Below are 144179 nucleotides of genomic sequence, written 5' to 3' on the forward strand. Positions count from 1 at the left end.
CTTGCTCTTCAATTTCAACAATTCCTTATGCAATGGTTTGCTTTATAATCATGTTTCTTTAATTGGCATAGCTCAGAGTCTGCTTATTGTTTCTTTGTGAAGCTTCTGGCACTAGTGTTGGGTAGGCACACAGTAATCATACTTCTTGTCTTGGTTTTTGTCAATGCAGTCAATACTTGAAGCCAGGAGTTTAGTGTTCTCAAGAAGGAAAAGAAAAGCAGATTCTAAACAGCACTTTTTGCAATGTGGCTCTGGATCAATGAAAGAAAAAAGATTTAAAAAATGAGATTCTTGAAGAGGTGATATTCAGATTTTTAAAAATTTGTACATCAACTACAAGTTTAATCAAACCCCCCCCCCAAAAAAAAAACCCATTGTGGTCGAGTTGATTTAGTCACATGAAAAAAGAAAGTGTTGATTATTAAAAGGAGCACCTAGCAATCTTTCTACACCATTTTTAAAAAATTTTATTGTGTTTTAAGTGAAAGTTTACAAATCAAGTCAGTCTCTCATACAAAAATTTATATACACCTTGCTATATACTCCTAGCTGCTCTCCCCCCTAATGAGACAGCACAGTACTTCTTTCCACTCTCTACTTTTGTGTCCATTTGGCCAGCTTCTGACCCCCTCTGCCCTCTCATCTCCCATCCAGACAGGAGCTGCCCACTTAGTCTCATGTGTCTACTTGATCCAAGAAGCTCACTCCTCGCCCGTATCATTTTCTACCCAGTAGTCCAGTCCAAAACCTGTCTGAAGAGTTGGCTTTAGGAATGGTTTTTGTCTTGGGCTAACAGAAGGTCTGGGGACCATGGCCTCTGGGGTCCTTCTAGTATCAGTCAGATCATTAAGTCTGGTCTTTCTACAAGAATTTGAGGTCTGCATCCCTCTGCTCTCGGGCTCCCTCAGGGGCTGTCTGTTGTGTTCCCTGTCAGGGCAGTCACTAGTTGTAGCCAGGCACCATCTAGTTCTTCTGGTCTCAGGCTGATTTATGTGACCCTTTCTGTCTCTTGGGCTCGGAATTACTTTGTGTCCTTGGTGTTCTTCATTCTCCTTTAATCCAGGTGGGTTGAGACCAATTGATGCATCTTAGATGGCTGCTTGCTAGCATTTAAGACCTCAGACCCCACTCTCCAAAGTGGGGTGCAAAATGCTTTCTTAATAGATTTTATTATGCCAATTGACCTAGATGTCCCCTGAAATTGTGGTCCCCAAACCCCCACCCCTGCTATGCTGGCCTTCAAAGCTTTCAGTTTATTCAGGAAACTTCTTTGCTTTTGGTTTAGTCCAGTTGTGCTGACCTCTCCTATATTGCGTGTTGTCTTTCCCTTCACCTAAAATAGTTCTTGTTTACTCTCTAATTAGTGAATACCCCTCTCCCTCCCTCCCTCCCCATTCTTGTAACCATCAAAGAATATTTTCTCTGTTTAAACTATTTCTCGAGTTCTTAGGATAGTGGTCTCATACAATATTTGTCCTTTTGCAACTGACTAATTTCACTTGGCATAATGCCTTCCAGATTCCTCGATGTTATGAAATGTTTCACAGATTCATCACTGTTCTTTATCGATGCATAGTATTCCGTTGTGTGAATATAGCATAATTTATTTATCCGTTCATCCGTTGATGGGTACCTTGGTTGCTTCCACCTTTTTGCTGTTGTAAACAGTGCTGCAGTGAACATGGGTCTACAGCAAATTTTTTAAATGCTTATCTTGACATCGGAATTCATAAACATAAAAAGATACAGCCCAATATACAGAATGTTTGAAATCTGTAAGTAAAGGGAAAGGAATTAAAAGAGAATTAAGGATGATGCTTTGTTCTGATGTTGGAGTAATTAAAAGCATTAAAGTAAATTAATTCTCCAGCTGTATTTAAACTGAGGGTATATCGTATTACGTAAAAATATGTTTCACTTCTGAAAAAAGCTTATAAAAACTAGATTCAACCCTAAAGTTATGCTTATGGAAGTAAATTTATTAACATAAAAACTGACTGGTCTTACCTTGGCCATGGTCCAGATTTATCTATACTTGGGATAGATTAGCTGGTTTGTAATAAGGATAGACCTACCATGATTACATCACAGATTCATTGACGTTGAGCAATAAAAGGCATTTAAGAGGTCACCTAGTCTTTCTTTTTATATATCAAGAAAGCAATTTATATACTTTACTTTGTTGGGGAACAATGAAAAAATCTTAGCCAAGTCATAATCAGTAGAGTAATGAATTGTCATCCTGAAAAGCCCTGGAGTGTTTTAAAAAGGATTAAGATCCCATCAAATTAGAGCCAAATACACTTTCCCATAGTCTCACGCAGTGGTACTCAGAATCTACCGTTTCAGCTACATATGTTTCTTTTAAAAGCAGTCCATAGCTCTTAAAAGCCTCTAGGTTATAGCATTAAACGATTGCTTTTTTTTGAGTCTATGTTCAATTCCATATTGAGTATCACTGATATAAAAGGAAATGGAAGAGAATCGGAATCAATAATTCAATTATTTGGTTACTTCTCATTTTATCTTTTCAGAATTGAAAAACGAAAGAACAAATTTAGCTCTGGGGCAGTGTAGCTTATTGGTTAATTGCACAGATCCTTTAGCCAGTCTGCCTGAGTGTCAACCCTTGTTTTTACCAGTCAGTAGGGTGTGACATTGGGCACATTTTTAAATTTCTTTGGACTACAGTTTCCTCACTTGTAAATTGGGAAAAGTAATAGATCAATAAACTCCAAGTAAAAAAAAATGTAAGCTATTATCCATCTCACAAGTTTGTTGAGAATAGCAAGTGGCTTAATGTAAGTGTGGGATGCTTAAAGCATGGAGTGGCCCACCTTAACTATGCAGAAACTGTTAGTATTATTTTTGAGGTTGCTGTTGTTATTGTTGGACTCTAAACCCCTTGGGTCCCCCTTATAGGACTATAACATGCCCACTTGCGCTAATGCATGGTGGAAAGAGCTGAAGCATGGAAATTAGAAGATCTGGATCAACCTTGTCAGTTACTTGCCTGGCAAGTCAAACTATCTGAGCCCCGAATTTCTCATCTTTTAAAGTTGATAATATTGCCTGGTCCCTTTCTCTCAACTAAGGTACTATGAAGACCAAATGTTTGTTTGAAAGTTTCTCATAGACTTTAAAGGACTACACAACTCTATTACTGATTGTACAGAATCAGTTACTGAATAAGCCAAGGACTTCCATAGGAAGCATTGAGTGACAAGTGACAATCTGCTAGAAAATCTCTCTGCGACTTTTACTTTTCACATCCAGATTACTGTTGTCTTTTGTTAAAAATAAAATCCAAACTAATTACATGATACAATAATATTTTGAATTTTCTAACAATTTATTACATGAGTAAAAATAATGAAAAGGAGGTGAATTGTCCATTAATTCATTTACACAGAGGATGAATTTTTTGTTTGAGCATCATGAAAAGTTGAAATAAACCTATGCTGATGTCATAAAATCTTGCTAATTTTCATTGGGAGCCTTGGTGGCAGAGTGATTAAGAGCTCACCTGCTAACCAAAAGATTGGCAGTTTGAATCCACCAGCCTCTCCTTGGAAACTCAGTGGGACAGTTCTACTCTGTCTTGTAAGATTGCTATGAGTCAGAATTGACTTGATGGCAGTGGGTTTAGCTTGGGTTTTGGTTTAATTTTCATTTACATTTGAAGCGAAACAATTGCTTTCAATGTACCCACTGATCTGTTGATAAAACATCCCTTAAAATTTAATAAAATGCCATTTAAAACATGTTTTGAAGAATCTTCAACTATGATTTCCAGTGTCTCAACATGAGAGTTCTCCTACATGACATAGAGCATCAAATTGAAATACAGAAAAATAAAAAAAGAGTGAAACTTGTTTTGCTGGATTCTAAGAGTCATTAATGATGCTTCATTCTAGAAACATCAATACCTTATTGAAAGGATTAGATTACTAAACAATATTTGTTCCAATGGAATGATTCTAGTACTATTTAGGTAAGAAATATCTTCTAATTAACCTTTGCACGTTATGAAGTACTCTCATCACATCATCTCCTTTGGTTTTCTGTGAGATAGATATTGATATGCTCTTTTAGGATGTGAGGATCTATGGGCTTGAGTAGTGATGGACTCGCAGTAATAAGGAGCATTTGAGAGAGTGATTAACTCTAGACTCAGAGAACTTTACTCATGAAGTCATTATTTCCCATGTGTGCCTGGAGAATCAGCAGTGTTTGTCTGTTTGCTTATTTATAACACTTGGTATTAAAAACAAAACAAACAAAAAATCGTCGTCAATTCTGAATTATAGCGACCCTATGGAAAAGAGTAGAACTGTCCCATAGAGCTTCCAAGAAGCAGCAGGTGGAACTGAACTGCTCACCTTTTGGTTAGTAGCCATGGATGGCTTGCTGTTGCTCTTAACTACTGTATGACCAGGGCTCCAACACTTGATATGGTGGAAAGAAATCAGAAGAGAGGGATTCTGTAACTTCTCAGCTATGCAATTTGGGGGATTTTACATCATTTCCTCTAATTTCACTTTTGTTGTTTGTAAAATAAGGGCAATATAAATAGAAACTTTTATACCTACCACAGGGTTTTTGGTAAAGATCAAATGAGTTAACATCTATGAAATCATCTTATATACAGTGCAATTTAATGACCAGTTGCTTTACTACCTTTATTACATGATCTACAGTCTGAATTATACCAACTTTGAACAATCTCCATTGAGCAAATATCATGAATGGGATAAGAGAATGAGGATCATAAGACATTATGGCCCCATTGTGGGGAGAACTTAGACAAGTTATTAAACCTCTCTAAGCCTAATAAAGATAAGGCAACTGTGCAAATTAAATGGATAATATACGTAAAGCACTTATTAGAGTGACTGACACAGTAAATACTCTTCAGTTATGAGCTTTATATTCCACTTGAGCAATACATTTATAGTAAAAATGTAAATAGACCATTTCCACATGTTGTGTATTTAAGATAACTTACTTACATCCCATACTGACAATATAGAGAATAGAAGCCTTGGTTTCCTGGTCTCTTCCTGTATTATCCAGCCTGCAGATAAGAGCCACAGTCAGCAAAGTAAACCAGCCACATTGTGTTTCATTCCATTATCCTGAGTGAATGGTAATCAACCCACCTTAGGGTACTTTTTATGTTCTCTTTACCAAAATAATATGCATTCAGTTTATTGAATTGTTTTTATTTCTTTCTTCTTTGTATTCTGTTACTTTCATTTTTATCCCTGCCAAAAGACCAATTCAAAAGGTCACAAAAAATTGACCAACATTTCCAAGACTACTCAGACTTACTTTTTTTGGCCTGCTACGGAAATCTGTGGTTTCTCCAGTGTATCCCTAGATACAGTTGATTTTGTTGTCATTAGGTGCCATCGAGTCAGTTCCAACTCGTAACGACCCTATGTACAAGAGGATGAAACACCGCCTGGTTCTGAGCTATCCTCACAATCATTGTTACATTTGAGCCCATTGTTGCAGCCACTGTGTCAATCCATCTTGTGGAGGGTCTTCCTTTTTTTCGCTGACCCTCTACTTTACCAAGCATGATGTCCTTCTTCAGGGATTGGTCCTTCCTGATGACATGTCCAAAGTACGTGAAATGAAGTCTTGCCATTCTCATTTCTCATTTCTAAGGAGCTTTCTCTCTGTACTTCTTCCAGGACACAGTTGTTTATTCTTCTGGCAGTCCTTGGTATCTTCAGTGTTTTTCATTAACGCTGTAATTCAAAGACACCAATTCTTCTTCCGCCTTCCTTACTCATTGGCCAGCTTTCGCATGTGTCTGAGGCAATGGAGAACACCATGGCTTCGGTCAGGTGCACCTCAGTCTTTAAGGTGACATCTTTGCTTTTTAACACTTTAAAGATGTCATTTGCAGCAGAGTTGCCCAATGCAATGCATCGTTTGATTTCTCGATTGCTGCTTCCATGGGTGTTCATTGTGCTTCCAAGTTAAATGAAATCTTTGACAACTTCAATCTTTTCTCCATTTGTCATGATGTTACTTATTTGTCCATGTCTTAGTTATCCAGTGCTGTTATAACAGAAATACCACAAGTGGATGGTTTTAACAAAGATAAATTAATTTTCTCCCAGTTTTTTAGTAGGCTAGATGTCCAAATTCAGGGCTTCAGCTTCAGGGGAAGGCTTTCTCTCTGTTGGCTCTGGAGGAAGGTCCTTTTTTATCAATTTCACCCTGGACTAGGAGCTTCTCCATGCAGGAACCCCGGGTCCAAAGGACATGCTTTGCTCCTAGTGCTGTTTTCTTGGTGGTATGAGATCTTTTCTGTTTCTCTGCTCACTTCTCTCTTCTAAATCTCAAAAGAGATTGGCTTAAGACACAATCCAATCTTGTGGGGTGAGTCCCACCTCATTAACATCATAGAGGAAGGATTTATGAAACGTAGAAAAATCACATCAGATGGCAAAATGGTGGACAATCACGCAATACTGGGAATCATGGCTTAGCCAAATTGATACACATATTTTTGGAAGACACATTTCAATTAATGATAGTCCAGTTGTAAGGATTTTTGTTTTCTTTATGTTAAGGTGTAATCCATACTGAAGGCTGTGGCTTTTTATCTTTATCAGTGTTTCAAATCCTTTTTGCTTTTCTCAAGCAAGCTGATTTCAGTGAAACCAAAAGTTCACTCACATGGAAAACAGAAGCTATGTATATTACTTTCATACATAATATGTAATAAAAAAGTAATAACTGTAATTATTTCTGTAATCATCATATATAACCTCAGTGACAATGAAATATAACCAGAATGGCACAGTAAATGAACTGTTAACGGAGATAGCAAGTCCTTAGCTGTGATCTGAGTCTTCTTCCATATGCAATATTAGATATGCTGTGGTAGACAGAATAATGTCACACACACCCCAAATGTCCACACTGTAATCTCTGGAACCTGTGAATGTATTACCTTACATGGTGGCACAGGGGACTTTGCATATGTGATTAAATTAAGGATTCTCAGATGGGGAGATTATCCTGGATTATCTGAGTGGTCCCATTGTAATCACAAGGGTCCTCGTAAGAAGGAGGCAGGAGAATGAGAGTAAAAGAAAGAGAGGTGCAAAGGAAGCAGGGACCAGAGTGACATGAGGAGGGGGTCATGAGCCAAAGAATGCAGATGACCTCTAGAAGCTGGAAATGGCAAGGAAACCGTTTCTGCCCTAGAGCTTCCAGAAGGTGCATAATTCTTTGGTCTCGTTTTAGACTTCTGATCTCCAGAAATGTAAGAGAATAAATTTGTGTTGTTTTAAGCCACTAGATTTACAGTAATTTGTTACAGCAGCAATAGGAAACTAAGACAGCATACTGATTAACTTTTCCAAACTAAATTCTGAGATCTCTCCAAGACCTTTAAGTTATAGTCTCTGTTAATGTTTTAGAAATGTCAGTAGTAGTAGAACATCTCCCACTCCACCTCCCACATAATCTATTACTAGGTTTATCAATCTCTTGTCCGTCTGTCAGCTAGGCTGTTTCATTGAGAAGATGATCAGACTGATGTAGCTTACACGTAAATATAGAGCCTCCTTCTAATAGGTAGTCACGGTCTTTTTTGGGAGGTGGTATGTTTCCCACGATTAATTGTACAGAAATCATTGAACACTCCATTCTTCATTAGTCAAGGTTCTGCACTGAAATCACCAGAAAACAACTGTAGCTGACTTAAACAGAAAAAGAAATTATAAATATTGGATAGCTCACAAACCATGAGGAAGACTAGAAAAGTAGCAAAATAAGCAAATATTATGTATAAATTTTACTTATTTCCTGCATGAAAGTAATGCAAATTACCTTGATTTGGGTCAGTTGTATGTATTACATGTGTATGTAGATTTTGGGGTAATTTTTGCAAGGGTATAGTATTATATAGCTAGTTTTTTTTTTTTTTTTTTTTAATTTGAAGAGTTTAAAAAGAAAACTTTTTATGCTGGTAGGTGCATAACAAGATCTGAAGTTATTTTTTCTTGCCTAGGTTCTCACAGATAGAAACGACCCTTCTACCACCATCAAAATTCTTGGTCTATTTCCCAACATTGATTAATTAATTTTCCATTTTTTTCATTACATTCTGACATCAGGAATGTGTAGAGGAAGGTAATTCATCCTGGGAGTTGAGAATGAAGAATGAGAAAATGCCAGCAGTGATGCTAGAAGCCTAGAAAAGAAGAAGGGGAGCATCATATGTAACTACTCATCTTGGGAGTAGGGAAGGGAAAAAAAGATCCAGATGAGAAGATAAGTCATACTTCAGTAATAAGCCTCTGAATAAAAATCATGCAATTGAATATAAAAGCAGTAAAACCACCATAGGCTTTTCTAGACCCCAACTCTACCATTTTATCTTCCGATCTCTGACTTATCTGCTACTCCCTGGTATAGATTCTTAGTAAGTGTTCTTTACCCCTGGTCCCTGAGGTAACCTGATGTGTATGACCCGACATCTTAGGGTCCGCATGTCTCTTCTACTTTAGTCTTAGTCTACTGGGCCACAGTTGTCACCATCTTAACCTACTGAGCCCAGGATAGCTAGGAATAAGCAAGACAGAAGGGATCCTAGGATCCTTCTGCCTCCCTAAACATGGCCATGGTCCAGGAAGGAGGGGAACTTTGGGTTTAAAAGGCTTACCTTTCAATCACTTGATTGGAGCAATGCTAGCAGATCTTGTCCTCTGTGGGTAAACAGTAATAGAGTTACCCCAACCTTTTTAGACCGTCTCCACTAGGTTCCTGGGATAGAGAACTCAGACAAAAATATCTTGGGGGAGTTTTTAAAAATTTAGATTCCTGGGTCTCAACCCAGCTATTCTAATTCATAGGTGTGCGTTCATTTCCAGGAATCTGAGAATTTAACAATGATTCTAAAGCAAGTGGTCCACATTTTGAGACCCACTGTATGGTCACCAGGTGAAACCTGACTCATAGTACCGCTGGTCTCTTACCTGATCTCAAGACTGAAAAATGAATAGCACCTGTCATGGACTGAATTGTGTCCACCAAAAATATGTGTGGTTAGGTTTCCCACTATTGTATAGCTGTCCTCCATTCTGTGGTTTCCTATGTGTTGTAAATTATAATCTCTGCCTGTGGTTTAAGAGGATTAGGATGGGATGTAATACCCTTGCTCAGGTCCCATCCCTGATCCAATGTAAAGGGAGTTTCCCTGGGGTGTGGCCTGCACAAAAGATCAAAGGAAAGGGAAACAAGCAGAGAGTGGGGGACCTCATACCACAAAGAATGAAGAGCAGGGGCACGTGTCCTTTGGACCTGGGGTCCCTGCACTAAGAAGCTCCTTGCCCAAGGGAAGATTGATGAGAAGAACCTTTCTCCAGAGCCAACAACAACAAAAAAAAAACCTTCCCTTGGTCTAGCCTACTAGACCATGAGAGAATGAACTTTTGTTTGTTGAACCCATCCACTTGTGGTATTTCTGTTATAGCAGCACTAGATGACCAAGATAGCACCCAAAAAGCAGGAAGCTCCCTGTGAAAAACTATGAAATTCTTAAGCAGGTTGCATCAGCTACAAGAATGTTCCATACAGACTCTTTCCAGCTCTGACATTAATGATCTTCTGTCAGCAGCTGCTTGGCAGAGCTTCTATTCTTAGCTCAAAACTTGTCCTGGAAAGAAGCTACTGGCAGTGTGCAATTGGTTGGGCTGGAGGAAACCAATTTGCAAGAACGAATTATCTGGAGTATCTGATTTAGGTGGAATAAACCCTTTTAGGGTCTTTTCTCCCTATACTTTAGCCAAAAATAGGAGACACCCTATCCACACAAAATAACCTCTCAGTGGGAGATTCTACATTTGCCACTTGATAAGAAGCACTTTCTTTGTTTCAGGGATGCCCTGTCTTGCCCACCTGTCAGCCATCCAGGTTTATGATAGGGAGAGCATTTTCTGCTCTCAACTTAGTGCTGCCATAACAGTAATTCCACAACTGGGTGGCTTTAACAAAGAGAAATTTATTTCCTCACAGTAAAGTAGGTTACAAGTCCAAATTCAGGTGTCAGCTCCAGAGGAAGGCTTTCTCTCTCTGTTGGCTCTGGAGGAAGGTCTTTGTCCTTAATCTTCCCCTGGTCGAGGAGCTTCTCAGGCGCAGGGATCCTGTGTCCAAAGGGTGCGCTCTGCTCCTGGTGCTGCTTCCTTGGTTGTATGAGGTCCCCAGCTCTCTGCTTGCTTCCCTTTCATCTCTTGTAAGATAAAAGGTGGTGCAGGCCACACCTCAGAGAAACACCGTTTACATTGGATCAGGGAGGTGACCTGAGCAAGGGTAGTGTTACAATCCTACCCTAATTCTTTTCACATAAAATTACAATCACAAAATGGAGGACATCCACACAGTACTGGAAATCATGGGCTAACCAAGTTGATACACACATTTTTGGGGGGACATAATTCAATCCATGACAGGTGTATTCCATATTTCTCTGGAGCTAAAGGATTCTGGACCCTGGTCCAGCTGACTCAGTCAATGATGGACATAATTCAGAGAGCTCATCTGTGTTTGTCCTGATTTGAGAAAGAGGAGAGGGACTATCAGATTCTCCCTGTGGAGACTTGGATGGTTGCACATTAAGTTTCTTCCTTCATTGTCACCTATTTTCAGTGCTACCTTGCTTCTGGGCCTGAAGACCTGGCCTGGTTGAAAACCTTCAATCTCATAATTATGTGGAGCTCTCACATAATATGTAGAACACTGCCTGGCACCAAGGAAGCTCTCAGTAAATATTTGTGGCAAAGATTGCATCGATCACCCAAGCCATTCCTGTTTCCTCCTAGCCTCCCTTGCTGTGAAGTTGACCATGCCACTTAGTTCAAGGAAGTAGAATGTGAACAGAAGGGACACGTTTCACTTCCAGGCCTGGAATTCCCACACAAGCTCCTCCATTTTCTTTCCTCATCTGCCAAGTGGGTGTATATGCCCAGGGTGACACTTAAGATGAGAGAGCTCTGTTAGTCCTGGTCCCGAAAGACTAGTGGAGCATAACCCCACCCCTAGTCTCATTCTTAGATGGTCATGTGAGAAATAAATAGCTCAAAGGAGCCACCAAAATTTGGGGTTTGTTTATTACAGAACTGGCCTACATTAAATAACACAGTAGCACCTGAGGACCTTGCAGACTGAAGATTGCTTACCTTAGTGATACCTCTGCTTCCTATAACATACAGAACCTCCCCAGGTCAGAAGGCGGAGGAAATTAATTCCTTCATACTTGGTCCATCCAAAAAGATACGGGACTATGTCTCGCCGTTCTGTTAAGAATCCACATTCCAGTCGAGAAGGCTTCTTTTTCTGTAAATAGGAGGCAAAGATATGAGCTGGAACTTTATCTTATCTCAACATCACCAGGCAGAAGGCTCTGAATGAGCCACAATAATCACATTGTTGATACAAGACCCTCCAGAGACTGAACCCAGTGAAATTAATGTCCGGACTACCAAGCCAGCTCCAGATGCAAACCTACCACCACTGTGACTCTACAAAATAAATATGCACAGTTCTCTCAAATTGGGACTCTGAGTGAACTGTGTTGCCGTAAACCTCAGTTTACAGAAACTGTATTCCTGATAACTACATTCAACTCTCATGACCATGAATGAAATCACATTTAGATATACCAAGGGAACTAATTTAATGGAATCTTATTATGAAACATCCTGTAAAAGAAAGACTCTTCTCCCAAAGGGAACATCTACATGCAATTTTATTGTAATTTTCATGGAACAGGTTACTACTATACTACTTACTACTATGCTAGTTACTACTATAACAGTGAGGTATGCAAGGACCAAAAATTCTAATCCCACGGTGCTTGGAAGGTAACGTAAAGACTTGAGGTGGGTTAGAGATTTAAGATAAAATTGAGTGTTGGGAATGCAATGAACTGGTAAATATTTAACTCAAGCAAACAGGACAGGTTTCTGCTCAGGGATAGCCATTCATTGACAGGACAGATTACTGGCCCAGCGATGTCAAACATACTGACATCCCTTAGTGAGATCTGTCATCTAGATTTCTATGTGAAATCATCTGACTTTTAAATTTTGGCAACCTATCAAATTTTTAAAACAATCCATAGGAGAAAGAAAATATACTTTGGATTGAATGTACAAATGAGGCACAATGTATAATTATATAAATATCTGCTTTATAACAGTAACAATAGTAATAGTTCATGATCATGTCTAGTATTTTTTGAGTGCTCACGATACGCCAGATCCTGGTCTAAGAATTTTCACATGCAACATAATTTAACTTATAAGAAAAATCCTTTGAAGTAAGCACTATTATTATATTGATTTTATAGATAAAGTAACAGATATAGTGTGGTTATTTAATTTAGTGAAAATCACACAGTTTGTAAGTGGTAGACCCAAGATTTCTTTAATAACTGCGAAGGGTCTGAGATTTTATCCTACTTGTAAGCTAACAAGTTAGCCTGCTGCATTTTCATGGATGCTGGCAGATGACACAAGACCCTGGATAGGTGACTAAGAACTTTATTACTCACCACTATAGCAGTAGTCAGAGAAGCAAGTTTCCTGAGCCCAATTCACACAGGGGGATGCAAAGAGGGCCAGGTGACACCTGTATATACAGTAGGCTACATGACAAAAGAGGAACCCTGAGCTCAGGGAACCCGAATGTTTTAATTTGATAGTAAGGATGCCCGTTGTTTATCCTCAGGAAGATAACATCTTCATCTTCCAAGACTATTTTCTATGCAAACAGTCTTGAAAAATAGTGTAGAACAAAGGCACTCAGAGTTTCTGCTCACAAAATGTACATAAACTTGAAAGACCCATGAGAAAATACTCCCATTAATAGTTACCCCTAGTTTCTATACCATCTCAGCTTTTGGCAAAATTTCCCATAAGTACTTCACTGCATCTGCACTCTGATTTTCAACAAGAATGACAACATCATTCAATGAGGAGAGAATAGTCTGTTCAACAAATGGTGCTAGGACAACTGGATAAGAACATGCAAAAGCTGGATCCATCCCTCACACCATACACAAAAATTTACTCAAAATATAACGGCAACCTAAATATAAGAGCTAAAACTGTAAAAATCTTAGAATGAAACATATAGTTAATTACTGTGACTTTGGAATTAGCAACAAACTCTTAGATATGGCACCAAAGCCACAAGCAAAAAAGACAAAAAAAAATAGATAAATTGGACTTCATCAAAATTTAAAACTTTTGTGCATCAAAGGTCACTGAAGAAATTGAAAAGACAACCTACAGAATGGGAGAACATATTTGCAAATCATGTATCTGATAAAGGTTTAATATCTAAGGTATATAAAGAGCTCTTACAATTCAACAACAGAAAGACAAACAATCCAATTTAAAAATGGGCAAAGGACTGAAATAGAAATTTCTTCAAAGAAGATATACAAATGGCCAACCAGCATATGGAAAGATGTTCAATATCATTGGTCATTAAGGAAATGCAAATCAGTACTACAATGAGATACCACTTCACATCCACTAGGATAAAAAAAAAGCTTTAATTAAATTAAAAAAAAAAAGGAAAATAAGAAGTGCTGGCAAGGATGTGGAGAAATAGAAACTCTTATACATTGCTGGTGGGAATATAAAATGGTGCAGCCGCTGCGAAAAAGTGTGGCAGTTCCTAAAAAAGTTAAACACAGAATTATTATATGACCTGGCTACTCCACTCCTAGGCATATGCTCAAGAGAAATTAAAATATATGTCCACACAGAAACTTATACATGAATGATTATAACAGTACTATTCGTAATAGCCAAAAAGTAGAAACAACCCAAATGTCCAACAACTTACGAATAGATTGTGGTATACGCATACAATGGAATAATATTCATCCATAGAAAGGAAAAAAGTACTAATACACGCTGCAACTTGGGTAAACCATGAAACCATTATGCTAAGTTAAAGTAGCCAGGCACAAAAAGTCTGCTATCGTATTATATGATACCTTTTATAAGCTATCTGTAGAATAAGCAAATCCATAGAGAGAGAAAGCAGATTAAAGGTTACCAGGTGATGAGGAAGGGTGGAAGAGGGAGTAATTAGTTAATGGGGGGTTTTATTGGGTGATAAAAGAGTTCTGAAATCAAGAGAGAGATAAGGTTGCACAACATTTTGAATACACTACCACTGAATTACGCACTCACTACATATCACTGAGTTGTACATTTTAAAATGGTTAATGGTATGTGAATTTCACCTTAAAAAATGTAAACACACACACATCTAACCCATTATTCTTTTCATTCTATTCATTACCTAGGAAGCAGTGTGGAGGAGGTGATTCCTTTCTGGGTATGGCTGCATTCAGTAGTCAAACTTCCTTATTTAAGGTATGTCGATGAAGAAAATGTGATGGCAGTCAAGTCAGAATTTTTTCCGTCAAATTTTGAAGAACCTAGCCCAGGGCTAAAGAATCCCACATGCTTGGGGATGATAAAGTGCATAAAACAAGTTTAATAACTTGACTATCAGCATATTGCTGAGTGGCTTTTGCAATAAAAAGTATACCATTAGACTGCAAATGTTCCAGAAAACTAAAAACATGACACAGCTTAGTTTCAAAGGCTACTACAAGAGTGTGACTGGAGTCCATTGATTGGACTGGAACTTCAATACTGTGATCTGAAAAAAGTGTCAACATTGTGGAGACACGTCTCATATCCCCAAGAGGTGTGTCAAAGATCTGACATAGTCTGTCTGCCAGTATTGGGTGGGGAAAATACCCCATAAAATGCAGCCACTCTCACTGTGAGAAAAATGGGCCATATTTTGGCAGGAGTCACAAGTCTGTCATGAAGTCGTAGCCTATGAATTTGAAACATACGGTTTATTACTTTGTGTCCAATCTATGAGGGTGAATGTGCTACCATGTTTGGTATGATGATGGATTCAGGTAGTGAAGGCAGCAATCTGAGTGATGCAAGCCCCGGGATTCCAGTCAGTTTCCTTAGAGAACAGGTCCTTACCATGGACATTTATATGAGTGATTCAGACAGTTTGGTTAGCAATAGAGATTTACTTCCATAGTTCATGGCCCGAAAGAGGGATATCTTTAATCTGCCAATTTGTAGTTTTCTAAGTAGCAGACTAAAGAGCTAGGATATTGGCAATAACTCAAGAATAAGTAAAAATATAACAGGACAACACTGGCTTTAGCCAAACCATCAGTGAACCAGGCCTGGATATTTAGGAAAATCACTGTGAATCAAGGACCCTATTGAGCCAGTGTCTGCTGTAAATGGCAGAGTCAGGAATAAAGTTTCATCCAGAGTGATAGCTGCTGATTTTTCGCGTAAAGCTGAGATTCTCCTGGTATAAGGGTAGCTGGATTCTTGAACATACCATTTTCATTAACCAAGAGAGACTTATTGAACCCTTCCACCTTGTAAATCATTGCGTCTGAGTCAACCCACCCCAAAATGGGAATACCAGACTGGAGAATCACAAGGCCTTCACAAATCAGTCATCAGTTTACATAAGAGGCTAATAGGAGCTTTTCAAAAAGGGTTGTTAATAGCTGTGTCAGGAAGGTGACAAGTCCAAACCTCAAGGAGGACTTCTAGGTGGAGGCCGACTTCTTTACCACAGGCTCCAATCAGCAAGAATATCAGATACAGAGATTTGTAGCTCAAATAGGTCATTAGGGTTGTGGGGACCCAAACATACTAGAATCTATTTAAATCCTGCTCTTTCTGATCTGCAGAATTCCCTCTGGCACTTGTGGAATGAGGAAATGCAAGCAGATAACACACCAATTTCTATTATACATTCAGACATAGAAATGATAAAAAAAAAAAAAAAATGCGTTTAATTGTCCCAAAAGACACCTTCTCCCACATATCACATTATCTGCCTTTACCCACTGCGAATCCCATCCTGTCCCCATTAGTTGAATCCAGGTGCCCCATTCCACAAAGGAACCAGGTTTGATGCTGTCTTGAGTGCCAGAATACTACAGAGCCATAAAAATTCCGTTACCTCTCCTCCCCAAAGTTCCTCTGAATAGTCAAATAGGTTCTTAGGGCCTTTGATTCCCTCTGGGGACAGGAAGACATTGGCCTCACCCCTCATAATTTTTTTTTCCTTAAAGCCGTTAAGATCAGTATACAGAGGGAGAGATGGATCAAGGGGTACAGAGGGAGAGAGTGGCTCCATGCCAGCAAAAAAAAGAGCACTTACATTCAGTTTGAAGTAGCATGACAGAAGCTTTTGGTAGACCAATGTTTTCAGCCTTCCCAACACTCTACAACAGGTGTCAAGGTCATCATTACTGACACCACCTATTTCAGCTTTGGGGATCCCTTGACTCAGCCATTACAGCAGCATTATATTCCAGATGCGGGCATGAGGTCTGTGTCCTTTGGCTGACATGAGATTGCCTTGCCTGGTGGCAACTATTTTTTTAAAGAGTCCAGCTTAATCTGGGGCATTTGCTGCCCTATTACCAAACAAAATCTCTTAAATTCTTTCCCAATTTCATTATAAAGGTTACAGGAGGCTTCGGGGGCTGTAGGTCTGAGTGCAAAAATTTGTCCATAATGCATGGGTCAGTCTCTCATTTTTCAGTGAGTCACTCCCATAAGTATTATAACCCCAGTTCATGGTATTAATAGTCTAAATATTAGTCAATGTCTCATCTATAATTTCTCATGGGAGTTTTTCTCAGGGAAACCTCCCTGAAGAGAGCTAAAATTCCCCCATTGCATCCAAGACCTACTGCAGAAATCCACGACACCTTTGTCATCTCTGAAAGTATCTAAAGTTGTCGTGATAGACTGCAGAAGGAGTTCAATTTTAATCATGTCCAAATGTTGCCATTCTTCTTAAAGAAAAATTACACTCTGTTAAGGAATTGTGTCCCCCAAAATATGTATTGAAACCCTGGCCCCCTATACTTGTAAATGGAGGCCTGGTGGTGCAGTGGGTAAGTGCTACTGCTGCTAAACAAAAGGTCGGCAATTAGAACCTACCAGCATCTCCTTGGAAACCCTATGGGGCAGTTCTACTCTGTCCTACAGGGTCACTATAAGTCAGAATCAACTTGACAGCAACCGGTTTTTGGTTACACCCATAAATATGATCCTGTTTGGAAAAAGAATTTTCTTTTTTATTTTAATTAGGTCATACCCAAATAGTGTGGTATCTAAATCTAATCACTCCTGAGTTATTTAAAAAAAAAAAAAAAAGGGCACAGAAACACACACAGGGAGAAGAAAAAGACAGACAACAGAGACAAATGCATCTATCTGCAAGGAAGGCGGAAGCTTCTCAAAGCCGAAGTAGACAAAAAAGGAACCTATCTCTAGAGCACCACCCTGAATTTGGACATCTAGCCTTCCAAACTATGAGAAAATAAATTTCTGTTCTTTAAAGCCACTTGTCTGTAGTACTTGTGTTACAGCAGCACTAGGTAACTAAGACACACCCTTTCACCCCCTCATCCTCTAAGTGAACCGTTTTAGGTTTTAATAATTCATCTGGCTTCTGCCTGTTGTTGTTGCTGTAAGCTGAGTTGACTGTGACTTATGGCTACCTTATGTGTAACAGAATGAAACATTGCCTGGTCCTGTGCCATCTTCATGATCATTAGTATGTTTCAATCCACTGCTGTGGCTATAAAGACTTCTGCCGATGATGGTCACAGATTTCCCTGTGATCACGTTCATTGTAAGTGTACATCTCTGCCACTGTTGTGTGAAGAGGGTTGGAACCCTCCTCTAGCCCAGGGAGTTTCTTCGTACTAACTGTTGCAATGAGTACACTTTGACAGCCTAGTCTGTAAGGAAGTCTGTTTGCCCAGAAGACAGAAGAACGTTAACAACAACAAGACAATGTTCAGGCAACTGTCTTGAGCCTCCATTCTATTCCTCGACACGCCATCCCTCTCTAATTCTTCCTTGTTAACAGACAATAACATGGAGGACCACTTTTTACTTTGTTGAACATGTAATTTGATCACCATATTTGCTACTGATACCCATCAACTTTTTCTTCCAAACTATGAGGCCCTCATCTTTCCTCTTCCAGAAACCAGCATCCCATCCTCATTGCCAAAAATATCAGTAACTGTGAAGGGTCTGAGATTTTACACACTTGCAAGCTAACAAGTTAGACTGTCCCAGTTTCATGAATGCTGGAAGAAGACAATACTCCTGTGTCACTGACAAAACACTTTATTACTCCTAAACATAGCAGACTCAGAGTATCGGCATTGTCTTCCGCTGGTTCCCTGGGCCCCCATTCCCCCAGGGCGATGAGAAGGCCACATGATACCTGTGCGCACAGTAGTCTGCATTGCAGAAGAGGTCCCCTGAGTCTAAGAAACCCAAACCTCTTATAATGGGCAGTAAGCATGCCTGACCTTCTCTCTGGAGGGAGATACTCCCTCTCTCTTTTCCAAGGCTGCTCGCTGTACAAACATGTATGAAAACATAGTGTGGAGTAAGGCAGTCCGGTACCCCTGTTTCTCCACAAAATGTTGACAGACTGATAGAGAATGGTCTCCCAATAGACTGCACCTGAGACAAGTGAACTTAAGAGCTTACATTACTAACCATTACATTTGGATAAGCAGAGCACAGTTCTATTTTTGAATTTATATTTTTGTAATTTGAAAAACTTAAATATGGGTTTTGCTGGAAATAGGAGTCTTGCTCAACTAAAGAAATGCATTTTGGTTTTATCAATACCTTATTTAATGGTAACTTTTTGAAAAGGGTTTTGAGTAATACTGACCTGTTCACAAGGAGCCCTGGTGCTGCAGTGGTTAAGTCCTCAGTTCCAACTCATCAGCCGTTCTATGGGAAAAAGATGTGGCAGTCTGCTTCCCTAATGATCATAGCCTAGGAAACTCTATGAGGCAGTTCTACTCTGTCCTATTTGGTCGCTATGAGTTGTAATCGGCTCCATGGCAATGAATTGTTTGTTTGTTTGTTCGCTTGACCGGTTCACAGCAAAAACTTGACCTAGTAGTCGTTGCCCCTGCTCTTCCACACCAATGTGCTGGAGCTCTCCTCTATCTGTAGCAATGAGACCTAGGTCAGAGCAAATGCATTTGTGTAACTTGGAAAAAAAATGTTTTTGCTTGATTCGATGGCTCATTTTTCTCTTTAAACAGACAACATTTTAAAATTTAAGACTTTTATTTAGTTTAAACACTTTTATTACAGTATTTATGTGGCAGTAATAACTCCAAAACTTCTTAGACACTGGATAAATTTTTGATAGGCTTAGCAACTCTGCCAGAAGCAGGACTCAAAAATAAACACATTATGGAAGCAACTGTAAAAGTGACAGTAAAAGGAGTGTTAGTGCCAAGAAGGTTTTTAAGGCAAGACTCAACAGTCATGGTCCTTTACATAGGGGAAAATGAAAGTAAGTCCTTAAATTAGAAAAAGAAATTGACATACTTACACCAATGCACATTTACCAAAAGTTCAGAAGAATATGTTAAGAGATGTGTTAATTATTTGCTGGGAATAAAATTTCAGTTGTCTGTAAGTAAAACTCCATGAATCAGTCCACACAGTAGGACCAAAAGAAGAATTCTCTTTTTTCCTTAAAAATCAAACATGTACTCATCTAAACCAAAAGTTACAGACGTCTGCCAGTTCTTTATTTTCTTCTCCTTTACTATTTTTTCCCTTCAGACATAAGTTTGTAGTTTGAGGATCGATGGTACCTCCCTGGAGTGGATCTCAGGGAGTCCACTAATCTCTGAAAATATATAAAATCTTGGGGTCCATGGGCATATACATTTTGGGGGGGGGCGCGGAGAACGGTCTGAATTTTTTACCTTTTATCCAGTTTCAAAGTGATATGTGACCCAATAACAGTGAAGACCCACTGGCCAATTGTAGCATTTTCCAAAGTGAACTGTAAAGATGATTCATTGGGGTAAGTGAAGAAAGTACTAGATTTGTATATTCGTGCTCATTTAAAAATAAGCCTTACTAATAGGCAGCGTATCAATTGAGAGTAGTATATATTTATAAATTAGTACACGCGTGCTGCAGGCATGTTAAAATATTTTACTAATGGAGGGTCAGACTACAAAAGGTTGGGGAAGACAGTTCTAGATGGGTGAATATCAAGTCCTGTTGTAACACTTCGCAGGGCATCTCTAATTCACATGCGGGAGGAGGTGAAGGAATAGTAAATTCTCTAAAACTAATAAACTTTTATTCGCTTCAATTTTACAACATACCATTGATTTGGGGAAGAAGGCATCTCATTGTAGTTAACATTTACAAATCCCTCTGTAATTGGGAATCACTGATTTTTTTCTGAAGGCACAGAATTCCAGGGCCACTGTCGCCTCTACTTCCCCAAGGGCTCCAGCTTTGCTCCCGTTCCATTGAACACAATGAACTGTTCAACTTCTTTAACAGCACTGTTGTTTTGCTTTGTTTTGTTTTAGAAACTGCCTCACAGATCTTCCCTCAAATCAGATGGGCTTGGCAGCATTTCAGATGAAACAAACGCCTTAGGTTTGGGTGTTGGAAATTTACTCTGCTCTCTGTAAGGATTATTTACAATTTAGTTTCCTGACACTAAATGCTTAAATAAATTAGAAAGAACCAATGGCAATATAACCTTATCCAAGTTCTTCAACCAAAATATTGAGATAAGTTCCTGATCTGCCATTTAAATTTTATCCTGATTCCTATTTCAAAGTTTAAATGTAAACATTAACATTTTTCTGACACTAGATTTATTATGACGGAAAACGATCTGCAGTGATGATAAAAGAAGTCTGGCTTCTTGAATATCACACTTTTCCCTTCTCTATGGTTTAGGGTATTTTTTTTTTTAATTGAATTCATATATTATTATAGCCATACATGAGAAGAAATGGACATAATTTGGAAGATAAAGGGGTAGTTCTGGATGAAAAGTATGGGCACATGGTGGGCTACTGAAAACATGCAGGTATGGGTAGATTAAGAACAAAGTTTCTTCAAGGGAAATATAGATGGCAATAAAATGTGTAAATTTTGAAGTGACTTAAAATAAGAATCTCATATAAGTACCTATTATCAAGATAATGATAGAAGCATTGACTACTCAGAGCAGGAGGAAACAGAGCTCAACAAAGACAACAAAGGACCCAGGACTTCATTACCGTAAGCCCCGGGGCATTCACAACACAGTGATTCTTGTCTTTCTCACTGAAGGATACAAAGATATCCTAGGATTTGAAAAGAATCCCAACACAGAATGTACACTGTAAACTTTGGTTTAAAATTATATTTTGTTGTTCTCTACTTAATAAGGCAAGCTGTCCCTGAGCTTGGCCCATGTTTAAACAAGGAAATAGACCTTGGCATTGAGTTCCTGTTTTGGAGGCGATGGTAAGTCCCTCTTTATAGGAATTACAACACCTCTGGTCTAGCCCCCTCTAATAACTTGCCTCCCACCTCTCACACATGTCACATTCCTGCATCTTTCAAGTTTGCCTTCATTTAACTTTCTAAGTACTGCTAAGTAACAAGTGAAGTAGTACCAAAGGGCATGCTTAGGCAAAACAAACCCCTTGTTTTATTGCTCAGTGAAGGGCAGTGATCCTTCAAGCCACCACAACCAATAGGTGTCAAAGAGATTTCCTTTCAACTATTGACTAATTCAGGTCAAACCCATTCACGGAAAACTATTTCTGCCATAATTTATTAATCCATTCTTTCTGGGACTACTAAGAGTTGCTTTAACAGGGACTTAAATTACACTCTAGCCCTAGATTTACAGTCATGCTTTGCTTCCCAGCTGGCTAATCTCACATCTGTCTCCCGGCCACTTTTTGCAGCTGATACTCCCCTTCACGTCTTTCACTTGCTAGACCCACCACAGAACAGTCTGCTCCTTCCTGTGCTTACTTCCAACCTAGCCACAGGGCAGGGCTAGACAGGATCTGCCTGGCAACAACAGGCAGACGGTATTTATGAACAATGTTCATAGTAAGAACCTTGAAGCCAGTCTTTCTCCCCTTCACCAATGGATCTGAAGGACTAATGGCCTTAAGACGGACGTATTATTTTAAAGCCAGACCTCCAGTTTTTTGTTATACTTGTAAAATACCCAGGATATGGCATGAATTGTTTTCCTCTGATACAGACGAATGATATAGCCACCATTATCCATGCTGTCTCTGACACTGCCTTTCTAAGCCTACATCTGATCATACCATTCTCTTGGTTTAACATTTGGCATCTCTTTCCGTCTAGTGGTTTTAAAACTGCATGGGGGAGGGAGGCAGAAGCAAATGATCTCCTCTTTTTGTTTTGCTTCTTCTTTTTTGGTAAAATTCATTTTTAACAAAGTGCTCCAAGTAAATTAACTAATATCAGTTAAGAAGCATAATCATCACACGTTAACATGACATACAGGTCCCCTCATAATTTATGTCTAAATGGTCTTTCTGCCCTGTGTCTCTTCACTCCCAACTCATCCCTGGCGACTGGCTGACTGGAATATACTATGCACCTCCAAGACCCCATTTCTTTGTGTGTGCTGGATCAGTTGCCTCCCCCCACCCCTTTGCTTGATGAACTCCCCAAGATCAAGAGACTTCTCCAATAACTGAGTCCCTAACTTTTTATTCCCAACTATAGTATCTTTGTAACCATTACCTTGTGTTCATCCTTCATTTTCCTTTCTTGACAGAACCATAGTTTATCTTTGAATTTAGCATTGTCCCCAGTACACAGCAGGCATTCAGTAAATGCTTGATGGATGAACAAATAAAAATAAGTGAATGAGTCTATTAGTATTTAGAATCAAATTTTGTATTTTCTTACATCTAAATGGAACTAGGGACGGTGAGGCAAAATGGGGAGAAACACTTTATATTTCCCTTTCCTTCTTGATGCAAAAATCTTTAGACTTCAGTGTAACTATACTTGATTGATAAATACGTACGAATAGCTAATTTGTGCATTGGATCAAAAAAACAAGAAACCAGGCATGTAAATCCAATAAATTTAGAACACAAGGTGTAGCTCCCAGGATTCTCAGGAGACATGGGTTAAACAGAAAGCTATCCTGGGACAACTTCCTCCCCCACCCCACCCCCCATTATTTTGTTAGGGTAGTTAAACTGGTAAGAAGACACAGTATCCTTAGCCCCAACCCTATCTGTCCATTCTCTTCTCCTTCCTCAATTCCACTCTATACCACTTTGGTCTTTTACTTCCCTTGAGAACCTGTCCTCCAGGGTCTCTGCACACTGTACCACGGGTGGTTCGGATCTGAAAGTGTCTTCATAGCTTTTGCCCTCAGAAGTAGATAAGAAAAGGATTCCTTAATTTTCTTTTTTTTAACATTCAAGTTGTGAACTTAAACTTCACTGTATTAGGGATATGCTGTATGTCCAACTTGCTTAGGGTCCACAAGAATATTCCATAATTAATGAACCTTTGGAGGCTGGCCTGGGGAACCTATCATGGATGATTTTATTTCTCTGGAAAAATACCTTTTTATTTAGATAAAATGTCAAAATTTTAGAAAAGTTTAAGAAATAATACAAGGAACTTCCATATAGTCCTTACCCAGATTATTTATATTATACCCCATTTGTTCTCTCTGTGTGTATACACACACACACAAAGAAAATACTTTTTGAATTCTAATTAACTTACAAACTTTTAGGGCATAGATTATTTTCAAATTAGGGTCTGCTTCAATATTTGACAAAGAAGACATTTTATTTTATGCCTTTTGATTTCCGTTAATTCCTATTATTTTTCTCTATAATAAGGATTCAATTGCAGACAGAAAATATATTTGTCTCTATTTTTCTTGTAAGTACTTCTATTAACTTCATATAACTGTGAGTCTGTATTTCCCCAAGATCTATGGTACCCCCTAATAATAGGATATGTAATGAAACAAATTCATTTTTTTCAGGGCATTGGGGTATCATTTTGTAAATAGTACTCAATGTTTTATATATATATATGTATATATACACACATATATATATAATAGTATACTTGAAGTAAGGAGCCCTGGTGATACAATGATTAAGCTCTCAGCTGCTAACTGAAAGGTTGGTGGTTCAAAACCACCTATGGCTCTATGGAGAAAGACGTGACAATCTGCTTCCATAAAGATTAAAATTAAAAAAACCAAACCTCTTGCCATCGAGTCAATTCTGACTCACAGCAACCCTACGGGACAGAGGAGAACTGCCCCATAGAGTTTCCAAGGAGCGCCTGGTGGATTTGAACTGCCAATCTTTTGGTTAGTAGCTGTTGCACTTAACCACTACTCCGCAGCCTAGAAAACCCTATGGGGCAGCTCTACTTTGTCACATGGTGTCACTATGAGTCAGAAACAACTTGATTGCACCCAAGAACAATCACCGTTGGGATACCAGAGGGCAGTCAATACTGACTTTCTATTCCTGAAGTCACCATGAGCTAGTCTAGGGGATAATAGAGACGGTTAAAGAACTTTGAAAGTGAGCGATTTCTCAGAAATACAAATACTAGTTTAATGTATCTATGGCTCTGCTGATATTTATTTAAAAACCACAATGGTCACCTTGCTCTTGCTGTGAAGTTGAGCTATTTTTAAAATCAAATCCTTATCCCAACCAAACTCTGTAGGAATTTAGTTCTTCACAGAACTTAAACTGACATCATTAAAAGTAAAATTCAAGTGCCATAAAAATGTTCAGAAATTTCCATAATAATATCACTGCATCATTTTCTTCATCAATATTAAAAATCTCTCAAGAAAAGCACCAAGATATTTCAACGAGAACAAAAAATTCACAAATTTGTACTTAATGCCACCATAACTTGATTTTTAATACCTATACACGCTGAAGTGGTTAGCACAAACACCTAAGAAAGATACGCAAGCATCTGAAAGACCCACTAAACCCAAAGCAGTCTTATTTCCCTTATCTGAGCTTAGATTTTCTTATTGGAACTTTCTAGGACTTGGTATGGCAATGAAGGCTGTCTGCTGAAGTAGGTTCAGAGAACTGCTGAGTGTGTGCTATGGATTGAAGCATGTCCACAAAATGATATACTGAAGTCCTAATTCTTGTTCTGTGAATGAGATCTCTTTTGGAAATAGGGTCTTTCTTTGAAGACGGTATCAGTTAAGGAGATCATGTCAAAATAGGGTGGATCCTGATCCCTTCTGAGTGGTATCTTATAAAAGGAGAGAACAGACACAGAAGCAGTGCTCACAGGTTGAAGATGCCATGTGAATTCAGACTACAAGCCAAGGAATGCCAGCAAATGCCTGAGACTACCAGAAGCTGGAAGAGACAGAAAGGATATTTGTCTGTAATGGACAGGGAGAGCATGGCCCTGTTGAGGCCTTGAATTCAGACTTCTAGCCTCCAGAACTGTGAGACGGTAAATGTCTCTTCTTTAAAGCCACGCACTTTGTAGTGTTTTGTTATGCCAGCCTTAGAAAACTAAGCATATGTGTGTGTGCACGTGCATGTATGCAGGTACGAATCCTTTACTAAGTATTTTTTGGGAGGTTCCCGGATGCTTATTGTCCTCCTATGTTGCTTCTGGCTAAATTAAATTTGAATGGTATTACTGTATTTTAAAATAGTTTATAATAAGCTTTTTTCATCCTGAATACTTTGCTCCTATGATATCAAAATGAATTATTAGGAATTAAATTGCTAGTATGAATTAAAATAGCCTTTCTTTTTTTTCCAAACTAAAACCAAACAATGCTCCTACTTTATGTTACCTCTCCTAATTCCCTTTTATTCTTTGTCCTTTCTCCTTATAGAATTCAAGTCCTGCTTCTCTATCATTATGTTCTCAGACCTCTCCTGCAAACAGGAATTCCTAGGTGTATTTCCCCACTGGCCCTGGACAGCATCCACATTTATACTCTGCACCTCCCATTTTTGTCCTCACTGATGTCTGGGTCACTCACATAAACCTCTAACACTAATCCACTGAACTGAAACTAAAAATACCTAATCCAGTCTCTGTGAGTTTTCCTCACTTCAGTAAAAGCAAACAAAAGTGTAGAAAACTATCCGCCGAAATAAAATATTTTACTAAAATAAAGTAAACCTTCTCATAACATTTAAAAGAATGGAATGTATAATGGTCATTAAACTGCTACATTCTAAATTACTGATGAGAATTTGGAACCAAAAATTTGAGGGTAAGAATTTTTTGTATGGGTGTACATTCCGTGTCCTATTCTGACTCACAGTTACCCTATAGACAGAGCAGAACTGCTCCATAGGGTTTCCAAGGCTGTAATCTTTACTGAAGCAGACTGCCACATCCTTCTCTACTGGAGCACCTAGTGGGTTTGAACTGCCAACCTTTTGGTTAGCACCTGAGCCCTTAACCACTGTGCCATCAGGGCTCCTTAAAATAGCCTTTACCATCTATAAAATAAAAAAAAAAGTAATAAATGTTAAACAAAGGAAATATTTATTGTTGACACATTATGTTATGGAGAATATTTTTAACTTCCAGAACTAAAAATAATCACTGATATTTACAGAAGACTTACATTTATATTGCATCTAACCCATATTGGCTTATTTTCTAAAAGGAAAAATGAAAGTAAAAAGAAAAGAGAGAAAAAAACTCAGTCTACTTTGTTATATGTGCTAACAGTTACAATGAGAAAATGTGATAATAAAATGCACAGTTGGAAGAACTTACTGTATCAAAGACTAATTTCTATTCAAGAAACTTTGTTAAGGCAACACCATCACAAACACACTTTAATAACCATGGCACTCCACCAGGGCACAAGACTGCAGGCAACTCCATCACTTCGTACAGTTCACTACAATCACCAGGTATATGTACAATGTGTTCAACTGTGACTACAGGTAGTGATCGTTACATAACAGAAACTGCCTCAAAAAATCACTCGTTGAGGCTTTTTTTTTTCCTAACAGTAGAGTTGAAATACTGAAGTGAACATTTTTGTCATGTTAAGTGGGAGAAAAAGTAGATCTTGACTTACGCTACTGATATTTTAATACTGATCTTTAGCCATTTGCAATCTTAAAGTGCTTTCTGAGGTTCCAGACATACTCAAAAAGAGTCAAACCCCAAAGACTTATAATCAGGTATACATTTTGCTAATCTATTCCTGACGCTTTGCCTAAAAAATTGGCATTGCCATCTTCATTATCTTTCTTTTGGAACCATGGCTTTGAATTTGTTCCTTGTAGATAAGCATCAAGAAAATGACAGATTCCAGGAATTTCACTGGGGAAGTTTGGTGGAAGCTCCTCTCTCGATCGAGGGGTAAACACAAAACCAGGACAGTCTTTGAGTAACCTGAAAAGATTAGAATAAAAATATTAAAATTGAATACTAATATAAACATTTTTGTACTCAAAAGAAAAAGACAACATAACTAAATGAATATACCTGAGGATATTAATAAATCAGCCATTTTATGTGTGATTGGTGGGAAGATTCTAATGACATTAATGAACATCTTCACAGAAAAAGTACAATGGAGAATCAATTCACAGGAACAAGAAAATTCTGCAAACTAATATATTTCACTCACATTAGAAAAAAAACAATAATTACAATATACTTTTACAAAGATAAAACCTAAGTAACAATGAAATTCACAATAATGAAAAAACTGAAAACAATTCAAAGGCCTAATAATAGTAAAACAACACCACATAATTTGGTATAGAATAAAGACCTCCCAGCTTGAAAAAGATAAGGACAGCATTCATTTATTAGTTCACTTTATAAATATCAGTGAGAAGTCATCACGTGAAAGAAAAGCGCCATCAGTTTTCTGTAAGTTAAATAGATAAATTGATGTGAGAATAACTTTTGGATCTTTCAATAAAATTACTATGAATTCCAGTTAGTAGAACTCAAACAAGATTTAATTGTATATATTGACCCTCTGGAAACCCTGGTGGCCTAGTGGTTAAGTGCTACCACTGCTAACCAAAAGGTTGGCAGTTCGAATCCACCAGGCAGTCCTTGGGAACTCTACCGGGCAGTTCTACTCTGTCCTATAGGGTCGCTATGAGTCAGAATCAACTCAATGGCAGTGGGTTTTGGTTTTATTGACCCTCTATTTACTATCTTACAGTTGCAGTATTTTTTCTTCTTAGTGAGGTCTACCAAATTTTATTGTTACTTACTGCTTGTCTATGATAACAAAAACAAGTCAAACCCGTTGTCATCAAGTCGATTCCGATAAATCCATGTTAAATTCCGGCTCTTCTGATTAAGTTACTGGCTCCTCTTCTCTTCTGCTTTCCTAGCTTTCTATCAAATGTGAACTTAGTAAGAACTCTCTGTTCTATTAGCCAGGCCATGGGTTAAAAAGGTGGAATGGTTCTGGGCTCTAAACCAACTTCTACAGAAAATCATTTATCATATCTGCCCAACACACCACAGCCTTCTGCTCACCAGCCAATGATATCACGTGTAAATAAAACAGAATGATGGTGCTGAATTGAATTTTGGTTCCATGTACTGTAGAAACAAACTGAATAGAAATCTATGTCCCAAGAATGACTGGCCTTGAGGAGAATATAGCACATGAGTATTCTATTACCTAATTTTTATCAGTACATCAACTTGCAACATAATGAAAATGATGCTTTAGTCATGAATTCATAAATATTTTTGAGTGTCTATTATTTATACGGCAGAGTACTTGGTAATGTATAATGAAAAGGTATAGAACTGTATAGTATCAAAAGGATGAACTTCGAAGTCTGACGAATCTAGGTCTGAAATACAGAAACGTCATCAATTTACCAGTCTTTAAGATGGGGATAATAATAGTACATATCCCTGAATATTTTTGTGAAGATTAAATAGCTTTATTAAATAAAATTAATTAGATTCACATCACACCCATCATACTGGTATTAAGTCTGATAATTTCAGGCTTTGGAGAAACAGAAATCTTTACTCACTCTTAGTGGAACTTGTAAAACCAATTTGGGCAGTGTGTCTAGTAAAGCTGAAAACGGGGGTATTTTATGATCTGGGAATACCACTTTTAGGTAGGTAATTTAGAAACATTTGTACGATGACAATTATCAAATCGCTTTTTGCAATAGTGAAAAACTAAATATGCTGTAATTAACTGTTGTTAGAAGATACATTCTGGCTGATTCACATACTAGAATACGTATTATATTACACACACATATAGCGATGTTCTGGTTCTTGCTCATACTGGCTTGTCAGAGCGAAATGTCACGCATTCAGGAACTCTGCAAGCCAGTTAAAGACCGCTGGCCTGAAACAGGCCATGGCGGGAATATTTATACCATAGCAAGCAACAATCCCTCTCTTCCCACTGAAGCTGGTTTGACTATATTGTTGTCGTTAGCTGTCATCATGTCAGCCAGACTCATGATGCCCTCAAGCACTACTGAACAAAACACTGACTGGTCCTTCACCATCCCTATGATCAGCTGCAGACTGAACCATTGTCATCTACAGGGTTTTTCAGTGGCTGCTTTTCAGCGGTAGATCATCAGGCCTATCCTCCTGTCTTAGTCTGGAAATGCCACTGAAACCTGCTCAGCATCACAGCAACAGGCAAGCCTCCAGTGACAGGTAGGTGGTGGCTGCACATGATATGCTTTGGCCGGGAATCATACTCAGGTCTCCAACCTGGCTCTCTGGCGTGGAAGGTGAGAGTCCTACCACTGAACCACCATTGCCTCCATATACTACTACATTCCAAAAACCAAACCCGTTGTGTCCAGTCAACTCTGGCTCACAGCAACCCTATAGGACAGAGTAGAACTGCCCTATATGGTTTCCAAGGAGTGCCAGGTAGATTCAAACTGCCGACCTTTTGGTTAGGAGCCAGGCTAACCACTGCACCATCAGGGCTCCACTACTACTACGTTAACCCACTGCTGTCAAGTTGATTCTGACTCATGTCAACCATATAAGACAGAGCAGAACTGCCTATAGGGTTTCCAGGGAGCACCTGGTGGATTTGAACTGCCAACCTTTTGATTAACAGCCGTAGCTCTTAACTACTATGCCACCAGGGTTTCCACTACTACAGTAAAAAAAAAAAAAAGTAGGAATAGGTAAAATAAATGAACTAGATTTATGTGACTCATTAAGGAAGAGAACGAATTCAAGGTAAGCTGTAAAAGGGTATGTATCTGCTGACTGGGAACTATTTTTCTCTGACTTTATTTTCTTCTGGCAGGACCTAAATGAGAGTTACATTCCTAGCTTCTTTCTGCATATTTTCTTCCTGATAAGCAGAAGGGATACATCTTACTGGTGAGTTTGAGAGAAGATGCTAAGCATGCTCTATTCAGTACCTTCTGCTGCTCTCTTTGGGAGCCAGACTGTCTGCAAGGAGCCTGGTGTTATCAGCTACTCCTACAAAGCCTAAGCAGTATAGTGTCCAGCCTTGTCAGAAACAGGGACCAAAGGACCTTAGTTGTAGCTGTAATATTTTATTTCTTTTATAACATGGGGATCTGAAACAAATATGGCAGAATGGGTGTTGTACTGTTCATCTTTTCTGTGTTTGAAATATTTAATAATATAAAAATGTATAAAGCTATGTGATTAATAAATGAAATACATAAAACTATAAATTATTAATAAATAAAAGCGTGTAAAACTAAGTGATGGATAAGGGAATTAATTTTTTTCAATCTATGCTAACCTAACATTTCTTATTAAATATGGTAATTAAAATCATAACCTAAACTTAAATTTATATAAAATCGTCAACATTTACAAATGGCTTTAAGTACAAATCATGTGAAGATCAAACACCTGGTAAGTACTGTAAAGGATGACCTCTGAATACAAATCCTATGCTTTCTAAAGAAACTTACCAACAATTAGTATGTCATGGAGTCAGAGTTCATTAAAATCATCTATTAAAAAACTATCAGAATTTATAAGAAAAACAGATTGGAAAAATAAGATTTCATTTAGATGAAATCTTGATGACATGAAGATTCAAGAAAGGAAGAAACCAGTCCAGATGTCCTCATATGGTGGAACTTTTTTCTCTACACCTTCCCCACTGCTTCCCCAAACTACAGCATCAAATTTCCTATTCCTGTTACCTCTCCTATTTCCCCTTTACTCTCTTTGTCCTTTCTCCTTAGAGAATTTAAGTCCTGCTTCTTTTTTACTTTTTCTTTATTACTACGTTCTCAGACCTCTCCTGCAAATAGGAATTCCTAGGTCTATTTCCCCAGCTGCCCCAGACAGCATCCACGTTTATACCCCGCACCTGACGTTCTTGTCCTTACCGATCTCTGGGTCATCCATATAAACTTCTAGCACTAATTCACTGATCTGAAACTGAAAATACCTAATCCAGTCTCTGTCAGTTTTCCTTGCTTCAGTAAAAGTAAACAAAAACTTAGAAAATTATCCCCTAAAATACTTTATTTTGCTAAAAAAAAAAAACAAAAAAACTCTATATATGCAAAACATAGTATTTAAAAGATAGGAACATATAAAGGTCATTAGACAGCTACATTCTAAATTACTGATTAGAAACTGGAACTGAAAGTGTGAAGGTAAGAATTTTTTGCATGGGTGTGCGTTCTGTGTCCTACATTGCCGTGTTCTTGCTTGACATCAAACGAGCCATGTTTGACATTAAACAATTAGTCTACTATTTGAGAAATGCCATTCCAGACTTCAGTTTTCAACCAGTATATTGCTAATGATGCTCTCTGAAGAAATAATTATCTTTCATGTTTTTACAACTTCCAAAAGAGTCTACTGCTTGTTCTGGATTTTGAATAAAGCTAAAATTGCATCCTTATTTTGTAGTCCAATCAAATTGATTAATTAAATTTCACAAAACATGAGCACTTGGTTGAATTTAAATTATTTTATTCTCTAAGTTGTCCTATAATATGGAAGTAATGAACAATTTCTAGGAGAAAGCATTTTAAAATGGTATTAAAAGTCTTTCACATTAAGTATTTATTTACTGCCTAAATAAAGCATACTAATCCCTGGTGGTGTAGTGTTTAAGAGCTAGGTCTGCTAACCAAAAGGTCTGCAGTTCGAATCCATCAGGCGCTCCCTGGAAACCCTATGGGGCAGCTCTGCTCTGTCCAGTAGGGTCGCTATGAGTCAGGATCGATTCGAAGGCAACGGTTTTGGGTTTTCCCTCTAAATAAGCGTAAATATTTCCTATGTGTAAATAAACTCAAAATCCGTTTGCCGTCAAGTAGATTCCTATTCATAACAACCTTACAGGGCACAGTAAAACTGCCTCATAGGGTTTCCAAGGAGTGGCTGGTAGATTCAAACTGCTGACCTTTTGGCTAATAGCCGAGCACTTAACCACTGTGCCACCAGGGCTCCATATGAAAATAAAAGAAAAGCAAATTATTACTCAAGTTAATAAAACATGATAAAATAAGCTACACCATATTTGTCTATAAAAAGTAGAAATGACTTCAGAAAATTCACTGAAATTCAATAAAATCAAGTTAAGCTTTCATTATCATTCATATATTTGCATGTATACATATATAAACATGAGGAAAATGAAAAATATATACAATATGTTAATAGTTACTATCTCTGGATAGTAAGGTTATGAGTTACATTTATTTATTTTTATCGTGCTTTAGGTGAAAAGTTTAATTTCTCATACAAAAATTTATACACATTGTTTTGTGACATTAGTTGCAATCCCTACAATGTGACAGCACACTCCCCCTTTCCACCCTGGTTTCTGCGTCTATCCAATCAGCTCCTGTCCCTTTCTGCCTTCTCATCCCGCCTCCAGACAGGAGCCGCCCATTTGGTCTCCTGTGTCTGCTTGAACTAAGCATCACACCCTTCCTGAGTTATTATTTTATGTTTTATAGTCCAATCTAATCTTTGTCTGAAGAGTGGGTTCCGGGAATGGTTTTAGCTCTGGGTTAACACAGTGTGTGGGGCCATGGCTTTGGGGGTTCCTCCAATCTCAGTCAAATCATTAAGTCTGGTCTTTTTATGTGAATTTGAGTTCTGCTCCACACTTTTCTCCCGCTCCATCAGGGACTCTCTGTTGTGTTCTCTGTCAGGGTACATTTATTATTTCCCTTGTAATTTTACGATTTTATAAATTTTCTAAAATTGGCATGTGTTACTATTATAATCAGAAAAATATTTTATTACCAAAAAAAAAAAAAAAAAACTTTCTATGTCCATACATGCGTTAAACCTGTCCGTGCATTTTTAGGAATATTGCCAATATAGTGGCGCTAAGGATTTAAGTGATAAGCCTTATCCTATTGCTGGAAATAAATATCAAAATCTCATAAATCCTCAGTTGGAAGACCTGAGATCCTGAATTACATTTTGAGAGTAAACTAAATAATTAATATTCACAGCTCCTATCATGATCCAAGACCACTAGACTTTGAGATATGAAACAAAAGAAGATTTCTGAGTAAGTTTCATTTTATACTGCTTAAAAAGAATCAACATACAAGAGAAAAATATACCTTTTGTATTTGTTTTTGTTTTAAGGGTACATATACAAACAAAACAAAACAAAAAGACCTGTTGCTGTTGAGTCAATTCCAACTCACAGCGACCTTATAGGACAGAGTAGAACTGCCCCATATGGTTTCCTAAGAGTGGCTAGTGGATTCAAACTGCCGACCTTTTGGTTAGCAGCTGAACCCATACACAGACAATACCCAAAAAACCAAACCCACTGCCCATCGAGTCGATTCCAACTCATAGTAACCCTACAGGGCAGAGGAAAACTGCCCTATAGGGTTTCCAAGCAGCAGCTGGTAGATTCGAACTGCCAACCATTTGGTTAGCAGGTATAGCTCTTTACCACTGTGCCACCAGGGCTACCATATACAAACAAGGACCCCTCAATACATACACGCATACATATTACATTACTGAACATTAGGAAGCCAGCATAGTTATAATTAAAATGACTAACGACTGACTTTTAAAATAATGATCCCTCTGAATGTTTCCAAAGAGGGAAGAGTCATATCCTATGAATGCATTGATTTTTACCCCATCTGGTCTTATAGTTTGCCTGAGAAGACTATAGGTCAATTATCATTACAGCGATCCCCAGGGACCTTTCTAATTCTCATGTTATACTGAGTTATTTTCATATCAAAAGTTCTATGGTCAATCACTAAACACTTATTGCTTCCCTACTGTATTCCAGGTCCTGGTCTAGGATCTGGAATATTGAATGTAAACAACCAAAAGACCCAGGCCACAGGAGGCTGACATTCTGTAAGGGTGGGCATTCAATACACTCATAAACACATAAGGGATTTTCAGATACTTACATAAGCTGAGAAAATAATAAAATAGGAAAACGTGAGGGTGTGTGAAGGGCAGGTTGTTGCTCTAGCTATGGTGGCTAAGGAGCCTCTCTGTAAAAGTGGCCTTTGACTTCAGATCTAATTATGAGAAGGAGGCAGACATGATGATCCAGAAGGAAAGTGTGTTAAACAGAAGGAATACAGGTATTGTTGATTCAGGAAATTAGTTCGGCAAGTGTGATGAGCAAAAAGGAGGCTAGGATGGCAGGAGTTCAGTGAATGAAGGAGAAAGTGGAAGAAAATTAAGTGGCAGAGGCTGACAGGACATTGAGCAAAAGTGTAAATTTTATTCTGATGGCAATGGGAAGCCACTGGAGTTTTTTTAAGTCAGGAATGACAGCTCAGATTTATAATTTAGAAAGATAACCTGGCTATTGCATGGAGGGCGAAATGTGGGGAGAAGGCATGCAAGAAAGAAAGCCGGGAAGGCAGTGAGGATTATGCTGGTTTAGTTCAGGTGGGAGAGATACGGGTAGCTTGGCTTGGGCTGTGGCACTGAGGGGGGTGAGGAAAGATGTATTCAGGACACAGGTAGGTAGTTGCGATGGGCTGTGAGGGGGAGGAAGGAATGATCACCCTAAGGTTTACGGGCTGAGTAACCAGAATATGATGATGCCATTTAATGAGATTGGTAAAGCTTGGCTGGGCAGGAAGTGGATTTCCTTGTCCTAGTTTGATCATGTAAATTTTAATATATCAATTAGTCATTCGAGTAGAAATTTGGAATAAAATATATGCATCTGTAGCTCAGTAGAGAATTATGGGATGAGCTAGAGATAAAAATGGTGAGAATCAGAAAGAAGAGACAGTGGCGTGGGCAGAGATCTGGGCAGTCCATCATTCAGAGGTTTGGTAGGGAAGGAGTGCTGTTATGGATTGAATTGTGTCCCCCTCAAAATGTGTGTCAACTTGGCTAGGCCATGATTCCCAGTATTGTGTGGTTGTCCACCATTTTGCGATCTGATGTGATTATCCTATGTGTTGTAAATCCTAACCTCTATGATGTTAATGAGGCAGGATTAGAGGCAGTTATGTTAACCCGGCAGGACTCAATCTACAGGATTAGGTTGTATGTTGAGTCAATCTCTTTTGAGATATAAAAAAGAGACTCAGGCAGAGAGGAAAGGGACCTACCACCAAGAATGAAAAACCAGGAGGGGAGTGCATCTTGTTTTGGACCCCCGAGTCCCTGTGCTAAGAAGCTGTTAGACCAGGGGAAGATTGATAACAAGGACCTTCCCCCAGTGCCCACAGAGAAAGAAAGCCTTCCCCTGGAGCTGGCTTCCTGAATTCAGACTTCTAGCCTAATAGACTGTGAGAGAATAAATTTCTGTTAAAGCCATCCACTAGTGGTATTTCTGTTATAGCCGCACTAGATAGATAACTAAAACAAGTACTAACAAAAGACACTGAGAAGGTATAGCCAGGGCAGTAGTGAGAAGCCCAGGTGAGTGTGATGTCACAAAAGCCAAAGAGGAAAAATGTTTAAAGGAGGGAGTTCTCAATGTATTTAATTGTGACTGAGATGTTGAGCAAGATGAGGAGAGAGAACTGACTAGGATTTTAGCACAGTACACCGATGATGCTAATAAGAGCCATTTCAGTGAAGCCAGAAAGGACTGAAATGGGTTTGGAATGGGAGGTGAAAAAGTAGAGGCAGTAGTGTAGACAACTCCTTTAAGGAGTTTTACTGTAAAAAAGAGAAGAAATATAGGATGGTAACCGGAGATGGACTTGGAAACAAGGAATTTTTTTTTTTAAGAGGTTTGATAGTAAGATATGTTTGTATCCTGACCCCCCCCCAAAAAAAAACCCCAAACCCATTACTGTCAAGTCGATTCCAACTCATAGTGACCCTACAGGACAGAGTAGAACTGCCCCGTAGAGTTTCCAAGGTGTGGCTGGTGGGTTCGAACTGCTGGCCTTTTGGTTAGCAGCCTAATCCTTAACCACTACGTCACCAGGGCTCCTGTATCCTGATAGGAATGATCAAGCCATCAGACAGATAAACTGATCATAGAGCTAAAGGGGTTGTTTTCAGGAGAAGTGTTCTTGAGAGGAAATGGCAGTTAGAGCAAAACTGCAGGGTAAGTCTCAGAGAGAGGTGGGGACAGCTGGCTCATTGTAACGGGGCGGGGGGAGGTAGAAGACAGCGATTGTTATTGTTAGTTGTCATGGAGTCAATTCCAACTCATGATGACCCCATGCGTGCAGAGCAGAACTCTAATCCATGGAGTTTTCAAGTCTGTGACCTTTTGGAGAGGTACCCTGGTGGCTCAGTGGTTAAGCACTCGGCTGCTAACTGAAAGGTTAGCAGTTTGAACCCACCAGCTGCTCCATGGGAGAAATTCATGACAATCTACTTCCATAAAGAGTTACAGCCTCATAAACCCTACTGAGCAGTTCTGTCCTATAGGGTCATCATGAGTCAGAATTGGCTGGACAGTAATAGGTTAGGTTTGGTTTTAGACATTTTGGAAGCAGGCTGTCAGGCCTTTCTTCCAAGGTGCCTCAGGGAGGGTTCAAACTGCCAACCTTTCAGCTAGCAGTCAAGCCCTTAACCGTTTGTGCTACCCAGGGACCCCTACAAGACAGCTACTGGGGTAGCTATGTAGATGGAATCTGTGGTGTGACGACGGGCTAGTTCTTTCCTAGTTCCATCTATTCTCATTGTGAAATATGAACCGAGGTTATCAGCTGAAAGGACTGGAAAGAAAAGGCCGTTGACGCTGTAAGGAGAAAGACGGTGTGGGAGAACAGTTATCTCGAGAATAGGAAAGCCAATTTGCTTGATTTTTTAAATTTTTTTTAAATTAGCTGTCATAGGGATCTGGAAAGCTTAGTGGTTGCTGAAGGGATTTCATTACAACTGGAATTTTTTTTTTTTAAAAAAGATGCAATTTTATACAGCAGATATATTTTTACCCCTCTTAAATGGGCTTATTTTCTGGTTTAAGAATGGATAAGTGGTACCGAAACAGTAGATTTTTATTGACTCAGGCTGCCCACTGCATGCTGTCAAGGAGTTGGTTAAAATAGAGGTTCCCCTAATGCTAGATGGTATGCACCCTGCTTTTACTGTGTTAACATCTGCTGCCAGGCCATAACACTCCACAAACTTGGCAATGTGCTTTCTAGTCTCCCTCTGGTAAATTCTTTCCTGCTGAAGTACTAGGAACATTAATACATGCTTTTAAAAGAAGAATTACAGGGGAAGATAGGAGGTCTGCCAAGGATCACAGGTGGGCTATGCATGTCCCAGGAGAGCTGCTCCCATGAGATTAATGAGTAGTTAAAAAAAGTTTTTAAAAGCTTAAAAAAAGTGAGGGTGACGAAAGTTATTGCTTCTCTTTTCTTTGAAGATTATCTAAGCAAGAACCCAAATTACAGGGAATGAAACAAACCAATGGAAAAAAGTGACAGTTGCATATAAACAAAAAGAACAGATTCCAGGTGCTTAGTGCAGGCAGTACCTGTAAGTGGTTGGACTGACATTGATTTTCCGTGGGATACTGCAGGACTCAAATTTGTTAGCCAGGGTGACATTGTTTCCAAAGAGACAGTAGCGGGGCATTTTAACTCCAACAACCCCGGCAAAAACCGATCCAGAGTGCAGTCCAATTCGCATCTGAAAGCAAAGCACAGTGTTCCCGGTCACTGGTAAACACTTTCCACTTGTCACTGCTGCTTAAATGTCCCATTCTAAAGCACTTTACCATGCACCCTCACTACACTGCCTTCCTTCCTCCAGTCTCCAGCCCACTTCCCTCTGCTCTTCACACCCAGTTACAAATTACAGGTGTAGAATCAGTAATCACACCTCTTAACTCTCTTGTGTTTGTTACATGGATGATCTTTATTTCACCCATCTTCAACACTGGAAACAAATTTCTAAATCCACCTATGCCAGCAGCCACCTAAGGAAGTGTCTATAGGTTTGTATAAACTACCCTGTCCATCGAGTGAGATGAGACGTAATACCTGGGCTCCAGGAGTTGTTTCCCAAAACCCTGACAGAGAATCTAGACCTAAGGATAAAAATTGTAGTTGTTAGGTATTTTGTTTTAAAAGAAATTTATGCCAAAAACCATCCCACTATTCAAATGACCAACTGGAGAAAACCAAAAAAACCAAACCTGTTGCCGTCGAGTTGATTCCGACTCATGGTGACCCTATAAGACAGAGTAGAACTGCCCCATATGGTTTCCAAGGAGCATGTGGTGGATTTGAACTGCCGACCTTTTGGTTAGCAGCTGTAACTCTTAACCACTATGCTACCAGGGTTTCCGAAGGGATTGTAATATTTAAGCAGAAAATGGCAGAGGAAGCAGATAGCTGGGTTTCCTTAGGGCTGTGTGAGAAGAGCCAGTAAACCAGCTGCCTTCGAGTCAGTTGTGACTCATGGTGACCCCACATGTGCCAGAGCAGAACTGTGCCCCCTGGGGTTTTCAGTGGCTGATTTTTCTGAAGTAGATCACCAGGCCTTTCTTCTGAGGCACGTTTGGGCAGACCTGAACCTCCAACCTTTTGGCTAGCACCAAATGCATTAACCATTTGCACCACCCAGAGACTCTTGTATGACAGTACAGTGACTCTACACACTAAAATGGAAATATGAACTCATAAAACCACCAGTTACGCCACTTACAGATATGAGAGAGTCTGGAAAGTGTAGGGGTAAAAGCTTAGGAATTCTGAATGTTATCAGTGATTTGCAGAGTCACTGAGAATGTTATAAACTAGGATCTCCAAGAAGATCTGAGTACTTGATGATCTTAGACGAGGCACACTTTCTTAAATTACTGCTATCACAGAACTTGTTAAAGTGGGGGTACTTTAAATGACACTCAGACAAAAGACCGTGTTCATGTTTTTAAGCTCTATATTTAGTTGATTGTTTTAAAGTTTTTTTATACATATACATTTTAAACAAAGGTCAAGTCTTCAGTAGTTAGATGAGATTTAGCAGTCAGAAGACTCTAGTGCTACCTAGTTTTAAATCTAATTTAACTACTAGAAACTTCACAGAATCATTTACTTTTAAAATGTAAAACTTACAGATTTTATAAACCATTCAGACAAAAACACTAGATTATGAATAAGAGATTTAATTTCTAAACCAAACTCTACTACTGACTTTCTGTAAGTCTCTTTATTTCCCTTTATTCAATTACAAAATGAAGAATTTGATATTTTTAAAGTCCTTTGTCACTATTTCACTCTAAACTGCAAAACTTAGACGTCTATTTCATCTGGCTTTTTCCTCTTTAGGAGAGTATAATTTTTGCACATTTAATAACTGGACCAAAAAAAAAAAGTTTCTCCTGCCCATAAATATCATCCACAATTTTAGCACAAAATATTGAGAAGTTTTTGCTCTTTCTGGGCACTCTTCTGGCTTAAACCAATTTATCTCTCTATACTTAGTTACTCTAGCTTTTTATGATAAATTTATCTCAGCATTTAAGTTTTTTTTAGTTTGTTTTGTAAGTAACATATAAATACAGTCTCCTCATAAAAATCCAAACAATGCAGATGAAGCAAATGCCGCTCTTTGTTTCCTCCCATGCCACTCTCCCGCCTTTCCCCCATCTAGTTCTTAGTCTTACTGTCTTTCCCCAAGTTTTCTCATTGGGGCACGTTTCAAATTTATGAGCAAGAATTGATCTAAGAGGTAGGGTCAACATGGCGCCCTAGACAGATATACCATGCCGTCCCTCTGAAGTGAAGACAAGAAAACTGAGTAAAACAGATACAGTCAATCCTGGAACCCTAAGCATCAAACGAAGGAATAAAGAACTAGATCAAACACCAAATGGAAGAAGAAACTTATGGAAAACAGAAAATGAAAAATATGGAGTGGAAGTCCCCTGCCAACTAACAGGGCACAGCATCGCCATCTTGGGACAAAACCATTAATGACCCATGCGGTATAGTAAGGCAACTTCATGGAGCTCCCAACAAGAGACAGAGCGCTCAGTAACCAGAGAAACACACTTTTTCACCACTTGCCCCTCTAGTGAGGAGAAGCAAGAACCCTCCCAGCCCAGCTACCCCACTGCAAAGGTCCACAAATAAGCCCCCCTCCCCGGGGGCCTGCCCTGCCCCCTCCCCTCACATAGCTTTCTTAAAACTCTCTCTTCTTTCTCCCTCCCACCCAGCCATATAAACCACCTCCCCCATTCCCGCAGTTCCCCACTGCGCCACCATGGCCAGAGAGACACCAGTCCACTGCCCCTCTGGGTATGCCCTGCCCCCATTGTTGGCTCCCACCACGCTGCCATTTTTTTTTTGTTCCCTTTTGCTTTTTCTTTCGCCCTCCCACCTAGCCTCTATACCACCTCCTTTCACCTCCTGCTGGACCCCTGCTCTGCTGTAGCTGCTTGAGTCATCAGCCCACCACCATACTGGGTCCACCCCACCCCTGCCTGCCAGCTCCTGCGGCACCACAATTTTTTTCTTTCTCTTCTGTCTTTTCTTTCTGCCTCCCACTTACCCCTTTACATCACCTCCCAACCCTTTCCACTGGCCTGCAGTTCTGCCCCGTCTGCAATTGTGGGCCCCCACTGCACCACCATATTTTTAAAAATTATTAATTTTCCTTTTATTTCTTTCTCTCTCCCACCTAACCCCAAACATCACCTCCCCTTTTTTAAACAGGCCCATGGGGTCCACTCCACCCTCACTCAACAATCACCATCACACTGCCATTAAAAAATATACATTATTAATTTTTTCTTTTTTTCTTTTTCTTCCATGTCTTTCTCCCTCCCACATAGCACTACACACCACCTCCCTCACCTTCCTGCCCCTCGAATGGCTGCTGAACAGTGGGAAGCCTACACCACTCCCAGGACAAAACTCCTGCCAATCTGCAAGGGGCTGTGAACGCTCCCACATCACTGGAGCAACATCAGGAGGCAGATGGCACCCACCCCATCCACCCTCAGCCACCTCGCTAAACCAGCATCACTGAAGCAGGCTCACCCTAAATGTTGCTGCCCTGCCCACCTGGACAAGGTGGTGAGAGCTATTGTGCCCACAAATGAGCAAGCAGCAAAGCACGCCCCGCATGCCCACCCTGACATATCAAAACAAAGCAGGACAAAGCAAACAAACATACGATCAATCAACAAAGGAAATAATACCTTAATGTCTTAGAGACAGGAGACAATATCAAAACATACATAAAAGCAGCACAAGATAGCTCCAGTAAGTGAACAAAATAAAGAATCATATAACCTTCCAGCAGATGAAAAGGCAGTAGAACTACCTGATACAGGATTCAAAAGACTAAAATATTTACGGCTCTCCAAGAGATTAGGAAAGAGATCAAGGAAAACACAAAGCCCAGCAAAAAAAAAAAAAAAAAAAAACAGACAAAATCATGGAAAACACAGACAAAACCAACAAAAACATAGCTAAAAGCTCTAAAAGATAAACAACAAAATTTCAGAAATGGAAAATGCAATAGAAGGTTTTAGGAGAAAATCTGAAACAATGGAAGACAGAGTCATTGAGATTGAGGACAAATACATAGATGCCACTTTGTCTGAGGGAAAATCAGATAAAAGAAAGAAGAAAACCTAAGAATTATGTGGTACACAATCAAGGGCAAAAATTTGTGTGTGAGAGAGTTCCTGAAAGTGGGGAAATAGAAAACACAGAGGAAACTGTTGAAGATTTGCTGGCAGAAAACTTTCCAAATATCGTAAAAGACAAACAGCTGACTACCCAAGAAACTCAAAGAACTGCATATAGGACAGACCATCAAAAAAGTCAAAAAGACATGTCATACTCACACTTGCCAAAACCAAAGACAAAGAAAGAATTCTGAGATCAGCTAGAGAAAAACAAAAAGTCACATACAAAAGAGGAAACAATAAGACTAAACTCTGATTACTCAGCAGAAACTATGCAGACAAGATGACAATGGGATGACAAATATAAAATCTTGAAAGAAAAAAAAAATTGCCAACTAAGAATGTTATATCCTGCAAACTCTCTCTCAAATACAAAGGCAAACTTAGGGCGTTTCCTGGCAAAAGAATGAAAATGAGAATGAGAAACACAGAGTGGACGTCCCCTATCAACATAATCCTGCACATAAATAGAACAAAATAAAAGAATCACATTATCATCACAATTGACACTGAAAAGGCATTTGATAAAGTCCAACACCCACTTCTGATAGAAACTCTCAATAAAATAGAATAGAAGGCAAATTCCTCAACATAATAAAGGGCATTTATACAAAACCAACAGCCAATATCATTCTTAATGGAGAGAGGCTGAAAGCACTCTACCTGGGAACGGCAACAAAACAACAATGCTCTTTATCATCACTCCTATTTAACACTGTGTTGGAAGTCCTAGCTAGAGCAATAAGGCAAGAAATAAAGAACATCAAATTGGAAAGGAACAAGTAAAACTATCCCTATTCATAGACAGCATTGGGGTGGATTCATGGATGATATGATACTCTACATAGAGTAACCCAAAGATTCTACAAGAAAACTACTGGAACTAATAGAAGGATTCAGTAGAGTAGCAGGAAATGAGACCAACACAACAATTCCTACACAACAACAAAGAGAATTTCAAAAAGGAAATAAAGAAAACAATATCATTTGTAATAGCCCCTATCATGGACTGAATTGTGTCCCCCTAAAATATCTGTCAATTTGGCTGGGTCATGGTTCCCTTGTATGATTGTATAATTGTCTACCATTTCATCATCTCATGTGATTTCCCATCACTGTGATGTAATACAATGGATTAGCAGCAGTTACACTGATGAGGTCTACAAGACCAGATAGTGTCTTAAGCCAATTTCTTTTGAGATATAAAAGAGAGAAGTGAGCAGAGAGACATGGGGACCTCATACCACCAAGAAAGCAGCCCCAGGAGCAGAGCACATCCTTTGGTCCTGAGGTTCATTTGCTGAGATGCTCCCAGCCCAAGGGAAGGCTGATGAGAAGGACCTTCCTCCAGAGCCGACAGAGAGAGAAAGCCTTCCCCTGGAGCTGACACCCTGAATTCAGACTACTAGACTGTGAGACTTCTCTCAAACCCACCCACTTGTGGTATTTCTGTTATAGCAGCATTAGATGACTAAGACAGATGGTATCTCATGGTAGTTTTGATTTACATTTCTCTAATGGCTAAAGATTGCGAGCTCCAATGTAACTGCCATCTCATTACATCATAGTAACAAGATTTACAACACATAGGGAAATCATACCAGATGACAAAATGGTAGACAATCATACAATACTGGGAATCATGACCTAGCCAAGTTGACAGATATTTTCGGGGGATACAATTCAATGCATGACACCATCTCACCCCGACATTACCAGAAATAACAAATGCTGGAGAGGTTGCATGGAGACTGTAACTCTTATGCACTGCTGGTGGGAATGCAAAATGGTACAACCTTTTTGGAAAATGATATGGCACCTCCTTAAAAAGCTAGATATAGAAATACCATATGACCCAGCAATCCCACTCTTAGGAATATATCCTAGAGACATAGACACATGCACACTCATGTTCACTACAGCATAATTCACAGAAGCAAAAAGATGGAAACAACCTAAGTGTCTATCAACAGATGAATGGATTAACAACTTATGGTACAGACACACAATGGAATACTACACAATGATAAAAAAAACAATGATGAATCTGTGAAACATCTCACACCATGGATGAATCTGGAGGACATTATGCCGAGTGAAGTCAGTCAATCACAACGGGGCAAACATTGTACAAGATCACTATTATAAAAACCTTAGAAAAGGTTTACGTACAGAAAAGAAAAATGAAAACAACCTCTGATGGTTAAGAGGGAGGGGAGGTGTGAGGAGGGGAAATCGGTAACTAGATGGTAGATAAGCGTTAACTTTGATGAAGGGTAAGACAATACAGAGTACAGTGGAAGTCAGCACAGCTTGAACAAGGCAAAGTCATAGAAGCTTCCTAGACACATTTAAACACCTTGGGGGGCCAAGTTCCTGGGGCTAAGGGCTGAGGACCATGGTCTCGGGGACAGCCTGTTCAACTGGCATGACACAGTTCATAAAGAAAATGTTCTACAACCCACTTTGATGAGTAGCATCTGCGGTCTTAAAAGCTTGAGAGTGGCCATCTAAGGTACATCTATTGGTCCCACCCCATCCGGAGCAAAGGTGAATGAAGAAAACTAAAGACACAGGGGAAATATTAGTCCAAATGGACTACATGAACCGTATCAGGCTGAGCCCAAAAGAGCTAAATGGTGCCCTGGCTACCACCATCGACTGCTCTAACAGGGATCACAATAGAGGGTCCCGGACAGAGTGGGAGAAAAATAAAGAACAAAATTCATATTCACCAAAAAAATAAATAAGAAGACCAGACTTATTGGTCTGACAGAGCCTAGAGGAACCCCCAAGATTCTGGTCCCTGGATACCCTTCTAACTCAGAACTGAAGCCCCTCCCAAAATCCACCTTTCAGCCAAACCTTAAAAAAAAAAAAAAGATTTTTTTTTTTTTTAGAACAAGCAATAACACACATGAGGAACATGCTTTTTAGCACTATCAAGTATATGAGATCAAATGTGCAAACCCGCCCAAAAGCAAAGACAAGAAGGCAGGAAGGGACAGGAAAACTGGACAAATGGACCCAGGGACCCCAAAGTGGACAGGACATAGGGAAGAGTGCTGACACATTGCAGGGATGGCAACCAATATCACAAAACCATTTGTGTATAAGAATAAGAAACTAACTTGTGCTGTGAGCTTTCACCTAAAGCATGCACACACATAAAAAGAATTTATGCAAAATTTCAAATACACGTTACTCCCTGAACGCATCCACTAATCTCTTGTCACTGGAAACAGATTTGTATGTAAAAAACTAAAAGGCAAAGAGAGAATTCTGACAGTCTCCCAGTAAATGCATGAGTGGGAACCTGCTAGGGAATTTTGCGTTTGCAGACCACTTTTGTCATACATTTGTCACAGCCCATTTGATCAAAGGCTGCTGGGAATAGGAAAGGAGGAGCACCAGAAGGCTGTTTGCAAGTTCACTTACCATTTACAGACTTTCACTGCTAGATTCAGTCCCTGAGCTCTGTTAGCAGTCCACCTGAAGTTTTCTAAGCCTGAGTGGACGGATATTAGCGAGGAAATCAATAGGAGTAAGCGAGCAGACGGATGATTGGTGCTTGTGGCATACTGAGACAAGCATAGAGTTTGTAGAAAAAAAATTTTTTTTTTTTTTAGTCTTTCACTTTGATTCCATTCTACAGGGTAAGACACAGAGAAAATCAGGGGTTTGAAGCCAGGCAGACATGACACCTGTGGCAGCATGAGCACCTTGACTACCGGTGTCCATCAGTAAAATGTGGATTTTCTTCATGTTGTTATGATGGTTAAACGAGACGGTGTTAAAATCACAGCATACTCCCCTCCCATACACATTAATGCTTCTCTATGGAGCACTGGTGGCTCAGTGGTTAAGAGCTGCCACTGCTAACCAAAGCTCAGCAGTTCAAATCTACCAGCTACTCCTTGGAAACATTATGAGGCAGTTCTGCTCTGTCCTATTGAGTTGCTATGAGTCAGAACTGACTCAATGGCAACGGGTTTGTTTTGTTTTGTTTTCTTATCTGCTATACTCTTCAATACTGCCTCTGTGATGTTTCTTGGTCAGCTCCTATGCTATTCAGATATTTCCTAAGACCGTAGATTAGTAGATATATAAAGGAATGTTCAACATATCACTTTACAGATTGCTAAAGTTCAAGTACTATTATCCAGGTAATTATCTTTCAGGTTAACTATAAATAATTGCTAAATAGAAAAAAATACATTTCTACCAATAATAAAAATCATGCCACAAATACCCTACCCCAAATATATACATCTTAATTACAAAAACATGGTTATGTGAAAATCACTGGTCTTACTGTCAACAATCTGAGTATGTTTAACATTTACTTTGATGCTATGAGTTCTTTCACACAAAAAAAGAAAGAGAAAGAAATACATAATTCTACTCTGGAAAAAAAGTGATTATGGAAATTAGGTCTGCAACAGTCATATGCTGAGGTGGTTTTAAAAGATGGTTACAAATCTTTGACACTTTTCCTATCTAGACATGGGATCTAAGTCTCCTCCCTTCTGGGCAGGCTTCTGCCTGCTTTGACCAACTGAATAGAGTAGAATTGTTCTTGTGTATCTTTCAAGACTAGGTCATAAAAGGTCATGCAGCTTCCACTCATCTTGTTTGCTGAGACATAAGCCACCCTGTAAGAGGTGTGACTACTCTGAGGTTGCTATGCTTGGAGCACCCATGTGTCCGCACTTGGGCAGGCAGTCCTAGCTGAGCTTAACCATTCAGTCACTGCCACCAAGGGATCAGATATCTTCAAGTGGATCCTCCAGCCTGAAGCACCCCAATCACAACTATTCCTGTTACCCTCAACCATTTGAGTCTTCCCAGCTGAGGCACAAAACATTGTGGAGCAGAGACAAAGGATCTCTGCCGAGCCCTGTCCAAATCCTAATGCCCAGAATTCATAAGCATAATAAAATGTTTGTGGTTCTACATCACTAAATTTAAGGAGGTATGTTACATGGCAATAAATGACTAGGGCAACTATAACTTAGGCAATAGTTTGGGAAGGCTTAGATGTATGTTTCCTACGAAGGTTCAAGAAAGCCAAGGCTAAATCTCTAAATATCATAGCTTAAATATTTTTTCTTTCATTTTTCTTATATACAGGTGTCTTACTCATCTAGTGCTGCTATAATAGAAATACCACAAGTGGATGGCTTTAACAAAGAGAAATTTATTATTTCACTGCCTAGTAGGCTACAAGTCCAAATTCAGGGTGTCGGCTCCTGGAGAAAGCTTTCTCTCTCTGTCGGCTCTGGAGGAAGGTCCTTGTCATCAGTTTTCCCTTGGTCTGGAATCATCTCAGCACAGGAACCTGAGGTCCAAAGGACTTGCTCTGCTCCTGGTGCTGTTTTCTTGGCGGTATGAGGTTCCTAAGTCTCTGCTTGCTTCTCTTTCCTTTTACCTCTTGAGAGATAAAAGGTGGTGCAGGCCACACCCCAGGGAAACTCCCTTTACATTGGGCCAGGGAGACCTGAGGAAGGGTGGTGTTACCATCCCACCCTAATCCTCTTAACATGAAATTACAATCACAAAATGGAGGACAACCACACAGATACTGGGAATCATGGCCTAACCAAGTTGATACACATATTTTTGGGGGGACATAATTCAATCCATGACAACAGGATAGGATTCTATATTACTTCAAAGAACCATTTCTGAAGGTCATCCATTGAGGACACTTCTATCAAAAATTAAATGGCAGATTCACTACAAGTGGGACAAATAAAGATAATCTGCTCATGTTCTATCTATTAAACCAATGCCTAGCATATTAATCTCATTTTCCCCCCAATTCAATAAGACATTATTCTACGATCTGGCTCATGCAGAAATTCTGGAATATAATATGACTTGGAAAATATTGGTAGGTCAGCTGTCAACATCTATTCTAGTACAATGTCCTCTCTTGAAGGAGTTAGAAAATGAAAAAGTATATTTTCCAAACTTCCTTGAAGCTTCTAGATGAATTTAGAATGCATGTTTTGTCAATCAGAAGCATTGGCAAGAGTTTCGGAAGGTAGGATTTCAGCTGGGACTGCACTTCTGTTGCTTCCAAGTGAATACATCTGTGGAAGTCTTTGGTTTTTCCATGGCATGCTTAGCAGAGAGTCCAGTTTCTAGCCACTCATTTTGTGAATGTCGTGGTATAGTTTATCCACTGTCTAGTTCAAATTATACTGGGTAGAGTTTTTTTCTGTAGCCAGTGGGACAGAGAGCAACTTTCTGAAACGAAAAATTAACTGATTGCGGCTACAGTGGTACAGTTCTGGAGCCAGCTTCCAGATCATAGGGAAGGCAGTGGCTGGGAAGTGTTGCTTTGGGAGCATTTTTGAAAGCCCAACCAAGAGATGGCTTCTTCAGTCCTCTCGATGATTCCGTGAACCCCTTAATTCCCTAGAATAAATTTATTCCTGCTTAAACTAGTTAGAGAAGATGTTACTCTCTGCAGTGACACACTGGCTGATGCACCAGAACTAACTAATAAACATTTGCTCTAATGATATCTCCTGGACAATACACCATGTGTCTTACCTTGATAGGTTCTCCATGGGGAGACATGACCTCATCAGAGAGCTCCATCATCTTCAGGGCCATCAGTGCTATCTGAACAGCATGAGTATCACTTTCTTTGTGTAATCCTCCAGCTACACAATATGCATCGCCTATGGTCTCCACCTAAACACAGCAGATTTTCCATATTATAAAAGAAAACTCAAGAAGAGTCATAGCATAAATCATAGAGCAGAAATTAAGAATCATACAGAAGAAATTTTAGTGTTTAGGACCTATGGAAAATCAAGTTAAATAAATTACTCTCCGAAATGGCTTTCTAGATCATGTACCTAATTGAATCCAAACACTCTTTCAGGGAATTCAAAAGGTATGGACGCCTGACGCCAGGGACTGCTCTGAGAGGCAGCACAATCCTGTGTACACAGCACCAGGTGGCTTCCACTCCCAGACTTGCCACCTACTCACCATACTATTTAATCTCTTTTTTTCCCCTCACTGTGTAAAATGGCATTTGCAAAACAGATGATACATTTTGGATTTATAATAAATTTGTTAAAGGTAATGGGATAGATTACTGATTTTACATTTCCTCAGCATAAAATATAGTGTTGTTATAAAGTCATTATTCAATAAATGTCATATTACTATATTAAGAATATTAAAAAAAAAATTTTTTTTTAAGAATATACAATGTAAAATTAAGACATCAGTAGTTATACAAGTAAAAGAGTCATTTTCTAAAGGACTTCTGGGATTCTCAAGCACTTTTATGTGTCTACATGAATGTTAGTCACAAAGTTTGGAAACCATGATGTCTAACCAGAAGATAAAAACAATGCTGCTTGGAAGGCTATTGGAAATAAAGCTACTATATAAATTCCAAGTATTATTATTTTCATTACAGGAAATTTTTACTTGTCTGTTAATACTGACTACAGAAAGCTATTAAAATAAAAACCCAAAACCAAACCCAGCGCCGTCGAGACGAGTCAATTCCGACTCATAGCGACCCTATAGAACAGAGTAGAACTGCCCCACAGAGTTTCCAAGGACTGCCTCGTGGTTTGAGCTGCCGACGACGCTTTGGTTAGCAGCCGTAGCACTTAGCCACTACACCACCAGGGTTTCCCAGAAAAAAAAAAAAAAAAGTTTCCCAGAAAGCTATTAGTTAATTTAAATGTACAAATAATTCCCCAAATTCTAAAAGTTTCAATTTTCTTCTCCTTTAAATATTTATTGTAACTTATCAGGTCGTATCATGTTTCTCATCCAAAGCTTCCAGTGTGGAGGGATGGGGGTGAAACAAGAAAGAAGAAAGGGGTAGACACCTACAGCAATTCCCCACTTCACTCCGAGTAAATGCTCATTCCCGTATGACGGCTCCAAGGTTCTTCTTGACCGATCTTCCTGCTAATCTGACTTCATCTCCTAACTCTTCCTCTTGCTCACTTTGTTCCCATGCCACTGGCCTCCTGGTTATCCTCAAGCACACCAACATGTTCCCACTTGCTATTCCTATTGCCTGGAACACTCTCCCTGCAGATAATCATGTAGCTTGCCACTCATTTCCTTTAATCCCTGCTAAAACATCACCCTATTAAAAGGGCTTATCCTGATCACCATCTATGAAACAATAACCATCTCTTACCCTCCTCACACTCCCCATTACCAGGCTTTATTTTTCCCTCCAGAACATTTACTCTGACTGAAATACTATACATCACCCATTTGTTTATTGTCTCTCTTTCCCCTAGTAGAATGCAAGATGTCAGAGTTTGACTGTTTTGTTCATTCCAAATTGCCACTGCCCAGTGAGTTCTAAACAAATATATTTATTGGAAGGATGAACCAGGCAGCAATGCCTCCAGTAAGCTTTTCCTCAGCAGTGGATACATAAGAAATACTTATCATAATGGCTACTATATCACAAGTGTTCAATAAATGTTACTAATTAGGAGAGAGTACCCCCACCCCCACTTGGTATAAGGTGTTTATTCTTTGTGCTCTTGTAACACCTCAGTGCGGGGACGTGGACACCCATTAAAGCACATGGAAACCCGGCATGCCTCTGTCCTGACCCTCTGCTCCTCCCACACACACCCCTCACACACCCCTCACACACACGTGAACCTTTCTCAGGGGCATTGTGTCCTCCATCTCTTTATCCAGTATCCGCCTTATGCTGGCAAAGGCAGGTTGACAAGTAAATATTTGTTAAAACAATGGATAAATGAATACAGAAGTAAAAAGAAAAATTATGAAAAGATTGAAAGACAGAAAATGAAATTAAATAAGGCCCTGGTACAATCAGGAGAAGAAGTAATGTATTGGAATTGTGGTGTTGTCGAAGAATACTGAATATACCGTGAACTACCACAAGAACGAACTAATCAATCTTAGAAGAAATACAACCAGAATGCACCTTAGAAGTGAGGATGGTGAGACTTCAGCTTACTTACTCTGGACATGTCATTAGGAAAGGTCAATTGCTGGAAAAGGGCATCATGTTTGGTAAAGTAGAGGGTCAGCAAAAACAAGGGAATCCCTCAGTGAGATGGACAGATACAACAGCCACAATAATGCACTCAAACACACCAACAATCATGACAATGGCACAGGTTTGGGCAGCATTTCATTCTCTTATACATACGGTCACCATGAGTAGAAGCCAGCTTGAGGGCAACTAATAACTACAACAACTAGGTCCTGGAATAAATAAGGTTTACTATTACTTGGAAGCCATCACACTCATAGGTCAGTCTGTAATTGTACACTCTGTGCATTTAAATTTAGGAGCCCTGGTGGACCAGTGGTTAAGTGCTCAGCTGCTAGCTGAAAAGTCAATGGTTTGAACCCACCAACTGCTCCAAAGGAGAAAGATATGGCAATTTGCTTCCATAAATTTTACAGCCTTGGAAACCCAATGGGGCAGTTCTACTCTGTTCTATAGGATCACTATGAGTCGAAATAGTCTAGAAGCAATGGTTTATATCTTAAATTTAACCTTTGGTTAAGATCCTTTATTTTCAGTTTTTTTTCCAGGAATTTTCACATAAAATCAGAAGTGAAGAGAAGGTAGAAATAAGAACTGGGAGAGAAGATAATTCACTATCTTAGCTCAAGGGAACCTCCTGGCTGCCATCCTTGCAGTAAGAATAGCTTCTGAATACTCGATAAGCATAACCAAATTTTTAAAAAGTTCCAACAAGTTGAAGCTTGCAGCAGAAGAGGGTTATTTCTGCTAACAATCCCAGGAGTGTGCAAAGCAAAGATTTCTGAGAGAGGAGACATTCTCAAGAAAGAAAATATCTACAAATAAATACAGTAAATTCCACAAGAGGCCTTCAAGCTTAATATAACTGAAGCCAATTATTTTATCTTTAATTGCACATGACTCTTTTTTTCCCAAGAGAATGTTGGCTCTGCCTGGAATTTCCTGTTAGAATTTTCAAAACACAAGGTTTTACTTCTGCCATCTAGAATGAAATGAGGCAGGGATTTATTTATTCCCACAAATAATATTCATTTCCTCCTCAGTAATTTATTTCATGTTGGGTTACGCTCTGAAATGCCAGACTGTCATGTGGCAAACTAAGAGAATCATACATACCACACAAGTGGTATGTCAATATCTACAACAACGTAAAATAATTTAAATCATTAACAAATGTTTAATCCTAAAGAGGCAGGTAGATCATGAAATCTCTCTCTTATTAATAATGTTGCTCTTAGGTGCCACTGAGTCTATTTCAACTCAGAGCCTACAGGACACAGTAGAACTGCTCCATAGGTTTCCTGGGGTGTAATTATTATGAGAGCAGACCAGCAGATCTTTCTCCCGTGGAGACTATGGGTGGATTCAAACTGTCTACCATTTGGTTGGCAGCTGAGCACTTAACCGTCGCACCACCAGAGCTGCTGCTTGCTAATAAGAGTTACATTAAAAAAAAATAACTTATTATGTGTTAGGGATATCACTATTTATTCCCAGTGCCTAAAATGATGCGCTCAATAAATACTTGGCTGTCTGATGAGTAACGTATATTATCTACCATAATCTTTACAACAATTTTGTTCACGAAGATTATGGGACAAAATGTGTATTATTCGTACATACAAACTCTGTGGGTGGATATTATTTTCACTGTTTTAGAAATGAGAAAGGTATTATTTAACTTATTCAGTTTATGAAGCAAGTAAGGTAGAAAACAAGATCTGAAGACAAGTCTTTCCTATCCAATGTTTCTGCTTTGCCCTTGCTACAATAATGCCTTAAGGAGGCGATTTGGATGGTCATTAACTGGTCAGGAAAAGTATCATGTTAACTGTGTATTACAATAATCTGTTTAAAGACAGTTTTAGTTATCCTCGTGTTCCTTTACTTTTACAGATACAGAGGATAATTTTCCCTGTATATCTTCAATGATCTCACGCTTAATACTTCAACTCAGGTTCCACAATGAAGTGTCAGGTACGTTTGACTATTAAACTTTACATTTCGAGAGGTGGGGCCAAGATTGTGGAACAAACAGATGCTTCCAACGAGCCCTCTTACAACAAAGACCCGAAAAAACAAGTGAAATGAGATGTTTATGACAAGCTAGGGGCCCTGAACATCAAAGGTAAGGTTAGAAAATGAACTGAGGGGAAGGGGGAGGGAGAGACAGTCCAGAAGTGGAGAGGAGTCACTGGACCTGAATCACTGGGAGCCCTCAGGCACCATTCCCGGGAGTGGCGGTGGCGGGCTGGTATTACCATTTGGCCGCAGTTTCCTCAGGGAGAAGCAGCCAGCCACACAGCCTACTCACACCTCCGGAACCAGAGAATAATGGCACTCTCAGCAAAAGCTAAGTGCTTGCATACATTTTACCACGTCACCCCCCCGCCCCACCACCAGCTTCCAAGCTGGCATCAGCGGCTGGTTTCCCTGGGCCTGAGATAGGCCCTGTTGAGCACCTAGAGCCATCCTCCCAGCCTTGGAGAAGGAATAAATTTGCAATTGGGGGAAAAAAAATTGCTGGCTCCACCAATGAGGGGAGCTCAGGACAGAAGGAGCTCCTGTCCAGACATAAAAGGCCCATGGACTTTGAGTACCTTTCCCCTTTGCGTGGACCAATAGTGTGGGCCTATTTCAGGAGAATAGACCGTTGTTGGCAGTCTACAACTGTTTCAGCTGTGCAGTGCAGAGGTGGGTGTTTGACGTTTGATATTGCTTTGCTTATTAAACAGGGTCCTCACCTATCCACATCAGGGGCCTAAGGATGGGTAGCTCCACTCAAGTCACTCAGCCATCCACGACAGCAGTTCAAGGATAACTCTTCCAATCCTTACAACCAAAAAATTTGGGTGCTCATGGTCCGTCTGTAGAACCCACCTACCTGTACGCTCTAGGGAACAGGGACACGCTTTCCTCAGAGACACTTGGGGGATGATTCTCAGCCCCCTGCCTTGTTCAGAGTGTGACTCCCTGCTGCAACCAGATACCAGTACCTACACAAATCACCCCTGCCCCTCTAAGACTGTACCACACACTTGATGAGCAACTACCTGGACACCTGAGCTAAACTCATACAAGAAAACTAAATGGACTCCTAGACTGATATAACTGATAACAGCTCTAGCCATCTGGGAACAGCACATCAGAGGACCAAAGGCAAAAATAATCCAGCTAGCTCACTCAAGCAACTAATTTGGGCATATCAAAACAAAACATAGCAAGAAGCTATGACACAGTAAGCAAATATAAACTAAAACAATAACTTAGAGATGGCTCAGAGACAACAGTCAATATCAAGTCACATGAAGAAACAGAGCATGATCTCCTCAACAAGCTCTCAAAACAAAGAATCAAGGGATCTTCCAGAACAAAGTGCCCTCCTGGAATTACCAGAGGCAGAATAAAAAAGATTAATATAAAGAACCCTTCAAGACATCAGGAAGGAAATCAGACAATACAAAGAACAAGCCAAGGAACACACAGATAAAGCTGTTGACGAAATTAAAAAGATTATTCAGGAACATAATGAAAAATTTAATAAGCTGGAAAAATCCATAGATAGACAGCAATCAGAAACTCAGAAGATTAACAAAAAAATTACAGAAGTAGACAACTCAACAGAAAGTCAGAGGAGAAGATTTGAGCAAGTGGAAGGCAGAATTTCTGAACTTGAAGATAAAGCACTTGTCACCAGTATATTTGAAGAAAAAACAGAAAAAAGAATTTTAAAAAATGAAGAAAACTTCAGAGTCATGTGGAACTCTATCAAGAGACATAACCTATGAGTGATTGTAGTACCCGAACTGGGAGGGATAACAGAAAATACAGACAGAATTGTTGAAGCTCTGTGGGCAGAAAACTTCCCTGATATCATGAACGATGAGAAGATATCTACCCAAGATGCTCATCGAACTCTACATAAGGTAGATTTTAAAAGAAAGTCACCCAGACATATTATAATCAAACTTGCCAAAACCAAAGATAGAGAATAAGAGCAGCTAGGGATAAACGAAAAGTCACCTACAAAGGACAGTCAATAGGAATAAGCTTGGACTACTCGGCAGAAACCATGCAGGCAAGAAGACAATGGGATAACTTATATAAGAAATTGAAGGAAAAAAATTGCCAGACAAGAGTCATATATCCAGCAAAACTGTCTCTCAAATATGAAGGTGAAATTAGGACATTTCCAGATAAACAAAAGTTTAGGGAATTTGTAAATACCAAACCAAAACTAAAAGAAATAATAAATGGAGCTCTTTGGTTAGAAAATCAATAATATCATGTACGAATCCAAGACTAGAACACTGGGCAGAGCAATCAGAAGTCAACCCAGAAAGGGAAATCACAAAAATAAATCAAGAAAAAAAAAAAATGCTCAACACAGGGAAACAGTGATGTTATCATGTAAAAGAAGATAGCATTAAAACAATAAAGCAGGGCTAAGAAATGAAGTTGTAGTTCTTTCATATGGAGAGGAAGACAAGGCAATACAAAGAAATAAAAGTTAGCTTTAAATTTAGGAAAACAAGTGTAAATAATAAGGTAACCACAAAGGAGACAAACTATCCTACATATCAAAATAAAATACAAGAAAAAAATACTCAGCAGAAACAAAATCGATGACAACGAATATGAGGAAAAGACAATATATAAAGATAATCTACTCAGCACATAAAATCAAGGGGGAAAAAGAAACTGTCAACAACACACAAAACAAGACATCAAAATGATAGCATTAAATTCAAACCTATCCTCAATTACGAAGAATGTAAACGGACTAAATGCACCAGCAAAGAGACAGAGAGTGGCAGAATGGATTAAAACACAAGATCCGTCTATATGCTGCCTACAAGAGACACACCTTAGACTTAGAGACAAAAACAAACTAAACTCAAAGGATGGAAAAAATATATCAAGCAAACAACAATCAAAAAAGATCAGGAGTGGCAATATTAATTTCTGACAAAATAGACTTTAAAATTAAATCAATCATAAAAGATAAAGAAGGACACCATATAATGATAAAAGGGACAATATACTAAGAGGATATAACTATATAAAATATTTATGCACCCAATGACCAGGCTGCAAGATACATAAAACAAGCTCTATCAGCATTGAAAAGTGAGACAGACAGCTCCACGATAACAGTAGGAGACTTCAACACACCACTTTCGGTGAAGGACAGGACATCCAGAAAGAAGCTCAATAAAGACATGGAAGATTTAAATGCCACAATAAACCAACTTGGCCTCATAGACTTATACAGAACACTCCACCCAAAAGCAGCCAAGTATACTTTCTTTTCTAATGCACATGGAACATGCTCTAGAATAAAGCAAGCCTCAGCAGAGTCCAAAACATTGAAATATTACAAAGCATCTTCTCTGACCATAAGGCCATAAAAGTAGAAATCAATAACAGAAAAAGCAGAGAAAAGAAATCAAACAGTTGGAAACTGAACAATACCCTGCTCAAAAAAGACTGGATTATAGAACACATAAAGGATGGAATAAAGAAATTCATAGACTCCAATGAGAATGAAAACACCTTCTATCAGAGCTTTTAGGGCACAGTGAAAGCAGTGCTCAGAGGTCAATTTATATTAATAAATGCACACATACAAAAAGAAGAAAGGGCCAAAATCAAAGAATTATCTCTACAACTTGAATAAATAGAAAGAGATCAACAAAAGGAACTCCCAGGCACCAGAAGAAAACAAATAATAAAAATTAGAGAAGAACTAAATGAAATAGAAATAGAAAAACAACTGAAAGAATTAACAAGACCAAAAGCTAGTTCTTTGAAAAAAATCAACAAAATCAATAAACCATTGGCCATACTGACAAAAGAAAAACAGGAGAGGAAGCAAATAACCTTAATAAGAAATGAGATCGGCGATATTACAACAGACCAAAATGAAATTAAAAGAATCATATCAGATTACTATGAAAAAGTACACTCTAACAAATTTGAAAACCTAGGAGAAATGGATGAATTCCTAGAAACACACTACCTACCTAAACTAACACAAACAGAGGTAGAACAACAAGATAGACCCATAACAAAAGAAAAGATCGAAAAAGGTAATCAAAAAACTCCCAACAACAACAACAAAAAAAGCCCAGGCCCGGACAGCTTCACTGCAGAGTTCTACCAAACTTTCAGAGAAGAGTTATCACCACTACTACTAAAGACATTTCAGAGCATAGAAAGGGACAGAATACTCTCAAACTCAGTCTTTGAAGCCAGCATATCCCTGATATGAAAACTGGGTAAAGACACCAAAAAAATTACAGACCTATATCCCTCATGAACTTAGATGCAAAAATCCTCAACAAAATTCTAGCCAATAGAATTCAACAACGTATCAAAAAAATAATTCACCATGACCAAGTGGGATTCATACCAGGTATACAGGGATGGGTCAATATTAGAAAAACAATTCATGTAATTCATCATATAAATTACACAAAAGACAAGAATCAAATGATTTTACCAATTGGTACAGAAAAGGGATTTGACAAAGTTCAACATGCATTCATGAAAAATACTCTCAGCAAAATAGGAATAAAAGCAAAATTCAACATAATAAAGGGCATTTATACAAAGCCAATAGCCAACATCATCCTAAATGGAGAAAGCCTGAAAGCATTCCCATTGAGATCAGGAAACACACAAGGATACTCTTTATCACCACTCTTATCCAACATTGTGCTGGAGGTCCTAGCCAGAGCAATTAGGCTAGATAAAGAAATAAAGGGCATCCAGGCTGGCAAGAAAGAAGGAAAAGTATCTCTATTTGCAGATGACGTGATCTTAAACACAGAAAACCTAAGGAATCCTCAAGAAAACTACTGAAGCTAATAGAAGAGTTCAGCAGAGCATCAGGATACAAGATAAACATACAAAAATCACTTGGATTCCTCTATACCAACAAAAAGAACATTGAAGAGGAAATGACCAAATCAATATCATTTAAAGTAGTCCCCAAGAAGACAAAATACTTATGAATAAATCTTACCAGAGATGTAGAAGACTTATACATAGAAAACTACAAAACACTTCTGCAAAAAACCAAAAGAGACCTACCTAAGTGGAAAAACATACCTTGCTCTTGGATAGGAAGACTTAACATTGTAAAAATGCCTATTCTATCAAAAGCGATCTAAACATTTAATGCAATTTTGATCCAAATCCCAAAGACATTTTTTAACAAGATGGAGAAACAAATTACCACTTCATATGGAAGGGAAAGAGGACCCGGATAAGTAAAGCATTACCAAAAAAGAACAAAGAGGGAGGCCTCACTCTATCTGATTTTAGAACCTGTTATACTGCCACAGTAGTCAAAACAGCCTGGTACTGGTACAACAGCAGATACATAGACCAATGGAACAGATATGAGAATCCAGACATAAATCCATCCACATATGAGCATTTGATATTTGACAAAGGCTCCAAAACAGTTAAATGGGGAAAAGACAGTCTTTTTAAGAAATGGTGCTGGCATAACTGGATATCCATTTGCAAAAAAGTGAAACAAGACCCATACATCATACCATGCACAAAAAGGAGCTCAAAATGGATCAAAGGCCTAAATATAAAATCCAAAATGATAAAGATCATGGAAGAAAAAATAGGGACAATGTTAGGAGACCTAATACATGGCATAAACAGTATACAAAACATTACTAACAATGAAGAAGAAAAACTAGATAACTGGGAGCTCCTAAAAATCAAACACCTATGCTCATCCAAAGACTTCACCAAGAGTAAAAAAATTGCCTACACTGGGAAAAAATTTTTAGCTATGACATTTCTGATCAGCGCCTGATCTCTAAAGTCTACATGATACTACAAAAACTCAACTATAAAAAGACAAATAACCCAATTAAAAATGGGCAAAAGATATGAACAAACACTTCACTAAAGAAAACATTCAAAGAGCTAACAGTTACATGAGGAAATGTTCACGAGTATTAGCCATTAAAAAAAAAAGAGAAATGCAAATCAAAACTACAGTGAGATTCCATGTCACTCCAACAAGGTTGGCATTAATCCAAAAAACCACAAAATAGTAAATCTTGGAGGGGCTGTGGAGAGACTGGAACTTATATACTGCTGGTGAGAGTGAAAAATGGTACAACCACTTCGGAAATTGATTTGGCACTTCCTTAAAAAGCTAGAATTAGAACTACCATAAGACCCAGCAATCCCACTCCTTGGAATATATCCTAGAGAAATGAGCCCTCACATGAACACATATATGCACACCCATGTTCGTGGCAGCACTATTTACAATAGCAAAAATATGGGAGCAACCAAGGTGCCCATCAACAGATGAATGGATAAATAAATTATGGTATATTCACACAATGGAATACTATGGATCAATTAAAAACAGTAATGAATCTGTGAAACATTTCATAACATAGAGGAATCTGAAAGGCACTATGTTGAGTGAAATTAGTTGCAAAAGGACAAATATTGTATAAGACCACTATTATAAGAACTCGAGAAATAGTTTAAACAGAGAAGAAAATATTCTTTGATGGTTACGAGAAGGGGGAGGGAGGCAGGGTGGGAGAGAGGTATTCACTAATTAGATAGTAAATAAGAACAACTTTAGGTGAAGGGAAAGACAACACACAATACAGGCGAGGTCAGCAAAACTGGACTAAACCAAAAGCAAAGAAGTTTCCTGAATAAACTGAATGCTTCCAAGGCCAGCGTAGCAGTGGCAAGGGTTTCAGGACCATGGTTTCAGGGGACATCTAAGTCAATTGGCATAATAAAATCTATTAAGAGAACATTCTGCATTCTACTCTGGAGAGTAGCTTCTGGGGTCTTAAACGCTAGCAAGCTGCCATCTAAGATGCATCAATTGGTCTCAACCCACCTGGATTAAAGGACAATGAAGAAGAGCAAGGACACAAGGTAATTATGAGCGCAAAGAGACAGAAAGGGCCACATAAACCAGAAACTACATCAGCCTGAGACCAGAAGAACTAGATGGTGCCCGGCTACAACCGATGACTGCCTTGACAGGGAATACCGCTGAGGTAGCAGGAGAGCAGTGGGATGCAGACCCCAAATTCTCGTAAAAAGACCAGACTTTATGGTCTGACTGAGACTAGAAGGACCCCGGTGGTCATGGCCCCCCAGACTTTCTGTTGGCCCAGGACAGGAACCATTCCCAAGACCAACTCTTCAGACAGGGATTGGACTGGACGATGGGATGGAGAGGCATGCTGGTGAAGAGTGAGCTTCTTGCATCAGGTGGACACTTGAGACTATGTTGGCATCTCCTGTCTGGAGGGGAGATGAGGGGGTTAGAAGCTGGTGGAAAGGACAAGAGAGAGTGGAGGGAGGGAGCTGACTGTCTCATTAAGGGGAGAGCAATTGGTGGTAAGTACAAGGTGTATATAAGTTTCTTTGTGTGAGAGACTGACTTGATTTGTAAACTTTCACTTAAAGCACAATAAAAATTAAAAAATTTTTTTCTCTTAAATTTACATTTGAATTAATTCTTTTAAAATGATGTTTGTAGAGGCATTCAACTAGAAACAATTTGCTTGGTTTGAGGTAAACCTCAAGTAAGTATTTTTGTTTAAAAAAAAAAAAACTTTACCTTTTCCATCCTTCTCTCAGCCTATCATCTCTCCATTTTATTCTTTGAGAGGAAACTATGGCAAAGCTCTCATGGAAGAATTACCTCTTGTTTCTGAGCAGATTCAGAGCTATTTCTGGCCTGAGAACACCCATGTGACTAATGCAGAATGCCTGCGCCCAGGATGTGGCCTGCACAACCCTGCAGACAAGGCCTTTTCTTTGCATTGTAATTCAGGTCCCAGGCAGAGTGGTTTTACTCAGAGCTGTTAGCCTGGAAAGCAGTCATTTCCCTGCTCCTCCCCTACCTTGTAGACGTCCAGCTCTCCACACTGCCGGTCAAAGCGGGTATAGAGTGCGTTGAGCATGGTGATGACCTGCAGGGGCGAGCACTGGGAGCAGATGGCAGTGAATCCAACAATGTCTGAGAAAAGCATGGTGACATTATTGAACTTCTTGGCTTGCACAACTTGTCCTTGCCATAGCTGTTGAGCAACTTCGCTGGGAAATATAGAGCACAGAAGATCTACCGTCTTCTTCTTCTCTTCCTCCAGGGCTTGGTGGGCTTGCTCAAGGGTAGCCTTGAGCTTCCCCAGCCTCTTCTTCAGGCCATCTTGAGCTCGGGCTTGTTCACCTATCAGGACCACATCCCTCAGTGCGTTATGAATTGGAATGTCTGAAAGGTAGAGCCCTCGTCCTGTGAAATCTTCTAATCTGTCCACACAGGGTGACCCCAAGAACAAGATCGCACTGGATTCCACAATGTAGATCATTTGGCCTTTAAGGTCCATAACCTGTGAAACAAAGGAGAACCTACTGTTGTGCTTTATTCAAGTTTTGCCAACACCTTTCTGAGACTAAAGGAGAGGAAGGAGATATAGTGATAATGCCTTTGTATTCAAACTCTAAATATTTTCGACCTGCTGAAAAAGAACAATGTGCTTTCAGAATTCTATATTGTTCCAACTTGCTATGAGTTCTAAAATGCATGCAGAATTTTGAAGAATTGAGTATACTCTACATCAAAATCATGGTTTTCAATAAACAATCTAAAAAATTCTTGTTTCAGAGCTTTCTCACTAAGCAGCATGCTGATGCTTCTGTTACTGTATTTTTGTCCTCTTGTGAAAATATATATATGTATATATATATTTTTTGTCTTTTCCTGTTTTAGCATGTTTCTTCTCTCCTCCTCTGCCCTTATCCTGTGAGCTACTTGTTCCAACTGGCGGGTGTGGAAATTAAAAAGCCTCCAAACGTAGGATTTTTGTCCTAATTCTTTTCTGTCAGAAGGATCCCCCCAGAGCTATCTTTTTGGAAGTCACTCTTTTCCCAGAGACTTCAGTATGAGGCACTTGGGTCTCCTAGGGGAGGTTACCTCCTTATTTCAACTCTGCCTTAAGGACCTAACCAACACAGCCCTCAACAATGCAAACTGAAGGACAAGCCAGCCAGCAGAAAGGATTGTACCAAGCAGGCCTTGAAAGAGATGGAGCTTCAAGTAATTATTCTCAATCACCAGACGACTTCCTTGTATGAGTGTGGACTTATGATGTATGTGTATGGGTGCTCACTGCAGCAAAATATCAAAAACTCCCCAAAGGTCCTTTAATGGGGGACTGGTCCAATAAGGTACAACCATACAATGGAATACCACACAGCATCTGAAAAAGTGAACGAGACTTACATTTAATGATACGAAAAAAAAAACACGTTGCGGTGGAGTCGATTCTGACTCATAGTGACCCCATAGGACAGAGCAGAACTGCCCCGTAGGGTTTCCAAGGAGCGCCTGCTGGATTCCAACTGCCGACATTTTGGTTAGCAGCCATAGCTCTTAACCATTATGCCACCAAGGCTTCCAATGATGTGGAAGGATGTCAAAAATATATTGTTTTGTGAAAAAAAAGGAAGTTGTAAAATAGTATTTTGTTTTGTTCTGTTTTAAACAAAGATGTATAGAACATTATATATTTTTGGCATTAATGAATATCTTTAAGTATTGGCTATTTTTTAAACACGTAGATATTTTTTATGAGGGCAAAAACAAAATAAAGTTGTTTTCATTTTGGGAGACAAACAGTGCTTCTCTTGGGGTCATGTGTGTCTAAAAGTCCTCTGCATCACAAGAGGCTTGTTCAGCTTTGCTTGCACTTAGCAGCTCTGATTTAGCAAACTTTCTCCTCCGAGACTGAATCACCATCAAAGCACTCTACCGTGAGATGGCACGGCAGGTTTTTTTTTTGACTTTCTGTAACAACTAAACATTTTTTTGCCATTTGTATTAAATGCCGACTAAAAAATTCATTTAGTTGTTTCCTATAGGAAACAAGTGAATTTTTTTTATTTATTGTAAAACCATACTTCTTAATGTTCCAAATTAAGTCAGACATTTGATGCTAATTGAAAACGTATTTTACATAAATATTTAACATACAATGTGGTTATAATATACTCCATAAGGATTGTAAAAGGTGGACTGTATTCAATAAATATTTGATTAATGAATCAAGGAAGCAAGCAAATGAATGCAGAAATGATTTTGTTTTAAATTTATTCTAGCCTTAAAATTATTTTAGATTTAGTCATGCAAATATTTTAAAATTATTATTTTGGTCATGCAAATGTTTTAAAATTATTTGCATGACTTCAAATCGTTTGATAAAACATTTATATTTAAAACAAACATTTATATTTAAGAAATATAAATTTTATCAAAGGATTTGAAGTCATGCAAGGTTTTTTTGCTCTTTGTTTCTAGCGCCTAAATATGAAAACTAAAATCCCCAAATAAGAATATATGTTTTCCTTACCCTAGAGGATTTTTTCACGGAGTTGTCCCATCTTCTCACTCGTATAACAAATTGCATATTCAACATAGTCATGATCCCGCTAAAAGTTTGGTTGATTTTTGGTGTAAGAATTTCAAAGTACTCTTCAAAATTAGGCTTTCCTTGAAAATCTCTCCGGCTCATCAGCCTTCTAATACCATTGCCAAATTGTAGAATCATCATATCTTTGTCAAACATGAAATGGAACGGAAATGTCTTACAGAAGAGTGATGCTGGAATCACCAGAGAGGATGGGGGTTTGCCTGGGGACAAGGATGGCTTGGTGCTTTTGACATGAACCGAGTATAACAAGTAGGGCTGGTTGACAAACTCACTGCAGTCATTACGGAGGCAGCGTGGCATCAAGGACACTTCCACTTCGGTTTCATACAATATGTGAGCAGCTGCTTTAATAACGCCAGGAAGAATCAGGGACGTGGTTCTCTTAGGAAAGAAATAGTAAACGTTTAGGAAATTGTGATCTTTATCCAGGCACAGAATGGAGGCGTCATCAAACAGGCCTCTCTTTTCTGCTTCTTGACAATGGCTGCTCTGTTTCAAAAGGGTACTGAAGCTATTTAAAAAATCTTTAAGGGTTCCTCCAACCACACCTAGGATCTGTTCATCTTCCTCATAACATATTTTAAAAAGTTCTTCACCGAGAGATTCTTTGATGATCTCCACTGGAACTCCTGAAAACACAGAAGACATTGTCTGCCATATCAAACATGTCATCTTGGTAAAATTGTGCTATTATTACTATTTTCCACATTTTTTTACTTGCTGATTTAATTCCCTTTATATCTGATAAAAAAAAAAAAAAGAGCCCTGGTGGCACAGTGGTTAAGTGCTCAGCTGCTAACCAAAAGATCAGCAGTTTGAATCCACCAGCTGCTCCTTGGAAACCTTATGGGGCAGTTCTACTCTGTCCTACAGGGTTGCTCTGAGTTGGAATCAACACCACACCAGTGGGTTTACATCTGGTAACAAGAGTTTCAACCAAAATTAAACATCTATGTTCAAATTATCTACATAGATTAGCTTGTAAAATTCTGGTAATTCTCATTAAAATAAAAATCCCAGATCAGTTAATTTTAAAAGAATGGTCAATTAATATATAACTTTTTAACCTCCTTTAAACTTCTTATAAAAGAAAAATTTAAATTTTAGGATCAAGTCAATTTCAGAAAAAGTTCTCCCACCTTTCCGTTAATAGCAAAACAAGCACATCTTTCTCAAGGTGTACTCTCTCTCTTGAGTCTCCAGCAGTGTAAGAGTTAACCACTGGAATTAATTTAAAATCATTTTTGTCATTTTTGTCTAGATAGAATTATAAATTTTTTTTCTGAGTAAAATAGCATTGTTGTTGTTTAATGTTACCAGAATAGAATTGGCATGGAATATATTACAGTGAAACCTGTAAGAACTGGAACTTAACAGGACGCCTTGTTTTTTCTAAGTCTTGAAGGTTTTCCACCTTAGACAGGGTCCAGTCTTATCACTTTTCTGTCACTCGTTTTAGTGGAAAACACACTATTTGAGTACTGCGTTTCCTTCTCAGGCAGGTTTCCACCTTACACAGGTTCTGACTTTCGCAGGTTTTACTCTACTTATATTGAACAGCATCTTCTTCCCTAGCCTCCTCTATTCTCTAACCTGTGTATCATATTTGTCTCATTGTAACACAGGAAAAGCAATAGTGCCTTCTCCACAGCCCTGTTGGAATGCGTGGGAATCAAGTTTTAAATAGTGCTTGCTTTTTTTTGCTCCCAGGACGAGCTCAATATAAATTAGCTGTAATTATTAGCTTCTTAACATTTTGTACTTTTAGAAAGATTTAACCTCTTGGTCCCTGTACTTAAACTTTCAAAAGGACACTGATAAAGCCACTCACCCTACTTCCCCACCAAACTCATCACCGATGTGAGGACACTGTCAACGCATTAGAAAGCGTGACGCTTTCCTCATGATTGCTTACAACTTAAACACAAATCCTTGAGTTCTACTTTGTTGAGTTGAATTTTTCATGCACAAATGAGGCAAACCTGTAGTTAGGTTCCAGAGCAATGCCTGCGAATGTCTGTGAGTCAGCTTCCCATCCAGCCTTATCTACTTCTCAGCAAATAAACATTATGAGAAGAGGGAATGCTTTATGTCTACCAAGAATATATTGCATGAAAAAGCATTACTGTTTATGTTAGCACAATACATAATACTGAACACAGCACATTGGGAGTGACCAATAAAGAAATATATATTAGGAGAAAAAACATTAGTTCTGCAGGTATAGGATATAGTTCTTAACTACGTATACTTAAGGAAACCTTCGTGGTGTAGTAAAGTGCCATGGCTGCTAACCAAAAAGTCGGCAGTTTGAATCCATTGGGTGCTCCTTGGAAACTCTATGGGGCAGTTCTACTCTGTGCTTTAGGGTTGCTATGAGTCGGAATCGACTCGATGGCAACAGGTTTGGTTTTGGTTTTTGGAAGCAATTCTATTACCTTACCTGCTGCAATTGCTTGGTCTGCAATGATTTTTTCAAAGTCTTCTCTTTCCAAAGATTTCCTGGAAATATTTCAATATCTTAAATTAGAAACTGACAAATGAATGCTGAAACTTCACATTAAAACGTACTGAAACATACTTCAGATTAAGAAATGCTAAAGGAAAATAATTTAGCTTGCCTTTTTTATAGAGTCAGATACTATCAAGCTTATAGGAAAGGAGAAGTGACATGTACCATCCAAAGCAATGTTGAAAACCTCCACATGTTCAAGATGTAGAAGGTTCCACCATTTTTTATGAAGCATGTTTACCCTTTAAGTTAACCTTGCATAGGCTAATACTGAACAGTTTGCTCTGGCAGGACACCAGAAGTAAGATGGCCAAGAAGGGGATGGTAATAAACCATCCCAGAGTTTTTCTGGTAACCCAACCAAGAAGAAAAATTGACATACAGATTGATTTCACTATTAAGTATCACTGTTTTTTTTCCTAAAGAAAATGCACAGTATTTCTTGCTTTGAAGACTCAACCATTGTTACATTAAACGTTCATCCTTGATAATGTATAAAAATTTAGTAACTAAAAAAATTTATTCTTTTTTCAATTACTGTACTGGTTTCTATAGCATAAAACCAGTTGCATTCAAACTGATTCCTACTCATGGCAGCTCCATATGTGTCAGAGTAGAACTGTGCTCCAGAGGGTTTTCGATGACTGATTTCTCAGAAGCAGATCACCAGGCTTTTCTTCAAAGGCACCTCTAAATGGACTCCAGGCACGCTTAGCAGCCAAGTGAGTTAACTGTTTGCACCGCCCAAGGACTCCTTCTGTAGCAAGTTATTGTTAGGTCACCAAGTCAATTTTGACTCATGGTGACAGAGTAGATCTACCCCATAGGGTTTTCTAGGCTGTAATCTTTACAGGAGCAGATTGCTAGGCCTTTCTCCCGCAGAGCCGCTGGAATTCACCAACCTTTTGTTTGGCAGCTAGTGCTCAACTGTTGAGCCACCAGGTTGAATATAATAGCATATATTTTGACTGATAGAAAGTCTAGGTAATCTTAACTTGACAATGTGTTAATCCAAGTTTGTCTAATTGTTTTTGATAATTTCTGATAGTGATAACTGATTGATTATAACCAAATTTAGCAAGCTACTAAAGCATATTAAAAGACACAAAAGGTTCTATTTGCATTCAATTTGCCATTAACCCATTGCCATCAAGTCAATTCCAACTCACAACACCCCTACAGGACAGAGTAGAACTGCCTCATAGGGTTTCCAAGGAGCTGCTGGTGGATTCGAACTGCCAACCTTTTGGTTACCAGTCACGACTCTTAACCATCAGATAAGCTAAATTTATAAAGAGGCCTACATCTGAAATTTTAAACAGATTTCAATAAACATAATAGATGTAGGGAAGTTTCAGAAGGAAATATTTTTGAGAAGGAAACTGGATCACTCTACCATTTTATCACATAAGGATATACTATTTATAATAATTTAAAGTACTAGGTAGAAATATTTTTTATCTAAGGTGGTTAAGGACCACTATATAATATTATAGCCAACTCTGAGCTAGAGACCATCGACAACTTGTTAAGTATTTCTCTATATTAATCTATCATTAGATTTGCTTCTTTTTCTCACTTAAGCAACTTTTCCTTTTATTTCCCTAAAAATGAGAGTAAATATGCAAAGAGAACTCTAATAATGCCAATTCTCAGTACCCATGATATGAGATGTAAGCAAAGCCTTGTTGGTTCAAACAGCACACAGCGCACTTCACAGTAAGCTTCCTACGTTCACGTTCAGAGTAGAAAAGCAGGCACGAGCACTTGCTTACACACCAGCCTGATGGCAGAAAAAGAGACCAAGTAAAAGTTCTCTGGGCAACTAACCTAGAGGAATACCGGAAAGACTCTACATATTAAATTTATTTACTTAAAAGAAAAAGGGAGGAGCGGCCTCTGGTCCTTCACTCAGGGGCAGTTTTTATTACATTGGTTTTCTGGTTTTCAAGTCACAGAGGACAATAAGCAGTCCACAAGATGGGTTAGGGTATGTTCCACAGTTGGCAAACCTAAAGCAGTAGAAATGGCAGCTGACTTGATAAGAACGGGTTGGGGGAACACCAGAAACAAAGAGCATATTCAAGAGCTGAAAGAGCAAAGCAGAGAGGAACGGTTTAGCACATCCGCAGGCAGTCTTATGAGGAAAACGGTCTGCCATCTCATTCCAGCAACTGAATAATCATCATTAGGACAATTGAAATACGACCAACCTTTTCTCTTTAAGAGATGAGAAAAGCAGTAAAAAATCTGTTCAAGAGTTCTAAATAAAAGGATTATTGTTGTTCTAAGTTCTCAAATTTTTGAAAGAATGCACGGTGAGGAAAACCTGCTAACTGAATGCCTGCATCTAGTGGAAGGCACATCTCAGAACACCAAGCCCTGAGAATAAATTTTGAGTAAACTGGCTGCCAAGGACTTCAGCACACAGACACAGTAGCAGGGCTGCAATGACTTCTGGGTATCTTATCAGCCTGACTGAGAATTAAGGTCAGAGGCTTTCTGGAATGCTTTTCCTATCACTCATGTAAACAGAGTGCCTGTCAGACGCGTAGATTCACACTCTCTCCTTCTGGACCCATCCCTGACCCCTTCTTGGCTTGGTCCTGCTGCCTGCAGTCTGGGACAGTTAGTCAGGGAAGAAAATTAAGCCCAGATAATCCACAAAACTAATTATCCAGTCATGAGGTAGACAGACAAATGAATTCATAGAATATTCCCAACGATGGGATTGGCTTGCAAAATTTCAATGTTCAATTCTGCAAATCTGAAGTCAAGTATTCATTCTATTATTTACACACGCAATAATCCTAGCAATTTGGGGGAATTCACACAGTAAACATGCCAAGGTATATTTGGAAAATTAACTACATAAATAAGATTAAAAAAAAAAAAAACCTATAAAGCTTTCTTAAAGAAAACTTCCAAGATAGACACAAGAAAAAACTATAAACAGAACTGATATTCAGCCAGTGCACCCAGGGCAACCAAACTGCTTGTTGAAAATACTGAAACAGCTCCACTGCTCCCCACGCTTCCTGAGCCTCCCTCTTCGTACCCCCTAGGTAGTCCACCTCCTTCTGTGCAGTTCCTAAAGGTTTAACATGCGGTTGAGGTGTGTGGGGCAGGAGGAGGAGGCTGCTGGAATGGAATTCCAACCTTTTGGTAGCATCATTCAGGCTTGGAATCAGCTCTGATTGCTTGGGATTTGTGCCTTACCTGTTGATAAATACTTTAAAGACAACCCCTTTGAATGAAATAATAGGGAGTCCCTTGGTGGTGCAAACAGTTAAAAGCTCTCAGCTGCTAACTACAAGATTGGAAGATTGAGTTCACCCAGAGCACCTTTGAAGAAAGGCCTGGCAATCTACTTCCAAAAATCAGCCATTGAAACCTCCAGGGAGCACAGTGCTACCCTGACACACATGGGGTTGTCATGAGTTGGCGTTGACTCGATGGCGACTGATAACTTATATGAGAGAATCAACCTTATGTATATGATAAAAATCATGGGCTCTGAAAATCCTGACCTTGTAACCCAGCTCTGTCTTTTCCTAGCTGTAAAACCCTAAATATTTTACATAAGCCTGAATTTAGTCATTTCTAAAATATGAAAAATAAATGCATTTACTTGTGGGTTAGTAACAGCTAAAACACTTAGTTTCTGGCATTACTAGCACATACCATTTCTATCTTCTGGTCTAGAAAATTCTGGCATTGTCTCTGCCTCTCCCTTTTCTTTTATCCCTGAATCCAATCTATCACCAAGGTCAGCTGACTGTTTATTTGAAACAAGCCTTGGATTTACCCTTTAACTGATTTCCTTTCTTTGAACTAAAAAATGCTGCTAACAAAAATGCTGGAGGCTCAGTCCAACAGAGACACCTTGGAAGAAAGGCCTGGAGGTCTACTTCCAAAAAACCAGCCACGGCGCACAGTTATACTCTGATGCACGTGGAGTCACAATGAGCTGGAATCCACTCGGCAGCAGCTGGTCTTTTACTGGCATCGATTTCTGAGTACTTCACGAGCTTTCCTGCTTTGTACGATGACTGTGTACAGCCTCCACTTATAACTTAATAAATACTTGTTGATATTTAATAATTAGTAGCAATAATAGTGATTGCAATAAGATACTTATACAACTACAGTTATTCAACTTACCTGCTTTCTTTTATTTTATGTTTTGCCAATGTTCTCTGAAGTGCAAGGTTCAGCTGTTCAAACTGGAATTGAAAAGAAAAGTTTGAAATACTCCCTTTAAATAATAATTCATTTGAAGATAGAGATTTTAAAAAATAAGTCCTGAAAGTTTCTTATGAAGAAGCAGACACATTATTTCCTTTAATGATAAGAGCAATGAATTTATACTTTGGAATTGGTACTGATTTTCTTTGGGTTTTTCAAACTCAGAACAATGAACTCTGACTGATTTGCTTTTGGGTGTGTATTGTGGCCCACAACTTTGCCTGTGGTGTGACAAGACACAAAACAGAGTCAAGCTGAGTTGGAATCCAAACGGAAGACTCCAGTTTGATAATACTTGTCTTCTGTGAAGGAAGCCTGTGAAGGAATCCGTGGACATCACTTCCTTTGAGTCAGGAAACCCCCTTTGATGTGCTGCCAATACTTCAATATCAGCACGGCTCAGGCCAAGCAAACACCGCCTTTCACGGACTCAACACCCAGTCACCCAGTGACTCTCCATCCCTAAGTGCACGTTCATATTTATGCTTCACGTATCATTTCCATCTTCTTCCCCAGAAAACACTGGCGTTACCTGTCTCTCCCTTTTCTTCCCTTAAATTCAATCCGTCACCAAGGTCAAGTGATTGTTCATTCAAAAGGAGCCTTGGATTTACCCTAACTTGCACTGATTTCCTTTCTTTGAACTAATAATCCTCACCAAATAGTTACAGTTTTGCTCACTTTCATTGATTTCTGAATATTTCATGAGTTTTTCTGCTTTGTAAAATACTTGCATGTAGCCGCCACAGTCATAACTTAATAAATACTTTACCCACTGATCTTTCTTAATGGCTCATTGTCTCTGAGAAGTGATGAGAAAAGCTGACATTTAAATTTCATTTCATAAAAAAATATACATGTCTCTATGTGCCATTGATTCTGTCTGTAGTTGAACCAGAGGAAAGTGAACATTTTTATGGCTATTTTCCCAATTGGGAAATTCCTTTTTCTGTAAGGCCTATTTATACGACCTTTAGAATTTCCATTGGCCAAGTGAGGCAATTGAGTTAAGCAAAATATAGCAAGATTTGGTTTTAATGAAATGGATTATGAAAAGTACTTTCAATTTGCGAAGTGCACATAGAGCCTAGAAAATAAATTTCAAATTGACGGGAAGGAAATGCCGTGCTGGCAGGAAATGAAAGAAAATTTAAATGAATAATGTAGAACAATTCTTCCAGCTACTCAGGTATGGAGAGGAAGAATATTTTTGCCACAAGATGCAAGAAAGGCTGCCAGGAGAATTATCCAGCAGGCAGATCCTGAGCAGAGGGCAGGAGGCTCCACAGGCGAGGAAAGTATGGACGTGTTTCTTAGTCTTCCGTATGTATCCAGGGAAGGAGAAAGGTAACATAACATTGGTGAGGCTGTAAATGAGGCAGACCAGCCAGGGGACCTGAAAAGTGTAAATGCCTCAGGGTCTTTTACTTGATAGAAAGGTACTCTGCCATTACCAGCACTACAGTATCAGCATGGATTGAAACCACGGGTTGCTGTGAGTTCTTTCATTCTGCAGAAGATAATCACGGGGGAAAAAGGGTCATCAATAAAATGGGAGATGATCCCTTTGTGCACGAGCTTCTGGCTATTCTTCAGAGCATTTGCTACTTGGCTTAGATTATTATCATCATTATTTATCTCTTCCCTTAGAACAGAAGCTCCCAAAGAACAGGGAATACCTGCTTTATTCACCACTCTACACCCAGCACCTGAACAGTACCTGGCTAGAGGAGATGCTCAATAGGTACCTGCTGGGTTAATGAATGAGTGAAGGACACCCCGTCATTGAGCTACTCAAATTCTTGAAGACTTCATTGATAAAATTTTAGAGTAAAGTGATATTGCCAAGTACAGAGGTGTTACTCTGTTAGTTTGCTTACAAATAAATTTAAGTTGCTCACAGGGTGAAATAATTTGAATTACATTTGTTTGTATAAGAATTGCTGCCCTGAACAGGGATATTTGAGGGGCTATGAGGAAAGCAATCCTTCCAGTGCTGTTGCTATTACAGCCACCTAACACTTTTTCCTTCTCCCTTTCCGATCCTGCTGGAGACAACTTTCTCCTCCTCTTTACCTGTCTGATTAAGCCATCAGGCATACCTCTTTTTCTCTTTTCACTCAAGATCTTTCTCGAGTTTTCGTTTCCTTCCCACTGTCACCAGGAACAACTTTTTCTAGTCTTTTTCTGCTAGCATTTATGCTGTCACTATAAGTTGTTGTTAGCTGCCATCGAGTCAGCTCTGACTCATGGTGACCTTATGTATAATAGAGTGAAACATTGCCCATTATCGTGCCATTTTCATGATTGTTGGTTGGCTTGACTCCATTTTTCTGGCTATTGTTTTATCCCATCTCACTGAGGGTTTCCCTGCTTCTAGTTGATCCTCCATTTTACCAAGTAAAGAAAACCCTCACAACTGGACTGATAAATAATATCAGGATAAATGGAGAAAAAATCAAGGTTGTCAATGACTTCATTCTACTTGGATAAAAATCAATGTCCACAGAAGCAGTAGTCAAAAAATTAAATGACATATTGCCTTGGGAGAATCTCCTGCAAAAGACCTTTTTTAAAGTTTTAAAAAGCAAAGGTGACGAAGGTGCACCTGACCCAAGCCATTGTCTCTTTAATCACCTCACATGCAGGCAAAACCTGGAAAATGAAAAAGGAAGGCAGAAGTCATTGAAAGAGGAAGGAGAAATGGTCCCTCTTTCCACTGCTAAGGTTGGTAGAGAAGGTGTATTCCTGGTTTTCCAATTAAAATCAGAATTTGTTTTACTAAAGAAAAAAGTGCTGACATCGTGTCAAGGCAATGGTAGCATGCTGTGTTGTTAGGTGCCACAGAGTCAATTCTGACTCATAGCGACTCTATGTACAACAGAAGGAAACAATGCCCAATCCTGCACCATCCTCACAATCATTGCTATGTTTGAGCCCATTGCTGCGGCCACTGTGGCAATCTATTTCATTGAGGGTCCTCCTCTTTTTCGCTGACCTTACCAAGCATGGTGTCCTTTTCCAGGGACTGGTTCCTCCTGACAACATGTCTGAAGCCATGAGACAAAGTCTCATCATCCTTGCTTCCAAGGAGCATTCTGGCTGTGCTTCTTCCAAGGCACATTTGTTTTAGTAGTTCATGGTGTAGTCAATATTCTTTGCCAATATCATAATTCAAAGAATCAATTCTTTGGTCTTCCTTATTGACTGGACAGGTTTCACGTGCATACGAGGCAACTGAAAATACCATGGCTTGGGTCAGGTGCACCTTGGTCTTCAAGGTGACATCTTTGCTTTTTAACACTTTAAAGAGGTCTTTTGCAGCAGATTTGCCCAATGCAAGGTATCTTTTGATTTCTTGACTGCTGCTTCCATAGGCATTGATGTGGATCCAAGTAAAATGAAATCTTTGACAACTTCATTCTTTTCTCTGCTTATAATGATGGTGCTTATTGGTCCAGTTGTGAGGATTTTTGTTTTCTTTATGTGGAGGTGTAATTTGATCTTCATCAGGAAGCGCTTCAAGTCCTCTTCACTTTCAGCAAGCAAAGTTGTATAATCTGCATATCGCAGGATGTTAATGGGTCTTTCTCCAATCCTGATGCTGCATTCTTCTGCATATAGTCCAGCTTCTTGGATTATTAGTGGTATTGTTCCTGTGATACACCCTGCGATGATGTGAAAACACACTAAAGCCATGGGCAGGACTCAACTTTCAATGAGAGCTGTCATACACAGCCAACCTCAGGGCCTTGGGAGATAAAATCAACCACTGCACGACTGCTGGTGAGATGGGTTTTGCTATTCTTCAACTGATATGGAATACTCCATTGCAAGCTCCTTAAAGGCCTTATGCCTGAAGAATTTACAGGATTTTTGAGGAGGAATATCCATGAAAAATTATTAAACAAAATTATTGTAGAAAAAGCTATGAATTATGAATCAGAGGCAGAGATTTTTCTATCTCCTCAGTTGTTTTACTTAAAACATTTTTTTTGTGCCTCATTTTTTTCAAGCAAAAATTAAGTGTTTGCATTAGCTGAACAGTAAGATCTTTCTGATCTCTAATATTTCGCCACTCTGGAATGGCATCTTCCACTCGAAGTTTGTTAACAATAACGAACTTCAATGTTCTCTCTCTCAAAAATAAGTAATTGGGGAGCTAAATTTGACTGTCTAAAAAAAGAGCTATGCTGTTGTCAAACGTTGTTTTAGTCTCTTTCTTTGGGTTATTGATAGCACTGAAACTAAACAGTAAGCTAGGCATTAAATCTATCACTTAGAAAGAATCAGGAAAAAAATAAAAGCTATTTACCAAAGACAAGCAGATATTTGGGTACTTGATTATATAACCTAGATTATTACACAGTTCGAATCTATCCAACACCGGCACATTTACAGTCGTTAGGCAAATTGCCTCAGCTGCAGAAAAACTTCTAGTCACTAATACCGAACATGCCCCTTCTCCCTTCTAGAATTCCTGTGGCCTTGCCTTCTCTGCTACATGACACTGCAGACAAATCTTGATGATTATACTTACGAGCTCACAAACAAACAAAAAATGTAACTTATATTTAGTATTAAGCATGCTTTTAAAAGAGATTTCAACATGTGTATGACGTCTATTGTAGGAATTCAGCATTTATCAAACAAAATAATGAAGCCAACAAGGTAACGACAGGTCTCAGGAAAAACATGGAAGTGATCCAGCTTCTCCATCACCACCATCGGCTCATCTCTGTGCACTCACTCTGTCCTTGGAAATGAGAGTACCACTGTTTCCCAGACTGTGATGCAAACCAACTGTCCAAGAAAAGCTACAGCCCACATCCCAGCCAAAGTAACTGTCTGGTAACTGGGGTGACTGTAATTAAATATTTCTATTTCGAAGCCATTAACCAAAGTACTACTGTGGTAATATTATATTTGAATAAGCTCCCTCAGCTTTCTGCTTATCCTAATTTATGATCCATCCTGTAAACTTCAACTTAAGCCCTTTCTTTCTCAGTCACTCCAGTTCATATTGTTTATCACAGTAATTGCTCTTACCCTTCAAAAGCTATATGATTTTGGTCATTACTAATTTTTCCTAGCACTTCTTGGGGATGAAACAAGCATATCTCGGTCCCACTAAAAGTCAGTGGGTCTGTGGTTCTTCAGTGCTATGCCAAGAGCATTGAGTGAATTAAAAATTATCAGTACACTATTATAGTCAGAATCTGACTATGTAAATGTTTAACCTCATAGGTTAAATAATTTTATATAAAACTGTGAATACTGACAGAGAGGAAGATACCATGAGGACTTTGAACTGCTCTTTTCCTTAGCCCTTCTGAGCAAGAGGAACTCTTTAGGTGCCCTGCATATTTCTAAGAAACCTGACCTGTTCAGATAAATGTTTGGGTTTCCAAAGTTCTCTTAGCAGTGGGTTGGCAGAAGGTGCTCCAGACCTCAACATGAGCGTTATGTTACACCATTCCCGGAGCTGTATCAGGACTCTAACCCAAGGGAGCAGGTTGAGCCTGGCTCAAGCAGAGACTTGGGATTCAGAACTAGCAGGAATGGGCACATTTTCACACCTCTGCAAATTAGTAGGGCACATATGATGTCCTTTAGAATTAAAGAAAAAACAAAACAAAACAAAAATCCAGTACAGAACGTTATTCTTCAAGGAGTTTAATTTTAAATGAATAGCTAACAATTTCTGAGTACTTGCATTATGCTAAGAGCTACATTATAGGTGTCAACGAAGTCATTAAAACTCTAGAAGGTGAGTATTCTTATTATTCCCATTTTACAGATGAGGACATTGAGTCATAGAGGAATTAAGCAGTTGCTCAAAGTCATCAGGTTTGCCAGACTGAAAGATCCTTTTGAAAAGAACTCAAAATCTTAAACTTTTTAAGATGAAGCACAATTTAAGAACATGATTGTTTTAAAAAATGTTTTTATACGTTTCAAGGAAACAGTCTACATTTATTATAGCCTTGGAAGTGAGTAAGCAACTATTTACATTTTCCTTAGAACACCATTCTTTTACAATTTCAAAATACCATGAAAATCTCTAAAGGGCAAGAACTCACCTCTGGGAAAATCAGTTTGCAAATACTCTCTGCCAAAGTGTGAAGATAGACTCGGCTCCGACTAGTCTTTCTTTGAGGAAGATCTCCTTGTACATTCTTCTCAGGAACATCCTGACAGATGGGCGGAGTTGCTTTGCAGCTGTCTGAGCCTCCTGCTACCTCCTCCGCTGGCTCTTTGGGAACCTGCCCTGGTGTCAGTACGGAGAAAGGGCACTCCCCTGTGATCTTGAGATCCTTCAGCTTCCTGCAGAACATGGTGTTGGTGGCCTCTTGCCCTGCTGTGGAACTCCTCCTGAAGAGCTGTTTTTCTTATGTGGGATCGACAAACACAAGCTACTATCAGATCAAGGATACTGGTGACAGGAGTGTCTACGGGCAGTAAAGAGAGCAGAAAGAGGAACGACTTTATATACTTATGAAAACAGAAAAAGGCAGGTGTGAAAGCAAAGACCATCAGGTCATATGTAATTTTCAAGTAAAAAAAACTTCTGTTCGAAACATCAGTTATAAAGTGAATAGAACATTTTCGTCAATATTTTTATTTAATGTGTGCATTTTAGTATATTACTAAAATACTTGCTTTTAATATTTTAACATTATTCAAATAGAATGTAATTTTCTCCAGAATTCCCTTGGAGCAAAGTACTGATTCCCATTTTTACAACCCATTTGGTCTCGTTTGATACCACAAGAGTGGAACACTGTGGTTTTGACAGAAGCCAAGTCAAAATCTATGTTTTATTAGTTCTGATAATTTTTACATTTCATTATGCAGTCCTTTCTGAAAATACAGAATACTATAAGCTGTTGCCTCCCAAACCTATCTAAAGAAAAAATTATAATGGTGCCCAATTATATGTTTGCAGATTTGAAACACTGACCTATAGATGACAAAAAGTATTTCAACTGAGAATTATTACTGCAAAACAGACTTGACTCTATAATTAGTAAAACAGTTTTAAAATATCACAATCGAAATGAAAAAAGAAATATTTTTCAAAGAACAAGTGATCACTAAGAGGATGCCTTTGGATTTGCAGGTGTCTCTGAAACTGAGTTTAGACAACACTGAGCTAAATGAAGAAAGCCTCTCTTGGCAGAAGGCCACTGAAACCATCCATACTGCCAAACAGGCACATTTTCCCTTGTACTTTTGTTTTTGTTGATGCTGTGGTTCGGAATCCTCACTGAATTCATAACCCATTTCTCAGTCACTAGAACTCCTACTATGTGCCTACCAAGGTGCTGCAAACTGTATTTACATTTAAATGTATTTCCATTTAATCTGGACTCCAAGTATGAGGAGCCAGAGGCTCTATATTTTGGTCATTTTCCCTCATTTGCAATGCTAGAAAGTGACAGAGCTAGGGTTCAAATGCAGGTCCAGGACTTTCCAGAGCCAATACATTGTTTGTTACCCCAAACTTACATTATCAAGTTAGACCAATACTAAATAAGTGATTTAGTTTATAAACAAGGATTAGTTTATTTTAAAAATATGGTTTAAATTTTTATATTAAAAAGCAATCAAGTACTTAATTCTTCTGCTCACTGGCTGGTGGTATCTGAATCATGTGGGATACAGCCTTCTATTTCAGTAATTAGAACTGGAGTTCAATTGTTTTCTTTATGCTCCTCAATGCCCTTAATATTTTCACAATATGTATAAGCAATAGCCCATACTTTGTCACAGATAAGTTAGCTAGTAAGTTTCCAATAATGGGCAATTCATTTTCTGAACTGGGGCAATAAAAAAAAAATAAATAAGGAAGCTTAATTCATATCTGACAACCCTTGGGATGTCATGGGATATTAGGGGCCAGGAAGATGATAGATGCCGACAAACCAGAAGAAGTCGCGGTACTTCCTGTGATCTAAGCCATACCCAAATCTGTGATCAGATGTAACATATGAACCTTCAAGAAGGCACAAAGTAAGATCCTCTACATTCATGAGCAGAAAACATATTCTAACAGTCTAGAAAGGGGGCTGTCCATCTCAGCAGGTGACTATGGAGACCCAAAGGCAATTTACAGATAAGGGGGGATAGTGACTTGGATCCTGAAAGACCTAAAAATATAAGGCCTCTCAACGTGCTTTCAGCCACGGTTGTTTTTAAGACTTCGATTTCAGTCTTTACACCATCTCAACATAACTCTATTATGGTTCACTAATTTCTGCCCTGATTTATGATTTAGATCAGTAGTCAGCAAAGCTTTTCTGTAAAGGGCCAGAAAGAGTTGGTACTTTCAGCTTTGCAGGCTATGGAGTCTCAATGGCAACTACTCAATTTCGGCCACTGTAGCATGAAAGCAACCATAGATGGCATATAGGTGAATGGGTACAGATGTGTTCTAGTAAAGCCTTATGTACAAAAAACAGGCTGCAGGCTTGGCCCACAAGCTGTAGTTTGCTGACCCCTGGTTGTAAAAAAGCTGGGGAAGTTAAACACAAATTATTTTAATTCAAATATAACTTTGACTACAGGGCCAAGGTTACTTCTTCATCTTCTCTTCCCATCTCCCCTTGAAAAACAGCAGACTATGTGGATCCAGTCTTTTCACAGCTTGAAAGTAATCAAAAAGAGCACAGCATACAATATTAAACAACTATTTATTTATAAAAACTATAATGCCATTGTTTTATATTAACACTTAGGAAAAAGTGCTGTATTAACTGAATGCCACAATCCCAACTGTATCGAAATACCACCACAATAACTAGTAAAAGAGAGTAGTCAGAAAAACAAAAAAAGAAGGTGGTGGCAATAAGAAATAGATTATTAGTTAGATTGGGCTAAGGTATAGAACTGCTTCTTAAAATAACTCATGCAGATATACATTAGAATTTTAATATTAGAACTAGGAGTTTAATATACTATAGTTTACGATAAGCCCTTCCATATAAGCTCTTCCATTAAACTCAATCTTCTCACACACATTAGATTTCAACCCTGGTTCCCAAATCCAGTATTTTTATTCTCACCGTCCTATTCAGCCTCTCTTTAGCACGACACAACCAACCAGTCAAACCTTCCTCGAAATTCTTTCCTCTCCTGCATTTTACAGTACTATAATTTCCAGAAATGGGCCTAACACAGTTCTTTATTAAAGTATAAAAAACAACAGGAAACAATTTGTGATTGCTTCAAGATCAGTGAAGTGTTTAGTCTCATTAAATCACATATGCATAAACTAATTAGCATTCCTCATCTGTTCTACTGATGAAATTACACTACAAAACAGAGGCGGTGCACAATGCTGATACCCTGGAAACCTCTGTTGTGTCGTGTTTGCCTGCCAGGAAAACCAGGCATGACTACGGTCTTCAACTAAGTGAGTGATGATTTTCACATGTAACTTCAGGAACAGTTTGGTCAGTCGCTGAATTCAGTGCATAACTGGTTCTAGAAACGCAGTAGCAGGGTAAGGGAAAACAAATTGAAATTACAAATTTGGTGACAAGGCCCTGACAAGCAGTGGGGTATATGTTCTCAGAAACTTGGACAGGTGCTTGACTTCCCAGAAGCTGATGATTGAACAGCCTCTTCCATAGCTACTGAACGCTCTCCCTTTAACTAGTGACTGAGTAACTCTGCTCTCAGGCTCCTATTCATCAGAAGGGTACAATGCTGTCCAGGGAAGGGATGCCTCATCATTTAAATTCCAGAATTTAATTAAGCATAAAAACCTCATTTTCTACATGTAAAAAAAATAAGGAAAACCCACAGGTGTTTTCATTCCTCCAAAACTGAAAAACATATTAAATGAAATCCCATAAATCAGCTCCTTTTAAAATATGTTTCTTTTCACTTGGCAGTAGAAACATTTATAGAATTTTTCTCTATGACATATCAGGAAAGCAAGACAACACTGTAGAAAAAATAGTGAGCATGCCCAAATCTCTTCAGTATAAGCAAGAAAAAAACACAAAAGCAAACAAATTAAGGCTCCTGCATCCCATCATCCCCCTCCCCACCTCACCCCAGCTTTACCACTGATCTCTTCTTTCCCTCATAGTCACATTCCTTGAAGGATAAGACCTCATGTGCTGTGTTCACTTCTTTTATTCCTAAATCTACCACTATCTGGCATTTGCTTCCACTATTGAAACCCTCCTTGTTAAATTCGTAGAAGTATTCCTAAAAGTTAAAGCTCAAATACCTTTCGGCTCTTAAGAGAATTGAAATCTCCATGCCATCTGCATAGTGAATCACTCCTTTCTTTTTCATAATTCCCCCTTACATTCTTTGATACCACTCACTGGATTGCCTTCTCCTTCCTTACCTCCTTCCTTCCTCCCTTTCTCTCTCCTTCCCTTCCTTCCTTCTTTTGTTCATCCATCTGACATTCTATTCAACAAGTCTTTATGGATGGGCTACCATGTGCCAGGCATTCATCTAGACACTGAGGCAGAGTAATGAACACTGGACAGCCCCTACCCTCATGGAGCTTAAAATCAAGCAGGAAAACTATTTCTAACATATTGGTTCTAAGTGTGACATATGCTACAAAAAGGAAAGGCATATAGTGCTCTCAAAGTGCAAATAAGAGATCCGAACCTAGTCCTATAAGGAAGAGATATCTGAACTAAGCTACAAAGCTGGGCCAAGTGAAAGGAGTTCCCGAGAGTACAGCACCCTCAGAGGCCAAGGCAGGTGGAGTCACGTTCGAGGAAGAGGAGTAATTCCAGAGTGGCTAGAGCATGACGTTAGGGAGAGCATGGGGAAGACAGTAAGAGGTGAAACAGGCAGGGGTCAGGATTTTGGAAGGTTCTGTAAACCACGTTAAATGTTTAAACTTTATTGTAAGGTCAATCCATTGAATGACTAAAAAGCAAAACTTAAGGAAATCAGGTAATATTGTTTAAAGTTTTGGGGTGCAGATTAAAAATGGGTCAGAATTGGGTAAGTTGCCTATGTGGGTTCACCTAAAATAGTTACCCTGAGATTATAAAAGTGGACCAATTCTGGAAGTATTTTAGAGAGAGGATCCACAAGGCCTTGGTTACTGACCTGATGTGGGGGCTGAAAAAGAGGGAAGACACATGCTCTGACTTTCCTTTCCAGTATCATAGCCAAGGAAAGATGCACCCATGGAGAGCAATCAAAACAGTCCACGATACATTTCCCATGACTTTGGTTATTCAATCAGCCCAAATTTTGCGTTTTCGGTATTCGGTGGTAGCACCTGGGGGAGGCGGGATGTTCCAACTCTCCAGTTAAAATCTCTTTTTGAAAAGCAATTTCTCCTTGTTTATCAAAAGCCCAGAAATGAGAAAACTAACTCAGTGGATACTTCTACAGACATCATTCACCTTCCCAGAAGACTGCATCTGCATGGAAATGAGTGTTTCTAGATAACTTTAAGAAGAGGGGAGGGTGCTTATCTTATACTACTGTAACTAATGAGCCTGTAGGACATTGGTGGTTATGTGGTAGAATCCTCACCTTCCATGCAGGAGACCTGGTTTGATTTCCAACCAATGCACCTCACATGCAGCCACCATCCGTCTGTAAGTGGAGGTTTGCCTGCTGCTATGTGGCTGAACAGGTTTCAAAGGAGCTTCCAGGCTAAGACGGACCAGAAAGAAAAGCCTGGTGATCTACTTATGATAATCACCCAGTGAAAACCCTATGGATCATAACAGGCCAACTAATCGTAGGGATGGTGCAGGACTGGGCAGCGTTTTGTTCAATTATGCATGGGGTCATTATGAGTTGGGGACTCAGTGGAATGGCAGCTAAAACTAGTAACTTTCCTAAAACACAAGTCAGACAAAAGGAAATGGCAACCTCACTTCCCAAAATAAAAAAAACCCATCACTATCAAGTCGCTTCCCACTCATAGCAACCCCATAGAACAGAGCAGAACTACCGCATAGGGTTTCCAAGGAGTGACTGATGGATTAAAACTGGCCACCTTTTAGTTAGCAGCCAAGCTCTTAACCACTGAGCCACCAGGGCTCCACCTCACATCCAGGGACCAAATATACAAGGAATTCCCCCTCACCTGATGGCAATCGCCTTGCTAGAATGATAGTACTGAACACAAGTTATGTTTAATAAACAACATTAATTCTTTATTAAAAACAAGGTGGGTGTGATCCACAACTTGATTCATTAGATTTATGGGGCAACTCTTGTGTCATCTTGGAAGTAATAGCAAAATTTAGTATGTTTTATATATATATATATATAATTGCCATCAAGTCAGTTCCAACTCATAGCAACCCTACAGTTATATAGTAGGGGGGTTTTAACTCTAAGAAATAACATTTTATTGTTCCCAGCTTTTATATCAAAATGTTTACTGACTGTTTTATAGCTAATTAAAGAGCAAAACCTTTGGGAATATGAAACTTAAATATATATTTATTTACTCGCTAGTGTATTGACCACTAAAATTTGAATACATGCAGTTGACACTTCAAAATAAACATCATTACCATTTATGGTATGTAGTACAGGTCATAAGGAAACTAGATAAAATTTGCAATATTTTTTTTTCTTGAAATGTATAAAACAATTTCCTATAGCTATTTCTATGATTCAGATCACAGCTATGTTGCTAAAATAATTCCTTATGGGGTGCAGTCATTTAAAAAATGTATTTACTGAAAGTTTAACAATTACTATAAAATGAGTTAAGGGAGAAATATGATTTCTTTTGACTCTATAAAGTTATCTTGTTTTTATATATTTCCAGATGAATACTGTATATTGTCCAATGTGAATTAGCTCATATCCAATTCTTAAACAGAAGAATAAAGTCAGTATAAAGTAGCTGTCACGTTAGATCCCCATTCATCCTGCGTTCTTCCTGTTAGCTCATTCTGATCATCTGTCCTGTCTTGGAAGTAATTATTGCAGAAATACAATACTGGTTGCCCTCAAGCTGACTCCTACTTCTGGTGACCCCACGTATGTCAAGTAACACTGCTCCACTGGGTTTCCAACGGCTGGTTTTCCAGAAGCAGATCACCAGGCCTTTCTTCTCAAATGCCTCTGAGTGTTCTCAAACCCTCCAATCTTCCAGTTAGCAGCTGAGCCCGTGAGCCATTTATACCATTCAGGGACTCCAATTATTGCATGTTGTTATTGTTAGGTGCCATGGAGTCGGTTCTGACTCACAGTAACCCTATTTACAATAGAATGAAACACTGCCTCGTCCTGTGCCATCTTCACAATTGTTGCTATGTTTGAGCCCACTGTTGCAGCCACTGTGTCAGTCCATCTCATTGAGGGTCTTCCTCCTTTTTGGTGACCCTCTACTTTACCAAGCATGATGTCCTTCTCCAGGGACTGGTCCCTCCTGATAACATGTCCAAAGTATGTGAGACAAAGCATCATAAGCCTCACTTCTAAGGAGCACTCTGGCTGTACTTCTTCCAAGACAGATTTGTTTGTTCTTCTGGCAGTCCATGGTATATTCAATATTCTTCACCAACACCACAATTCAAAGGCATCAGTTACTGCAAGGTTCTCTTTCATTTTTCTCTTGTCTACATAACTCAGTAGGCTCAGTCTTTTCCATCAAGCTACTTTCACTTTTTTTTTTTCCCCTAAATCGAGGACTACAATTACTGTAACGCAGTGTTTGTCAGGAATTCAAACTATCTTTTTAGCTAAACTTACATATAATGTTTAGGATTGTTACTGTTTGTGTCAGTGCTCTTATGTGTTGAGTGGTTTCACCCCAGCACACCCCCCGCTCTCATAAGCCCTTTTATTTTTAGTGCATAATTTTGCAGCACATATGGTTTTTCAGGAAGACATATATCGTGTTATATCAGAAATGCCTGTACTCTCAACCTTACTTGATATAAATTTTCAAGACAAAAAGCTGATGGAACTATATGGAAGAAACACTCAGTAAGGTCCCATTCTTTAAGACCTCACAGATTTCATTAAAATTTAGGTAATCTGATGAAATTTTAAAAAATGAGAACAAATTAATGATAATTAAACCATTGGGCTGATTGTTATTGTTGTTCTGTGCCACCAAGTCAATTCTGACTCATAGTGACCCTGTAGTACAGGCTAGAACTGCCCCATAAGGTTTCCTAGGCTGTGATCTTTATGGAAGCAGATTGCCAGATCCCATGGAGTTGCTCCCTGGTAGCTTAACCACTAGATTGAAGTGACTCGATTAAATTTATAATTATATGACATCATAATTTCTCCATTTTTTCTTCTTTTTAAATGCTGGCCAGTCAACAAGGCCTGGGGCACATACTCTATGTTCTTGACATCATATACATATACATGAAAACACACATACACACACACACTGTTTTCCTTACTTCTGCAATGGTGATTTTTTTTAAATGTCTGAGAAGAACACACATATGCATACACACAGATGATGAGTATGAGAGTGACTTCATGATCTGAGGGATCAGTTCACATAAATGCAGGGGCATGCCTAATCCTGCCCTGACACAATGGAGTTAATGGAACAGTCAAGAGTTCAGGCTCTGGAACCAAATGGTCTGGGTTTGCCTCTTGCTTCTACCATTTACTAGCTCTGTGATCTTAGTCAAGTTCTTAACCGTCTCAATTTTCTCCACCTGAAAAATACGATAATAATAGCAGCTATCTCATAAATTCATTGAGATGAAATAAGTCAATAAATAGAAAAGTATCTGGAACTGAGTATGTGATGAATAAATGTTGACTAGTGGCTCCGTGGAAGAAAGATGTGGCAGTCTGCTTCTGTGAAGATTGCTGCCTTGGACATTCTATGGGGCAGTTCTACTCTATTCTACAGGGTTACTATGAGTGAGAATCAATTCGATGGTACCACATTCATAATTAGTGGTGTGACACTAAACAAATTTCTTAAGTTCCCTGACCTTCTGTTACCTCTCCTGAAAATGGTGATGAAACAAGGGTTGTACTAAGGATTAGAGAAAATATATGTAAACTTCCTGGCTTTGTCTGGTATCCATAGGTCATTAAAAAAAAAAAAAAAAAAGCCAATCTTGAATTCAAATCTTAAACTATTTGCTTTACAAAAGATATGATGGCACTTTTACTAGACTTCTGGGCAACTTCTTACAACAGGTGCTAAATAGTATCAAATGTCTGTTTGATAACTTTAGAGCAGCCTTACAATAAGAAATTTGGGTACATACAACAAAATGTTAGAACTCATTGCAATCTACAAGAGAATCATGCTAAATAGAAGTCACTAAGTATACGAGTGACAAGTTCATTTTCTCAGAGAGAACACTACTGGTAAGGTTTTATCCCTATGAAACTGAAAAGTCAGTGGTTCAAATCCACCAGCTACTCTGTGGGAGAAAGATGTGGCAGTCTGCTTCCATAAACACTACAGCCTTGGAAGCCCTATGGGGCAGTTCTCCTCCATCTAGAGGGTTGCTGTGAGTCGGAATTGACTTGAGGGCAATGGGTTTGGGTTTTTTGGTGTAGATTTTAAGCCTCTTTTCCTACTCATCAATCCAAACCTGTTATATAAATCAAGCAAGCCTGATGCCACTCGAGTACATACTATTTTCCATAAATCCACATTATCCCCAATGTGAGAATTTCAAAAAACAAAAATCATAACAATCATGCTTAAATAGAAATTCTATGGTATCTGATTTTCTTTTCCTAAAATGCAAGTTTGAAAAACTACTTGTATTTGTTATATGTGGAGTCTTGTCTCCAAACACTGCTTTCACAAATTAATTGATCTTCTCAATATCCATTCAACGTTAGGGCCTTTTGTCTACTTATGTCCTCAACGTTTACTTATTTTGCAGAAAGGTTTGGGTGATGGTCAGGGAGAGAAGCACATTCACTTTTGGATATTAGTGAAATCAAGTGAAGCCACCTAGAGTCCCATTAGGTCTTGATTTCTGTAAACAAGCCTTAAAATGAGTTATCAATAAATTTACTTGTAATTCAATCAATGTTTACTGAGTTTCTGAAAAGTATACAACTATTTCTTTCTTTAATTTTCTTAAAGGCCTAGTACGGGTAATGGTGATAGATTTATTGAATTTTCTTAACTGTGTGTAATAAAAAGTCGAGGACAGGTGGAGCTGGAAGATTAACAAAATTTATAAGAAATATTACATTCAGGCAACGACAGTGAAAGGATGATCAGGAAAGGCTTCTTGGAATGTATGCTTAGTCTTTAAAATGACTAGGATTTAGATGTTAAGATGCTGGCAGAAGAGCAGGCCATATAGAGAGCGCAGTGTGAGTGAATGCAGGAGCAGGGGAAGTCAGGGGAAGGTTCAGGAAGGAATGGGTGCCAGAGATATTATAAAATTAAAGCTAGCATGATGTGGCAACTGACCAGCTCTGGGGACCAACGACTCTGAGGTTCGTCTGGAAGGATAATGAAGCCATTAATAGAAAGAGATAACAGATGTGGTGCAGTAGCAGGCTAGAGAGAGGATGTGGAATTCTGTTTTGTATACACGGGTCTGGCACTGTCAGGAGGGTATCTAGGCAGAGATACATTTCAAAATTGAAGTCTTTAATTAAGGAACCCATCACAGACTCAATATATACATTTGTGGTCATTCACCTAGAAGAAGCCCTTAAAGTCGAGAGCTTCATTCAAACTGTTAAATGTCAAGGGTCTGTATGTAAAGAAGGAAGGTGGCCGTATTTTGTACTCTGGGAAATATTCATATTTAAGAATTACGGTAAGTTTATAACTAAGACAGAGAAGCAGCAATCAGAAAAATAGGAGAATGAGCACAGAAAATGACAAACGTTGCGAGTCTGAAGAGGATAAGGAGGACTTAGAAAATAACACTTGATTTTTAGATTAGAAAAACATTTATAACTTTTAAGAGGGCAATCTCAATAAGAACAATGGAGTGAAAGTGAAAGGAAATAAGATATAGTGAGAAAATACTATAGTATAATTGAGTCTAGATTAAGTTAAGACCAATAGATTGAGAGACAGCAAGGTTGAAAGACGGGTTTTGAGGACAGGGAATACCTAGTTTTCTTCATTTATGTACACTGACATCTGTTCTGTAAATAAAATTAGATACTCCACAGTGTACGAACTCAGCTGAAACAATTTCAAAGAACATGGTCTTTACTCCAACTCTAATTGTAAGACTGTGCTACCAAGCCAAAAAAACGAAACCCGTTGCAGTCAAGTCAATTCCAACTCACAGTGACCCTATAGGACAGAGTAGAACTGCCCCACAGAGTTTCCAAGGAGCACAACTGCTGACCTTTAGGTTAGTAGCCGTAGCACCTCACCACTACTCCATCAGAGTTTCCAAGACTGTGCTAGATAACCTATAAAATCGTGTTGTTGGTAGCTGCCATCAAGTTGGCCTTGTAATTAGAGTTAGTCTAGCCATTGAAAAAAGCTAAGAAAAAGAAACAAAAGACAAAAAAGATCAGTAAAATTCTCTGATTTAGAAATACTAAAATTGTCTCTGCTTATATAAGATATACTTGTTTATGCAGAAAATCCCAGGGGATCTACAAAAGTAGAACTAACAAGTAAATTTAGCATGGCTGGTGGCACAGTGGTTAAAAGTTTGGCTGCTGCCAAAAGGTCAACAGTTCGAATCCACCAGCACCTCCTTGGAAACCCTATGGGGCAGTTCTACTCTGTCCTACAGGGTCGCTATGAGTCGGGTTTCGTTCTGGCTTTTGTAGGATACCAGGCTACAAAGGCTACAAAAGTCCATTATAATTTATGTACTAAGAAAAAACAACTGAGAAATGACATTTTAAAGAGCTATTCATAATAATGTCAACAAATATAAAAGACTTAGGAATAAATATCAAAGATCTCCATACTTAATATTACAAATATTACAGAGATAAATAAAAGGACTGAATAAATGAGGCCACATACCATGCTCACAGATTGGATGGCTCAGTATTGTTAAAATGTCAATTCTCCCTAAATTGGTTTATAGATTTAATACAACCCCAATCAAAATCCCCATAGGCTTTTCAGTAGAAATTGACAAAATGATTCTAAATATAAACACAAGACACAGAATAGCCAAATAAATTTTACAGAAGAACAAAGTTGAAGGGCTTAACACAGCTGACTGTGAAGTGTATTATAAAGCTACACTAATCAAATGAGTTTGATATTGGTGAATAGACAGACACAGAGTTCAACGGAGTATATCTTGCATGTTCAAATGATTTTCAACAAAAGTGCCAAGGCAATTTACTGGGGAAAAGAAGTTTTTTCAATAAATGCTGTCGGAACAACTGGAAATTTCTTCACGTGGAAAAAATAAACATTACTGCATACTTAATATCATACACAAAAATTAATTCTAAATGGATCACTGACACAAATGTGAAAGTTTCAATTACAAAACTTCTAGACGAAAACACAGGAGTAAATCTTTATAACCTTGTATGAAGCAAAAATTCTTAGAGAGAAAAACAAAGCATAAAAGAAAAAGGCTGGACCTCATCAAAATTTTTAAAACTGTCGGCTCTTCAAAAGACACAATTAAAGCAAACCAAAAGGCAAGCCACAGACAGGAAGATAAAAATGTGCAACACATATATCAGCAAAGGATTTGAACCCAGAATATATAAAGAAGTTTTACAACTCAATAAGAAAACTAACGACTCAATTAAAAAATCAGCCAAAGATCCGAACAGACGGTTCACCAGAAAAAGATATATGAATGACCAGTAAACACCTTTTCATACGATCAACATTATTAGTCATTAGGCAAAAGTCCATTGGAATGTGTAAAATTAAAAAGCTTGAAAGCGACAGGTGTTAGTGAGGATGTAGAATAACTAAAACTCAGTACTGCTGGTAGAATTGTAAAACAGTACAGCCATTTTGGAGAACAATTTGACAGTTCTTTAAAACATGCTCTATCATTCAAACCAGCTATTCCATTTCTAGGTATTGATCCAAGAGAAATTTAAACATATTCAAACAAAAACCTGTACACAAATATTCGCAGGAGTTTTATTTGTAATAGCCAAAAACTGGAAACGACTCAAATGTCTATCACCAGGTGTATGAATAAACAAAATGTGGTTTATCCATACACGCAAAGGAGTATTATTCAGCTGATACATGGGACAAAATATATAAATTTCAAAATCATTATGCTAAATGAACTAAACCAGACACACAAGCACACATGCTGTAAAATCACTTCTATACAAATACAGAAACTGCAAACTAATCTATAAAGACAGAAAGCAGATTAGCAGTTGCCCAGGGACAAGGGTGGAGGAAAGGTTGGATTGGAAAGGGACACAAGAAAACCTTTGGGGGTGATGGCTGTTTGTTATCTTTATTGTAGTGGTGGTTTCACAGGTGTGTACATCTGTCAAAACTCGTCCAAGTGTGTATTTTAGATATGTGAAGTTTATAAGTTGTCTATATTTGTGAAGTTTATAACTTGTACTTCAGTCAAGTGGTTTTTTAAAATAAATTCAGAGACCCAAGGACTCAAATAAACCTCACTGAATTTGTTTCCAGCAAAACCACAAGCCCTCAGGGAGTTAAGAGCTATGGCTATATTCATTCCTGATGAAGCGGTGGAAGGAGACAGAATCTCCCATAGACGGTGGTCAGGAGAAGCTAGTTAAACACTTCTCAAACTTTTAACTACTGCATGTGCCTAGCATGACATATTATAATATTGAGGAGCCCCACACACCACAAACTCTTTCCCACTGGTCTTCATCAAGTGGAGTAGACTGTTGAATGTTGGAGGCAGGGCAGGCGAGCTGAGAAAGATCCAGTCTGTGGTGTGTAGGGCTTTCCCAAATGTCATTCAGTGGCTTGCTGAAGGACGTGAGCAGGGAAAAAGAGCTCAGGGAAACTTGAAGTGTAAACAGGCAAAGGAGGATCCTTCAAAATACAGAATGCTAGCAGAGCAAAGAGGACTCCCCAGAGACCCACAACAGCTGGCAGAGGGACTACAAAGCATACATAGATGTCAAGTGTCAGATCTTTAGCCCATCTGAAAAGAAAGGCCTAATGCTACCCTCAAAATATTGGAAGCCAGTGGTAAACTGAATCTGACTAAACCTGCAACAAAGTTCAGGCCCAGATCAATTGCAGATATATGTTGGGAACCATGTGTATATGTGTGTGTGTGAGCCACATAAAGAAAAAAAAAATGTGACCCATGATGGAGAGAAGAAAGAGCAACTAGAAGATAGACCAGGAAATGGTCTAGACGTTATTGTTATCAGATAGAAACTTTAAAAATAATCATGATAAATATAAGTCCAGAGGGATAGTCAGATAACATGCATAGATAAGTAGTTTCAGTCATGGAATGGAAAGTAAAAAAAAAAAAAAGATAGTTGGAAATCCTGCAAATAAAAAATATAAAATATTCTGTTCAATTGGCTTAACATCAGATTGGAAATAGCACAGGAAAGGATCGGTAAACTCGAATTCTGGTAATGGTAAATAACTCCAAAAGAAAAACAGAGAATGAAGAGTGAAAAAAATAGAAGGATATGTGCAATCTGTAGAACCATATCAAGAGGTCTAACATACATGCAGTTGGAGTTTCAGAAAAAAAAAGGAGCAAGAATGGGAGCTGAAGAAATATTTGAAAAGATAATGGCTGAAAATTTCCTGTATTTGTTAACAGTATCAACCCAAGAAGCTCAGCAAACCCCCAGCAGGATAAACACGAAGACAACCACACCTAGGCATGTCTTAATCAAACTTCTGAAATTCAAGACAAAAAGAAAACTATAAAAAACAGCCAAAAAGAAATAGGTAAATAATGAAGAGGGCGAGAATGATAAGAATTTGGTTGTACTTCTCATCAAAGCACTGTCGTTGTTAGATGCCTTAGTGTCATTTGATTCATCGTGGCCCCCCACATACAACAGAACAAACTGCCCAGTCTCGCACCATCCTCTAAATCCTCATTATGTGTGAGCCCAAAACAATAGAGAACATATGATAAAATAACAAATTTAAAGACCCAAGGGAAATAGAACAAAACAAACCATCTACTTCAAATCCTTTACCCAGCCAAATATATTTCAGGAGAGAATGTGAAATAAAGACAAGTTACCTAAATAATACAATGATAAACCAAAAACCCACTGCTGTCGAGTCGATTCTGACTCATAGAGACCCTACAGGATGGAGTAGAACTGCCCCATAGAGTATCGAAGGAGCGCCTGGCGGATTCAAACTGCCAAGCTTTTGGTTAGCAGCGGGAGCACTTAACCACTACACCACCAGGGTTTCCAATATGATGATTGAAAAAAAAAACCAAGCCCAGTGCCGTCGGTCAATTCGGACTCATAGCAACCCTGTAGGACAGAGCAGAACTGCCCCCATAGAGTTTCCAAGGAGCGCCTTGTGGATTCGAACTGCCAACCCTTTGGTTAGCAGCTGTAGCACTTAACCACTACGCCAGCAGGGTTTCCTAATAAATGTAAAGATAGTTTTTAAAATTTGACTGAGTTTCCATCAAAATTCTTTCAAATGTATTAATTTTTTTCCTTATTTCATGTGTTTTATTTATAACTGCAGGCCCTTGAAACTTAACTCTGAAAGTCACATAAGCCAAAAAACAAACAAGCAAACCCACTGCCAATGAGTCGATTCAGACCCATAGCAACCCTACAGGACGGAGTAGAACTGCCCCCATAGGATTTTCAAGGTGGATGTGAACTGCTGACCATTTGGTTGGCAGCCTGAGCTCTTAACATAAAAAAAAAAATTTTGACTGCTGTACAAACAAATGTACAGTTCATATGCAAAACTTGACTCATTTACAAACAATCAGAATGACTTCAATTTGTACAGAAAGGCGGTACGACATAGTGATAAAGGGGATGGACCCTGGTGGCTACAAACACAGGCTTCATTTTATCAGGTAAGTTACTTACCTACCCTGTGCCTCCATTTCCTTACCTGTAAAACAGTGATAAGAACAGAACATTTCCTGAGGGGCTGGTGAAGGTAATGCAGGTTAACAGTGCTTGGAACATCGTATGTGCCTAATAAATGTTAACTATTACCTGTTTTTTTTTTTTATTACCTGGCACTTAGAAAATTATTCTATCACCTTGATGTTACCTCGGTCAATGCACAATTGACTTAAAGCAGTGGCTCGCCAAGGGTGGTCTACAAACCCTTAGGGATACCCTTGAGACCTCTTCTGGTCAAAGTCAAAACTATTGTCATAACAATACTAAGATACTGTTTGCCATTTCACTCTCATTCTCTTACAAATTTGCAGTAGGGTTTTCGAGAGGTTACATGGCACACAACAATGTCACTGTGCTAACAGCTACTGTAATGTGTACTAAGGTAGGTGGTTTAGGGTATGAGCACAGGCATTTTCAGGGGTTAACTCAGTGTTGTTCTCAGAACTTACAAGCTATCGTCACTTATACTTGCTACAATCTTTGTTACCCCATTATTGTCCAATAAATCTTCATTTTGAAATTCCCAAGTGTTTCTTGTATCTACACATAAACACAAGAAATATGTATACATTGTTATTTTGTTCTGCAAAAGATTAAATTGTTTTAACTCTTCTTTCAAAATTTCACTTAGACTATTATTAGATTGTAATAAGATTAAATTGTTAGTTACTTAGACTAGTGAAATTTTAAAATGTAGAAAAGTTAGAAGAATCTAATCTTATTGCAAAATAAACCAACAAAGTGGACACATTTAATAATACTTATTTATATTTTTATTATATTTAAGGATAGATTCTTGCCTTAAAAAGGGAAGATTAGAAGACTTGCTATAGTAGTACCATCTACATCCGCCACAGAGAACTTGACAGCTTCCCGGTATTTGCAAACTCTCCAGGTGTTTGTAATATTATCAGTGATATTAATAACTGTGGCTCTTTGAGACTGTATAACAAAACATGCTAACATTTGGAAGATCTGCAAAGCTCGGTGAAGCAAGATTTTCCAAATGACTATGATGTTACCCGATCAGGATGTGACAAAATCATGCACGAATATAAGACGGAACAACGGACTTTAGTAATTTCAGATCCCACATTGCAACTTACACTTAAGAAATTATCCTCTGCCAAATTTTGGTATTATACCAAAGAATATCTGCAATTATTTGAAAAGGTTATTAAACTACCATCCCTCACCCCTTTTCCAAACACTTATCAGTGTGAGGCTTAGTATTTTTCATATACTTCAATCAAAATATAACTTGTTAAACGTTAAAAACATATTATTTTTTATTTCAGTCATATACCGATCTTTTTTTGTTTTGTTTTGCCCAAATGCACAGGTATTTCTTATAAATTATATTTAAGTTTATAGCTCACTAATTATTTGGCTAAAGATACCTGGTGTTTAAGTGCTCTGCTGCTAACTGAAGGGTTGAAGGTTCGAACCCACCAGCCAATCCACAGGAGAAAGATGTGGCAGTCTACTTCCACAAAGATTACAGCCTTAGAAACCCTATTGGTCACTTCTACTCTGTTCTATAAGGTCGCTATGAGTCAGAATTGAGTAGACAGCAAGGAGTTTTGGTTCTAATACCATTTAACTCTTCCACAGGCCTCACCTAAATGTCACACTAACTCTGTACCTACCAGTGCGTCCTCTCCAAAACCGAAAGTGTACATTCTGCTCTGGTACCCTTTACAACATGCCCTTTCCAGGGCCTTTCTTTTATAATTCCTCCACTTGGTTGTCCCTTAGAAGCATTCATCTTTCTGTTTCCCTGAATTTCTGAATTACTAATTCATTCATCTCCAAAATATTTAGCACCTATTATTACATTCTGGGGGTCCCTAGATGGAGCAAATGGTTAAGTGCTTGACCAGTAGCTGAAAGATTTGTGGTTCAAATGCACCCAGAGGTGTCTTGGAAGACAGGCCTGGCAACCTGCTTCTGAAAGGTCACAGCCTTGAAAACCCTATGGAGCTACTCTACTCTGCACACATGGGGTTGCCATGAGTCAGAATCAACTTGACAGCAACTAACCACAACAATTATATTCTAACAGATTGTGTTAAGGGAATTAAAAACAAAAAACAAACCAACCAATGAAAAACCAGCAGGCACTACAACCTTAAGGAGTGTCTCTGGCAGGGGTTGGGGGGGCAGTGGACAGAATAAGAACACACAAATACAGTTCAGCGTGATCATTCCTGTACAGGATGCCACAGATCTAATGGGGCACTGGCAAACATTTCCTCAGAAAACTCATCCTTCCTGAAGGATAAGTAGGAAGTAGCAAGGCAGAGAGGACAAGGGAAGGCATTCCAGAGAGTGGACACATGTGCAAAGGACAAAGACATAGCGACAAAACAGAGCTTGGTGACAGATCACAGCTAAGACAATATGACTGCACCACAGTATTGAAGCAAGGAATGGCCAAGAGATTGGGCTGCAGAGTTAGGCAATCAAGAATGGCTTTCAGATTACGTGCTTGTAGTTTAGGACACTGTATGATTCCGACAACACTTAAATGGCTTTTAACACATGATATGCAGCAATGATTCTTGACTTATATTTATTGATTAATGATTAATTACTGACAGTAAAAAAAAAAAAAAAAATTTTTTTTTTAAAGTAAATAATCGTATTCAAACTACCATTTTATTGTGGATAAAACAGACCATCAAAACTTGTAATTGCTAATTTCTACTATACATTAAAACAGGTCCAATATCAAGATAAAAAAATAACTAAACCAATTTTACTCTGTTTTGATTTACATAGAAAAGCAAGGACACAACATGCCGGTGAGGACAAATGTCCTAAGAACCCCTAGTAATGGAAAAACTAAGAGGGAACAAAATTGTGAAGAAACAGAGCCTTCTCTCCCATTCTTTCTTCTGGCCTTTCTCTTCCTCTTTCAGCACCATATTGCTCTCAGTGCCCCCTACATGTGTCTACCTTTCTCATCTTTCCCCATATCGTTGGCCAGTCAGCTTCCTTTTCTTTGAACTTCAAAAGTCTATATTCAGAGTACCACTCGCCTAAAAGAAAGCAGAAGGCAACGTAATAAAAGTAACTTTTGCTTTCGGAAGAATGGGTTGTGTTGCTCTTCTGGATAAAAGAGTTATGGCCTCCCAGAGATACAATCTGAATGTTGTCTGATATAGTGCTAAAAGATGAGAGGCTCATCTTTGGTTGGAAGGAACTCAAAACATGACTGGGGAAGAGCTGCCTTCTCAAAGTAGAGTTGACTTGATGTAACTGGAATAAAGCCTTTCGGACATTCATTTGCTCACGTGGAAGGACTCGAGATGAGAAATAACAGCTGCAAACATCCACTAATAATCAGAACATGGAACGGACGTGGTATGAATCAAGAAAATTTGGAAGTTCACAAAAATGAAATGGAACACTTGAAGTACATCATCTTTGGTAATATAGAGGGCCAGTGAAAACAAGGGGAACCCTCAACGAGATGGATTGACACAACAGCCACAACGATGGACTCAAACATACTGATGACCATGAAGATGTCACAGCACAAGGCAATGTTTGATTCTGTTATATACAAGGTTGCTATGAGTCAGCGCCAACTCGATGGCAACAACAGAGATTCAATTCAAAGGACTGCATCAACTCAAAGGACTCCTATGTCAGGAGTAGTAGGAGTGAAACTTTTGTGGAGGGCAGCCTCCATATATATCATCTCCTTGCTCTTGACCAAGTCAGCAGGTGAGCTACAGGTGGTAACCCAGTCTGCATCAAGATGAACTCTTACAGTTTCAAAGCTATCCAACCAAAAACAACAAAAAGCACAAGCTAAATAAGAGAAGTATCAGAGCTCTCCTACATACCACTGTTGAAGTATTTTAGCCTAACAAGACACAGTAGGAGTCTAAGAATCACTGAGCCAGCCACCACAGAAAGGAAACAGAAACAGATGCTGTAGCATATTAAATTATTTGGGGAAGAGGCCGACAAAGAAGAATGTTGCTTATAATTAATGACTGCAAATATTTTAGTTCCATGGAATTTTACCCAAAGTTTTCACTGGGAAGATTGTCTTTTGTTAATCCCGTTTAAGGGTGTATATTGTTAATCCAGTGTTAGAATATCTTGTTTTAAATCCTGACATCTCAAATACTGACAAATTTATCGTGTTTATTCAACTTTCCATCTAGGTTACATTTATAACACTCTGACGACTTCACATATGGTGCTGTCTTATGCTCACAAATACACAATTTAAAAGTTCATATTAACAGAACATTGAAATGTCTTGTCCTATTTTTTATTAATTTATTAATATAAACCGCAGATCATTTAACTACTTATAGTAGAACCTATCTGAAGCTGCAACATGACTGAAAAATGAGAGCAATAAGCAGCTAACGATTTCAGTGCATACATGCAGAATTAGACTAGCAAAATAATTCAAGCTTTTCCAATAAAAACACACAGTATTAAAGCCATAGGGGACGGGAATACCTGATCCAAAATAAGGATGAAAAATACTTTCTAGTGTCTTAGTTATCTAGCGCTGCTATAACAGAAAAACCACAAGTGGATGGCTTTAACAAAGAGAAATTTATTTCTTCACAGTAAAGTAAACTAAAAGTCCAAATTCAAGAAGGCTTTCTTTCTCTGTTGACCTTCTCGTCAACCTTCTCCAGGACTAGGAGCTTCTCCATGTAGGAACCCCCGGGGTCCCTAGGACTTGCTCAGCTCCCAGCACTGCTTTCTTGGGGGTATCAAGTCTCCCAACTCTCTGCTTGCTTCCATTTCCTTTCATCTCTTGTAAGATAAAAGGTGGTGTAGGCCACACCCCAGGGAAACTCCCTTTACATTGGATTACGGACATGACCTTAGTAAGGGTGTTGCAATCCCACCCTAATCCTCTCTGACATATAATTACAATCAGAAAATGGAGGACAACCACGCAATACTGGGAATCATGGCCCAGCCAAATCGATACACATATTTTTGGGGGGACATAATTCAATCCATGACACCTAGTTATGTCTTAAAATGCACATCTTTAAATAGTTTGGATTAATTTATCAAGGCCTAATTACAAGTAATGAAAATGCCATACATCTCTTCCCAAAAACTTAAAAAAAAATTTTTTTTTACATTACCTAATGAAGCAAAGACAGCCTGACATCTTGATTTTGTTGTAATCCAATCTGTCTTCAACTTAAACCTTATACAGGTGGTCCCCAACTTATGACGGGTTCTATTCAGACGACTTCGTCTTATGTCAGTTCTGACATAAATCAAATAACTCATTTTTTGTTTTCTTTATTATTGCCTTTTATTATCAGTATCATTACAAATACAGCACTGTTTTGAACAGCAAGTCATAAAATTAACTATAATTAATGATAAGGATGATCATAAGTGTGGTTTGTTAAACTCAGATATGTTGTAAATCAGCAACTACTTGTATACAAATATTTCCCAACACAACCTCATTGCTTAGAACAGACCCATATCCTATCACACATTTTTACTGACTGCTTATGACTCATGGGGCACTCTTTAAGTGGTTATGAACTGAGTGGGGAACTAAACAAAAATGGTACCTCCTTCTACACAGTATCAGTCTAACAGGGAAAATAGGCTATACAACAATTAGAACATAGTATAATGAAATGAGGAGCTCTGGTGGCGCAGTGGTTAAGAGGTGGGCTGCAAACCGAAAGGTCGGCAGTTGGAATCCACCAGTCGATCCTTGGAAACCCTATGGCGGCAGCTCTACTCTGTCGTATTGGGTCACTATGAGTCAGGATTGACTTGATGGCAATGGGTTTGGCTTGGTTTTTCATAATAAAATGATAAAGGGAGTACAGGGTGTTGCAGGAAAACAGAGTAAGGCATTCAGTTCGGACTTGCATGATCAGGGAGTTTCTGAGAAACAGGCCTAAATTGAAATCTAAAGGATAAGCAGGAGTACACCTCTCAAAGAATGAGCAAGGGAGACTAGAAAGCAAGCAAACGAGGGAGATGTGGTAGTATTCCCTTGAGAAGACTTGATGCCCTTTCTGCCTCTCCCTCTGTTACAGATTAAATTGTGTCTCCCCAAGATATGTGGTGGAATCCTAATCCTGTGCATATAATCCTGTTTGGAAATAGAGTTTTTGTTATGTTAGATCATATCCTAGTAGATTGGGTTCTAAATCTAATCACTTCTAAGATATGAAAGATCAGATTGGGCACAGCGGTACACACACAGGAGAAGACAGATGCCACGTGAGGATACAGGAGAACCTGGGACTACCAACAAGGAAGGTAACAAAACAGCCAAGACCCTGATCTGTACTTTTAGCCTCCAGAACTGTCAGAAAACAAATTTCCGTTTTTCAGAGTCACCCATTTGTGGAATTTCCATTACGGCACCACTGGGTAACTAAAATACCAATACGCACACACATGAACTCGAATCCACAAGCACAGTCTCCCATTTCCTAGTTCCTGCTGTGCCTCATTTCCTTTCGTCAACCTAGAATGCTCTACCTGTTACCAGGTGGAAACCCCAGGTTCTGCTCAGCATGACTCCAATTGGCCAATAACAAGATGCTGAGGTGGGAGAGCTGGAAAGGCATCTTTATTTCATTGCACAAGGAGAAGGAGCTTGTCAGAGCTGCTGCCACCAAGGCTGCTCCTCAAAGGCGTGGGGAAAAGTTACTTTTAAGGGGCTTATAAGTAGAGAGTTCATACAAATTACGTCAGCAACATTCTTAATCATACTACACAGGCGCAATGGGGTTTACATATAACCCCCCAGCAAAGAAAGGATTTTAATGCAAAGCTGTGGGGGAGGGTGCCAAGCAAAGAAAACAGAATTTTAATGCAAAGCTGTCTGAGGCTCTGTCTTATTCCCACTATCCCATATATTGGAATTCTGTAACCCAAACTCACGGCTGTCGAGTCAATTCCGATTCATAGCGACCCCACAGGACAGAGTAGAACTGCCCCATAGAGTTTCCAAGGAGTGCCTGGTGGATTCGAACTGCCAACCTCTTGGTTAGCAGCCATAGCACTTAACCACTATACCACCAGGGTTTGCATTGGAATTCTGTAGGTCCTTAGAAATCCCACATCTTCATCTTTTTAAAATTTCAAACAAGTCCTAGATCTTCTCTGAAAGGTCTTTCTCAATACCCAGCCTGCAGAGCTCTCTCCCTTAAGTTCTTTAGAACTTATTAAAACTATGCTATAAAAACTAAGCTCAGTTTTAAGTATTAACAGGTATAATTTCTTAGTTGTGTTATTTCCACATACAGGCTGCAAATTCCCTGATGTCAGCAACTGTATCATAAACTTTATATCTCCATGAGTGGCAAGCATAATCCATGACAAGTTTTATTGAGAGAAGTACAAAAAAGTTTCTGAACTATAAGAAGAGTGTCCCAAAATCTAAAACATAAAATAAGCTGAAGCTCTCAAAAAGTTACATAAAAAGATTTTTTCATTCTTATTACTGCTGGATAAAGTGGTGGTGCTGGGAAGGAGGAAATTCAAGTGCAGCGCACAACAGAGGGAAGGCAAAACTGCTCTGCTCTTGTTTTGTTTCATCTTCTCTCCTCAAGAAAATAATATCCATACCAGCAAGAGTAGGGTAAATATCAAAATAACAAATGTAAAGCCTAAGCTATAGCATTATATTAAATATTCTGAATGAGTTTCAATCAATTAATTTGAAGAAAATACAATTTAAAAGTTTGGAAGAAGTACAACCAGAATACTCATTAGAAGCAAGGATGGCGAGACTACATTTCACATACCTTGGACGTGTTATCAGGAGGGACCAGTCCCTGGATGACATCATGTTTGGTAAAGTACATGGTCAGCGAAAAAGAGGAAGATCCTCTGTGACACGGATTGACACAGTGGTTGCAACGAGCTCAAGCATACCAGTGACTGTGAGGATAGCGCAGGACCAGGCGGTGTTTTGTCCTGTTGTATATAGGGTTGCTATGAGTCAGAACCAACTCAATGACACTGAACAACAACAACACATTACAAAGTAATGAAAAAATTTTACATAGAGGAGTTGTTAAAATAACCTTTAAAAATAATGTGATGAGGAAAAGAGTCGACTGAGAAAAAGGAAAGTAGCAATTGTCCCAATTTTCAAAATAGAGAGTAGATTCCACCAACTCTAGCCCATAGATATTGACATTAATTCCAAACACTATTCCAAAGAGATTCTTAAAAGCATGGTACATGAGCAATCAAAACAGGAAGTGTTATTTACAAGCCACTGTGAGTTCATGAGGAACCAATCATTAAAAATCAACCTAGTGTTATATGCTTTTGTTTTTAATAGGGCTACTTGATAGCTACTCTGCAGTATTTCAGCAAGGAAACTGACCATGTTTTTCAAGGTATGCTTTTGGGCCAAGAGAGGAATGCAAATTCCATGTTGTTGTTATGTGCCCTCAAGTCAGTTCCCACTCACAGCAACCTTACGTACAACAGAACAAAACACTGCCTGGCCCTGCACCACTCTCACAATTTGTTGTGCTTGAACCCATTTTTGCAGCCATTGTGTCAATCCATCTCGTTGAGGGTTTTCCTCTCTTTCACTGATCCTCTACTTTACCAAGTATGATGTCCTTCGCCAGGGACTGGTCCCTCCTGATAATGTGTCCAAAGTATGTGAGACAAAGTTTTGCCAATCTTGCTTCTAGGGACCATTCTGGCTATACTTTTTCCAACACAGATTTATTCCTTGTTCTAGCAGTCAGTGGTATATTCTTTGCCGACACTATATTTCAAAGGCATCAATTCTTCTTTGCTCTTCCTATTCATTGTTCAGCTTTCACATACAAATGAAGTGATTGAAAATACCATGGCTTGGGTTAGGGGTACCTTTAGTCCTCAAAGTGACATCTTAGCTTTCAGACACTTTTAAAGTGGTCTTTTGCAGTAGAAATGCCAATGCAGTAAGTTGTTTGATTTCTTGACTGCTGCTTCCATGGGTGTTCACTGTGGATCCAAGTATGATGAAATTCTTGACAACTTCAATATTTTCTGTTTATGATGATGTTACTTACTGGTCCAGTTGTGAGAATTTCTGTTTTCTTTATGCTAAGGTGTAATCCATACCGAAGGCTGTGCTCTTTGATCTTCATAAGTAAGTGCTTCAAGTCCTCCTTGCTTTCAGCAAGCAAGCCTGTGTCATATAACCGGTTGTTAATCAGTGTTCTTCCAATCCTGATGCCCTGTTCTTCATATAGTCCAGCTTCTCAGATTATTTGCTTAGCCTACAAATTGAATAATTATGGTGAAAGAATACAACCCTGAAGCACAACTTTCCTGATTTTAAGTCACGCAGTATCCCCTTGGTCTGTTTGCACGACTGTCTGTTTGTCTATGTACAGGTTCATCATGAGCACAATTAAGTGTTCTGGAAATCCCATTCTTCACAATGTTATCCATAATTTGTTATGATCTACACAGTTGAATGCCTTTGGATAGCCAATAAAACACAGGTAAACATCTTCCTGGTATTCTCTGCTTTTAGCCAAGATCTATCTGACATCGGCAACGATATCCTTTGTTCCTTGTCCTCTCCTGAATCTGGCTTGAATTTCTGGCAGTTCCCTGTCAATGTACTGCAGCAGCCATTTTTGAATGATGTTCAGCAAAATTTTACTTGCATGTGATATTAATGACAGTGTTCAATGATTTCAACATTCTGTTGGATCACCCTTCTTTGAAACAGGCACAAATATGGATTTCTTCCAGTGGTTTGGCCAGGTAGCTATCTTCCAAACGTCTTGGCATAGACAAGAACAGCCTTATAAACAGAGTTAATTCATGGACTAATATAAAACTGGAAGAAGGTCTCTAGGGTCATGCCAATGTCCTTTCAAAAGTCCAGTATTTTGTGGCTATTTGGATAAAGACAGTAATTATATACTGATCAAATCTGTTAATGCCTCTAAATTGAGAAGAAAGGCTAATTTGTATTATGCGTAAGAAACCAAAAACACCATGACCTTCTGGAACAATAGGCTAACTAAAGGTAAAGACTAAATTTAATTGCAATAAGTATTTTTAAAACTTCAAGATCAAGTGGTCAAAGAAACAATTGGACAGAAGTATATTTGTGGAAAAATATTCCAAAAAGATGAATACTTTACTTAAACAGTGGAGTATGATCTAAAAAAAAAAACAGAGGGGGTGGGGAATTTAGATCTTTGATTGCTTTACTATGGTGTCTGCTGGGGATAACCCAATAAATCTAAAGACAATAGGCCACTCCTCTAAGGCCAGCTCTGTGGCCACATTTTAAGAAAAACAGGAACCTGTCCAGAGTAGAAATGCCTGACAATAATGATTAGACTCTCAATTCATGCCAAATAAGGATGGGCTAAAGGAAGTGGACGTCATCTTAAACACATGTACGAATTATTATATGCATCTTGTATAAGTACTCTAAGAGGTTAAATAAGGATATGGACAAATAAGATGGCTCAATACGAGAAAGGGTTCTAAATAGTTTGCCTAAATTGACTTTAATATTCTCCGTGACTAGAAGATGAAGCCATCTGCTAAGAATGAAAACAGTAGAGATAATTTGGGTGGACTGGAAAATCTGGAAAAATCTGGAACATGTACTATGGATATCTGATTACTAAGAAAGAATAAAACAACTTCCTAGCACTATTAATCATCCCTTAGGCTGAAGTTTGATTGAATCAATTTGTAGTTGACCAAAACCAAACAAAAACACACCTGTTGCCATCAAGTCAATTCTGACTCATAGCAACCCTATAGGACAGAATAGAACCTCCCCGCCACAGGGTTTCCAAGGAGCGGCAGGTAGATTGGAACTGCCGACCTTTTGGTTAGCAGCTGAGCTCTTAACCACTGTGCCACCAGGGCTCCAGTTGGTCAAAGGATATAGTTATATTACTCTGTCAGCTACATTTAACAGCAAGGAAGGTAAAGCAGAGATAAAGGGTAAAGCAGAGATTGTGAAGGCCAAGTATTACCGTAGATCTAGTGGCAAGAGATTTGAGGATGAGAACAAAGTTGAAATTTGTATCCAAATGGGTGTGGTTAGAAAAGAGAGGTAAACTGTTTAGAAAAACAGAGGTGGGGCCAAGGAACAACAGTAGGAGAGCAGGACTTTCAGAGTGGTAACTGAGTAAAAGTATTAGAAGGATGGAAGACTGTTGTCAGAAAAATAATACGAGCATCTCAGATTTTTCAGCTGAAGCAATTTTGAGTGATGAGAAAGGCCAGATGTGGGTGAGTACCTACCAGTGGATTCCTAAAGGAAATGGACACAGGTTAAGATCCTGTGAAAGTCAAAATTGTAGATGCCAAATCAAGTCCTGGGAAACGACAGCAGATCATACTGTAGAAAGAAAACCTCCATTATGAGTTTAGATTCTCAAGGAAAGTGGAATGTTCAAGAAGTCAGTCAGCACTGGTAATGGGGAGACGGTGATATTAACGAAGGACCCAAACTTAGAGAAAGGGGGATGGTGGAAGGAATAACAGCAGTTCTGAACAGGCTGCAGACACCATGAGAGGAGAAGACGGAAGCCTTTCCTTATGACCAAGATCTTAATACCAATCACCGGGTTATTACAAAACAGACATACTGTGCTTTAAGTTTCATTCTGGAACAAAATAACCTATAGCATCAAGGCACAAGAAACATAATTCAATAATAACAAAGAATAGAATTAAACTTATCAGACTCCTAAAATGAGCCAAGCGCTGTGAATCCAACGATAAGTACCCTGAGGGAGATTCGGTCTGGGAGAAGAAGCAGACAGTTAAGCAGGTACTTTAAATGTAACATGGCCTAAGGAAAGGAGATATAGAGATAGGTCGGACCTGGAAAATATTTCAAGATTAAAACGTTTTCCTTGGTCTGTCAGTGGCTTGACAGCAACTGGTTTGGATCCACTTCCTTGTTTTACCTTCCTACTGATTCTTACCATGATGAGCAGGAGGAGTTGGTATGTGAGTTAATTAATTTGAGTTACCTTTGATTTTCTGAAAGGGAGGGTTTATTTTAATCAAAGATTACTAATGGATAGAAAGCATTCCAGGTAAAAGAAGTCAGGCAATAAGTATGCAACTACAAGTGGTAAGAGTCACAGTTGTGTGGCAAGGGAACCATACCCCAGAGCCTCTCAAGTTTTATAAGGTAGACGTCCTCGTGTAGTGGCTAAGCACTATGGCTGCTAACCAAAGGGTCGGCAGTTCGAATCCAGCAGGTGCTCCTTGGAAACTCTATAGGGCAGTTCTACTCTGTCCTATAGGGTCGCTATGAGTCAGAATTGACTCCACGGCAATGGGTTTGGTTTTTTTGTTGTTGTTCTCTCCTGTTGTAGGCTGAGGGGAAAGCTGCCCCTAAAACCCTTCACTCCTCCCAAATAATTCTCTTCAGACTCTGTAAGCCTCAATGCTATAGAAAGATGAAGCTTGTTGGCCTGAGCCCAGAGGAGAGAAAAAATATGAAATAGATATGACACTTCAAACAATTCTGAAAAGAAAAACAAGATATAGATATTATTCAAGACAAAAATTTACTCCAACCACAAGTAAAACCACTAGTGTATAGGCAGTTAAACTGGTTCATCTAAAGAATTAAAAATTTCCAAAAGTTCTTCTTGTATCAGGTCAAGATGAAGATACCCAAACCCAAACCATTGCATAGACAATAAATACTTGCTGAATGAATCTAGATGTCTTAAAGACTAAAACCATTTAAATTATTGATATCTTTAGAAAGGAAAATATTTGGTTGTACAAATGTGCAGAAAAATAGTAGTAATGTTTGAGCAAAGTTGCTTGGGTAAATATTTCTAACTGATAGAAGAGTGCCATAAAAGCTGTATATCCCAGGAAACAAAAGAAAAGCTAAAAAACTTCCCATTGAATATAGACAGCCATTCTGAATAACCACATTCCTGTAAAGTTTTGGCTTGGTTTATCCAAATATTGTTTTAGTTTTTGATTTCCCTGTACCTGAGGAGATTCATTCTTAAAGCTAATTTGATTTTTATCTAATCCTGGAAAACAATTAATTAGGGATTTTCAGTTTTTACTTTTTATGCTATTTTAAACACCTGTAAAAAAAATCAATATTCTCCCTCCTTCTCTCATTAATTATTAGTGACTATAACCTATAAATGTAAATTCAGTATTTAATTTTCCTGGTGAGGTTGCCGACAAAATTCAAGGTTATGCAATGACTTATCGTATCAATAAAAGTGTTACCTAAGGATTTAAAAGATATCTTCTATTTTGTTTGAAAAAAACCTCTATGACAAAACTATTGAGATTTAATCACAAAAATATTTTATTAGCTTATTCATAATTGAAATAATTTAGTTTTAAAGTTATCAATTACTCAAGTTTGTAGTAGAATATTAATTAAAAGATATTTTCAAAAAAATGCTCTAAAACAAGATAACTGAATAAGCCATAGTTAGGAGATACAAGTACTAAACGTTGTGAAGCTTTCCACATTTTTTTCTTTGACCTTGCCAGATGAAAGTCCAATACCTTTACGTTTCCTTCCACATGCTCTAAATGACACAAAACTATCTTTGATGTATTATATCATACCTGGATATCTTGAAGCAGGGCCTTTAAGGGGCTATTTATATTTCGTACACTATGAAATATTACGACAGGCATAAATATTTTTCTGTTGGGTTTTGAAGAGAGACAGCTTACTAAAATTTTTATTTCCTGTATTATATACTAGAAGGGAATCCTACTGGACAAGAAGAAACAGAAGGTGCCCATCTAGGCCTTGGAAAATTTCTTCTAAATAAACCACCAGGCTAAGCGCATCTATTTTATATGAAATGTTTACATTATTGCAGCACTATTCAATTTTTCTAGAATTGTTCCTATCATTCTATACCTGGAGACCTGCTATAAAGAACCTGTTGTTTTGACAGGAAAAAATTGTAGCTTATATGTCATAATTCAGCAGTTTTTATTTTTCTATCCGGTCACAGATCCCTCTGGAAATCTGAGAACTTCGGAATATCTCCCTAAAAATGCAGCGACTCAAGAGGTTTGAATTTGAATACAATTTCAGCAGCTTCATGACCCCTGGATGCAGATCCACGGGTCTGGAATCGTTTAATAACTGAACACAGAGCCTACCCTGCACAATCTCCACTGAAAAGTGGTAAAGTTTATACAGCTTTTTTGATAAATGAAGGTTTGCTTTGGAATTTTAGACACTTTTTGGTGTTGTCATTGGTGTTATTAATGATTTTTACAAAAGCTGAAAAAAATACAGCCACTTAAGGTGAAGCAAAAGATTACTTCTATGTCACAAACCATTAAGTGCTATCATCAAGAGTTTCAAGGCTTATCTAAATGTAACTAAAGGGCTAAAGATGTTAGTCTCACAAATTCTAATAAGTAGTGGTTAGATAGTGATTTAATAAAATCACCTTCAGGAAGGCTGACTCTAAAAGTCACTGATATGTTATAAAGGAAACTCGAGTTCTATTTACAACCCAATGGGGTTTTCAATACGTTAGAAACCACGATGCCTTCAACCATTCAACATCAGTACAACCTTCTGGTTTACTTCAGAAGGCGTAAACTGTTTACCAAGTGCAAAGGGAAGGAAAAACCAAGGAAAGACTAGACAGCAAAAGAAAGACACAGGAAACGCTTAGCCTGAAATCACATGACCACATCAAAACACTGCCCCTCACACAAAGTCCCCCTAAAAGCAGCTCAGCCTAAGGGCACAGGCTGCCCTCAAAGACCGGACGCGCGGAGACAGTGGCTATAACCCTGCTCACCATTTCCAAAAGTGCCGCAGTCATAATGAAAACCGAAATTAGACTCAGCTAAACAGTATTTAAAAAAAAAAAAAAAGCAACACCAAAAACCACTGCATTTACTCTCTTGTCGAGCCCCTGAGCTGCCCCCTGAAGTTTACTAGCAGCTTTTTCTAGACAATCCAGCCGTTCTTAGCGGTTTCCTCTGGAGGCAGGAGAATCCTTACCCCACGCAGCAGCCCGCGGGCTGAAGTTGCTCGCACCTTGGCCGGCTCCTAAAGCCCGGACACTCGGCCTTAAGCCCAGGCTGGCGCTAGCACCCCGGCGACCCCGCTTCGCCCTTTCGTGTGCCAGCCCGGCGGAGGGCGCGGCGCTACGCGGGCGGCTGGGCTCACGGCCCGGGCGCCGCCGTGGGAGAGCAGCGGCCCTGCGCGCCCCGCGCGTTCTCTCCGCGGTCCCCGAGCGCAGCCGCCGGCCAGCGCAGCCCCGCGCCGACCCCCGTCAGCCCTCCTCTCCGGGCGCCGCAGGTCCCCCAGGCCCTGAGCCGGGCCCCCGCGTGCCGTCTCCTTTGCCCTGTTCCTTTTCCCCAGCGTGGGAACCGGGCCTCGGCAGGCTTCCCAGGGGAGGAAGGAGGACCAGCCAGGGCCCGGGGAGGGGGGCCGCCCCTCTGGGCTCCCCGTACCTCAAGGTCAAGCTGGGGAGCCCCGATCCGTGCGGGTACGCGGCGACCACTTACTCGATGACTTCTCCGACCTCGGGGCTGCGTTTCCGGATCTCCGGCAACTCCAGGGCAAGCCTCGCAAATCCGCACTGCGAACCAGAAGGAGAGGGGGCGTGAGGGACGGAGGGGTGTGCGGGAGAGGGGACCCTGCAGTGGCACCTGTCGGTCCCTGCGGGAGTGCACCCACGGCAAACGCGGTCGCGGCACTCACACTTGGCTCTCCATGTCTACCTGCTCAACAAGCCGGGTGGGACGGGACGTGCCCACAGAAACCCTGATTCCCTGCGCTTCTCCTAAATATTCAATCACTTCTCGCCTTTGTCTCTCCAGATGTCTCTCCGTATCTCTCTCTCTGATGACCCCAAAGGATCCCTTGCAGTTTCCTCCTTCCCCTCCTGCATTCGACTTCTTTTTAGAACCCCTCCCCCTCCCAGCATCAAAAGGCTGAAAAAGAAAGTAGCGGCCAACACGCACCATCGTGAGGTCTCGCAGGGCCCTGGTCTCTTGCTGTTCACGAAGCTCCCTCCCCGGCAGGTGTCCGTCGCCTGAGGATACTCCCCTGACTGCCGGCTGCTTTCTGCCCCGGGTCTAAAAAAAGTAAAAAAAAAAAGCCCCGGGTCTAGCGTAGTCAAAATGTAGGAAAACTCTGCCTGGAAACCTGCTTGTGGAAAACCAGCTCTGCCCTGAGTCCCACCCACTATGCCCAGACTAGACCGGGGGCACTGAGTCCAGGCCTCTCTGACAACCCATTTGCCTTTCCAGAATTTATGGTGTGGAGGCAGCAGACCTAGGAAAACGGGACAGAGAAAGGGGAAAGAAAAAACAGGGAGGGGTTTCCAGGAAAATCTGACCCACTTAAAAAATACATAGCTATCTTCTCCACTATGCGATGGTCTGGGGAAAACAAGTTTCTGATTGAGTTTCCTTGGTTGAAAACTCTAACATTTCTGTTGGGAAGCTGGTATCTGCAGGAATGGTTTTCTCATCCTGGTTTTCGGTTCGAAGCCCAGCTACTTAGCAAATGCACGTCCAAGGCAGCACAACATTTACATCCGAGTAAAACCCTGATTCTGCTTGGTTCAGTACATTTAATTCTGTTTGGTCTTCGTGTACATATTTCCAGTACAGAGAAAAAATCCTGGCAGTCATATTTTTGAATCGCCTTTCTGAATTTGTTAATCTCATCTTATATCCCATTGTGAAATCACAATTAATCATGATAATTCTGTAATCCTCTTCACAGCAAGGAACTCAGGCAAATTGTTCATGACCACCTCCTTATATTCTGCAAAATCCACTCATCTAATCTGGTTCCATTTTAGACCCATCACACTTGCAGGTTTTTCTCACAGCCTTGCCCACTATGCTTACCTGATGGCAAACAACAGTGGGGAGAGGAAGGTCTTTAAATAAGGCAGGAGCAGAGGAGCAGCAACGAAAACACAGGTGACCACAGGAACAAGGGTGGTTAGTATCAGGCAAAAATCAGAGCTGTAAGGTTACACCTTTGTTGTTCCACCATTTTTGAAACCTTCTCCTCTACATCCAACCCTTCTTGGTGTAAAGGAACCTGATAGATTTTTGTGTATCAATCTTGTATCCTGCCACTTTGCTGAATCTTTTTTTTTAAATCCAGAAGATTTCTTGTGGAATCTCTGAGACTTTCTATGTATAGGATCATGTCATCTGTGAATAGAGATAGTTTTACTTCTTCCTTTCCAATTTGGATACCGTTTCTTTCCCTTTCTTGCCTTATTGATCTGGCTAGGACTTCCAGTACAATATTTGAATAAGAGTGGTGACAGCGGGTTAACTGCATATTTGATACACCCTGAAAAAGTACTGAGAGTTTCTTAAAGTTAAGGAAATAATCTTCCCTGCCTAAGTGCCTAAAAGGAACAAGTTTCATGATAGGCATTCAATGAAAGGACTGTTGAGTAAATAAATAAGTAACCGATGTTTCATCAATTAGTTTTAAATATATTTAGTCCGATAACCATTACACTAACCAAAAATGTCAATTTGAGGACTAAGGTGTGCCTGACCCAAGCTGTGATATTTTAAATCTCCTTATATGCATGCGAATACTAGACAATAGATAAGGCAAAACAAAGAAGAATCGATTCGTTTGAATTACAATGTTGGCAAAGAATATTAAATATACCATGGACTGCCAGAAGAATGAACAAAGCTGTCTTGGAAGAAATACAGTCAGAGTGCTCCTTAGATGCAAGATGCAAGACTTTATCACATGTACTTTGGACTGTTATCAGGAGGAACCAGTCCCTGGAGAAGGACATCATACTTGGTAAGGAAGAGGGTCAGTGAGGAAGAGGAAGATCCTTAATGAGATGGATTGACATAGTGGCTGCGACAATAGGCTCTAGCATGACAACGATGGTGAGAATGGCACAGGACCGGGCACCATTTCGTTCTGTTGTTCATAGGGTTGCTATGAGTCAGAACCGACTTGACAGCACCCAACACCAACAACCATTACACTAGCACTCCAAAACATCTCTTTTAGAATGCAAAGTATTAGACTCACACGACGTTGCTATATTACATTTCCAGTCCTGGTATAGACATTCATGGAGTTGCTCAGTCTTGAAGAGATTCTGGTGGTGATAGAAATGTTGTACACTACATTTTGCCCAATAGATGGTGTTTGCGAATGGTAAATAGGCTCTCGTGGACAGAATAATGATCCTCTTCCCCAAATAAATAAATTTCAGCTTCTAATACCCAGAACCTGTGAATATGTTATGTTACATGGCAAGGGAGAATGAAGGTTGCAGATTAAATTAGGGTTGCTAACCAGCTGACTTTGTGACAGGGAGATTATCCTGAATTATCCACGTAGATCCAAGGAGACCACAAGGATCCTTATAAGTGAAAGAGGGAAACAAGAGAGCCAGAGAAAGACAGAGTGATGCAATGTGGCAAAGTCTCAAAGAGCAATTGCTGGCTTTGAAGATAGAAGGGGAGCATAAACCAAGAAATGTGGGCAGCCTGTATAAACTGGAAAAATCCAGAAAACAGATTCTTCCCTCGAGCCTTCAGAAAGGAACAGAGCCATGTCAATACCTTGATTTTAGTCCAGTGAGACGCATTACAGACTTCTGACTTTCAGAAATAGAGGATAATAAATGTGTGTTGTTTTAAGCCATTCAGATTGTGTTAATAGGTTACAGCATCAATAGGAAAACAATAAGTTAGTACTGAAAATGAGGTGCTGCTGTAACAAATACCTAAAATGTAGTAGTGCTTTCTAAATGGACCATGGGCAGAGGCTGGAAGAATCTTGTGAAGCATGATTTTTAAAAAAAAGCCTATATTGTCTTCAACAAACTATTAGTAGAAATATGGATATTAAAAACTCTGCTATTAGGGACTTAGAAGGAAGTGAGGAAGATGGTAGAGAAAACTTCTATCATCTTACAGAATATATAAATTGTCATGAACAGACTCTTGGTTGAAATATGGACATTAAAGGCACTGCTGGCGAGGGCTCAGGTGGAAAAGAGGAGCACACAATTAGAAACAGGAGGAAAGAAGATGCTTGTCATGTAACGGCAGAAACTTAAGTGACTGTGTCCTGTAGTTACGTGGAAACAATAAACTTGAATATTTAAATGAGGAAATTCCCAAGCCAAGTGTTGAAGGCGTAGCCCTGTTTCTTCTTGTTGCTCATTGCAAAAAAGGAAAGGAGAGAGATAAAGCAAGAACTGTTAAGCGAAAAGGAAATAGGACTTGATGATTTGGGAAGTTCTCAGCCTTTTTAGACTGCAAAAGACGCTATGCCATTCTTTTCCCAGGTAAAACGTAATGTCTTTGTACTTTGGCCACACTGAAATGTTTACTGATCCTCATATTTGAAAACCCTGCTAAATGTATTGATAAGACAATTCTCCATATGTTTAACATATGTCCTAAAACAATGCTAACATTGACTCTTTTAGTCATCAATATTCAACCTGATGTCATTACATAACACCAGTGTTCCCTGGGTGGTGCAAATGGTTCATGAGCTCAGCTGTTAACCCAAAGGTCAGAGGTTCAGTTTCACCCAGAGGTGCCTCCAAGAAAGACCTGATGATCTACTTTTGAAAAATCACCCCCTAAAAAACATATGGAGCACAGCTCTACTGTGACACACATGGGGTCACCATGAGTCAGAAACATCTTGACAGCAACTGATTAGTATTCAAAAAACTGTTCATACTTTGAAAGGAGACCAAATCAGTACCCTACAGACCTTGATGTATTTAACACTCCTTTAAAAACTCTCCTCTATGGGAATAACTTACAATTTCTTTGACTTCAGGAAATGAAAAAGAAGACCTAATCTGGACAGTGACAGAAAAAGGCCCTTAAGATGAGTAAGTAACAGACTACTACAAAATAAACATTTGGTGAAACTTGTTCAAAGCTATTTATTGAGTGTAACTGTGTTTATTATAGCCAGCACAAGATATTTCACACAAGTAAAAGTTGACAACTTTATAAAGAACAGTTCAGGCATACAGAGATATGAAGTCTGTAATAAAAGAGTCCACTAGAAAAATAGCTGCAATTAAGCTCTCATTCTGTCTTGGTTCAGAAACACTCTCCGTTTTCAGTATTGCTTTTTCCTCTCTAGCTTAGTTCCCTTCCTCTCACCTAGTTTTTACAACATTTGCAGACTCTCTAAAATAATTGACCATTTGAAGACAGATTCTGTATGTTTTCTGAGTCTTTGGCTTTGTTTTTTAAATAGAAAAACTAATGCCAGCTGCCAAAAAAAGGTTACTGAAAGAAGGACAAATGAGTTCTTTGCTGGGTGTCTAACATTTTAATGGTGAAGAGAGAAACGTAGTAATTAATGTTAAAGGATAACTATGCACCAGGCACTGTTAGGAGCACTTTATATGCATTATGTCACTCATTTTCCCCAATAACCCTTTGAGGTCAGGACTATATTGTGTCTCTTTACAAATGAGAAAATTGAGGTGTCTTAGTCATCTAGTGCTGCTGTAATAGAAATACCACAAGTGGATGGCTATAAGAAACAGAAGTTTATTCTCTCACAGTCTAAAAAAATATATATATATATATATATTTTTTTTACAGTCTAGTAGGCTAGAAATCCAAATTCAGGGCATCAGCTCCAGGTGAAGGCTTTCTCTCTTTGTTGGATTTGGAGGAAGGGCTTTCTCATCAATCTCACCCTGGACTAGGAGCTTCTCCGTGCAGGAACCCCAGGTCCAAAGGGTGCACTCTGCTCTCGGTGCTGCTTTCTTGGTGGTGTGAGGTCCCCCTGTCTCTCTGTTCACTTCTCTCTTTTATATCTCAAAAGAGATTGCCTCAAGACATAATCCAATTTTATAGATTGAGTCCTGCCTCATTAACATAACTGTTGCCTATCCCAACTCATTAACAGGTAGGATTTACAACACACAGGAGAATCACATGAGATGAGAAAATGGCATACAATCACTCAATACTGGGAGTCATGGCCTAGCCAAATTGATACCCGTATTTTCAAGGGACACAATTCAATCCATGACATGAGGTATAGGGAAATTAAGAAACTTGCTCAAAGTCACACAGTTAGCAAGTGGCAAAAGCAGGATTCAAACTCAGGCTCATAACCCTGGGCCATTAATTACTTCGTTAAGCCTGAAGAGAACTTGCTAATTATGCAAATTAAAGAGCCCAGTTCAGATTTACTGTTCTGCATTTTAACCAATATCTATAAATGATTCTTCCCCTGGGTGGCATGAACAGTTAAGCACTGCACCACTGACAAAAAGGTTGGTTGTTTGAATCTACCCAAAAGTGCCTTGGAAAAAAGACCCGGCAATCTACATCACAGTCATCGAAAACCCTATGGAGTGCAGTTCTACTCTGAAACACTTGGAGTTGCCGTGAGTTGGGATCAACTTGTTGGCAACTGTTTTTGTTGTTGTTGTTGTTTTTAAATAGGCTCTTCTGATGTTCAAGGATCATACTTAAAGACATTAAAGATCTCAAGATAGGAAAGTTACTGAAGAGGTTATTGGACAAGTCCAAATCAGTGATGCTGCTATGTAATGGGCTTGAGTTTTCAAGACTAGCATTTCAGGCTGTTTATATTATTCTGATTTCTTTACCTGAAATTAGGATAAGCTACCCTGGCACCTCAATGGTTAACTGCTCAGCTGCTAACCAAAAGGCAGGGGTTCAAATCCACCAGCCATTCTGCAGGGGAAAAGACCTGACAACCTACTCCCATAAGGATTACAGTCTAGGAAACCCTATGGGGTAGTTGTACTCTGTCATATTGGGTCGCCATGAGTCAGAACCGACTAGAAGGCACACGACAATGACAACAACCAAGTCATCAGTGGAGTGTTGCTTGAGAATTTGAGTTTCAATAGTTTGATTTCCTAACTGAATGGTTTACTAGAAAGAGACAGTGTGTTTCCATTTCATTATGCATGTACACACACAAAAAAAAATCAAAACAAAAGTAACACAGGGAGGAAGGAAAGGAGAAAAGAAAGGAAGGAAAGAAGGGGGGAAGGAAGGGAGAAAGGAAGGCAAAGCATCAGAATCACATCCAATAAAGCTATTTACAGCCGAAAATATTAATGAAAATCCACTCAGGTAACTTTTTCCTAATTCTTCACGTTACAAAGGTTGACTTATTTCTGCTTTCTTTCATGGCAAGGCATGTTCAAAACAAATGTCTTTGACAGAGAGCTGGAAATTCTTTAACACCTTGTATTCCCAGACTCAGAACTTGTAATCAGTAGCATAACTCTTGTAGTTGAAGTTCCCAAGCACCTTCTTCAACAGTACGCCTGTCTGCTATATCAAGGATTTCAGACATAGCTGAATTGAAAAAGAGTTATAACACCACAGGTTAATTACACCATCTCATTTACAGGAAAGCATTTAAATCAAAATTAGAAGAGTTTTTATTGTGGAGATTTACGAGTTCTTAAATTAACACGAACTACTGACCTGTGGGAAAAGAGAGCCAACTGCACAGTAAGACTGCCTGCAAATTTTCAGATGGTGTCAAATGAGATCAAAAGCTTACTTTAGTTAGTAAAGCCCCCTCCCTCCTTTCCAAGACTTTAACAGATAAAACATTTTCTGCTTCCTATATCGTACTTTCAGAACTGAAATCTGCAAAAAAATATCATATAAGAAAAATAATACACCTCTCATTAAGCAGCTCAGTGGGAGGAAAACATGGTAATTTTCATTATTCTCACAGAGGAAACCGACCGACTGGCGATGTTTTGTACTAATGAGCTAATGAGCCTGTGCCAGGGACATCTAATGAAGGTACGTCACTTTGGCATTTGGTTTTCCCTTCACTTTGGAAGTCAAGATGTACATGTTTTCTTTGAGTCTTTCTCATAAGGGCGTGGCATGCATTGCTTCTCCTTCGGGAAAAAAATGAAGCATGTTGGTATCAAAATGGCAAAAAAGTAGCCAAGGAGACTAAGATACTCTCAAATGATAGTCCCACTAGACAGGGCCAAAAGGCATATCCTGAGCCATGGTTTAAAAAAAGAAAGAGATTAAAGTTTCAAAGTAAAGAGAACTCTGTTTTGACATTAAGAAAGAGCAAATTATGCAGAGGAAGACTTGTTGAAATCTCATTTTATGAAAATGACAGTTATGGCTTCTGCTCTCATATTTATAAAATACTTTCTTTAAACAGTTGACAACATGGCCTAAGGGAAGTGGTGTCTTACTGAATCTCTTCTTACTTTTTAAAGTATTCTATTTTGGTCTGATTATAAAAGTAATGCAAGGGGCTTTCCCTCTTCAACACCATGGCAGGTGAGCAGATAAACCTTTCCCAGTACAGAACACCTGGTAATAAAAAACCAAACCCGTTGCCGTCAAGTCGATTCTGACTCTCAGGGACCCTATAGGACCACATAGAACTGCCCCACAAAGTTTCCAAGGATTCGAACTGCTGACCTTTTGGTTAGCAGCCTCAGCACTCAACTCTATGCCGCCAAGGTTTCTACACCTGGTAATGCTGGATAAAAATTATAAAACAGCTTCAGTTTACCCATGCTGGCTATCCAGAAAAGACAACCAGGTGAGACTAAGCACAACGAGAAAGAAGGCTTTCATGAATAAGCAAGCACCCTCGCCGGCTACTGCTCTGAGATCATGCACCTGTAACTGGTGGGCTCGGCCTGATTTATTGAGTCACATGTGCAGGGGAGAGAAGACAAAACTGGGGACACAAATAGGAAATGACAACCCATTTAGAAAATTGGGCCAAGGAAAGGGCATTTCCCACAAAGTACCTCGTCTCTTTAGGCATTGGCTCAGAATGGAGCAAGGGGAAAAACAAGTCTTTCCTGAGAATTCCTGAACATAAGTCTGTACTTTCACATTTTGAAATGGATTCATACCAATTCTGTGGCTTGAAAATCCCCAGGCAGAACCTTTGCTTTAAAGTGTTGGGAATGTCCTAGAAGCCTGGCAAAAACAAACACTGGTCCTCACTGGGAGGATCCACTTTAAAGACAGGCTTCAATAAATCTCTACAGATAAAGGCCGGGGAAATGAGCCTGATTAAGGAGAGATCACAAACATTTGAGGAAAAAAGCTACCATAAGTGACAGAAAGCACAACGAAATAAAGTGAAAGCCTGACCTACAGGAAAAAAAAATATAAGAATTATTCAAAACAGTATAAAGTAAACATGCTTAGTATATTTTAAAAATAAAATGGTGAATTCAAAGTATGATAAAGGAACCAAAATGTAAGATTTGACTAGATTGAAACCAGAAAAGAACTTCAGTTATAAAAATTATAATAACTAAAAACAAAATCTTAAGGATGAGTTAAACAGCTGCTTAGATGAAACTGAAGAAAAAGTTAATGAACTGAAAAATAGATCTAAAGAAATAACCCAGAATTCAAAGAGGTAGATGAAATATGAAAGAAAAGTCAAGGTGTATAAAGGATACTAAAAGGGAAGAGTAGCGATTTAAAGGAAAGGCAACGTTCAAAACTACAATGAGTAATATTTTTTAGAATCAGTCACCCAACCTCTGATTATCCCAACAATTCTCAAGAAGGGTAAGTAATTTTAAAAAATCTACTCATAAGTGCATTCAATAAAATGATTGAAAAGAAGACCAAAGGAAAAAACAACAACAACAACAAACAAAATCATTTGATTCCAACTCATAGTGACGCTATAGGTGTCCCATAGGATTTCCAAGGCAATAAATCTTTATGGAAGCAGAGTTTGGACCACTGACCTTTGGGTTAGCAGCTGAGCTCTTAACCACTGCACCATACAGAGGTCTTAAAAGCATCCAGAAAAAAACAAAAAAACTCATATCACCTACAATGGAATGACAATTAGATTGATTGCCAACCTTGTTAACTTCTTAAAAGAAATAATTAAAGGTAGAAGAAAAAAGTCTATTATGTTCAAAGTTCTGGAAAGTTCTAAGAAAAAAATAACTGTCAACCTAGAATTGTATATTCAAGCAAAACTGACTTTCAAGAATCAGTGGGTGGAGGAAAGGTGATCCTAGTGATTTCACAACCAACACACCCTCACTAAAGAATTTCTAAACATGTACCTCAGAAAGAAGGGCAATATCTCCAGATGGAAAAAGAATAATGAACAAGTAATAAACACATAACATGTTTAGGCTAAATATAAATAAAAGAATGATTGATAAACTCTGACTATTTTTAATTTAAGACCTTCCTTTCATAAAAGACACTGTAAAGATGTTAAGAGACAAGCTACAAACTAACTGAAGATATTTGCCACAGATCATGAAAAATGGATGACATATTTGTAACTAAATCTTTGCTCACATGACTTATATTTTCCTTTGATACATTTCCAGGTCCAGAAAATGAGTTATTTTAGAATTATTGACTGATACCACCTTGTATACATTTCTCAGGTCCCAGAGAATGAGTTATTTCATAGTTACTAATACCACCTTGTATACATTTTAATCAGTTTATAATAGCAAGTTTTTTTTTTAATTTTATTGTGTTTTAGGTGAAAGTTTACAGTATAAATTAGCTTCTTATTCAAAAATTTACACACAAATTCTTTTGTGACATTGGTTATAATCCCCACAATGTGTCAGCACCCTCCCCCTTTCCCTTTCCACCCCAGGTTCTCCGTATCCATTCATCCAGTTTTCCTGTCACTTCCTTGCCTTGTCTTTGCTTTTGGGCAGGTGTTGCCCATTTGGTCTTCTCTACTTGATTAAACTAAGAAGCACGTTCCTCAAGTGTGTTGTTTGTTTTATAGGCCTGTCTAATCTTTGACTGAAAGCTGGGCTTTGGGGGTGGCTTCTGTTCTGAGTTAGCAGGGTGTCTGGGGGCCATAGTTTTGTGAGTTCCTCCAGTTTCTGTCAGACCAGTAAGTCCGGTCTTTTCTTACGAATTTGAATTTTGTTCTACATTTTTTTCCCACTGTGTCCAGAACCCTCTATTGTGATCGCTATCAGAGTGGTCAATAGTGGTAGCCAGGCACCATCTAGTCCTCCTGGGGCTCAGCCTGGTGGAGGCTGTGGTTCGTTAGTCCTTTGCACTAATATTTCCTTTGTGACTTTGGTTTTCTTCAGTCTCCTTTGCTCTGAATGTGGTGGGATCAATAGATGTATTTTATGTCTGCTTGCAAGCTTTTAAGACCCCAGATGCTACTCACCAAAGGAGGATGCAGAACATTTTTTTTATGAACTATGTTATGCCAATTGACCTAGAAGTCCCCCAAGACCATGGTCTTCAGTCCTCAGCCCCAGTAACTCGGTCTAGAAAGCTTCTATGGCTTTGCCTTGGTCAAGTTGTGCTAATTGCCCCTATATCGTGTGTTGTCTTTCCCTTCAACAAAGTTAACGCTTATTTATTATCTAGTTAGTGACTTCTTCCCCCTCCCTTGTAACCATCAAAGATTGTTTTTTTCTGTGTGTAACCTTTTCTTGGGTTTTTATAACAGGATAATATCAGTTTTGCTAGGATTTTTAGTATAGACTTTTTTAATGTTAGATATTTTTGGTAAGAATAGAATCTCAAATGATATTTCTTTCATAGATGACTTGAAATATTTTGTTTGTTTATCACCACCCATTGTTTTTTGAACTTTAGTTCATATTCTTTGTCCTTGGTTGAAATGTTGGTGTTTTTTTAAATCATTTGAAGGAATTACTTACCTATTTAGAATAATCAACAGATACATAAAAATTATAAGCCTCAAAGTTAAGTTAATCTTGATTAAAATTACAAGAAACTGTAGGTGAGGTAGTGGTTAAGAGCTTGGCTGATAACCAAAGGGCCAGCAGTTTGAATCCACCAGCTGCCCCTCAGAAACCCCATGGGATAGTTCCATTCTGTCCTATAGGGTCGCTATGAGTTGGAATCAACTCATGCCAATAGTATATATATTATTACAGTTCACAATGGAATTTAGTGAGAAGCATGAAGAGAGAAATATTCAAGTGATGGGCTGATTATTTTCATTTTCAATCTAGCTAAAGACTATTTCTTTGCATTACGATGGCCGTAACAGACAATGAAAGCAGAACACAGTTGGGAGACTAACCAGGTATGGCAAGGACTTACTTAAAATTAAAGTACGCATGCCCTGTTTCTTCTTACCATAATTAGAGCACCCTTGTTTCTATTTATTGACATTAAACCAGAAGGAGAAAACACTGTCCAAGATTCATTCATTCACTCAAATGTTTTTATTGACTAACAATCACATACCAGACTCTGTTCTAAAAACTGAAGATTCAACAGAATAACAAAACCAGGATCCCTGTTGTCAGATAACTCCTACTAGGGCATAGTGGACAATTAAAAAGATTAGCAAATAAAACATAGACCAAATATAGAGATGGTGATATGCGTGATGGGAAAAATAAAAGCAGAGAAAGATGATGGGGAGGGTGTTGGTAAGGTGGGGAGGCTGGGAAACTTCAACCATTTAACCTAAAAGTTTTTGGTTTGGGTTTTTTTTTTTTAATATTTGTTATTTTATGACCATTATTTATTGTATGTTTTTTCTTCAGGAAAATAGAAACCGCTCTAGTCATTTCAAATGGAAAGGGGAGCTAACAGTTCTATTGGAAGGTCATGGAGGGGAAATGTAGGAAACCCCCTGCTGGCTACAGAAATCAGAGGAAACTACTCCTGATGAACTCTGTTGCCTGCAGCATGCAAGGGGGTGATGGAAACTCACAGGTCCCTCTGCCTCTAGGTGTCTGCTGCTGTCAAGGAGAAAAGTGCGGCTCCTCTCTCTTTTACCTAAATCTTTAGTGAATTTCAAATCCAACTGAAAGCCTGCTGGTAAAGGATTCTGGGAAAAGTCGTTTCCATGCTTACCCCTGCCATTACAAAAGAAAGTTAAAAAAGAAAAAGGGGACAGAGATAATGCTGAGTTGATAACACACAATCTGGCACAACAACAAAATTTTAAAAACACTTTTGTCATTGTAAATATGGCAAAACTTTGTTGTTCTTCAATTGGTCCATACAATATGTTTCATAAAAGACATTGAAATTGTTCATCTAAGCTGTAAATAAAATCATCAGTCTTGTAGTTCAGAGATGGTACTGGAAAAAGAGCAGGCCGGAGATAAATAATGCAGAGGGGTGGAGTCGAGGTGGAGTTGCAGTTCCCTATTTGAACAGTTAGGTGGATCAAGGAAGTTTCAGATATCATTGGCAGTATGAACACTAATGCATGCAAAGTGTGTTTTATATTCTATGAGTAGGAATCGACTCGACAGCAACAGGTTTTTAATTTAAACATTTATTCTACCTTTTCATGATATAAACTGATGCTATTAATAATATGCTTAAATTCATTCTTTCACTTGATTCAATAATTTATAGTTCAGTCTTTAATCTAACTGCTGGAAATTAAAAAAAAAAAAAAAAGAAAAGTGACCTAGTAATGGTCTCCAGGAGGTCACAATCTAGAGGTGGAGAGGGAAATTGAAAAAATAATTGTGATACAATAACACAACTTATCTTTGGGTCTATGTGTTTCTAACAGAAATGCTCAAAGAGTACTTCAGGAACCCATGAAGCCTCAGGAATAATTTCAAAGAGCTGATGTTCGAGCTGAGAATTCAAGGCTGTCTAGAAATTTTCCAAATGCAGGTGCAAATATTTATCCCAATTTTACAGATTGGGGAACTGAAGCTCAGAGAAGGTAAGTAACCTTGTGAAGTCACACAGTGCACGGCGTAGTACCTGACACAGAATAGAAGGCTCCTGTACTAATATATGTATATTATATATATGGTAATAGATAGGAGGATGAAGAGGGATTTGGTATCTAAAGAAATGGGGATAGTGATATTACTGAATTTGCTGACGTTTTCTAAGATTTATATTTTCAAATTTCAGACAAATCAAGTGTTTAGTACTTGACTCAGGCTCTTTTTTTAAAAGAATGTTCTGTGTATTTTGAAAAGGAAAAGTAAAATTTTATAGTAATAAAAAATATAAAAAAGAAACTACTTAAAGGCTCACACATAATTAAATTAGATGATTAGAAGAGAACAAAAAGAAAACTCACAACTACATTCATAAACATTGATTATGTTTTTTTTCCAGTTTTAATAATTCAACAAATACTATTAAGAATTAGTTGTTTAGACTGTATTATCTAAAATAAATAATACCCTTACTTAGGTCTTTTAGGTGGAACGTTCTTGCTTTACAATAATGTAAATATCTAATTAGCCAAACAGAACCACAGTAACCTTGGCAAAAGCATTAGTCTACACCACATTTTGATTTATTCTCATACTTCCACTTATATTGCTGTTTCTTCACGAATAGAGATATATACATATTTGTATATTTTTTGCTTCATTTGTTGATCTTTATATTGACTTTACCTAGTATATATACATTTATTAATGATACAGTGTTCATCACAGATAAATAAGTATTTCTTTTACAAATCATGTATTATAAAAATCATTTTGGACTCAGAGCTCATGCTCTCTCTTTCTATATATATATAAGTGTACATAAATATATATATAGTATATACAAATATTATATATACTATATACTATAAAAAGTATATATCATATGCAAAAAATACATATGTACATATTACATACACATATATGCAAGATATTATACATAAGAGGACCTCATACCACCAAGAAAGCAGCACCAGGAGCAGAGTGCATCCTTTGGACCTGGGGTCCCTGCGCCTGAGAAGCATCTCGACCAGGGAAAAGATTGATGACAAGAACCTTCCTCCAGAGCCAGCAGAGAGAGAACGACTTCCCCTGGAGTGGACACCCTGGATTTGAGCTTTTAGCCTACTTTACTCTGAGGAAATAAATTTCTCTTTGTTAAAGCCCCCCCGAAAAGATGTTATGCATAATATAGAAATGTATACATATATATGTATAACTCTGTATAATATATGTAACTCCATCACAGAGTGAAACCTGCGAAAGCCAGAACTCGATGGGGCTACCTTGTTTTTCCAGGTCTCGCAAGTTTTCTGCCTTTAATAGGGTGCAGTCTTATCCCTTTTCTATCACTATCAGTGGAAAATATTTGAGTTTTCCTTCTCTGACAGGTTTCCACCTTACATGTGTTCTGGCTTTTGCAGGTTTTATTGTATGTATAAATATATATGCAGGTATGTATGTATGTTTGTATGGGTGTGTGAATACACCCTCAGCAATCTCTCATATTGCTGTACGCATTTCAATGCAAATAATTCACATAGCCTTCTATTTAATTAGCATCTGCTCCTATAAAATAATAAACTTCTCCAAAGCTTTGTTAGAAAGGTCTTTTACTACCCATTTTGTAAAGTATTATCTCTGCAACTTTCTTAGATGTATTTTTTTTTTCTGCTTGCATTTGTTTCCGATAGTTTTCTTAGTGGTTCTTGTTTAAAAATGTATCCCCTCTATGTATTGCCAGTCAGCAAGGCCATTGCTTTATTTATTTCATGTTGTTTTCTTTTAGGTCGACAGCACTTTCCTCTACACTTTAAAAAGCATCATGATTATATGGTTAATTTTGGAGTCAGAGTTATGATAAACTGGCTATTTCTATTACAGTGAATTTTTAAACCTCTTCTGTTCACATTTAAGTGATCACATAACTTTTTCAAATATCAAGTAGATTTTACACATCGACGAGAAAAAGTTTGTGATCAAATTTGGTGAAAAAGTTAAAAGTAGGCTACTAAAATAGCCTTTGATTAATTTAAAATCTTTTGACCTATAAGAAAGAATTTTTACTTAAATTTTATTTAAATTCTATAATTAAATATTTTTACCTAAAGTCTACAATTTAAGAGAATTTACTTAAATTCTCTCACTTTCACCTGACTCTAGACAAAGTGGTTCCTGTTGAAGCAAAAAATCTCCCAAATGGAATACCATGATCCAAGGCCATAATCCATGACCATAGAGGCTGTGAAGCTTTCCCAGGGAAGCGATACAAATAGATGCAGGCTCACCCTCTGTCGGCATGCTGAGCCATGCTGGAAAGGAGCTGAGGAAAAGTGGCTTCTACTCTATCCATCCATCTCTCATGTTCTTTAACTATGGTTACAGAAGCCCAAGTAATGTCTTCTAGCTCCCTCAGAAACTCAATGTAACCTTGGAATTTCAACATAACATTTATTTATTTATTAATAAAACGACACAGTAGGTTGGTGAAAAATAATCAATGTAAGGAAACCTAAAGATGAAAATTAAAATCTCATGTAACATTTACCATACAGAGAAAATCCTGTGTAATATTTTGGTAGATACCTCTTTATTATTTTATTCATGCTTATACCTATTGTAAAAATTTTTTAAATGCTGAGAGCTAAAACACTTTTTTTTTGACAAAATGGTATCATATTTTTCCCTACTATTAGCTACTCTAAATATTTCTGAGCATTCCTGAGCAATTTCTTAGAATAAGTTTCCAAAAATATAATTGTTAGGTCGAACAGTGCTTTTTTTTTTTTTTTTTTTTGAGCCATAGTTTTGTTTTAGCAGCACATTTATGAAAGAAATATTTTTTCTTGCATTAGGAACACGCCTCATGGAGAATTGAAGCACAATTATCAGGTATACTTATATTGCCATTATAAATTCCTAATTAATTATTTAGGTTAATTTTTTGGAATAAAAGCAAATCAAGCAAGACTGTGGAGAACAGTTGCCCAGAACCTGTAGCGTGTAAGATGCCACAGTGTGGTTCCACATATGCTATCAGAGGGCAGGAAGAAATAGAAAAAATTCCTACCCTAAGAAATTTTTCACGTACTTGGAACAAGATATACTCCTGTGCAGTGATTCCAGAACACTAATAAACAGAATGTGGGACAAATAAAAACTAAAAAGAAAAAAAAGATTTGTAAACCCTATTTTTTTTATAGCTATATAACTGTCCCTCATATGAAACTTGCCATTTTAAAATCATGTCTAATTTTTGCTTTAATTTGTAGATAATCGTTTTTTCTGCCTGTCCTCACAGGTACAAAGAAAAAGAAAAGAAAACAAGAACAAAGTTGTCTTGACATCACCTCACATGGAGATTGGAGACTACCCTAACTGTCCTTCTCAACCGGCGTTAGATAGAGAATTAAGCCAAATGACTGAAGTGTCTTTCCTCGGCATCTAGAATACTAGTTATGTGCTTGTGGTTGTTAGTTGCTGTCATGGATTGAATTATGTCCCTCCAAAAATGTGTGTCAATTTGGTTAGGCCATGATTCCCAGTATTGTGTGGTTGTCCTCCATTTTGTGATTGTAATTTTATGTTAAAGAGGATTAGGGTGGGATTGTAACACCCTTACTAAGGTCACATCCTTGATCCAATGTAGTTTCCCTGGGGTGTGGCCTGCACCAACTTTTATCTTAAAAAAATAAAAGGAAAGGGAAACAAGCAGAGAGTGGAGACCTCATAACAGGAGCAGAGCACATCACTTGGACCCAGGGTTCCTGTTTGGAGAAGCTCCTAGTCTAGGGGAAGATGGACGAGGAGGACTTGCCTCCAGAGCTGACAGGGAGAGAAAGCCCTCCCCTAGAGATCATGCCCTGAATTTGAACCTCTAGTCCATTAGGCTGTGAGAAAATAAATTTCTCTTTGTTAAAGCCATTCACTTGTGGTATTTCTATTATACCAGCATTTAGATGACTAAGACAGTTGCCCTCAAGTTGACTCAGACTCATAGTAACTTTATGTACGGCAGAACAAAATGCTGCCTAGTCTTGCATCATCATCACAATCGCCAGCCTGTTTCAGTCCATCATTGCTGCTATTGTGCTAATCCATCTCACTAAAGGGCTCGCTCAACATCTCTGGCCCCCAACTTCACCAAGCACAATGTCCTCCTCTAGCAAGCGATCCCTCCTCTTTATGTGCCAAATGTAGTTGAGTCGGGTAATATTCTATTGTGATCCGTAATGTATTTACTGGCAAATTTTTGGAAATAGATTGCTAGGACTTTCTACCTAATCTGTCTTATGTCTGGAAGATCTGCTGAAAACTGTCTACCATGGATGACCTTGACAAACTGTTAGACGGATGGTGGAATTATATACATTTTATTGGAAAATTGAGAAAAATCGTTACTTGAATCATGTTTTATAGAGCTTAAATTTCTCACGTAACACTGGTGGAGAACAGCAGGCCTAGGCATCTGCAGGCCTGTGTGTTCCAGACAGTTGGAAAGGCATCATCTAAGTCCTGGGAATGGGATGGCCACATGGAAAATGCAGTACCACTATACCAGCACTACAGCAACCTGAGACCTGGGGAGTGCAAAAGAGCAAGCAAGCTCTCTCTAATGCCCTAGCCTTGTGGCAACCTAGGAAGCTTGGTTTTTTCCTACTTGCACAAAGGCCTGCCTCAGCCCAATAGAATGAAAATCCTTAATCACAGGACCAAGAGGCCTGGAATGTAGAAGGCATGACTTGTTTATATCTGAATCCTAGAATAGTAGTGCAACATGGGTACACAATTAGAGCTAGTAAAAGTGGTGCAGATTGCAATAAACTAACAGGAGCCTTAGATCTGCAGTTTCCATGGACACTAGCCCTTTCTCCCTGGGTGGTGCAAATGGTTAGCTTGCTGGAATGCTAACAGAAAGGTTGGAGTCCACCCAGAATCAACTTTGAAGAAAGGCCTGACAGTCTATTTCTGAAAGAATAGCCATTAAAACCCCATGGATCACAGTTCTACTCTGATACTCATAGCTTTCCACAAGTCAGAATCAACTTGATGGCAACTAGGAAAAAACCAAACAAAATGGAAGTGATGTCACCATTCGAGTTTTTGTTCCTTTATATATAAAGTGGAGATTGTTTTAAGGATAAAATGGAAAAATGCTGCTAAAAATATTTTTATGAACCCTGAAGATCTACATAAAGGATATATTAAAAAATAGCTTCCATGGGCCTACTCCTCAAGATGAGAATAAGTTAATGTTTTGTTACCTGGCTAAAAAAGCAACACACATTTTCTCACTGACATGCTATTATATAATCAAGTACAGGCTATCTGCGCCATTAACGTATATATGAGACTCAAAAATAATGAACAAAAGCGAATCCTATAAAAAATATTTATTTTTCCTGAAATATAGTCCATTCCAATAGGTTAACTTCAGTTGATTGAAACAATCCAAAGTTAACTGGTTTTATGCTGTGGGGAGAGTTTTAAATGGTCCAGTGACAAATTCCCTAAGAATTGGTAGTCATATTCCTGTATAAAAAACTAGCATTTTGGTTGTAGAGACATCACTATATGAAAAGCATGCTTTCCACAGAACCTCTCAAAATCAGTCCTTAAAATATAAAGTAATTCTGTTTTCAGAGTGATGAGTACCTTCATTTCATACACTATATTTTGACTAAAAGTTTAAATGAAGAGTGGTTTATGGGGTGGCCAAGACACACTAAGCCATTCCTCTATAGTGAAGACCAAAAAAAACATGTGAAACAGATACAGATGTCTATTCTGGAAACCTGAGCAACCAATGAAGGGATAAAGAACTAGATTGAATGCCAAAAGGAAGAAGAAACTGATGGAAAATAGCAAATAAGAAAGGACTGAAAGGAAGCATCTAGCCAACTGGCCTGGCACAATGGGACCATCTTAAGACAAAGATAGCTGTGATCCCAGGTGAGAAGCACAGAAGACAACTTCGTGGAATTCCCATCAGGGCAGAGAAAATGAGACACACCCCAACTGAAACAAGACAATCAGTGGCACAAGCCCCCCCACCCCACACTTGCAGCCAAGTTCACCAGGGACCATGGTATGAGCCCCCTCTTTTCCTTTTTCTATCTTTCTCTGCCCCAATCAGACACCCACCCTGCCCATCTGCCACCCCCACAACCTGAGCACAGGCAGGGAGCTCTGGCATGACTCCACTCCCACTCATCCCCTGCCTGAATGACCCAAGTGCAAGTGCCAGCAAGGAGCTCTGGTGTGGCTTGGCTTGCCCCTCCCCCCCAATCAAGCAACTCAAATCCTGGCAGGCATCCCTGGCTTGGCTTACCAAGCAAATACAGATGTCCATGCATGCGTATGCCTAGCCACCAGTGCCATGGCTGTGGCCCAGTGGTGCTTTCTACTTCCTCTAACCACCTGCACCGGGGGCCCAAAGACCAGTGACACCTTCCCCCACAGCACGCTGTAGTGGACAGGGGCACACCTTCCAACGAGATACCCGTGGGCTAGCAACTTCTCCACTACCTTGCCTCCCACATCACGCCCTCTCTATAACCAGAGGCTTGTGCTCATTCTGACCACCTCTGCCCAGCCCAGCCTGCCAGGGACCATTGGTGAAAGGTTCCATGCCACTCAGTCAGTGACTGATGACCAGGACACCCTTGACCAGAACATTCACACACATATCCAGCACAGTGACCAGTGAGAACACCCCTTGGACCTACATCCAGCTGACTGTACAGACAGACACTTCATCTCACCAGAAATGCTATCTATACCTCAGCTGCCCCATAAGTCCAGTGAACAGAGAACTGAAGTCTCACACCTGGTCACTGCCCCATCCACCCAGATCAGGTGGTGAGAGCTCTAGGAAAGCCATAGTAGTGACTAGAGTAGAACACATGCACCCCGCCTACTTGGATATATCAAAACAAAACAAAAAATCAGATTGCAGCAAACAAACATACAATAAATCAGTAAATATAATAACAGCTTGATGTCTCAGAGACAACAGACAATATCAAGTCACATAAAGAAACATGTCAAGATGGCTTCAGCAAGTGATCAAAATAAAGAACAAGATAACCTTCTGGAGGAAGAAATGGTGATGGAATTACCTGAGTGATCAAGAAAGACATTAAGGAAAACACAAATAAAACCAAGAAAAACACATACGAGGCAACAGAAGAATTCATGAAAACACTACAAGAACAAAATGACAAAATGAATAGACAACTAGAAACCATGCAAAAACAGCAACCAGAAATCCAGAAGTTTAACAATAAATTGTTGGAAATGAAACAATTTATTAGAAGGATATAGAAGCAGAATTGAATTACTGGAAGACAGACTTAGGGAAATTGAGGACAAATCCCTTGACACCAACTTGTTTGAGGAAAAGTCAGAAAAAAAGAATGAAAAAAAAATGAAGAAAGGCTAAAAAATGTGGGACACCATCAAGAAGAAAAAAATTATGTGTGATTGGCATTCCAGAACGGGGGAGGCAATGGAATACACAGAGAGAATTGTTGAGGATTTGCTGAAAGAAAACTTCTATTTTGTTATGAAACATGAAGATACAACCATCCAAGAAGCTCAGGGAACCCTTAAAGGATAGACCACAAAAGAAAGTCACCAAGACATATCATAATCAAATTTGCTAAAACCTAATACAAAGAAAGAATACTGAGAATAGGTTGGGAAAAATGAAACATCACCTACAAAGGGGAACCAAGAAGACTAAGCTCTGATTACTCAGGAGAAACCATGCAGGCCAGAAGGCAATGGGGTAAGATATTAAAAAAAAAAAAAAAAAACTGTCAACCAAGAATTATATACCTAGCAAAATTGTCTCTCAGACATGATGGAGAAATTAGGTCATTTCCAGATAAATGGAAATTAAGGAAATTTGCAAAAAAACAGACCAAATTTACAAGAAATATTACAAGGAGTCCTTTGGATATAGGGTCATCAGCATCAGACAATAACCTGAGATTAGGACACAGGTTGTTATCAGCCAGATACCAGCCCTGATAAAGAATTTTCAAAAATAAAACAAAGGAAAACAGGCAACCAGAGACCTTAATCTGTAAATGATGACAAAGTCAAAACAAAAAAAAGTGATAATTGTTGTAATTATGGAACTTCATATGGAGAGAAAAACAAGGCAATATCAAGAAGTAAAAGACTGCTTTAAATTTAGGAAGATAAAGGCAATTTTAAAGGAACCACTGAGAAAGTTAACAAATCTAATCATCAAAATAAAAAAGAGGAAAAACATAAAGTCTCAGTATTCACAAAATCAATAACAACAAAAGAAATGAAAAGGAAATTCACAAACAAAAAGGAGATACTGCAGAAAATTAAGTGCATAAAAGAAATCTTTAAACACCACACACACACACAAAAAAACACAACAGAATGACAGTAGCAAAAACATACCTATCGATAATCACACTGAATGTACATGGCTTAAAAGTACCAGTAAAGAGACAGAGTAGCAGAATGGATTAAGAAAAACATGACCCATCAATATGTTGTCTACAGGAGACACACCTTAGACACAAAGATATGAGCATCAAATGATGGAAATAATACTTCAAGCAAACGATAACCAAAAAGAGCAGGAGTGGCAGTATTAACCTCTGATAAAATAAATTTTAAGGCAAAATCCACCATAAAAGATAAGGAACAACTTTATATAATGATTAAAAGGTCAATCCACTAAGAGGACATAACCGTGATAAACATATACACACTCAATGAAAGAGCATCAAAATATATAAAACAAACTCTAACAGCCTTGAAAAGAGAAGTAGAAAGTTCCACAATAATAGTAGGGAACTTTAACACACCATTTTTGGTGAAGGACAGAACACCTTGAAAGAAACTCAGCAAAGATACAGAAAACTTAACTGCCACAATCAACCAGCTGGCCTCATAGACATATACAGAACACTATACAAGACATCAGCAAAGGATATATTCTTTTCCAATGCACACAGATCATTCTCCAGAACAGATCACATTTTAGGTCACAAAGCAGCCCTCAATAAAATCCAAAACATCAAAATAATACAAAGTATTTTCTCTGATCACAATGCTATAATGTTGAAATTAATAACAGGAAAAGCAAGGAAACAAATCAAATACATGGAAACTGCCTTATCTAAAAAAAAAAAAAAAAAATGAGTAATAGGGGAAATCAAAGGTGAAATAAAAAAAAAAAAATTCCTAGAATCAAATGAGAACAAAAACACATCTTACCAAAATCTCTGGGACACAGCAAAAGCAGCAATCAGAGCACAATTTATAGCAATAGACGGGCACATCAAAAAAGAAAAAAGGGCCCAAATCAAAATGTTAACCCTACAACTCAAACAAATAGAAAGAGAGCAGTAAAAAAAAAAAAAAAAAGCCTATAATCATGAGAAGAAAGGAATAATAAAGATTAGAGCAGAAATAAATGAAATAGAGAACAGAAAAAACAATAGAAAGAATCAACAAGACCAGAAGTTGGTTTTTCTGAAAGAATTACCAAAATTAACAAATCACTACCAAATTACAAAAGAAATCCAAGAGAGGAAGGAAATAACCTGAATAAGAGATGACATGGGTAACATTACAATGGAACCAACTGAAAAAAAAAGGATCATAACAGAATACTAAGAAAAATTGTTCTCCCATGAGTTTGAAAATCTAGAGGAAATAGACAAATTTCTAGAAACACACTACCTACTTAAACTCACAGAAACTGAGATAGAAAATCTGAACAGACCCATAACAAAAGAAGAGTTTGCAGAGGTAATAAAAAAACTTCCAACAACAACAAAAAAGCACTGGACCTGACGGCTTCATTGGAGAATTCTACAAAGCATTTGGAAGAGCTCATATCAATACTACTCAAACTATACTAGGGCATAGAAAAGGAAGGAATACTTGTGAATTCATTCTATGAAGCCAGCATAATCTGATAACAAAGCCAGGCAAAGACTGCCTCCCCCCGACAAAAAAAAAAAGGAAAGAAAGAAAAATACAGACCAATATCCCTCATGAACATGGATGTAAAAGTTCTCAACAAAATTCTAGCCAGTAGAATTCAATAGTATATCAAAAAAATAATACACCATAACCAAGTGGGATTCATGACAGGTATATACGGTTGATTCCATCTTAGAAAACAGAATCGACGTAATCCATGGCATACATAACACGAAAGAAAAGAACCACATGATCATCTCAATCTATGCAGAAAAGGCATTTGATAAAGTCCAATACTCATTCCTGTTAAAAACTCTCAGCAAAATAGGAATAGAAGGGAAATCCCACAACGTAATAAAAAGCATTTATACAAAACCAACAGCCAACATCATTCTTAATGGAGAGAGGCTGAATCATTTCCCTTGAGAACGGGAACCAGAGAAGAATGCCCTTTATCACCACTCTTATTCCACATTGTGCTGGAAGTCCTAACTAGAGCAATAAGTCAAGAAAAGGAAATAAAGGCATACAAATTGGTAAGGAGGAAAGTAAGAACTATCCCTATTCACAGACTATAAAATCTTATACACAGAAAATCCCAAGGATTCCACAAGAAATCTACTGAATCTAATAGAGGGATTCATCAAAGTAGCAGGGTACAAGATGAACAAACAAAAATCAGCTGGATTCCTATGATCAACAAAGAGAACTTCAAAAAAGAAATCAGGAAAAACAATACTACTTACAATAGCTCCCCAACCCCACCCCAAGATAAAATACTTAGCAATAAATTTAACCAGGAACATAAAAGACATATACAAAGAAAACTACAAAACACTACTGTGAGAAACAGAGACCTACGTAAATGGAAAAACATACTATGCTCATGGATAGGAAGAATCAACGTTGTGAAAATGCCATTACCTAAAATGATCTACAAATATAACACAATCCCAGTCTAAATTCTAGTAACATTCTTCACCAGGAAGGAAAAGCTAATCGCCAACTTTATACGGAATGGAAAGAGGACCTGAATAAGTAAAGCAATATTGGAGAGGAAAAAAAAAAAAAGTAGGAAGTCTCCCTCATATTATCAGATCTCAGAATGTACTATATAGCCATGGTAGTTAAAACAGCCTGACACTCGTGCAATGACAGACACATAGACCAAGGGAACAGAATCAAGAACCCAGACATAAATCCATCCACCTGTGGACAGCTGATTTTGACAAAGGAGCAAAGTCCATAAAATGGTGGAAAGACTGCCTTTTTAACAAATGGTGCTGGCATAATTACAAGTCCATCTGTAAAAAAAAAAAGAAACAGGACCCATACCTCACACCATACACAAAAACTAATGCAAAATGTATCAATGACCAAAATATAAAACCTAAAACAATAAAGATCATGGAATTAAAAATAGGGACAATGCTAGGCACTAATAAAAAAAAAAGAATGGCATAAATTCAATACGAACCGTAACTAACAATGCACAAACACCAGAAGAGAAACTAGATAACTGGGACCTCCTAAAAATTAAACACTTATGCTCATCAAAAGACTTCAACAAAAGAGTAAAAAGAGAACCTACAGATCCAGAAAATTTGGGGGGGCTACAACATATCAGACAAGGGACTAATCTCTAAAATGTAAACTTCAACATCTCAACAACAAAAGCCAAACAATCCAATTAAAAAACGGGCAAAGGATATGAACAGACATTTCGCCAAAGAATACATTCAGGCACCTAACAAACATGAAGAAGTGCTTGTGATCATTAGCTATTGTTGTTGTTGTTAGGTGCCGTCGAGTCTGTTCCAACTTATAGCGACCCTATGCATAACAGAACCAAACACTGCCCGGTCCTGTGCCATCCTTACAATCGTTGTTATGCTTGAGCTTATTGTTGCAGCCACTGTGTCAATCCACCTCGTTGAGGGTCTTCCTCTTTTCCGCTGACCCTGTACTCTGCCAAGCATGATGTCCTTCTCCAGGAACTGATTCCTCCTGACAACATGACCGAAGTATGTAAGACGCAGCCTCGCCATCCTTGCCTCTAAGGAGCATTCTGGCCGCACTTCTTTCAAAACAGATTTGTTCGTTCTTTTGGCTGTCCAATATTCTTCGCCAACACCACAATTCAAAGGCGTCAACTCTTCTTCGGTCTTCCTTATTCATTGTCCACCTTTTGCATGCATATGAGGTGATTGAAAATACCATGGCTTGGGTCAGGCGCACCTTATTCCTCAGCGTGACATCTTTGCTCTTTAACACTTTGAAGAGGTCCTTTGCAGCAGATTTGCCCAATGCAATGCGTCTTTTGACTTCTTGACTGTTGCTTCCATGGCTGTTGATTGTGGATCTAAGTAAAATGAAATCCTTGACAACTTCAATCTTTTCTCCGTTTATCATGATGTTGCTCATTGGTCCAGTTGTGAGGATTTTTGTTTTATGTTGAGGTGTAATCCATACTGAAGGCTGTGGTCTTTGATCTTCATTAGTAAATGCTTCAAGTCCTCTTCACTTCCAGCAAGCAAGGTTGTATCATCTGCATAACGCAGGTTGTTAAGGAGTCTTCCTCCAATCCTGATGCCCCATTCTTCTTTATATAGTCCAGCTTCTCGTATTATTTGTGCAGCATACAGATTAAATAGGTATGGTGAAAGAATACAACCCTGACGCACACCTTTCCTGACTTTAAACCAATCAGTATCCCCTTGTTCTGCCTGAACAGCTGCCTCTTGATCTATGTAAAGGTTCCTCACGAGCACAATTTAAGTGTTCAGGAATTCCCATTCTTCACAGTGTTATCCATAGTTTGTTATGATCCACACAGTCGAATGCTTTTGCATAGTCAATAAAACACAGGTAAACACCCTTCTGGTATTCTCTGCGTTCAGCCAGGATCCATCTGACATCAGCAATGATATATCCCTGGTTCCACGTCCTCTTCTGAAACCACCCTGAATTTCTGGCAGTTCCCTGTCGATATACTGCTACAGCTGTTTTTGAATGATCTTCAGCAAAATTTTGCTTGCATGTGATATTAATGATATTGTTCTGTAATTTCCACATTCAGTTGGATCACCTTTCTTGGGAATAGGCATAAATATGGATCTCTTCCAGTCAGTTGGCCAGGAAGCTGTCTGCCATATTTCTTGGCATAGATGAGTGAGCACCTCCAGCACTGCATCTGTTTGTTGAAACATCTCAACTGATATTCCATCAATTCCTGGAGCCTTGTTTTTCGCCAATGCCTTCAGAGCAGCTTGGACTTCTTCCTTCAGTACCATCGGTTCTTGATCATATGCCACCTCTTGAAATGGTTGAATATCGACTAATTCTTTTTGGTATAATGACTGTGTATTCCTTCCATCTTCTTTTGATGCTTCCTGTGTCATTTAATATTTTCCCCATGGAATCCTTCACTATTGTAACTCGAGTCTTGAATTTTTTCTTCAGTTCTTTCAGCTTGAGAAACTCTGAGCATGTTCTTCCCTTTTGGTTTTCCATCTCCAGCTCTTTGCACATGTCATTATAACACTTTACTTTTTCTTCTCAAGCTGCCCTTTGAAATCTTCTGTTCAGTTCTTTTACTTCATCGGTTCTTCCTTTTCTTTAGCTGCTCGACACTCAAGAGCAAGTTTCAGTCTCCTCTGACATCCATCTTGGTCTTTTCTTTCCTTCCTGTCTTTTCAGTGACCTCTTGCTTTCTTCATGGATGATGTCCTTGATGTCATTCCACAACTCGTCTGGTCTGTGGTCACTAGTGTTCAATGCTCAAATCTATTCTTCAGATGGTCTCTAAATTCAGGTGGAATATACTCAAGGTCATATTTTGGCTCTCGTGGACTTGTTCTGATTTTCTTCAGTTTCAGCTTGAACTTGCATATGAGCAATTAATGGTCCGTTCCACAGTTGGCCCCTGGCCTTTTTCTGACTGATGATTTTGAGCTTTTTCATCATCTCTTTCCACAGATGTAGTCAATTTGATTTCTGTGTGTTCCATCTGATGAGGTCCATGTGTATAGTCGCCGTTTATGTTGGTGAAAGAAGGTATTTGCAATGAAGAAGTTTTTGGTCTTGCAAAATTCTATCATTCGATCTCCAGCATTGTTTCTATCACCAAGGCCATATTTCCCAACTACTGGTCCTTCTTCTTTGTTTCCAACTTTTGCATTCCAATTGCCAGTAATTATCAATGCATCTTGATTGCATGTTCGATCAATTTCAGACTGCAGCAGCTGACAAAAATCTTCTGTTTCTTCATCTTTGGCCCTAGTGGTTGGTGTGTAAATTTGAATAATAGTCGTATTAACTGGTCTTCCTTGTAGGCATATGGATATTATCCTATCACTGACAGCGTTGTACTTCAGAATAGATCTTGAAACGTTCTTTTTGACGATGAATGCAACACCATTCCTCTTCGAGTTGTCATTCCCAGCATAGTAGACTATATGATTGTCCGATTCAAAATGGCCAATACCGGTCCATTTCAGTTCACTAATGCCTAGGATATCAATGTTTATGCGTTAAATTTCATTTTTTGACAATTTCCAGTTTTCCTAGATTCATGCTTTGTACATTCCAGGTTCCAATTATTAATGGATGTTTGCAGCTGTTTCTTCTCATTTTGACTAGTGCCACATCAACAAATAAAGGTCCCAAAAACTTTACTCCATCCACGTCATTAAGGTCGACTTTACTTCAAGGAGGCAGCTCTTCCCCAGTCATCTTTTGAGTTCCTTCCAACCTGGGGGGCTCATCTTCCAGCACTACATCAGACAATGTTCTGCTATTCATAAGGTTTTCACTGGCTAATTCTTTTCAGAAGTAGACTGCCAGGTCCTTCTTCCCAGTCTGTCTTAGTCTGGAAGCTCAGCTGAAGCCTGTCCTCCATGGGTGACCCTGCTGGTATCTGAATACCGGTGGCATAGCTTCCAGCATCACAGCAACACACAAGCCCCCACAGTATGACAAAATGACAGACACATTAGCTATTAGACAGATGCAAATCAAAGCTACAATGAGATAATATCTCATTTTGACATTACTGATGGCAATTAAAAAAACAGAAAACAAATGTTGGCAAAGTTTTCAAGAGACTGGAACTCATAAACTGCTAGTGGGAATGTAAAATCATTTTTGGAAAACTATATGGCACTTGGTCAAAAATCTAGAAATAGAAATACCATAGGATCAAGCAACCCCACTCCTAGGTATATACCCTAAAGAAATAAAAGCTGTGACATGAATAGACATATGCACACTCATGTTCTTTCAGTATTATTCACAGTAGCAAAAAGACGGAAACAACCTAAGTGCCCATCAACAGATGAATGAATTAACAATCTGTGGTACATACACACAGTACATACTCAGTGATAAAGAACAGTGATGAATCCATGAAACATCTCACAACATGAATGAATTTGGAGGACTTTATGCTGAGTGAAATAAGTTGATCACAAAAGGGCAAATATCATATGAGACCATCACTATAAAATAGCAACAAAAGGTTTACACACAGGAAACAAAGAAAAAAATCCTTTGATGGTTACCAGGGATAGTGGGGAGAGGGATGGAAGATCACCAGTTAGATAGAAGACATGAGTTAATACTGGTGAAGGGGAAGCAATACATTGTATGGGGCAAGTCAGTATAAGGCGAGAGAGGACACAGAGAGAACCATAAGAATAAAGTGCAACTATGGCAACTACCACAGCTTAGACAATCCTGCAGCAATAGTAATAAGAGGAAACTCTGGTGGCATAGTGGTTAAGTGCTATGGCTGTTAACCAAAATGTCAGCAGTTTGAATCCACCAGGTGCTCTTTGGGAAGCTCTATGTGGCAATTCTACTCTGTCCTATAGGGTTGCTATGAGCCAGAATCGACTCGATGGCAATGAGTTTGGTTTTGGGATTTGATATCATAATTATCATAGCTGCAATCCTGCAGCAATAGTAATAAATGATACTTTATGAATGAACAAATATGTAGATAAATAAACCAAGAAGTGTGGGAAGATGTAAGGGAACACACCCACCAGCAACTGTAAGTTTGGTGGTTGATCTTTCTACATATATTATTGTAGAGGTAGCTCATATAGAACACACAAGGGTTAAAGTCAGGGAAACCTCTTAAACATAACCAGATACCAAGGGAAGAAGTTCCTAAGCTAGAAGACAAAGGACCATAGACTCAGGGGACATCTACGTCAATTGGCACAACATAGTACATAAAGTCGACATTCTCCATTCTACTTTGCTAATTAGCGTCCTGGGTCTTAAAAGCTTGCAAGCAGCCAACTAAGATACAACTATGGGTCTTTTCCCATTTGGAGTGAGGAAGAGTGAAGGACACCAAAGAGTCAAGGGAGCAATTAGCCTATAAAGGAATAATGGACCACATGAACCACCATCTACATGACCCCAAGACCAGAAGAACTAGATAGTGTCTGGCTACCACTACCAACTGCTCTGACTAGGATCATATCAGAGGGTCCTGGACAGAGTGGAAGAAAGTTGTGGAACAATAACAAAAAAAATCAAACTCACAAAAAAGATGGGGCTTGCTTATCTGACAGAGAGTGAAGAAACCCCTGAGACTATGGCCCTAAGACACCCCTTTCTTTGACCTGGAAATGAAGACATTCCCAGAGACCACTCCCCAGCCAAACAACAGACAAGCATGTACCATAAACAATAACACCCAAGAGCAAGGTACTCCTTAGAACAATCAATTTTAAGATGAGAAGGCAGGGTGGGGTAGATAATCAGGCAAAAGAAAATGGGGAAACCAAGGCAGAAATGGGGAGAGTGCTGACACATTGTGGGGAATGAAACCAAGGTCATAAAACACTTTATGTAAAAACTATAGAATGGGAAACTAATTTTCTATAAACTTTCACCTAAAGCACAATTTAAAAAAAGAGTGCTTTATGCTTAGCAATGTTATCTAACCTGTACTCGTTGAGCAATCATTATGATCTTTTAGGAAAATATTATTATTTTAGAATTGAGCGTGACAGATAATCTGAGACATTAATTAGAAAACAATTTTAAAGAGGTCCTGCAGCATTCCTTTTTGTTTGACATCTCAAAATGTGTTACAAAAATCTCTAAGGGGTATTGTTGTGGAGGATATTTGAATATCTGTATAAGTTTGAAACACATAGAGAGTCCTTTAATTGGAAGTAATCTTGACTATCTCTGAAATTTTGAGCTCTATTGCCAATCTTTCTTATTCCTTAACTTTACCCGAATGGATCAAAAAAGCTGTGCAACCAATCTTTTAAAAATGGGAATCACAAATAACTGAGTTGGGTTGAAGCACACTCATTTGTTTAATTTCAACAAATTCCTTAAGTGCTAAAGAACTGAGGTTAAAAAAAAAAACAAACAAACAGTGGCACCATAAGGGATGTCTTATTCCTCATTTTCAATTTGCTATTCACATTATTAATAGCATCTGCAATTACAGCATAGTTATAATGATGGCATAAAGTTCCTTGTAGATATTATAAAAACAATGTCATATACATACATCCAGGTTCTAATGAACTCTGGTGGTGCAGTGGTTAAGTGCTCATCTGCTAACTGAAAGGTCAGTGATTTGAACCCACCAGCTGTTCCATGAGAGAAAGATGTTTTGGTCTGCTTCCATAAATATTACAGCCTTGGAAACCCTATGGGGCAGTTCTACCCTATCCTATTAAGTCCTTCTGAGTTGAAATTGACTTGATTGCAATGAGTTACATCCAGATTCATACTCTAAAAGCTGAGTCAACCAGATCAGACTGCCACTTACCTGGATAGTGAGGGATGATACTCAAATATTGGGGCTCAGGGAATGGGTAAAAATGAGAAAGAGATTACCCAAAGCATATCACATTCACATTTTTGGGGTGAAAATCAGTTCCCCCCAAAAAGGGACCAAAGTTTGAAGTAGAATGCAAACTATCTATTAAATATGAAGGGTGATGCATGTATATCTATGGGGAAATTAAACAACTACCTAGCCAGGAACAATGAAAGCAGGAGCAGATAAGTTAACAAATGTAAAATGTGTTCCAATTATGTGATCGTTTTGGACATTCTCGTTATGTATTTCAGGGACCAGATTATATTCCTTTTATGATTTGGTCACAAAATAGCCTTATCAGGTAGTTAAGGTTAACCTAGCCTTCCGAGTGCAGTAAATCAAATATCCTGTCATATCTCATCATTGTAAAAATTATATGTTCCAGAGTTACAATCAACTGTAAATATAGTAACATATCTTTGTAAGACCATGTATGAGGTGACATAAAAGGATATTCACTACCATACACTTTGTAAGAACATGGATCTTAAATTCTAACTACTCTAGTTTTGAATAATGAATTTGCAGCTTAATAGGTATGTGACCTCAGGCATTGATAAACTGTGTATAGTGTTATCTTTGATGAAAACTTTTTGTATTTAAATACTAAAATAACATTAAATAAAGAGCTTACCACATTGCCTTAGATATGGCATTCCCCAAACGTGAACTCCTCCTTTTCCTTTAATAATAATGAAATTGAAGAGATCACTTTAATGCAAATGCCATGTCATAGGAAGACATGGTTGAGTCTTCATGTTGTTCCCACTCATAGCAACCCTGTGTACAACAATATGAAACAGTGCCCAGTCCTGCACCATCCTCACGATAGCTGTCATGCTTGAGATCATTGTTGCAGCCACTGTGTCAATCTGTCTCATTGCGGTTCTTCCTCCCTTTCGATGACCCTCTACTTTACCAAGCATGATGCCCTTCTCCAAGGACTGATCCCTCCTGATAACATGTCCAAAGTACATGAGAAGTAGTCTCACAATCCTTGCTTCTAAGGAGCATCCTGGTTGTACCTCTTCCAAGACAGGTTTGTTCGTTCTTTTGGCAGTTATATTCAGTACTCTTCACCAACACAACAATTCAAAGATGTCAATTCCACATCCAGCCAACATGGCACCATAGACAGAAGCACGATGCCGTCCCTCCACAGCAAAGCCCAAAAAACTAAGAGAATCTGAGGCAATCATCATTCCTGCAATCTGAAGTGTTAAACGAAGAGATAAAGAACTCAGCCAAACACGGAATGGAATAAGAAACTGACGGGACTGAGAGTGAGAAGAGATACTTGCTGAGGTTCCTTATCAGCTAATGCAGCATGGATTCGCCATCTTGGACTCCTGTCAGAGATCGGCTGACAGGGAGCATGGGAAAGTAGCTTCACAAAGTTCCCAGCAGGAGACAGAGCACCCAGTAACCACTGATACACACATTCCAACCCCCATCCTCTTCCTGCTGCTGTACCTCTGGCTGGTTGTGGTGACTCGGAAGGATGGGAAGCGCAGCATCCATGCCACTTGGATTCGCCCCACCCACATCACAGATTGGTGAACAGGGAGTACCAGAAAGCAGCTTCACAAAGTTCCCAGCAGGAGACAGAGCACCCGGTAACAAGTGATATACACTTTCCTAATTCCCACCCTTCTTCCCCTCCCCCTTCAGCCTCCTTTGCTTCCTGCCAGCCACAGTCTCTTGGCTGGGAGACAACTGCTTCCGCCCCGGGCCACTTGGATTCACCCCGCCCACACTGGCTGGGACCCTGAGCTGGTGAATCTTCTTTCCGTCTCTTTTCGTTTCTTCTGTGCCTCCTACCACCTCCCCCCCACCCCCTTTCTCTGGAACATCAGGCTCTGTGTGCCATATATGCTTCTTCTTGGAAGGCCGCGAATCCCCACTTGACTGGGGATCCACTCCCCTGGCCTGCGATACCACAGTGGTGGGATTGCTGGGGCTTTTTTTTTTTTTTTTGCTTGTTTTGTTTTGCTTTGTTCTGTTTTGTTTTGTTTGTTTTCTTTTTCTTTTCACACTTGGGAGCCCCTTCTAACCAGGCTGCATGGCCTAGGAGCCACTTCCCCAATCGGCATAGCCACATAGGTGGGATCCCTGGAGGCATTTCTTTTCTTTCTTTTTCTTTTTTCCTTCTGCCTTTTCCCCTTTCTGTCATTCCTCATTTCTTTTCTGTCTACACATAATCTTCTTTTCCAGTCTCCTGAATACCTGATGCTGTGTGACATCTATACCCCATCTAGCCAGACTATACTGCACAACCTGGGAGACTTCCCTGGTCTTTGTGGCCACACTGGTGGGACCTCTGGGGTCTTTTCTTTTTCTTTTTCTCTTTTCAAATTTTTATGTAGTATGTTTTTTCTTTTTCCTCCTTTTTTTTTTTTTTTTTTTGCTTCTCTCCATTTCTTGCACTCTCTTCTTTCCATTCCAATGGCAAGCTCCCTTTAAACTTTTTTTTTTCTTTTTGGGTGTGTGTGTGTTTTCTTCCTTTTTTGTTTTTGGCTCCTGTTTCTCTCTCCTCTTTCCCATACCCATACTACCTCCGTACATCACAATCTCCCCCCTCTTTCCTGCCTACCTGCACCATGCGCTGAACATCACACCTCCAAGCAGCACAGGCATGGCCTACTGGAACCTGCCTAGCACTGATTCTGGTCTATCCTGTTGGCCCTAGTACATGCCACAAATGACCCATCCCAGACCCTCCCCTTCAGCTAGGCCTGCCCCGCTCTACCATAGCTGAGTGACTGGCCTTGGCCATTGGACAAGGACGTGACAAGTGTCTTGACTACAGATGAGAAAACAATAAAGAACGCACAGCCCACCTGCTCAGACATAACTAAATAGAACAAAAAACTAGGGTGAACAAACAAATCTACAATCAAGAAACAAAAAGCATAGCTACCGAATGTCCCAAAGACAGCAGACAATATCAAAACATATAAAAAAAACAGGAGAGGCTGGTTTCAGAAGGCATCCAAAATAAAACACCAGATGACTTTCCAGTAGGAGAAAAGGCACTAGAACTACATGACAGGAAATTCAAATCTCCAATATTCAGAGCTATCCAAGAGTTGAAGCAAAATGCAGACAAAAATGAGGAAAAAATAGACAAATTTACAGAAAAGGCGGACAAATTCATGGAAAATACAAACAAAAAAAATTTAAGAATTCAGGAAAATAATGCAGAAAAAAATGCCAAAATAAATTCACAGCTAGAAATCATACAAAAACAACAATTAGAAATCCAAAAGATAAATAACAAGATTTCAGAAATGGAGAGTGTCAAAGAAGGACTGAGGAGCAGGTTTGAAATGTTGGAAGACAGGATCAGTGAAATTGAAGACAAACACTTGGATACAACTCTGAGGAAAAATCAGAAAAAAGAACGAAGGAAAATGAGGAAACCCTGAGAAATATGTGGGATACAATCAGAAGCAAAAATTTTCAAGTGATGGGAGTTCCAGAACAGGGACAGAAAACAGAAAATGCAGAGAGGATAATTGAAGACTTGCTGACAGAAAACCTCTCTAATATCATGAAAGATGAAAAGCTGACCACCCAAGAAGCTCAACAGAAACCCTATAGGATAGACCCCCCCCCAAAAAACACCAAGGCATATAGTAATCACACTAACTAAAATCAAAGGCAAAGAAAACATCCTGAGAGCAGCTGAGAAAAACAAAAAGTTACATACAGAGGATAAACAATAAGACTAAGTTCTGATTATTTGGCAGGCACCATTAGGCAAAAAGGCAGTGGGATGACAGATATAAAACTTCGAAAGAAAAAAATTGCTAACCAAGAATAACATATCCTGTAAACTTTCATTCGAATATGATGGTGAAACTAGGATGTTTCTGGACAGAAATTAGCAGAATATGTAAAAACCAAATAAAACTTACAAGAATTATTAAAGGGAGTCCTTCAGTCTGAGAAAAAACAACATCAGACCATAGCCTGAATCTCAGATGAAAGATTGTACTAACCAGATACCAGCCAAGGACTATCCCAAACCAAAACAATTGCACCAGGAAACCAGAGAGGTTAATCTGTAAATGAGAACATCAGAAAAATAAAGACAGAATAAATGCTACAGGTATAGAACTTTCTAATGTAGAGGAAGGCAATGTGATACCAAGTAACAATAAACTGGCTCAAACCTAGGAAGATAAGGGTAAAATTCACGGTAATCACAAAAAAAGTTAACAAACCTACTCATTGAAATGAAGAAAAACATCAAGTCTCAATAAAAACAAAATCTACAAAAACAAAAGAAATCTACAAACAAAAGGAGCTTAGCACAGGAGAGTAATAGGAACAAAGAAAACTTTACCATCACAAAAAAAAGCACTACAAAATGACCACAATAAGCTCACGCCTATCAATAATTACTCCAGATGTAAATGGCCTAAATTTACCCATAAAGAGACAGAGGGTGACAGAATGGATTAAAAAAAAAAAAAAAAAAACAGGATCCATCAATATGCTGTCTATAAGAGACACACCTTAGAAACAAAGATGTAAATTTATTAAAAATCAAAGAGTGGAAAAATATATATCAAGCAAATAACTGCCAAAAGAGCAGGAGTGGCAATACTAATCTCAGATAAAATAGACATGAAAACAAAACCCACTATAAAAGACAAAGTAGGGCACTATATAATGATTAAAGGGACAATCTATCATGAAGACTTAACCATAATAAACATCTACACACCCAATAACAGGGCTCCAAAATAAGCAAAACAAACTCTAAGAGCACTGAAAAGAGAAATTGACAGGTTCACAATAATACTAGGAGACCTCAACTTAGCACTCTTGGTAAAGCACAGAACATCTAGAAAGAAACTCAACAAAGAGGAGAAGAGCTAAAGTGCAAAACCAGCCAACCTGACCTCATTGTTGTATACAGAACACTCCAACCAACATCTGCAAAGTACACATTCTTTTCCAATGCACATGGAATATTCTCCAGAATAGACCACATCTTAGGCCACAGAGCAACCCTCAAGAAAATCCTAAACATTGAGATAATACGAAGTATCTTCTCTATTTTTATCTTCTCTGACCACAATGCCATCAAAGTAGAAATTAATAACAGGAAGAACAAGGAAAAAAAATCAATTACGTGGACTGAATAACACCCTGTTTAAAAACCACTGGGTAATAGAAGAAATCAGAGATGGAATAAAAAAATTCCTAGAATCAA

General features: G+C 38.8%; 1 protein-coding gene across 7 annotated transcripts; it reads right to left on the reverse strand.

The window, feature by feature from the left end:
• Nucleotides 1-24065: 24065 nt before the first annotated feature.
• On the reverse strand, nucleotides 24066-108687 carry GUCY1A1 (guanylate cyclase 1 soluble subunit alpha 1). 7 transcript variants are annotated; one of them, XM_049905218.1, is made up of 10 exons: nucleotides 108365-108687; nucleotides 107906-107979; nucleotides 76465-76833; nucleotides 70298-70359; nucleotides 66065-66123; nucleotides 63541-64250; nucleotides 61036-61521; nucleotides 48634-48777; nucleotides 37900-38054; nucleotides 24066-27392 (listed from the first exon to the last, which is right to left on the reverse strand). In XM_049905218.1, the coding sequence occupies exons 3-10, from the start codon at nucleotides 76717-76719 to the stop codon at nucleotides 27191-27193; spliced, it is 2073 nt and encodes a 690-aa protein (XP_049761175.1). In that variant the 5' UTR covers nucleotides 76720-76833; nucleotides 107906-107979; nucleotides 108365-108687; the 3' UTR covers nucleotides 24066-27190. The 7 variants fall into 7 exon arrangements, with proteins under 7 accessions (XP_049761175.1, XP_049761176.1, XP_049761177.1 ...); XM_049905219.1 differs by having other exon boundaries at nucleotides 107852-107979; XM_049905220.1 differs by lacking the exon at nucleotides 108365-108687 and adding an exon at nucleotides 108122-108308.
• Between the last annotated feature and the right edge of the window lie 35492 nt (nucleotides 108688-144179).

The sequence above is a fragment of the Elephas maximus genome, chromosome 13 (assembly GCF_024166365.1).
Source record: "Elephas maximus indicus isolate mEleMax1 chromosome 13, mEleMax1 primary haplotype, whole genome shotgun sequence".
In the NCBI taxonomy this organism is placed as follows: Eukaryota; Metazoa; Chordata; class Mammalia; order Proboscidea; family Elephantidae; genus Elephas; species Elephas maximus.

Coding starts and splice junctions, on each gene's coding strand:
- GUCY1A1 (XM_049905218.1), bottom strand. CDS start 76,719: ATGTTCTGCAGGAAGCTGAAGGATCTCAAGATCACAGGGGAGTGCCCT. Junction 70,360..76,464: donor GCAAACTGATTTTCCCAGAG/GTGAGTTCTTGC, acceptor TTTCAATTCCAG/TTTGAACAGCTGAACCTTGC. Junction 61,522..63,540: donor CCGTGAAAAAATCCTCTAGG/GTAAGGAAAACA, acceptor TTTGTTTCACAG/GTTATGGACCTTAAAGGCCA.